General features: G+C 48.1%; 2 pseudogenes across 1 annotated transcript; both read left to right on the top strand.

Moving 5' to 3' along the window:
* The first annotated feature begins 24,982 nt into the window (after positions 1–24,982).
* Positions 24,983–81,649, top strand: LOC149334090 (uncharacterized; annotated as a pseudogene).
* LOC149334089 (dermonecrotic toxin StSicTox-betaIB1i-like) lies at positions 78,536–142,044 on the top strand (annotated as a pseudogene). Its single transcript, XR_016285202.1, has 8 exons — positions 78,536–78,705; positions 81,570–81,757; positions 97,570–97,734; positions 100,898–101,141; positions 107,630–107,764; positions 116,816–117,436; positions 137,957–138,197; positions 141,918–142,044. The product of XR_016285202.1 is annotated as a dermonecrotic toxin StSicTox-betaIB1i-like (transcript).
* The last annotated feature ends 2,135 nt before the right edge of the window (positions 142,045–144,179 follow it).

The following is a 144,179-nucleotide window of genomic DNA, read 5'->3' as shown; positions in this document are numbered from 1 at the left end:
TGTGCGTCTAGTGGACGGCTCATTCCAACGCTTACCTGAAGCTAGAGTGCATGTACAGACTCCCTACTACAGCGGCAAGCTGACTGCACTGTGCATAGAACGCCCCATATACGACCTTATATTGAGTAGCGTAAAAGGCGCGAAATTTCCTAAGGACCCTGAAAGTAGCCACGAGGGAGTGAAATCAGAATCCTGCACGTCGGAACGTCGCAGCGGCACAATCGTAAACTGAGACTCCTCATAGCCGCTCTTACTCGTGAGGCCGAAGAATACGCGAACACGCCAGCCCGCGCAAACTGTGCTACCTTTTGCAACGACCTCATGAGTACATTAAGCACTAAACGCGCGTGGTCCCTCCTACGCGCTCTCTTAGATCCTAAAACCACCTAAATTTCCGACAGAAGTAAACACGCAACGTCTAATACAACTAGAGCTCCAAAAGGTAACCGACGAAATTGGCCGACAACGGGACACTTATATGCCCACATTCCTTCCGTCAGCAGATCCACCCAATCTACCTCCACGTAACCCAGAATTTGATGCCGACATCACCTTACACAAAGTCAGCCCAGCAGTCTTTAGTATTAGCCGCTCTACGGCGCTGGGTCCGGATAGCATAACCTAAAGAATCTTGACGAAGCCTGCCTCTAGGAACTCACGGAGCTCTTTAATAACCCCTGGCACGCTGAGACCCTCCCATCAGCCTGGACCCATGCCCGCAGGCGATTTATACTCAAACCGGGCAAGCCCCTCACCCTTCAAAATTTTTGCCCCTTCTTCTTAACGAGCTGTGTCGGCAAGCTCTTCGAGCATGTCACTCTAAATCTCCTGCAACCATTCCGAGAAACAACAGGCTTTCTTTCCGACGTTGAATTCGGCTTCTGTCGAAACATCTAGGCACAAGACTTACTTCTCGCCCTTAAAGAATCTCTCTTTTACACTAACCGCCGAACAGCCGCTACGCTAGCCATACTGGCCCCGTATATTCAAAAGGATTTCGACACAATTAGCCATGAGCATATCTTCACGGCAGCCACCACAGGCGTCAGCACCCGTATATGGCAATACATTCGGGCCTTCCTTCAGGGATGTACGGCAGAATTCTTCTTTGGGGATATTGCCTCCATGCCTTTCCAACAGGAGAACCGGAGAACCACACAAACCAATCACCTTTACTTTTTAACATTGCCCTAACGCCACTGGCAAAGACCCTTGCTGCTATCTCAGGGCTCCGCACAGTCAAATGCGCCGATGATATAACCCTCTCGACAACGGGAGGATCCCTTGGAACAGCACAGGATATCCTACAATCAGCCTTCTACCAATTTCGCAAACAAAGGCCTCCATTGTTCTCCAAATAAACCGAAATTCTTGCAGCTTAAACCCCTCCCCAGTGATCCCCCATTGAGGTGCACATGTGCGAGAATCGAGTGCCCATTGTGTCTCATGTGCAGATTCTCAACCTTCTCATTAACAACACACAAGATACAACTACCACCATTCGGCTCTTGCAAAGACAGACCAAAGAGATCACTGCACTAATAAGGCGGGTGGCAGCGCACAATTATGGGCTGTTTGAACGCGAGACCATCAATATGACAAATAAGCTAATCATTAGCAGCATTGCATACAACCTCCCTCACCACATACTTACTCAGCGCCAAACATAGCAGGCAGACATCCTAATACGCACGGCCGACACCTCCGCCCTTCGTCTTGCACGTACTGTTAGCACGAAACGTCTTCTGGCCACCGGTACCCACAATAAAGCGATCGAATTAATAGAGGCTCAACGCACCAACCAAATAGTGCCCCAGAGCAGCATGGAAACAGGACAACGCCTACTGCGACAGCTACGTCTCAATCCAACAATTCCCACCATATCAAGTCCTACACCTTGCATGATTTCTCTGAGCAAGCAGGATCACATACATGGTCTGTTCTGAAAGTAGTAGGTCTCATTTTTTTAAACAAAAGTTATTCAAGAGAATAGTACAAAGGATTACAATTTTTCAAGGTAGCACCCTTCCGTACCTACACGCTGCTGCCAATGAGTTTTACAGTTTTCGTACGCCTCCAGGAACGCCCGGACCGGAATGCTGTTTAGCTCCCTCATCACGGCCTATTGAACCACCTCTACCGATCCGTGATGTTTCCCCTTGAGCGTCGATTTTATTCTCAGGAATAGAAAAAAGTCTGGTGGGGCCAAGTCGAGGCTGTAGGGGGGCTGAGGCAGCGTTTACCGCCTCGTGCTGGGAAAAAATCGGGGTCCTCATTCACATGATGAAGAAGATCCTACCGGTCGGCCTTTTCCTCCTCTGACAACACTCCCGGCACCAACTTCGCGCACGCTTTCCTCACGGATAAGTTTTCTGTCACGATCTCAAAAGCTTGGGTTTGAGGAATGCTCAAGTCATCACCAATCATTCTGATACTCATTCTGCGATCATTGCTAAGTAAATGTTTCACTCGCTACACATTTTCGTTGGTCTTCCTGGTCGAAGGGCGTCTGGAGCGGTCGTCTTCCTCCACTCTTTCCTTACCTTCTCGGAACAGCTTGTGCCACTCAAAAAACACCTGATCTACCCATGGAAGCCTCACCGTAGGCCTCCTTAATCATGTTGTCTCTCTCTTTGCCCGTTTTACCAAGATTTACTCAAAATTTGATCGCGTATCACTGATCCCGTAAACGCTCGGGGATTCTGCGTGACGAGACGTTTCGACAGGGGTTTACAGTACAAGCGACCTCCTCTCTTCAACGGCCGAGAGCCGACTGCCGATTTTCCCCAGCATTCCCAATATCCCTCTTCAACGATCCTGCCCGCGCAGACCACCTCTCGTCCGCCCGTTCGCCCAGGAAAAAACCAGTCCTACTACTTTCAGAACAGACCCTGTATATCAGAAGCCCCTACCGCGCAATACGAGGGCTAGCCTCGATCAGGGTAGGCGGCAGGCTCGAGCGAGCTATTACACTAAAACATACAACCACCGCTTCGATATCATTTATGCCTATGCCCTAGTGTACTAGGCCATAGCCACATATTTTTTTCTTTTTTTTGTAACGGCCTTTATTGGCAAGAGATGACTGGTTGTGAAGGCCGGTTAGAGCGGGCAAGGACAGGTCCGGTTCCAGGGCAGTTGACGCTCTCGCCTCGCGCTGCGCGTCGGCTCTGCTGCTTCAGCTGCCGATCGTCTTCTTCTCGCCTCGCGCCGCGCATTGGTTGTGTTGCTCCGACTGCTAAGCATCTTCCTTTTTACTTTTGGACCCGGGGGAAAAAGCCATCCTGGCGATTTAGGGGGTCAGCAGGACGCAGGGGGTCGTAGTACGGCTTCAAACGCGAAACATGGACGGTCTCGCGTTCACGTCGTCGAAGATCGGGTGATGGCGTCACGGGCTCATCGATGTAATTGACGGGAGAAGTGCGTTCAAGGACATGGCAGGGCCCGCGGTAGTTTGGCAGCTATTTGCTAGAGAGACCTGCTGCAGCATGGAGTGGTCATGGGAGTGGTCGAAGCGGTATTTCTGGCGCCCTTGGTCGCCGGACGTGAATGACCGGGCGAGCTGGTGCACTCATAGCGTGTCTGGAGGCTTCAGATACGGTTGTGGATTCGGACGATTCAGGATGGTACGGAAGAATAGTGTCGAGCGGCGAGGATGGTTAACGGCCGTATAGAAGGAAGAATGGTGAGAAACTAGTAGTGCTCTGCGTAGCGGTGTTGTAGGCATATGTGACGAAGGGGAGGACGACGTCCCAGCTAGAATGGTCTGCCGCCACGTACATTGACCACATGTCGCCTAATGTTCGATTGAAACGTTCTCTCAAGCCGTTCGTCTGGGGATGATAGGCAGTAGTGGTGCGGCGAGTAACGTTGCATTGCTGCAGAAGAGATGAAACGACGTCCAACAGAGACACCCGCCCACGGTCGCTCAACAGTTCACGTGGGGCTCCGTGTCGAAGTATGAAATGGTACAAGAGGAAGGCTGCAGCATCCCGTGCCGTAGAAGCTTGGAGGGTGGCTGTTTCGGCGTACGGTGTCAGGTGGTCTACAGGGACGATGACCCAGCGGTTTCCTGCAGCAGTGTAGGGAAGTGGTCCATACAGGTCAATGCCAACTCTATCAAATGGCCTGGATGGGCAAGGCAAAGGCTGCATAGGGCCGGTCGAATGGTGATGACCGGGCTTGCGGCGCTGGCAATCGGAGCAGGAACGGATGAATGTTCGAACAAAGTTATACATGCCGCGCCAGTACTAGGGGAGGCGCAGCCGGTTGTAGGTCTTGAAAGCACCGCCGTGACCAGCTTGCGGGTCGCTATGAAAGGCTGCGCATATTCCTGAGCGTAAATGTCCAGGAATCACTAGGAGCCATTTGCGGCCATCAGAGAGATAATTTCGGCGGTACATAATCCAATCATGAATAGTGAAGTGGGCAGCCTGACGGCGGATTACGAGCGGTATCGACACGACAGAACGGTCTCCAAGATAGCGTACAAGAGATGTGATCCAAGGGTCCTTCGACTGCTCGTTGGGAATATCCTCCAATGACAAAGACCCGCAGTCGATGGCGGGAGGAGAGGCACTTTCATTGGCTAGAGGTGAACGAGACAAAGCGTCTGCGTCGTTATGCTTCTTGCCAGAGCGACAGACCACACGAATATCGTCCATCGGGCGAGGCGGCCATTTGGGTCTTTTAGGGACGGCAGCCAACATAGGGAATGGTGATCCGTGACGACCTCGAAAGGCCGGCCGTATACGTAAGGCCGAAATTTCTCGATCGCCCAAACGATCGCCAAGCACTCTTTTTCAGTGACTGAGTAGTTCTGCTCTGGCTTGGTCAGGCTGCGGCTCGCGTATGCAACCACATACTCCGCATACCCCGCTTTGCGTTGATCAAGAACAGCACCGATACCAACGCCACTGGCATCTGTGTGGATTTCAGTTGGAGAAGCAGGGTCAAAGTGGCGCAGTATGGGCGGAGAGGTAAGTAGAGGGCGCAACGTGATGAACGCTTCGTCACAGGCAGGACTCCAGCTTGATAGATCGCTGCTGCCACGAACATGGGCACTCATAGGTGCGATGATAGAAGCGAAATTTCGGATAAAGCGTTCGAAGTAAGAACATAAGCCGATGAAACTGCGAAGTTCCTTCATCGTAGAGGGCTTCGGGAACCCAGAGACCACACGAAGCTTTGCTAGGCCAGGAAGGACACCCTGTTTCGACACGACGTGGCCCAAAATCGTCAACTGGCGAGCGGCAAAGCGACATTTCTTTAAATTGAGTTGAAGCCCGGCTGCCGCGAGGCATCCCAAAACTTGCTCCAGGCGAACGAGGTGCATCTGGAAATCTGGGGAGAAAACAACGATATCGTCCAAGTAACATAAGCATGTTTTCCATTTCAGGCCGCGCAGTATCGTGTCCATCATCCGCTCAAAAGTGGCAGGGGCATTGCAAAGTCCGAAGGGTATGACGTTGAATTTATACAGCCCGTCAGGCGTCACAAAGGCTGTCTTGGAGCGGTCAGCGTCGGCCATCGGGACTTGCCAATAACCGGAACGTAGATCTAAAGAAGAAAAGAATTCAGCTCCCTGCAAGCAGTGAAGTGCGTCATCAATGCGGGGCAGCGGATAGACGTCTTTGCGGGTAATTTTGTTCAGGCGCCGGTAGTCAACGCAAAAGCGGATAGAGCCGTCTTTCTTGGTGACAAGGACGACGGAGGAAGCCCAAGGACTGTGCGATGGTTGTATGACGCCACGCTGCAGCATGTCATTTACTTGGGCAGCCGCCGCGGTGGCTCAGTGGCTATGGTGCTCGGCTGCTGACCCAAAAGACGCAGGTTCGATCCCGGCTGCGGCGGCTAGAATTTCTTTGGAGGAGAAATTCTAGAGGCCCGTGTGCTGTGCGATGTCAGTGCACGCTAAAGAACCCCAGGTGGTCCAAATTTCCGGAGCCCTCCACTACGGCGTCTCTCATAGCCTCAGTCGCTTTGGGACGTTAAACCCCATAAACCCAACCCAACCTCATTTACTTGGGCGTCGATAACCTGGCGTTCGGTGACCGAGACGCGATATGGGCGTTGGCGCAACGGCGAATGGGCGCCAGTGTCGATCCGATGGGTAACAGCTGAGGTGCGGCCCAAACGATGGTGAGAGAAGTCAAACCATGACCGAAACTTATGTAGCAGGGCCGCAAGCTGGGTCTGTTCCGATGGCGAAAGATTCGCGTCAATTGAGCGCGCGAAGACGGCTTCAGGAGCGGAATCAGGAGACGGTGGGCAAGAATTAAGTGAAGACAGTTGCATGCTGCAGGAGTCATCCTCATAAGGGTCCCAGGCGACGACGGAGGCGAAGGGCTGGACACGTCGCAGGCATTCACCGCGAAGAAGAGTAGAGTGGCACAATAATGGATTCATCAGGGGCAAGGCGCTGCAGCCGGCTGAGACGCTAAGCACGGCGAATGGGAGGGGTAGACAGCGGAGAGAAGGGAAGGAGTCGGACGGGATAAAGGTGACAGGGCCCTTGGATGCAAAGTCGCAATGAACAGAGATGAGCACAGCAGAGCACGGCAGGATCACGACGTCATCAGCCACAGTCAACTTCGAGCACGGGTTAGTGGAAGCGTTCACCGAGGCGTCGCCGAACGGAAGAAGGGTGACTTCGGAACGAGTGCAGTCGATGACAGCTTCATGTTGGGAGAGAAAGTCCCAGCCTGAGATCACGTCGTGAGACGGCGATGCGAAGACGATGAATTCAACAACGTAGAGAACGTCGTGAATAGTAACTCGGGCTGTACAGTCCCCCAAAGGCGCGATAATTTGCGAATTAGCGGCGCGAAGCATAAACCCAGATAGCGGAGTCATCCCTTGTCGTAACTGGCGGCACACTTTCGCACTGAGTACAGATATAGCAGCACTGGTGTCAACAAGCGTGAAAGCATCGGTGCCATCGGATTGCACTTTGTTTCAGAAACGCATTGGCGAAATCTTGCCACCACTGCATGCCCCGTAGTTTCCACAAACAAGTGAACCGGCCATCCGCCGCTGGCCACCCGGTTCCACTTCAGGTCTCGGTAGCAGAACGGGTCCTTAGAACCTGTACGGTCGTGACGAAATCGCAAATAAGTCTAGTGAAAGAAAAAATTGGCTGTGGCTTAGCTTGGTTAAGCCCGGAAATTGCGAAAGCAATGCACGTCGCAGTCGTTTCGTCAAGGTCGAACGTTCATCACTGCTGAGACTACACCTGGCTTCTGCATCACTGTCCATGGCATTGAGCGAATGAGTAACATCCGTCCCATCTTCCACTGTTTCCAGTGAAGAGGTTGCACGTACACGCAAAGCTGCACACTGAGCACGCCTCTTAGAAAGTCTTCTCACGCGCTGTTCCTCCGTCTCTGTAGCTCGCTGCTCTCTCTTACGCTCATTGCGACGAGCGTCCCTAGCGGTAGGTGGCATCGTCGAAGCAGATGTTAAGCCGCCGGCGGAGGCACCGCCACTACTCGCAGATGGCGCGAGATGGTCGCCCAGCTCTTCGGCGTGACGTCACACAGAGGTCATGCGAAAGGTCAATGGTGGCACCGCCACGGCACGGCAAAGGCTGAAAGTGCAAGTAGTATTGCTTTCGCAATAAAAAGGTTGCTGTGCTCCTTTACGTGCACGCTGTTTCCCACAACTTGAAAATATGGCGCAGAAAGCAGATGTGAGAGTTGTATTCACGGCCCATAACAAGCTAAACAAGCTTTGCAAGCTGACGAAACCCTAAGAGAGCCCGCCAAATGCGCGGCATCCGATTCTTCTCTAGTTATATGAATCTCGGGATCGAGATCTGCGATCGTTGCCTGCCCTAACTAGACGTATTCTCTAACCACTTCCAGCGACTGGCTGCCAATTGCAAACGGTCGTTTCCTTCCGAGACTGCTAAAATTACTTTCGTTTCATCAATGTTAATTTAAGGCGACAGCCTTTAATGGCTCATGCTTGCGGTGTCCGTCTATGCTCGCGGTGTCCGTTCATACTGGCAGTGTCCGTCCTTGCACTAAAATTGTGCCAACTGTGGCCTCTCTTCCGCTCAGCGGCGCAACCTCCTCCGTAATTTCCTTTCCTCAAATTCATTCATTCACTTCACTACAGCCCCCTTTCTGTTCCTTCTTTAACTCTCACTTCCTCCCTTCCTCTGCAAACGGATGACGGGTGTCCACCGATGGATGCGAGACGGTTACTGCGTAATTTCCTTTCCTCAAAAAGAATTTTCTTTTTCTTCACTACAGCCCCTATTTGTCTTTATTCTTTCACTCCCACTGCCTCTCTTCCTGTACAGTGCGGTTCGGGTGTGCACCGCGACGGTTGCTAGGCAATGGCTCTTGCAGCCGCAACAACAGCACAAAAATGTAATTCAGGTGTCCACTGACCCAGGGAGCCAGTCATGAGCGCTTCCTTTCCTTAAAATGATCGGATTTTAAAACATCAACGCAAACGCCAATCAACAATGAACGCCGAACCGAAAACGGCGACGGCGACGCGGCGAAACGGGCGCCAAAGAGCTCTGAAACACTGCAATAAAAATAGATACTGCCGTCACCAAAGAATAAAAACCTCACATGCGGGAAGCCCGCCATGCGCCAAGCGGTTCGGCAAAGCGGCGATGGGTGGAACCTAAGGCTTTCGCCAAGCACACTTGAGAATTTCCAAAGTGTCTTCGGTAAAGTTATTTCGAGCCACAGTCCTGCTTTCCCTGTCCAAGTCATTCATTATGCTTTGAAATTCATTCCCTGACTGACTTAGCAAGGTAGAGTCCTAAGCTCTAATACTAAATTGTTCCATCTGTATACCTTCTGTAAATAGGCCGTGAATAGAAATGACGAGATCTTGTCTATCAGCTTAGCAGCCCTCCTTAATCCAATATTATTCTTATTATTCCGGATTTTGTGGAGAATTATGGTGGCTGTGCAGCCGTCATAGATATCTTCTAGTATTTTACATTATTTGCATCCACACCCTGACCCCGTAATGTCTACATGGCTGCTGAGAGACTAAGTAAAATCCTTCACAGTAATCTATGAAAGCTATATACAGTGTTTGGTTATGGCCAGCGCATTTATTTTTCACCCGTCTGGTAGCGTGAATGTTCTATATTGTCGTGTAGCCTTTACAAAAAGCTCCCTGGTCACTTGGTTGACTGATGTTGTGGCGTATGAGAACTAGGCAGACATCATTGACCGGTGACCACAAATACATTTTAGCCCCACTTCGTCCGGTGGAAAACCAGGCTGTGTGCCGAATCTCTCCTGCCCGCGCGCATGCGTAGGTTGTCGCAAGTCTTCTCCTTTTTCAGCCGGACCATAGTAGCAGTCGCGTGGTAGGTCGCTACAGTGTGTAAGGTTGTCCTTACTCTGTTAGCGACAACCTTATTAAACGCACTGCAGGCAATAGAGAGTAATATCATCGGTCTGCAATTTTTCAAGCACTTTAAGTGTCCCTTTAGATTAATATTACGTTAGCGTTCTTGCAAGCTGCAGGTACGCTCGCGTCATAAGGCTATATGTAAACAGAGTGGCTAGTTTGTATACCACAATCACCCCTCTGTCTGTAGGTATATTGCAATGCTTACTGTACTGAAATGCTGAATATTTAAAAGAGAAAATGGAGGTCGATTTGTGTAGTTAGCGAAACGAAAATTAAGTGCGCTAGAACTGCGTGGCCATTGTTTTGCATTGGTTCTTTGATTTGCATTCTTGAGATCGTGGTAATGCTTTGTTATTCACAATATGGCTGCGTGAATAAAGGGGTATGTCAAGAGTAATATTTTTACTATGTGTGTTTCAATTGCTCGGATTAAGCAGAATAGAATCATGACAGCATTTTAGTACAGTCGTTCTACGCATGCATATCAGGCATGGGTCCCATTCGGCAGAAAACGCAACGTCTTAAGCGACATCATCGTCGCCGTCGGCGGTGTTGTGAGCGGAATCGAAGGTGGCGCATCTGCTCCTTGGCTCACGTGGACTTCGGATGTCATCACAATCTGCCCACTCTGGTAGGTGGGAAACTGTGCCGAACCATGCGCTGGGGTGTAACCACATGAAAATTCCCCATGAATACAAACACACACACACGCGCACACATTTGCCTGCGAGCCTTGTAGCGAAACTTTGTTGGGCCAAGGCGCCCAGGATAACCGCGTTAACGAAATTCTGTAAACTGATATGGACATTACTTGCGGTGGGCTATACGCCTCTCTATAATTAAGGAGCCGAGACTACTACTTAAAAAGTTGACTATTTTGTATTAGTTATACAGCCTGGTTGTTAGCATGTCTTAGTAGTAATCGGGTGTACTACATCGCTGCGAATGCTTTGCCGAAAAAAGCGCCCTTCTAGCTCAAAAATCTCATTTACAAAAATTCTAGAAAAAATCTTAGGTGAAATAACCTCTACATAACAGTTGCGAAGAAGGAACTATGAACCAGAACTTGTATGCTTATAGATTGGACTGACGCAAGCTTCAAAACGTAACTACGGTTTCCTGACATTTCGACTGCTCACCTTTTATCAGAAGTCTGGTCTCCAGTCGAAACATCAGTAAATCCTTGTTATGTTTTAAAGCGTGAGTCAGTCTGACTTGAGTCAAGGATTTAAATGTGGGATGTACCTCAGGTGGTTAAAACCAACGCCATGTTTTTCGCTGTCATGTGGTAGAACTTTTAATATATTTTTTAATTCTGCTTACTTATTTACCTATCTGAGATTCATTATACAAAATTTATAACATCCACATCAGGGTTATGTGTGTTTCGTTAAGTTGTACAGGGCGCTAAGATATAACCGATTCCGATTTTTGTACTAACGTACCTCCTATATGGTCTTTTCTTTTTTTCGGTATTTAAAGAAAGCTCGCGAACAGCGAAATAAAAAAAACCACGGTACTGCGGTCATGCGTTGCCATATTCCAGCAATCCCAACCCAAAATTAAAAATAACAGAGGCTTCCTTGAAATACGTGACCTCACTGCTTTCTCTTCCTCTTTTGTTTTGTCCCTAGGATGGCTCAATAAAAGATTCGTCCGAATTGGGTGTCGGTAGCCTGCCTATAGCTTATCGCAGATTAGGGCGCGCGCTTTCTACGTTTAGGAACAATGTGGTGATGCACTTACAAGGCTATGCCAAGAGCGGCGTCGGCCGCTGAATTCGAGACGGTGAGCGCACATGCTTCGTTCACTGTGATTAAAGTATTGTATGGTTTGTCTGTGCTTCCGATTCTTAGAAGTCTTTTTTTCCCCGCTGTGTTTTTATACCTAAAAATTTTTCGGGGTAGTGTGAAGAGCTGAATGCACATGAGAATTGTTCACCTTAGATGTCTGCTTGTTCCTCTATACTTGTTTGTGTAGCAGGGAATGTTAGAAAAGGAATTCTGTAAAGGTAGAAGCTGCCAGTCAAGTTACGAACTTGCTCACACATTTTTTTTTCGATGTAATGACACTGTTTATAGAGCATACTTAATTGCTCCTTGAAGTTTTCTGCGAATTGTGACTAATTTGTCGTGCATTTGCGCACGCCTTTTTTGAAGTTATAACGTTCCTGGCCGTTGGATAGCTGTGAAAACTTTCTCAAGCATTTTTCTGTTTCTTTTTTGCTTCTCTATAATGTTGGTTGTACCAAACCTTGTGGATTTGTCGTACCACTCCCAAAGACTGGGGAATGGCTAGGCGCGCAGCAGTTTCAATACACATGGTAATTATTTCGTTGAGTTTGTCTGCACTAAGATCGCCTGAAAAACTTTTTCCGCAGTGGCCTTTTTCCTCAAATGGCACCCAGCTATCTACGTGGAGATTGCAACGACCTGGCTTAATTGAAATGACTGACGGTGAGGATGGCAGGTTTTACTATAGGAAGATCTTTGCTGCCATAGGAGTTGTCAAGAACACCGAAATTATCATCGGTAAAAACAGACGCTGAACTAAAAGACAGGTCTATGCAGCTATTTTAGAACATGGAGGGCAATATGTGCGTTTCCGTGCATTTAGCAGGCGGACTTTTTGAACATAACAAAATCCTCTACAATATGACCTCGTCTGTTTACGTCCTCAAAAATGAGTGTGGTCATTAAAATGTGCAACGACCAGATACGGCTCCGGTAGCTGCTTAAAAAGTGCTTCGCAATCATGGACTGTTACTGCTAAGTACGGGAAGAGGCATATGGGACATCATCTGATAGTGATTTTTCATAGAGCAATTGCATCTGAGGCCAAAGAGCGACATGACACAAGCCATTTTCATTTGCTAGAGGTGGGGTCGAAGACGCATTTCCCAAGTCCTATACAATGAATATGCTGAGCACCAGGGTAAGGGAAGCTTGTACCCATTGTATCACCGGTGGGCACCCCGCACCTCCCACATGCATGGCACACATTGTAAGTGTTTTGAAAAGTAGGACAGTGACTGCAACTGCTTCGTATGTAGTTTTAAGCTTCACTTCGCGAGTTGCAACACTACTCTGCACTATAATAGCGCCACCTCCAGAGATCATACTTGAGTGCTGTCTGTCACAGCAGAACACTTTATAGTCATATAAAAGGTTGTTATGTTGAGGTGCCAAGTTTGTTTCCTGTAAGCATAATTCCACGGGATGAAATGGGTTAAAGAGATCCTTTGCATGATGGTAGTTGTTAAACCGTCCTTAGATGTTCCAATGAATAAGGAATGCCATTTTTACTGTTCTTGGGGGGATACGGTCAAAAACCTCAGTTCCCGATTGATTAGGACTTGTAATCTCAGTTTTTGGTTTCCTGGCACGGTCAAGTGAGCTGTGCCACCTCTTCATTGTGGATCTGACGGGGACTGTGTTCATATTCTCACTAGAGGCGCTGGAGTGCCGCGAACAAGCCGCGGTTGTGCGAGATGTACACATCCGCAGAAGGGCGAGGCTGCCTACTCGAGGTTTTAAAAGCGCTATTCTAGAGATGGCAGGACGGACTTCGCCGCGCCTGCCGGGGTCGAAGATGGCCCTGCCACAGGCTCTTCGTGTGTGGCCTAGGTAGGTGCCGAAAACCGGTTGATGTCCCGCCCCGTCGCACCACATCGGAGAATATTGTTGTTGCACTAAAGGAAAACGTGACAACGGCCTGTTAGGGTCGATGATGTGCTCCTCTGAATGAAATGTGTTCCTTTGTTTTTAGAGTAATACTTTCTTTTTCAGTTTTCCGTGTTGGGCACAACCTTGAGTAAGCGGCGTCCTTCGCAGTGCGCGCAGCATGGTTCTGCATCACTCTTTTCTCAAACATGTTCATGTTAGGCGCATTTCGCTTATGTTCTGCGGCCACGGCAACTCTCAGAGCAATGCCCGTACCTCTAGCCGTTTTAAAGCCTCGCGGTTTCGGGGTGTAGTGGCGGACATTTATTTTCTATTAGCAGACTTCTATTGCTTCCGGGAGTGTACTCGGGTTGAAAGTGAGGACACGATGTTTTGTTTCCAAATGTCGAGATTTTTATGCGATAGAGATGATGATATTTTGGTCCTTGAGACAATCAGCATTTCTTGTTCGGTTAGTTTGAGGAAATGGGGCTCAGAGATTACACCCGAGACCTTGTTTAGGGATCTGTGGCAGTTATTGACACCGGGGTTTAATCAAGTGAAGTTACAGGGGATAATGTTGAGCACTACCTTTAAACCCAGTAGAAGGTCACCGCTAGATTTTTCTAGATTGTAAACCGTCAGCAAACTTTGTCAGTAAACTTGTCAGTGAGCTCAAACCTAGGCTAACTTAAGCAATCGCTGACTGCGTTGTGGCAGCGCTTCTCAGTACACAGGCGAAAGTTCTGAGATTTTGGCATGCAAACACTCCAATAGCATTAGAAGGAATATTACTGTGTGGTCCACTCGACATTTAGACGCTGCAATGTCCACTGAATCCGCTTTTCGTTCAGCGGTCCCCTTGGTCGTCTAGAGAAATAATCACGCCAATCTTAAACTTGGAATCCGCTCCTCTATCGCCCTGATAACAAGCCGTGTCAGTAAAGGTTTCAAGAGCGCATGAATTGAAAAAAGGAAAAAGTAAGCAATAGCCGACTGCGTTCTGGCATCTCTTCTTCAGTACACAGGCGAAAGTTCTGAGATTTTGGCATGAAAACTTTCCTATAGCATTAGAAGCAATATTATTGAGTGGTCCACCAGACATTTAGACGCTGCAATGTCCACTGGATCCGCTTTTCGTTCAGTGGTCCCCCTTGGTCGTCTAGAAAAATAATCACGCGAATCTTAAACTTAGAATCCGCTTCTCTGTCGCCATGATAATGGTTCGTGTTATTAAACCTTTGATGAGCACATGAACTGTCAAGTTGGAAAAAGTAAGCGATTGTTGAGTGCGTTGTGACAGCGCTTCTCTGCACAGAGGCAAATCTTTTGACATTTTGGCACTCAAAATCTCCGAGGGCGTTAGAAGCAATATTGCCGAGTGGTCCACTCGATATTGAAACGCTGCATTTCCACTGGGTCGGCTTTTAGTTTACTGGTCCTCCTTGGTCGTCTACAGAACTAATCACGCAAGTCTTAAACTAGGAAAACGCTTCTCTACTGCCCTGTTAATGGACCGCGTCAGTAAACTTTCATTGAGCGCACGAATAGAAAAGTTAGATAAAAGAAGCAATCGGTGACTGCGTTGTGACAGCGGTTCCCTTTACACAGGCGAATGTTTTTCGTTTTGGCGTGAAAACTCTCATGCAGTCTAAGAAGCAATATTAGCTAGTGGCCCAGTCGATATTAAGACGCTGCAATGTTCACCAGGTCGGCTCTTAGTTGACTGCTCCTTCTTGGTCGTCTAGAAACCTCATCACGCGAGTCTTGAATTAGGAAGCAGCCGTAGCGCATTTCATGGGCTGTCGAGCAGTTCTCCTTCCTTTTTGCTCATTTTATCTCATTCTTACCGCAGAGGCCCTACACATTCTATCGCAGTGGCACAGATAGCTACCAGACGAGCGCAACGCCAGACACTGCTGTCGCATTTGCTTCTTTTTTTGTTTGGCAGCATACTCCCAATGTACGGCATTACGGAAAGGCCACAGGTGCGCCTCTTCAAGTCAGCATCACTCCTCTACAACACGCAATCAAATTCTTCATTGCGCCACTCCGGATAAACAGAGCTTCCGCAGAGCAAGAAAGGATAGCTTCGTTGGTTTGTAAGCTGCTCACGTATAGCACAAAAGCACAAGAGAATCGGACCTGCTTCCTAGAAAACACTGCATCCTGTATAAAATTCACTTTCAATATATCTAGTGACCTTCACCCACTGTGCGCTGGTATGGTTTGTCAGTAATTCATCACTTATACTAGTGAACGTGTTCTCGCCCCTTGCTGGATCCTTCTCCACGTATATAAGATAAGATAGTGGTTTTGCGTAGTTATCCGCGGCATACTTTGAAATGGGGCGCAGTTTCTCTAGCATCGCCACGTTCTTTGCCGTCCTATTCACAGCATTAGCTCAAAAACATCTTCCAGTGACCTCGGATGTTCACATCCTACATCCGAAGATGCTGGAAGCACTCCAAGCCTCCGTGGTATCCAAAGCACAGCGCATCATAATCCTTTCGCCAATGATGAAACCGAAACTTCACAATCTTTCAAAGCATTTGCCTGTTCCTGTCAGGTACCTCAGCGGGACCCCGCTACAAATACAGAGGGATTTCGAGCTGGAAATTGGCTCCCGAACAAGCGATTATTTCTATCGGGCTTGTGCGGACCGGCACTTTTTTGTCTCATGTTACTGGAATCTCAGCCAAGCCACGAGAGAAACCTTGCAAAGCGTAGCAAGGAAACCTCACATAGTGCGCCTGTTCGTCTTTGGCGACTCGCACGAGCAAACGCTTAATGGTTTCGATAAAGAAGGCCTTTGTCAGGTAACCAGCGTGACACCGCAAAGCTTCAGCGTTCCCGCCAATGGCTTCAACAGCTGCGACATTAGAAAATACTACAAATCAGCTTCGGAGCTCTTCCTAGAGGCACCACTTGAAAAAGGTTTTCCAGCTGGTAAATATTACGTGGCGACATTTGGAATGCCCGATGCCAAACTCACTGACGACCCGGAAAGTATGGCACTAGTGGACGCATACAGAACGAAAAATAACACAGTTGATATTATCACGGGTGGCAATAGCTTTCTGGAGGCGCGCGCAAAGCGATCAGACTTTGAACTCGCTACCGGCCTGAGCCCATTTTCTGCACTTTGCTTCTTTTCAGTAGACGCTTACTTCTCTCCAGCAGAGATGTGCATATTCAGTCGACGCGAAGTGACCGTTCTTTTGTCGTTTATCGATTCGTGGATCTCAGCGCTGTTGTTTGCAGTCATCACGTCCTTATTAGTGGCCTCCATTGTTTCTGTCCTCTGGCTTCGCAGTCTGCTCTTGTTCCCCCGCCTCCACTTCTCGCAGTCTCGTCTCCTACTATTCCTAGTCTGCTCACTCCTTGGGCGATGCCCTCCCGACACCGTCGGAAACGCTGCGCCCTATCGAAGCGCCGTCCTGGCTGTCTGGACTGTGGCGATGTTTTTCCTCGGAAACTATGTCCAGACCACGATCACCGCCATTGAGAGCGTCCCTGTTGTGTCGACTGGTCAGACAAGCATGGAAAAGCTCAATCCTTACTTGGCGACGGGCTCAGTTAGGCCTTGCCTCACAATATACTGGATTGGAGAGTTGGAGCTTTACTTCATGAAGGGTCAGCGGGCCGGCGGCAACTACCTTATCCAATCCATGGTACGCTGTGGCAGCCATTGCCTGAGTCTTACGTCGACGTCTTCGTGCTACGAAAGGGCCCGGGACGGAGAACACGTGGCGCTGTCCATATGCAGCGAGGAGGAAATCCTGACCGCCTCAAAATGGAATCTGCTTCCCGGAGATGGCTGCGGATTGATCCATCGGCCGTCTCATATTCTGAAGTCCCACCCTTTACGGTATGAAAACATATTCAAATGAATTTCTAGATTTTTGCAGACATTTGCAAGACTTGCGTGACCGAATGTGTGTGGGCTGAGTTCTTCAAAGGTTCCCCACGGACTGTACCTTGCCGTGCGTTACTAAAATACATCAGGAGCGCCGATTTTCCTCACTGCCAGTTGCGCATTTTTTCTATAGCCTATTGTTAGGAGCGCTCCCGTGCAGTCGTGAGAGTGGGATAGTGGAAATCCTCTATAGGGCGCGGAATAAGAAAGGAATAGGGCAAAACTATGCCCTAAGCCACTCAGGACAACAACTGCAAAGCATGATCAATCAGTTAGACAGGCAGAGCAGAACGGTGGGGCTAAGAATTAACATGCAGAAAACCATAGTAATGTTCAACAGCCTAGCAAGGGAACAGCAGTTCGCAATTGGTAGCGAGGTGCTGGAAGTAGTAAGAGAGTATGTCTACTTAGGGCAGGTAGTGACCGCAGATCCGGATCATGAGAGGGAAATAACTAGAAGAATAAGAATGGGGTGGAGCGCATATGGCAGGTTCTCTGAGATCATGAATGGTAGCTTACCAATATCCGTGAAGAGAAAAGTATACAACAGCTGTATCCTACCGGTACTCACCTATGGGGCAGAAACGTGGAGGCTAACAAAGAGGGTTCAGCTTAAGTTAAGAACAACGCAGCGAGCTATGGAAAGGAAAATGATAGGTGTAACGTTAAGAGATCGAAAGCGGGCGGAGTGGGTGAGGGAACAAACGCGGGTTAATGACATCTTAGTTGAAATAAAGAGGAAGAAATGGGCTTGGGCAGGGCATGTAATGCGAAGGCAAGATAACCGCTGGTCCTTAAGGGTAACGGAGTGGATTCCAAGAGAGAGCAAACGTAGCAGGGGACGCCAGAAAGTTAGGTGGGCGGATGAGATTAAGAAGTTTGCGGGGATACAGTGGCGGCAACTGACAAAGGACAGGGTTAATTGGAGAGACATGGGAGAGGCCTTTGCCCTGCAGTGGGTGTAGTCAGGCTGATGATGATGATGATGATGATGATAAGGGAAAAACTATAACATAGAGTGTATCTTTTTCTATCATTTGCTACGTAGGCAGGTGCCAGGAACTACATTCATAGTTATAAACAGGTTACAGAAGCTCAAAAGAAAGTGAATAAGAGTCTGAGATTGCAAACTCTGCAGTGATGTGTTTTCAACAGGTGCCCAGGCGACGAATTTATTTTGAGTTTTTTGTTATGGCGCAAGGACATCGATGGGCACATAGCGCCATCGCTGAAGAAGTTGTGTCCAAAACCACTATTTCCCTAGCAAACATAAAAAGGCGATGTTTCACTGAAGCCTCTATCGCCAGCCAATTTTTTTTTCGGCTACACGGGCTAGTGTCGAAAACCCAAACATTTCATTGGAAAAATGCCGAACACTTTCCCAGATAAAAGCTTGTAGCGATTGTATCAAGGGTGGATACCCGGCGGTGCTACGGACCGAACCACGCACCTAGCGCATGCAAGGTGGATGCAGAAACAAGCAGGCCACCCACTTTAGTAAACGGCCGGCCCCAATACACATTTAACTGCAGATAAACTGTAGGGCCTTTTGTCCAGCCTTTAAGCCGGAAACGTAGATGACGGTTATCATTACTCGTGTTCAAAAGTCGAACACTATTGTTATCAAAGCTGCGCACATGCTTGCGCGTATGCTACGGCATTAGACGTTCACAATGCTCACCGAGAAAATTATTCACGTCTCGTTAAAACAATTTGATAGTCAATTATTGGCGCTGAACTCTTCAAAGAGACCCAGGCTATCACGGACGAAATACTGAAGGGCTCCGGAAATTTAAGACACCTTGGGATCTTTAAAGTGCAGTGACATAGTACAGAACACGGGCCTCTAGAATTTCATCTCCGCGGAAATGCGACCGTCGCGGCCGGGATGGATCCCCTTCTTTCGGGTCAGTTTCCGAGTGTCATGACGACTCGGCCCCCGCGGCGGCTGTGTGTGTTAGAGTTTACATGGTGCAGAAACTGCGGCAGATAATCCGGTTTTTGCTGCTTGAAACACTGTTCTGTGAGCGCTGAAAAGATTATGTTTATTGGTCAGTAAAGACGTAATTCTGAAATTTTCAATTAACCCTCTCCTGAATTCTCTAAAATGGTTCTTCAGGTAAACTTAGCGGTGCGCATGAAATAGTTATAGCTCATTTTTCTTCGACTACTTTGCTTTCTATACGAAGCGGCAACAACTTTTTTCCCGTCGCGAGTTTCATTCATGTCTTTGAAAATTGTTTGCGCATTTTCCTTTTTTTTAAAGGTCCCGTATTGCTAAATTCGTTACAGGGTCCAGCACCGCCGAATGTTGCGCACCGTACATGAAGCCCGCCTCGCACTTCGGCACCGGAAACTCTCGCCTCCTCCAAGTCCTCCAGGCCGTGACGTCACTGAAGATCCGAGCTCCGTCCGCGTGTACTTCGCTGTATATGCTGCTGGCTGCGCCTTAGCATTTTTGTCGCTTCTCATCGAAATTTTGTGGAAGCTACGTTCAGAAAAAAATCATTAAGGTGACATGGTTTTCCGCTTAAGCGCCAGAAAAAAACCTATCCAGCATCCCAATCGACCACATCCGTTGTTCACTATGCCCTGTATTAACAACGTATCGTTATTTTTAAGCTTGTGTTCGGCAATGGCTGCCCCACCAGAAAATGTACACACTGCTTCTATTCATATACCGTTGTTTAAAAATGCAGCGCGAAAAAAACAAGGACAAAGAAGAAGTGGATAGGACTGCGTTTGTTCTGGTCCTTTCGCGCTGCAGTCTTTAACCATGATCACTGACCAACAAGGCCAAACAGCCACTTTAGTTCATAGAGAATGGCTCCAGCTTAACGTGGAGCATATGCCAAGCTGACTTTGCTGTGAATGTTTGCTTGTACTGTTCCTTTAGTTACGATTAGTGATTAAGGTCACCTCCCATTTTAGAGCACAGCTATTAAGCGACCGTTTTCGGGTTGAGCCGCATCGCTGCCGTTCGTGTAATCCAGCCAAAGCATCAATAAATAAATAAAAATAAACCTTGCTGTGACTACAGTGCCGCTTGCTGATCGGCTTCGCTGACCACTGCACTAATGTACTAGGCCATAGCCACGTCTTTTTTTTTCTTTATTGCATACAAATTAACTCCACTGAGCTACCAAATGCTTTACATACACATATAAATCGGCAATGCAGACACACATTCTCATGTCTTCATACACTTCACCTGCACATAAAAATTGCGGGAGATATGCACATATTTCCGGAATACGCAACCAATCAGACGGGCAGCCATGCGTGGCACAAACAGGCGCACTGTTCACAGAACAGAGACTTCGATGAACCATGTGGCTCTGCTTGTCAATTGATCATGCGGCTCTTCCACACGCAAAAAAATCCAATCAACATTAACATATCGGGCAGAATCTCGGAGCCTTTCAGAACGGGAAAAAACCTCACAGTGTAAGGCGATATCTCGATGTTCTTTATGAAAGTCCGCTGAAGTATGTCCCGTCAAAACATTCTATCACGACACCACTCAAAGCAATGCACAGTTGACCGACCAATGCAAACAAGTCCCATTCACGCAAAGCCACTCTTTGACGGGCGGAGTCGAGGTGTGGAGTTTAACAAAGGAAGATTTCGCAGCAGTTTCAATATGAATTTGATGAACTCACTTCATTACACTCGAATTCGTGAAACCAAGACAAGGCCGACGATACACGGGCACACAGAATGGAGATTCTACTAGAACTGTTATCTGCCAGTTTTACAGGTCAAAAAATATCTCAACAAGAAGCGAACTGTCAGGAAATCAAACATAGCAACCTCCTTCAGAAGACCCCCTAAAGCTCCCTCACAGCCGTGACTAGCCCAAGCAAAGAGATAAGGCAAACGAAAACTGAGTTGGATTCCAAGCACCGCTAGCAGAAAGGAGCGGCAGCTCTGAAGAATAAAAACCGTGAAACAAGCTGTTGAACAAAACAGTGAACAAGAAAAACTCCTCCAGACTCGATGAAAACAAATTGCCTCGACGCATAGAGGGCCAAACAAACGTCGCGAATAGTCTGCGCAGTGGTTACGCTTCCTTCCTCGCGCAGTGCATCGCATGCAATACATACACAATCTCTAGAACCATCAAAATGATGGAAATTTGTGCTAGAGCAAAAACTGAGAGCTCCCAACCCATTCACCCCTCCATTTGGAGCGTCACAGAGAAAATTTATAGCTCCCAGCAAGACCCGTTATTCCCGACGTGATGAAGGGGAACCCCAAGATACTGTAGGAAAAAATTCGCAGTGGCTTAGCTTGGTTACATTCAGTAACTCTGATCATGTGGTCTGTCTTGTGGCGAGCCCTGACGTTCTCGGAAGACGACTCACCCAACTGGGCCAAAGCGCGACGCTGCAACAGCTCCGCGTCCTGACGTCGCTTCTTGGCTAGGAGTTCTTCTCCCTCCTCAGGCGTTTGCGCTGCACTCTTGGCCTCGAATCGATCGTTCGTCCTTTCCCCGACAGCCAGCTCCCAGGCCACAACCTCAGGGTCGGACGAGTTGAGCTTGTCATGTTTGTTAAGCCGCTCAACGGCTGTCATTTCCGTGGCAATGACTCTCCGTTACTGCATCACACCACTCATATGCTCACTCAGAAGCGCGTCCCCTTCCCTTGCGCATGCTCAGTAAGCCACACCTGCTCTGACACTCGGCTCCTCGCACGTGCGCACACCTTTCGAGGTGAGTGGCGTCTGCTCCGTGGTCACGCAGCTGCGACGAGCGCGGCGCGGCAGAACAGCTGCGTGCCCTGGCGTCACTCGGCTTCTCGCGTATGCGCACAAATGGCCTTTCAGATGCTGAGCGAAATGGCGGAACTGAGCGCAGTATAGCTCTCGCTACAAAAAGAGTCCCTCTTAGTGACGCAGAAACGATTACATTTCGCACCGCAGTAAACCAGCCAGAATCCATTTGAATTTTCATCATTTAGAGCCGCGCCAGACACGGCACAGAATTGCAATGTTAAATACAAATCTTCTGGCAAACTTTTTTTTTGTCTTAACAGAAACGGGCGACGTCATTAGCATAGGCTAAAATTCTAATTTCCGACTGATCAAGTGACGATCCTCGAATAGCTTGGGATCGGACGATACTAAGGGTTGGAGACATAAAGGAAATAACAGAGGTGATAACTGGCAAGCCAGTCGGAGCGACGAGATTTGTGGAATTGGTTTGGTAACTTAACGGCTTACGTCAACCTTGCATGGGATTATTTGCAGAATACTCTAAAGCCCTTAAGCAATGCATCTACAAGGTTTGCACATTTTAAAACTGCAAGCAAGAACTCATGACACAGCACGTCTTATCAAAGGCGTTCATAGAATCAGTCTGAATTAGAGCAACCTCACCGGCCTGATCTTTTACCGACTCCAACACCGAACGCGCAATATGTATATGGTTTTGGATACTGTGGACTTCAATCCTACATGCTTGATGGGAGCCAGATAAATCCACGGCCACAAGCCGCAAGCGGGAAGAAAGAATTTTTGCTAATATTTTAAAGTCTATATTACACAGTGAATTTGGATAGTACCCTTTGATAGTCCTCAACCGGCTCTTCTCAATGCTTTTCGAAATTATTATGGTATCACCCACCAGCATAAAAAGCGGCAGGCAACAAGCCTATACAGGAAATTGGAAATGGGCTCTTTCCGCTCAGCAGGCCCAGAAGCCTCCTGGCACGGATGGCTTGACTTGCTAATTCTCCAAAACGTTTTCGCTTTGTTTTGCACCTGTCTTGTTGGAAGTCTTCAGAGTTGCTTACGATGTTGAACACGTTACGAAGGCTGAGTGTCGCGAACGGAATAAAGGTGCACCTTATCAAATGCGATCTGATCTCTTAGGTCGTAAACTGTCTTTGTGTGCTGATGCATACACGAGCACTAATGAGTATGCTAATTTTGAAACCAGAATAGATAAGAATCGTGTTCTGGCCTATCAAGCATTTAAATTGATTGCCATCAGCTATGGCAAAGCATCGTCAACTATGTTGTAGAGTTTAAAGTAAATGCGATTAGCTTGCATTCTGGTAAGATAAATGGTGTTAAGGCCGTGTTGGGTTTTTAGTTTGGAGTTATGGAGTTCTGAGTTCCAAAGCTACTCAGGCTATGAGGGACGCCGTACTGGAGGAAACATTGGAAAACTGGTCGTGATGAAAGGAGATGACGCAGTAACTGCCTCACATATTTTAATGGACACCCGAACCCCTCTGCAAGGGAATTGGTAAAGGAGAGAGTGAAACACGAAAGGAAGGACGAGGTGCCATCGAGGAGGTCTACGGAATAATTTCGACATACCTGGTTATTTTTAACATGCACTCATATCGCTCAGCACACCGCCAACTTTTGCGTTTCACCTCCATAGAAACGCGGCCGCCGCGGTAAGGCTCGAGCCGGGGAATTCCCGCTCAGTAGACGAGCGCCTCAACCACTGAGCCACCACGGCGGGTATCGTATGGGTGACGCCACTGCTTTCGCAACCAGCCACAGCGGGCCGTGCTCGCTGCCGATGGCAATGTTGGGAGTCTACCAATTTGACGACATGGGAACCCAGGACGACACGCCCGGAATTTCTACCCTCCCACACCCCGGAGGCGGACTAACGGACGCCACAGGAGGACCCATACTCAAACTCGTGTACCAACTCGACGACACGAGACATGACTGAAGCCTACCCGAAGGCCACGCCATGGTCCAGGATGATGTACGTACGCAAAAATAATTCGAACCTGTAACGGAGGCAGAAGTGCACACACTTGCGGAAAGATTACGACCCGCAACCCCCGTCAAATTACCGAAGCTGGCGCATCGTGAATACAAAGTGTTAATTGCGGCTACGTGGAGGGGTGTCTCCGCATAACAACTCCGATAGGTCCCTACTTGCTGCTTTGCAATTCAAGCTCAGCCACCAATTAACCCACTAGGCCAATGTAAAAGTCAGGCCGGAGCAAAACATTGCTAATTTTGAGCACCGCGGCCAGCCGCCGTGGTGACTCAGTGGTTATGGTGCTCGGCTGCTGACCCAAATGACGCGGGTTCGATCCCGGCCGCGGCGGCTAGAATTTCTTTGGACGAGAAATTCTAGAGGCCCGTGTACTGTGCGATGTCAGTGCACGTTAAAGAACCCCAGGTGGCCGAAATTTCCGGAGCCCTTCACTACGGCGTCCCTCATAGCCTAAGTCGCTTTGGGACGTAAACCCCATGAACCGAACCAAACCGGATCCGGACCTAACTGAACAGATATGTAAAACCCAAGCAATCAATCTAGGAGGAAAGGAATATTCAATAAATTCTTATGGAGGCTCACCAGACAACTTATGTAAAGGCATCATTACTAGCGCCTTACCTGTACCATCAGAAGAGTAATTAACTAAACTGCACGGAAACATATCCGCTACAAATAAGCGTCATTCAAGCGAGGCCTTTCGGCACAAAGAGGGCATGTCTATATACCTTTGAAGGCAAAGCAGTACTACGGTTTCTCTACCTCAGCGGTATAACATACAGGTGCAAACCATTCCGACCAGTGATGTAGGTTTGCAGATGCTGCCTCAGAAGAGACGCCATGCTCTCATTTGCACCACTCCGCACGAGAAATGATCTGCTACATATGCGGAATACGTAATCCTCCACCAGGACACGTCGATTGCAAAAAGCACTGCATCCTCTTCGACACATCCAACCACTCCACCATTTTGGCGAGCTGTCCGGCAAGACAGAATAATTACCCCAAAAGAAGGAAAAAGACGGGCAAAACTGATAAAGCCGTAATCCGACGCCATCCGTATGGAGACACTGCTGCACAGAGCACTCTTATAGATGTGCAGAAGGAGCAAAAGACTGCGCAGAAGCACAAGAGTAAGCCAGAGCAAAGGAGTCAGCATCGATCCAGGAATGAGCATCGCCCCAAGTTGAACCAGGCCCAAGTCGACCGGAAGGAGAACCGCAAAGATGTAGCAAATGCACAATACTGCCCATGAAAGTGAATCAGGACAATGGTCCAAACAAGGCACTCACTGTCCATCCAAACAAGCCTTGGAACCGAGGCACAGAACTATCGCCACCCCTCCCTCCGCTGAGGAAGGAGAACCCAGTGGTCACCACGACCGCGCAGACGCCTTTGGATCACGCCATGGAGACCGAGAACCCGGAACCGTCGCGCAAACAGGATAGCAAGAACCACAAGGAAAATCAATGTGTCGTCGCCGTAAACGCCCAGTATAAATTTTTGGAACATGATTTCGCAAAACTTCAACCCCTTCGGTGGCCCAGTGGCAACAAAATGGACGCTACCGAGCCGTGGGCCTGTACCTCGAAAGGCAGTGATACCGCTGCCCACATCCAGGAGACCCAGGCGACGCATTCACTCCGGAACGCTACACCCGAGAAAGGAGCTGGCCCTGGTAAAAAGGGTGAGCTGTCCGTCGAAGCAGCCTCCACTACAACCCCTTATACAACTTCATACCCCGCATTACACCTCAAAAGGCGGTAAAGCAATATATAGGCTCCGCTGAATTTCGCTCCCAAATCAGTAGCATAATCAACACTACAGCTGGGGAACAACACGGAGCGATGCAGCAAGAGCGCATACATGACTACGCGCAGTTGATACTGTCCATGACTGACAGGATAAAAGCTACGATCAACACCATCTTGGTAAAACATGAAGCCGGCGTCAATAGGCTTTTCGAACTTGTACCTCATCAGGAATTGCCTCGAAAGCAGCGAGCAGTTCAATCCGCCGCCTGTCCTCATCCTGTATCTCCAGACGTGCAACATGACACCGAACAAAAGCACACGAAAAGATCGGCGACCACGCCAGTCCACTACACCAACAGAAATAATTATATGGGAATGGAAATGTCGAAGCTTGCGCCGAAAACAAGCGCCACTAGTAGTATATCTCGCAAACTCCCATAATCCCCCACCATGTCATCGCTCTGCAAGAGACGGAAGCAAATCGCATACGTATCTACGGTTATTAAACAGCAGCCCTTACACCACGTCTGGCAATCCTGGCACTCGCATCCATGCCGGTGCTAGACCCGCACACCGACAAGCACGCCCGACATCAAGGGCACACAATATACCGCAAAAGAAGTGGGCTTACCCGGGCACACATACGGCCTCACTATTCCTAACATATACAGCAATCCCAAAGATAAAGTCAGAGTTATTCCGGGCATCCTGGGCTGCTTTCGTTCCTGAAAGCTGCTTGTGGAGGGTGATTTTAATGCACGCCACGCGCACTGGGGATAGACTTCGGATACCCTCAAACATAACCTAATTTCTACTGCAATGGCTGATTACAACCTTGGCCTGCTCACAAACCCCACCGTGCCCACTCGCATTAGCACAAATGTCACCCGCGACAAGTCATCGGATCTCACAAGGGCCACACTGAGCATAATCCTTAAATCTCACACGGTGCTCCAAGACAGCCTTGGGAGTGACCACTCTCCAGTCTCCACTATTATTGCTTACAATTCCAAGATTTCAATCCTTGTTCACAGCTTCGCACTGAGTGGAATGAATTGCGCTCATAATTGGCAGCTGATTCAGCCGACCCCCTTACTTTCACCGACTGGACAGACCGCCTAATGGACGCCATCTAGGCGAACAGCAAACGCATCAAAATACCCCTACTGCACCGCAGGTTTTTCCGCATCTGGCTCAACTACAGGAGGCTTGACAAGAACTTCACAAGCGCTGGCGTCACCACTGACACAATCTGAAACAGAGAGGCCGCACAGCAGCTTTAACTCGTGAGGCAGAAGAATAAGCGGGCACGCTAGCCCGCGCAAACTGGGCAACCATCCGTAACCACCTCATGGATTCATTAGGCACTGAACGCACGTTGTCCCTCCTACGCGTTGTCTTAGATCCAAAAACAAATACATCTCAGACACAAGTAAACACACATGTAATACGGCTAGAGCCGGTTAAAGGCGCCGTTGGAATTGCTCAACTACGGGATGCCTATATGCCCACAACCCTTCAATCAGCAGATCCACGCAATCTACCTCCACCTAACCCAGAACTTGACGCCGACATCACTTTTAGGGAAGTCCGCCGAGCACCCTTAGTATTCGCCACTCTATGGCACCGGGGCCCGATGGCACGCTGGGACGCTCCCATCCACCTGAAGCTATGCCAGCATGCGATTTATACCCACGGTGCAACCCCTAAACGTGCAAACCCCTAACCCATAAAAATTTGCGCCCGATCTCCTCAACGAGCTGTGTGTGCAAAGTCTTCGAGCATGTCATTCTCAATCACCTGCAACCGTTCCTAAAAACAACAAGCTTTCTCTCCAACGCTCAGTCCAGCTTCAATCCAAACATTTCGGCAAAAGACGTACTTCTCGCCCCTAGAGTCTTTCTTTTACAGTAAGCCCCTTACAGCCCCTACGGGAGCCATACTGGCCATGGATATTCATTAGTCTTTGGACACAATAAGCCGCGACCATATCCACACGACGTTAGCAACTGTCACAAAATCCGGCACTTTTTTGAAACCAAGAAAGGAAAACAGCGCCGCGCGGACGCATCTCGCCGGCGCGGTCGTAAAACGGGGGATGAGGAAACCCCTGCGTGTGGGTGCCCCCTCTACCACCGATCGCCGGAAGGAATGAGTCAGCCACGACGCCGATTTCTCTCGAACGTCCGAGTCGCTTCTACTAGTCGCTTCTACTACTAGTCGCTACTAGTCTACTAGTCGCATCTAGGGGGAGACGTCTTAGTGCAGTCGCCCGTCGGTGGCGGCGCCAGGCCAGAAATTGCGAGAAGATGCACGAAGCGACTCCCGTCTTTTGACCCATGAGGACACGCTGCTGCCGCAAGAAAGGAAAGTAGACTGCACGGCCAACACTGCGTGTATGTGCGCACCTACTCTGCCGCGTAGAACAAAAAGACGCGGACCAAGCCTATATAAGAAGGGCTTTGGCCGCTGTGAGTTAGTCCGAACCATTGTTTAAGCTGCATCCAAGCGCGCCCGTTCGACTCCTGGGAAAACACTACTCGGCCAGCTTCGGACCAACGAGGCAACGTTCGGCAGCCTGCGGGACGGCATCTGGTCGTCGGACTGTCGCAGTGCCCGGTGAACAAATTGTGTTTTGTTGGTTAATCTCTCGCTTGTGCTAGTGCACTTCAAGTGGAATATTCCTTTTGTACTGTAGTGTCTCTCTCGCGTCTAACTTTACACGAGTTGGATTGTTTTGTTAAACACTTTGTATATGTTTGTACTAGTGATTGTGAAATCCTCTTTATCGTCTCATTGCTGTATAAACATTATTTTGTTTGTGAATCTTTGGCTCCGACCCATTCTTTGGCTTGCGACCGGCGAAAGCTGGGCACCAAACCACCAAATTCCTCTTGTCACTTGGTAGCTAGTCTCCGCAGAACTTGCCACGCTGAGTCGAGGGCATCTCCTTTGAGTCCGAGACCGCTACCCCCCCACGCTGTAAGGGTGTCTGGGAACCTCATGCTTAAAACTGCGGGTAGTTGGGCGACAGGACGTTTGGTGTTTGTAAGCACAGAGAACGGAGAAATAGTCGGAAGGAGTTTACGAAGAGGTCATAAACGAGTGTTTGCCAGCAGAGCGATATTGTGAGGTGCCGCGCCGAAGCAGTGAGTGAGGTTCACTATGTAGATGTATTAGTTTCCTTGAATGTAGATTTCGGTCTCCAAATATGAGCTTAAAGGGGCTAGTAGAGGACGGCACCCAGATGGGGTTGTCCGGAGCCGGACTGAGTGAATGGCTGGACCAGAAAAGTGAGAGGGCCGGAAAGCGAGAGAGAGAATTGAAAAGGAAAGACAGAAGGCTCGCGAAGAAGCCGAGAGTGACGAAGAAAGAGAATATGAACGCGAAATGAAGCTCCTAACCGCGAAGCTGGAACTGCAAGGTGGTGCTAAGCACTCAGCTGTAGCTGTACTAGAGAGGAAGGTAGTAGTTTGCGTATTGATGCCAGCAGGTTTCTTCCTAGATCTGACGAAATAAAGGACGATCTCAACGCATTCCTTAAGCGATTCGAAGGGATCGCGGTAAGCCAGAATTGGTCAGACAGCCAATGCGCTACCGTTCTTAGCAGCTGTCTGAGGGGCGAAGGACTAAGTTTATTCGGGCGACTGCCTCCTGAAGACGCAGCAAGTTATAGCAAGGTGAAAACCACTTTGCTTAAACGATTCCGACGCACCACCGAGGGGTGTAGGGACAAATTCCGGACAGAAAAGCCCACAGATGACGAAACGGCAACCCAATATGCGGCGCGATTAAGCCACTATTTCGATCGGTGGACGGAACTGTCGGAACTCGCACAGGAGTACAGGCACTCCCCGAGCTGCTCACCAAGGAACAATTCCTGAGCAGCTGTCGCCCGGTCTTGTCGCTGTACCTCAAGAAGAGAAGGGCCAAGACCGCCTCCGAAATGCTAGAACTTGCCGACCAATATCTTGAAGCCCAAAGAGGAGCCCATCTGAGCAAAGTTAAGAATGTAAATTCAGAAAGCGCAGAGAAATCGGACAGCCGCGATACCCGATCCAGCCCAAAGCCTCCACCGAAGTGCTACCTGTGCAACAAGACAGGCCACTACGCGTCTAACTACCGCAACAGCGCTACGAACAGTAGCCCTACAGCTTGTTTTAAGCGTGGCCAGAAGGGGCACAAAGCCGCGGCTTGTTCCAACCCAGGCAAGTCCGTTCCCCAGGCATCATCCGTACTGGCCGCGTCAGGTGACGACCTGGAGTAGAAGGCGAAAACGGCTTTGTCGAGCTGAAGAACGAAAAGAAGGTTCCCGTGTTGAACGCCATAATGAACGTGCGGCCTGAAGCCGTAATGCACAGGATGCCTGTCTCGAAAGGGAAAGTAGGGCAGCAAACAATTTCAGTGCTGCGAGACACAGGAAGCAGTGCGGTCATCATAAAATGAAGCTTGGTGCGAGATAAGGATCTCACTGCAACGAAGAGCCTTGTGCGTCTAGTGGACGGCTCATTCCAACGCTTACCTGAAGCTAGAGTGCATGTACAGACTCCCTACTACAGCGGCAAGCTGACTGCACTGTGCATAGAACGCCCCATATACGACCTTATATTGAGTAGCGTAAAAGGCGCGAAATTTCCTAAGGACCCTGAAAGTAGCCACGAGGGAGTGAAATCAGAATCCTGCACGTCGGAACGTCGCAGCGGCACAATCGTAAACTGAGACTCCTCATAGCCGCTCTTACTCGTGAGGCCGAAGAATACGCGAACACGCCAGCCCGCGCAAACTGTGCTACCTTTTGCAACGACCTCATGAGTACATTAAGCACTAAACGCGCGTGGTCCCTCCTACGCGCTCTCTTAGATCCTAAAACCACCTAAATTTCCGACAGAAGTAAACACGCAACGTCTAATACAACTAGAGCTCCAAAAGGTAACCGACGAAATTGGCCGACAACGGGACACTTATATGCCCACATTCCTTCCGTCAGCAGATCCACCCAATCTACCTCCACGTAACCCAGAATTTGATGCCGACATCACCTTACACAAAGTCAGCCCAGCAGTCTTTAGTATTAGCCGCTCTACGGCGCTGGGTCCGGATAGCATAACCTAAAGAATCTTGACGAAGCCTGCCTCTAGGAACTCACGGAGCTCTTTAATAACCCCTGGCACGCTGAGACCCTCCCATCAGCCTGGACCCATGCCCGCAGGCGATTTATACTCAAACCGGGCAAGCCCCTCACCCTTCAAAATTTTTGCCCCTTCTTCTTAACGAGCTGTGTCGGCAAGCTCTTCGAGCATGTCACTCTCAATCTCCTGCAACCATTCCGAGAAACAACAGGCTTTCTTTCCGACGTTGAATTCGGCTTCTGTCGAAACATCTAGGCACAAGACTTACTTCTCGCCCTTAAAGAATCTCTCTTTTACACTAACCGCCGAACAGCCGCTACGCTAGCCATACTGGCCCCGTATATTCAAAAGGATTTCGACACAATTAGCCATGAGCATATCTTCACGGCAGCCACCACAGGCGTCAGCACCCGTATATGGCAATACATTCGGGCCTTCCTTCAGGGATGTACGGCAGAATTCTTCTTTGGGGATATTGCCTCCATGCCTTTCCAACAGGAGAACCGGAGAACCACACAAACCAATCACCTTTACTTTTTAACATTGCCCTAACGCCACTGGCAAAGACCCTTGCTGCTATCTCAGGGCTCCGCACAGTCAAATGCGCCGATGATATAACCCTCTCGACAACGGGAGGATCCCTTGGAACAGCACAGGATATCCTACAATCAGCCTTCTACCAATTTCGCAAACAAAGGCCTCCATTGTTCTCCAAATAAACCGAAATTCTTGCAGCTTAAACCCCTCCCCAGTGATCCCCCATTGAGGTGCACATGTGCGAGAATCGAGTGCCCATTGTGTCTCATGTGCAGATTCTCAACCTTCTCATTAACAACACACAAGATACAACTACCACCATTCGGCTCTTGCAAAGACAGACCAAAGAGATCACTGCACTAATAAGGCGGGTGGCAGCGCACAATTATGGGCTGTTTGAACGCGAGACCATCAATATGACAAATAAGCTAATCATTAGCAGCATTGCATACAACCTCCCTCACCACATACTTACTCAGCGCCAAACATAGCAGGCAGACATCCTAATACGCACGGCCGACACCTCCGCCCTTCGTCTTGCACGTACTGTTAGCACGAAACGTCTTCTGGCCACCGGTACCCACAATAAAGCGATCGAATTAATAGAGGCTCAACGCACCAACCAAATAGTGCCCCAGAGCAGCATGGAAACAGGACAACGCCTACTGCGACAGCTACGTCTCAATCCAACAATTCCCACCATATCAAGTCCTACACCTTGCATGATTTCTCTGAGCAAGCAGGATCACATACATGGTCTGTTCTGAAAGTAGTAGGTCTCATTTTTTTAAACAAAAGTTATTCAAGAGAATAGTACAAAGGATTACAATTTTTCAAGGTAGCACCCTTCCGTACCTACACGCTGCTGCCAATGAGTTTTACAGTTTTCGTACGCCTCCAGGAACGCCCGGACCGGAATGCTGTTTAGCTCCCTCATCACGGCCTATTGAACCACCTCTACCGATCCGTGATGTTTCCCCTTGAGCGTCGATTTTATTCTCAGGAATAGAAAAAAGTCTGGTGGGGCCAAGTCGAGGCTGTAGGGGGGCTGAGGCAGCGTTTACCGCCTCGTGCTGGGAAAAAATCGGGGTCCTCATTCACATGATGAAGAAGATCCTACCGGTCGGCCTTTTCCTCCTCTGACAACACTCCCGGCACCAACTTCGCGCACGCTTTCCTCACGGATAAGTTTTCTGTCACGATCTCAAAAGCTTGGGTTTGAGGAATGCTCAAGTCATCACCAATCATTCTGATACTCATTCTGCGATCATTGCTAAGTAAATGTTTCACTCGCTACACATTTTCGTTGGTCTTCCTGGTCGAAGGGCGTCTGGAGCGGTCGTCTTCCTCCACTCTTTCCTTACCTTCTCGGAACAGCTTGTGCCACTCAAAAAACACCTGATCTACCCATGGAAGCCTCACCGTAGGCCTCCTTAATCATGTTGTCTCTCTCTTTGCCCGTTTTACCAAGATTTACTCAAAATTTGATCGCGTATCACTGATCCCGTAAACGCTCGGGGATTCTGCGTGACGAGACGTTTCGACAGGGGTTTACAGTACAAGCGACCTCCTCTCTTCAACGGCCGAGAGCCGACTGCCGATTTTCCCCAGCATTCCCAATATCCCTCTTCAACGATCCTGCCCGCGCAGACCACCTCTCGTCCGCCCGTTCGCCCAGGAAAAAACCAGTCCTACTACTTTCAGAACAGACCCTGTATATCAGAAGCCCCTACCGCGCAATACGAGGGCTAGCCTCGATCAGGGTAGGCGGCAGGCTCGAGCGAGCTATTACACTAAAACATACAACCACCGCTTCGATATCATTTATGCCTATGCCCTAGTGTACTAGGCCATAGCCACATATTTTTTTCTTTTTTTTGTAACGGCCTTTATTGGCAAGAGATGACTGGTTGTGAAGGCCGGTTAGAGCGGGCAAGGACAGGTCCGGTTCCAGGGCAGTTCACGCTCTCGCCTCGCGCTGCGCGTCGGCTCTGCTGCTTCAGCTGCCGATCGTCTTCTTCTCGCCTCGCGCCGCGCATTGGTTGTGTTGCTCCGACTGCTAAGCATCTTCCTTTTTACTTTTGGACCCGGGGGAAAAAGCCATCCTGGCGATTTAGGGGGTCAGCAGGACGCAGGGGGTCGTAGTACGGCTTCAAACGCGAAACATGGACGGTCTCGCGTTCACGTCGTCGAAGATCGGGTGATGGCGTCACGGGCTCATCGATGTAATTGACGGGAGAAGTGCGTTCAAGGACATGGCAGGGCCCGCGGTAGTTTGGCAGCTATTTGCTAGAGAGACCTGCTGCAGCATGGAGTGGTCATGGGAGTGGTCGAAGCGGTATTTCTGGCGCCCTTGGTCGCCGGACGTGAATGACCGGGCGAGCTGGTGCACTCATAGCGTGTCTGGAGGCTTCAGATACGGTTGTGGATTCGGACGATTCAGGATGGTACGGAAGAATAGTGTCGAGCGGCGAGGATGGTTAACGGCCGTATAGAAGGAAGAATGGTGAGAAACTAGTAGTGCTCTGCGTAGCGGTGTTGTAGGCATATGTGACGAAGGGGAGGACGACGTCCCAGCTAGAATGGTCTGCCGCCACGTACATTGACCACATGTCGCCTAATGTTCGATTGAAACGTTCTCTCAAGCCGTTCGTCTGGGGATGATAGGCAGTAGTGGTGCGGCGAGTAACGTTGCATTGCTGCAGAAGAGATGAAACGACGTCCAACAGAGACACCCGCCCACGGTCGCTCAACAGTTCACGTGGGGCTCCGTGTCGAAGTATGAAATGGTACAAGAGGAAGGCTGCAGCATCCCGTGCCGTAGAAGCTTGGAGGGTGGCTGTTTCGGCGTACGGTGTCAGGTGGTCTACAGGGACGATGACCCAGCGGTTTCCTGCAGCAGTGTAGGGAAGTGGTCCATACAGGTCAATGCCAACTCTATCAAATGGCCTGGATGGGCAAGGCAAAGGCTGCATAGGGCCGGTCGAATGGTGATGACCGGGCTTGCGGCGCTGGCAATCGGAGCAGGAACGGATGAATGTTCGAACAAAGTTATACATGCCGCGCCAGTACTAGGGGAGGCGCAGCCGGTTGTAGGTCTTGAAAGCACCGCCGTGACCAGCTTGCGGGTCGCTATGAAAGGCTGCGCATATTCCTGAGCGTAAATGTCCAGGAATCACTAGGAGCCATTTGCGGCCATCAGAGAGATAATTTCGGCGGTACATAATCCAATCATGAATAGTGAAGTGGGCAGCCTGACGGCGGATTACGAGCGGTATCGACACGACAGAACGGTCTCCAAGATAGCGTACAAGAGATGTGATCCAAGGGTCCTTCGACTGCTCGTTGGGAATATCCTCCAATGACAAAGACCCGCAGTCGATGGCGGGAGGAGAGGCACTTTCATTGGCTAGAGGTGAACGAGACAAAGCGTCTGCGTCGTTATGCTTCTTGCCAGAGCGACAGACCACACGAATATCGTCCATCGGGCGAGGCGGCCATTTGGGTCTTTTAGGGACGGCAGCCAACATAGGGAATGGTGATCCGTGACGACCTCGAAAGGCCGGCCGTATACGTAAGGCCGAAATTTCTCGATCGCCCAAACGATCGCCAAGCACTCTTTTTCAGTGACTGAGTAGTTCTGCTCTGGCTTGGTCAGGCTGCGGCTCGCGTATGCAACCACATACTCCGCATACCCCGCTTTGCGTTGATCAAGAACAGCACCGATACCAACGCCACTGGCATCTGTGTGGATTTCAGTTGGAGAAGCAGGGTCAAAGTGGCGCAGTATGGGCGGAGAGGTAAGTAGAGGGCGCAACGTGATGAACGCTTCGTCACAGGCAGGACTCCAGCTTGATAGATCGCTGCTGCCACGAACATGGGCACTCATAGGTGCGATGATAGAAGCGAAATTTCGGATAAAGCGTTCGAAGTAAGAACATAAGCCGATGAAACTGCGAAGTTCCTTCATCGTAGAGGGCTTCGGGAACCCAGAGACCACACGAAGCTTTGCTAGGCCAGGAAGGACACCCTGTTTCGACACGACGTGGCCCAAAATCGTCAACTGGCGAGCGGCAAAGCGACATTTCTTTAAATTGAGTTGAAGCCCGGCTGCCGCGAGGCATCCCAAAACTTGCTCCAGGCGAACGAGGTGCATCTGGAAATCTGGGGAGAAAACAACGATATCGTCCAAGTAACATAAGCATGTTTTCCATTTCAGGCCGCGCAGTATCGTGTCCATCATCCGCTCAAAAGTGGCAGGGGCATTGCAAAGTCCGAAGGGTATGACGTTGAATTTATACAGCCCGTCAGGCGTCACAAAGGCTGTCTTGGAGCGGTCAGCGTCGGCCATCGGGACTTGCCAATAACCGGAACGTAGATCTAAAGAAGAAAAGAATTCAGCTCCCTGCAAGCAGTGAAGTGCGTCATCAATGCGGGGCAGCGGATAGACGTCTTTGCGGGTAATTTTGTTCAGGCGCCGGTAGTCAACGCAAAAGCGGATAGAGCCGTCTTTCTTGGTGACAAGGACGACGGAGGAAGCCCAAGGACTGTGCGATGGTTGTATGACGCCACGCTGCAGCATGTCATTTACTTGGGCGTCGATAACCTGGCGTTCGGTGACCGAGACGCGATATGGGCGTTGGCGCAACGGCGAATGGGCGCCAGTGTCGATCCGATGGGTAACAGCTGAGGTGCGGCCCAAACGATGGTGAGAGAAGTCAAACCATGACCGAAACTTATGTAGCAGGGCCGCAAGCTGGGTCTGTTCCGATGGCGAAAGATTCGCGTCAATTGAGCGCGCGAAGACGGCTTCAGGAGCGGAATCAGGAGACGGTGGGCAAGAATTAAGTGAAGACAGTTGCATGCTGCAGGAGTCATCCTCATAAGGGTCCCAGGCGACGACGGAGGCGAAGGGCTGGACACGTCGCAGGCATTCACCGCGAAGAAGAGTAGAGTGGCACAATAATGGATTCATCAGGGGCAAGGCGCTGCAGCCGGCTGAGACGCTAAGCACGGCGAATGGGAGGGGTAGACAGCGGAGAGAAGGGAAGGAGTCGGACGGGATAAAGGTGACAGGGCCCTTGGATGCAAAGTCGCAATGAACAGAGATGAGCACAGCAGAGCACGGCAGGATCACGACGTCATCAGCCACAGTCAACTTCGAGCACGGGTTAGTGGAAGCGTTCACCGAGGCGTCGCCGAACGGAAGAAGGGTGACTTCGGAACGAGTGCAGTCGATGACAGCTTCATGTTGGGAGAGAAAGTCCCAGCCTGAGATCACGTCGTGAGACGGCGATGCGAAGACGATGAATTCAACAACGTAGAGAACGTCGTGAATAGTAACTCGGGCTGTACAGTCCCCCAAAGGCGCGATAATTTGCGAATTAGCGGCGCGAAGCATAAACCCAGATAGCGGAGTCATCCCTTGTCGTAACTGGCGGCACACTTTCGCACTGAGTACAGATATAGCAGCACTGGTGTCAACAAGCGTGAAAGCATCGGTGCCATCGGATTGCACTTTGTTTCAGAAACGCATTGGCGAAATCTTGCCACCACTGCATGCCCCGTAGTTTCCACAAACAAGTGAACCGGCCATCCGCCGCTGGCCACCCGGTTCCACTTCAGGTCTCGGTAGCAGAACGGGTCCTTAGAACCTGTACGGTCGTGACGAAATCGCAAATAAGTCTAGTGAAAGAAAAAATTGGCTGTGGCTTAGCTTGGTTAAGCCCGGAAATTGCGAAAGCAATGCACGTCGCAGTCGTTTCGTCAAGGTCGAACGTTCATCACTGCTGAGACTACACCTGGCTTCTGCATCACTGTCCATGGCATTGAGCGAATGAGTAACATCCGTCCCATCTTCCACTGTTTCCAGTGAAGAGGTTGCACGTACACGCAAAGCTGCACACTGAGCACGCCTCTTAGAAAGTCTTCTCACGCGCTGTTCCTCCGTCTCTGTAGCTCGCTGCTCTCTCTTACGCTCATTGCGACGAGCGTCCCTAGCGGTAGGTGGCATCGTCGAAGCAGATGTTAAGCCGCCGGCGGAGGCACCGCCACTACTCGCAGATGGCGCGAGATGGTCGCCCAGCTCTTCGGCGTGACGTCACACAGAGGTCATGCGAAAGGTCAATGGTGGCACCGCCACGGCACGGCAAAGGCTGAAAGTGCAAGTAGTATTGCTTTCGCAATAAAAAGGTTGCTGTGCTCCTTTACGTGCACGCTGTTTCCCACAACTTGAAAATATAGCGCAGAAAGCAGATGTGAGAGTTGTATTCACGGCCCATAACAAGCTAAACAAGCTTTGCAAGCTGACGAAACCCTACTCTTCTGTCAAACAATTATGTGGTATGAAACACCAAACAGCGTACGTGGACTGTGTAGACTGTGATGTGTACTGCATCCCTCTATCTTGTCGAAAAAAGTATGTTGGGCTAACGGGCTGTTGTCTCAATGACCGGCTACGCCAGCAAAACAACAATGTTCAAAATTCCTGCGGAAGCAACCTAGCCATTCACTGCAGTAAGTGCCGTAATTGTGCTCCATTGTTAAATCAGTGCCACATCATCGGACGTAGTCGTGATCAACTAACCCGAGAGATCATAGAAGCACACAACACAGCATCACTGGGTAGCACTTGTGTAAGCTCACCTTCTATTTCATTGTCAAAAAAAGAACTTGCCTTCCTCAGGGTATCAACGTAATCGTGCACTTATCGTCTTGGTTCTGTTAGTCTCGGCGCTATACTGTGTAATCTCGCACGTGCAGTTTTCTGCCGTGTCATAAAAGCGTTCTAGATCTGTTTAAAGCACTTGCGGTTTTACGAAATAAACAGTTGGAAGTAGCGCTCGTCCCTGTCTGTTCCTTCTTCGTCCACATTGTTTTAGCGCTTCGAAAAATGTCAAAGCATTCACATATCGCGCGGAATCTCGGAGACTTTCAGGACAACAAAGAACCTCACAGTGTAGGGCGATATCTCTATGTACTTTTTGATTGTCCGCTTAACAATAACACCATTAATAAAAATATTAATAAGTGTAAACATGCGCGCATTTCTCGTCTCTCTAATGCCCCTTCTATTGATCACATTAACAACGTCGCTCTCGAAACCGTGTCATCTTACATATATCTCGGTGTTTACATTTCTTGCAACTTGCCTTGGAAACCTCACGTTGAATACATAATAAATAACGCTGATCGCATGCTTGGGTACCTTCGAAGAAATTTGTCATGTTCGCTTAGTTCACTAAAATTATTACTTTATAAAACATTGGTATGGTCCAAGTTAGAATATGCTGCATCTGTCTCGAGCCCTGGCATCGATTCACGCGTTACAGGTTTGTAAGCTGTGCAGAACCGTGCATGCTATTTCAGTCTTTCTAATTAACCCCGAAAGCAGTGTAACTACCAGGAAATCTAGTTGGTCCCTACCACTTCTTTCCCACCGCAGATCAATAGCTTAATTTTGTCTTTTTCATAAAATTTACCACAACAGATTTCTCAAACATAATGTACTGTCAAGACCATGTTACATATCAGCACGCGCTTTATGATCACCGTCATAAAGTTGGAATCCCATCTTGTCACAATAATGTTTTCATGACTCATTCATACCCCGAACTTGTGTGAACTGGAATCACCTTCCCAACGACATCGCAGGTATTTCTGATAATATTGCATTTTGTAAAGTCCTTAATGTCTTTTTATGAATAAGTGTTTGTTTATTACTGTAAAAAATTGCCTTTCGCTGTCTACACCCTGTTTTAATGTATCCCTACTCCGCACTGTAATGCCTTCGGGTCCTGAGGGTACAATATATAAATAAATCAGTAAATAAATAATTAAATAGATAAATATGTCCCGGGCAAACACTGCACCACTTCGACACTCGAAGCACTGCACAGTTCACCGAACACGGCAGGCAAGTCTCCCTCGAGCGAAGCCAAGCCTTGATGGGGATAGTCGTTGAAGTGTGGAGTCTAAAACAAAAGGATTTTTCAGCAGGTTGTATATCACTGAAATCGATGCATTACACTGGAATTCGTGAAACCAAGGTAAGGCTGCCGATACACGTGCAGGGAGAACACAGGTTCTACTAGTATTGTTGCCATCTGCCGCTTTTACTGGTCAAACAAATATATTAATGAGAATTGAACAGTCACCCAACCAAAGGTGTTAGCAACCTCCTTCAGGACACAAAGCTCCCACACAGCAATGACTAGCCGAAACAAACAGATAAGGCAGGCGACAACTCATTCAGGTACTCAGCACTGCTAGCAGAACGGAGTGGCAGCTTTTGAAAAATAAAAAAACCGTGAACCAAGCTATTGAAGAAAATAATTTAGCAGGACAACTCCTGCATACTCGATAGAAACAAATTACCTCGACTCATAGCGCGCCAAAGAAGCGTCGCCAATAACCCGCGCAGTGTCTATGCCTTCTTCCTCACACAGTGCATCACTTTAAATACACAGCCAATCCCTGCAACCAAGAAAATATTGCTAACTTGCGCCAGAGCAAATATTGAGACCTCCCGACACGATGGATGAATGGAATGGAATGGAATGGACGGACGGACGGACGGACTGACGGACGGACGGACGGATGGACGGACGGATGGATGGATGGATGGATGGATGGATGGATGGATGGATGGATGGATGGATGGATGGATGGATGGATGGATGGATGGATGGATGGATGGATGGATGGATGGGTGGGTGGGTGGGTGGGTGGGTGGGTGGGTGGGTGGGTGGGTGGATGGATGGATGGATGGATGGATGGATGGATGGATGGATGGATGGATGGGTGGGTGGGTGGGTGGGTGGGTGGGTGGGTGGGTGGGTGGATGGATGGATGGATGGATGAATGCATAGGAGCGCCCCGTTTGAAACGGGGTGGTGGCAATTGCCACCATGCTCAGCTTTTCTTCTTTATTATTTTTTTGTTTACTGTGTTGGCAATTCTCATTAAGAATCGCCACCATCTTTACCTACGGTTTTCTACAATTCTAACCTTATGCCACATCTCTGCTTTTCAGCCACCAATCCTCCAATCGCTTTTTGCTGACTTCCACTGCAGATTTATTTACATGACCATTGTTATCTTTAAGCCCTAGGGCCTCAGGAAGAGTGACTGCGCCTGCATCGACATCCGGATGGATACCGTCACATTTGACTACGAGGTGTTCAATTGTTTCCACAGATCTACCACACACTGCACATGTGTCATCTTGTCATCTTGTCATATGTCATGTGACATTCAGGCCTCCAGTTGGCGCCTCACAGCGAGAATTTCTTACTTCCACTAAGACCCATTATTCCTGACCTGATGAAGGGGAACCCCAAGATACTATAGGGAAAAGAGTCCCAGCTAAGGCCACCAAAAAGAGTATAGGTTTCGCTCCGCAGTAACCAGACCAGAATTGATTTAATTTTTCAAAATTTAGAGCCTCGCCAGAGATGGCACAGAACTGCACTACTAAATGCAAACCTTCTGGCTAACTCTTTTTCTATCTCAACAGAAAAGAACGACGTCATCAGCATAGGCTACATTCTACTTTCGGAGTGTTCTAGTGAAAATCATCGAATAGCTTGGGATCGGATGATACTAAAGCAGAAGGGTTCGAGACATAAATGAAATAATAGAGGTGATAAAGGGGAAGCCTGCCGAACAGGCGATATTAGTGGAATCTGTCAGTAACTTAATGCCTTACGTCAATCTTATATGTGACTGTTTGCAGCATAGTCTAATGCCCTTTGTCGAATAGAAGAGGAGGTTTTAAATAAAAGTATGAACTAAAGATGTTTGGAGAAGACGACGAGGATGACGATAAGCATGATATATATAAATCCAAGTATAAAGAAGATGGAGAAGTATTCGGTGAGGTGGGAAGAGATGATTGGCAGTGAAGAGAAGACGATGACGACGACAAGGATGACGTGTACCAACGCCAAGTTTATAAAAGCGCGAGGGATAATGTGGCACGGGGCTGAAGAACAGCGAAGCGGTGGTGGCGGTGGGTCAGGAATACCTCGGCTGGAAGAGTGGGATGCCGGCTACCACTCCCGTGATCACGGCTTATACGGCGTCCCGCCCTAGACTTCCTGCTATTTCCTAGCCGGTTCCGGGGATTCAGCGGCTGACGCAACCACGTGTACGGCCAGGGCTGCCTCCAGCGCTGTTCCCACCATTCCGGGTGGTACCCAGGACGCCATCGCCACCAGCATCGGCTCCACGGTCACATTGACCGGGAAGGTCTACGAGGCCGCCAACGACGCCGCCAGAGATGCCACCCTGAGCACTTCCAACGCCACCTCGACGCCGGCTACCTATAGATGCCACTGACTGCACCCATGAAACGCTTCCGCAGCCCCGAACCGTGAGCACGAAAGCCGAACGACAGTAGACTGGCCGTTCCCGGGTCATGGGTATTAACAGACTTTGTGTTTTGTGTTAGTTTTGTTAATTTTGTGTGCTAGTGTTTGTGTCGCGTAGGGTGCATTAAATGTGCGTCTGTGTGTGTACACGTGTCGCAAGTCCGTTCTTTCGGTTCGAGTGTTCTCGGAGGATCCCTGACAAAGTTAACTGGCGAGCCCGCCAGGTTTCATTTTTCTTTTTTTTTGTTTTGGCTCGGATGTTTCCGACCTTCTGACAGCAGAAAGTATTAATTCGGCAAAAACGTTAGAACTGGCTCTCAACATAGGTTTGAAGAAGGAGTTTCTCTTGTGGAAACACGCGCATGTCGCGGCAGGATATGAGGAGTTACGGGCGTTGATCAGCGTTAATTATCGGGTACAGAATCTCCTAGACCAGCCAGAGTTTGTTCAAGAAAGCTGATGGCTCGTTTTGGAGACAAACTGATGATTTGGACGCATATCTGCAATGATTCGAGCGGATAACTTCGAGGCAAGGCAATAGGAGCGCAGTGAATGGGACACGGCGTTAAGCATATGTTTAGTCTTGAAGGCGTTGAATGTGTTTCGCAGGATGCCTGCTGGTGATTCCATGGACGACGAGAAATTCAAGAAGGCACTCGTCCAAAGTTTTCAGCCATACGGCAGAGGGCTTTCGTGAGAGACTTCGCACTGCGAGACCTGAGGATTCTGAAGCCGCTATCCAGGTTTCCTGCACGCTGACTAACTATTTCGACAGGTGGCTTGATATGTCAAACACAGAAAAGGGTTTTGAAGGGGTGCGTGACACACTGGTGACCGATCAGTTTTTAGGATGTTGGAGTCGAAAGCTAGCGCTATTCTTGAAAGAAAGAAAGTTGTGTTCATTGGAAAACTTTGCCGACACTGCAGACAAATTTCTCGAGGCCCAAGGGCTGCGAAATATGTGTAAGACAACGGAGGAAACTCAAAAGGTCCTGGAGACAGATGCGTCAAAACCAAGACCCTATGGCGGTGCATGTAAGGCGCCAGTAAGGTGTTTCCTCTGTGGCAAGGTGGGACACCGTGTAGTTGACGTCGGACTAGTAGCGTTGCCCAAACGACAAAGGTTGTGTGTCAAGGATGTAAGAGTAGAGGACATACAGTGGATGGTGCCGATATAGAACGCAGGACCGAGCCGCATGTGCTGTAGACTCTCGGGTAGAAATTGTCACGCCACCTGATGTTCCACAGCTGCAAGGAGAGCAAACACCGCTGGAAAGTGAGGCGGTGAGTGGAACAACCGAGTCGAAAGCACCAATGCCGCTTATGGTTGGGCAAATAGGCAGTCGTCCTCTACTGGTGCTTAGAGACAGCGCAGCCATCACAGTTTTGGGTCAGAGAAGCCGGGTAAGGACCAGGATCTTGCAGGGAATACGTGGGGGTACCCAAAAGAAACCGGACTAAATTTTTGGTCGGCAAAGCTTCTTCGGTACCGCGTTTTATCACTAGGAGCGCATAGAACAAACATTCCAGGGTCAGTAAGCCGAGTGCCGTCGTTGAAGGAGGTCAGAATAGTTTAGGCAGAGTTTTAGAGTGACGACTGTTTTGTGTGAGTGTCGTTTTTGCAATGGCTGATTTTCGTGAACAGCGTGCGCCGGTGAAATTCTGATTTTTGGTGGGAAAAAGTTGAATGGAAACTCTATAAATATTAAGAAAGACGTACAAGAACGATGCTATGGGGACAACTCAAGTGTTCCTGAATCGAATCCTGAATCAAAGCAACAATCATGCCAATGGAAAACTTCAAATTCACCTCGCCTCAAGAAAGCTCGTCAGGTGAAACCAAACCTCAAAACAATGCTGATTTGTTTTTTCGACGTTAGAGGAGTCGTCCATTGAGAATTTGTTCCGCAGGGTCAGACAGTTAGCCAGGCTTTCTACTTGGATGTTTTGAAAAGATTGGGCAACAGTGTGCTGTGGAAGCGGCCAGATTTGTGGCGGTCGGGTGACTGGTTTTTCCATCATGGCAATGCCCCTGCTAACGCAGCCCTGTATCTACGACAATCTTGGACCAAATATGGCATGACCCCTATTCCTCAACCCTCATACTCTCCCGACCTTGCCCCGTGCTACTTTTTTTGTTTCCTAGAATGAAAAAATAGGTGAATGGAAAGCGTTTCGCTGATGTTGCTGAGGTGAAGAAAAAAACGACGGAGGCACTGTCAAGCATCACAAAAGATGAATTTAAACAATGTTTTGAAAAATTGAATGAAAGATTCGACAAGCGTATCATTGCAAGTGGGGAATATTTTGAAGGAGATTGAAGGTCTGTGCTTAAAATGTGAACAAATAAATTCAAACAAAAATAAGTCCGGTTTATTTTGGGTACCCCCTCGTACGTCGGCCGTCAGTCTTGTATATAGCACAGTCGGGTACCTTCCTGAAGCCAGGATTGTTGCGTCAACGCCTTGTTATAATGGACATATAGTGGCAAAATACATAGAACAACCAATCTACGATCTCACCTTGGGAGACATTACGGGTGCAAGAAGTGTCGAGGACCCCGATCCCGATTGGAGGATGCTCGACGTTGAGAAGCACCCAAAAGATAGCAAGATGGAAAGACAAAGAAGGAAATGATGGAAAGACAGCTCAGGCGGGTGATGGGGCAGACAGTTTCTCGTCGGCAGTGGAGACAAGACCTCCAGTGACTGCCCGAGCAACGAAGCGTCCGCTCTCTACTCCCATTACGATGTGTCTTTGCGTAACAAAGAAAGAAATCGCAATTAAGCAAAGAGAGCACTCCAGCTTGAAAGTCTGCTTCGAACTAGTTGCGGAAAAGGTAAAAAGAAAAAGGAGTCGTACGTATTTCTGAATATCATTTCGTCAACGGTCTTCTACACAGGGCATGCATATTTACTCGAGAAGGCGGGCCAACAGCTTGTGTTACCGAAGCATACGTGAGAGACAGTGTTACACTTAGGACCTCACGCTACTGTGGCCTGATAACAGGGTGTTCACAAAACGGTGTCTAGAATCGCCGAGCAGTTCTTCTGGCCAGGTGTCCAGAATCACGTTAAGCGCTATGTTCGCTCGTGCGACGTCTGCCACAGCGCAGTTCCGAAGGGAGAGTTCGTCCCGTACCTCTGGGCAAGGTGCCGACCATCGGACTACCGCTTCAAAGTGTAGCTAATGACATTGTGGAGGCCAATCTCAAGCATCCGCCAGAGGCCATAGGTATGTGCTTACCCTGGTCGACGTGGTGACATGTTATCCAGAAGCTATTGCATTGAAGAATATTGACCGTATCCAATTGGCGTAAGGTCTTGTGCAGATGTCGCGTAATGGGTTCCCGAGGGCAATTTTGAGTGACTGTGGCTCGAACTTCACGTCGGGACTAATGAAGGAGGTTAACCGCCTTTTGTCAGTAAGACAGTCACTTACAACGCCATACCATCCCATGTGTAACGGGCATGTAGAGCGGTTCAACGACGCGCTCAAAAACATGACCAGGGAAATGTGCCAAGAGAGACCTGCTGATTGGGATAGATACATCCAGCTCTTATGTTCGCTTGCCGCGAAGTGCCGCAAATGAGTCTCGGTTTCTCGCTCTTCGAGATGTATGGGAAAACCCTTAGAGGTCCACTTGGTTACTCAAGGAGCTGCGGGCAAATGAAGAGATTGCACCAGATCTCAAGACAACGGACAGATACGTTCTTGAGCAACAATTTGGAGGAAACATGGAGGCTTGCACATCACGGCCTAGGGGGGGGGGGGGGGGGAGAGGGGGCGAGCGCTATAAGGGCTACTATGACAAGAAAGCCACCCACAGGAGTCTGAATCCGGGTTACAGGGTTCTCATCCTGCAACCGACGGATCATAATAATTTACTGATGCAATGGAAGGGGCCTTACTTTGTGACGCAGAAAACAATAACATCGATTCGTATCGCAACACACGGGTGATCCAATGCTTGAAACGTGTCTTGTGATAGAACAAGTTCATTTTATTAAAACAATTTTGTGAATAGCAAGAATGCTGATGCGTGCGCTAAATGAAGATCGTGAAAGTTCCAAATGCTAACCGCGAGGTACACTGCATAAAATTTCTGTGCTCCAGTGCTGTAAGTGTCTCTTTTGTGGAATAAATGAACCTACGTATATGCATTGATAACAACATGCAGTTGGAAGATAGAAACAGCCACATGTCTTAATCATACAAGAGAGCCAAAAATATGTTTTTTTATGCCCTGGGTGCTGATGATACGAAAGGCAATTAAGTACTCCTAATTATTGCATAAATATGGGTGCAAGTACATGCGCGCTTTCTGTTATTCCGCTTATGTCGACGATCCCTCCTTCCCTCTTTACACCTCCTGAAATTTTGGAATATGCACTACCGCAGTGAATGTTGCCTCGGTGTCGCTCTAGCCCATCGCACAATGCGGTCACGTGGCACCACAGTAATCAGATGAATTGCGCGACACCTATTTGTGCGGAATCCCTGCATTGACATCTCAGTCATAAGGTACCAAGCTACGCACAAACTCTTACTGGGGACACTCGAAGCAGCTGTCAACAAAGTCGAATCACTGGAACCCACTCCACGTGCAGCCGGAGCGAAGGCCCCACGTTTTATATGTCAGCAACCAGCAGCAAGTTCGCCTGAAGCTCCAGCAACAACACGTTTGAATTATATGGATGATTTATTCGCCATCATTAGACAGGTAACCGAATGACATATAAACCCACTCTTCGTCCTGGATGCCTCTGTAAGTACCGCACAGACAGCCTTTCTTTTTTCTGTTTAGCGTAATCGTATATCTACAGTGTAACTATCAATGCTACAAAAACATCAAAATACAATATAAACCTCACTCAAAGGTCAGATTTGTGCGACTCAAAGTAAACACGCGTTGAGTGGCTGCGAACTGCCAGGAAAGGTAACTAAAATACTCAACACTAATCGATTGAATTACGGCAGGAGATATATTTGTTCATTTACATACAAAGACATAAAAGCTTTTTTTCCTTTCTTTCGAGCACAAAATCAACAACCACACGTGCCAGTACACGCCTTCATTAGACTCCTTTAGCAGCGCCTACACAGCGCACCAGAGCCCCATCAACACCACTCCGGTGCTCTGCCGTAAACGCTTCTCTACACATCCTTCAACTGTGAGCTGCAAACACGGTCTATACAGCAATCTGCATCCGTGCAGGGAGTTTTTGCGTATTTTTTTGATTTTATCGATATGTGCAGTTCAATTTGAGCGATAATTGACGAAAAGAAGTATTTTCTCGTTTTCATTGAGTGCTTACCGACGATTCCGCACATTTAAGGTTGCCTCTGGGCAGGCCGCTTCTAGATCGCATTGTTAATGGACTCGTGTGAGTAAACTTTCAATGAGCGCCTGAATTGAAAAGTAGAGAAATTCAGCGATTGGTGACTGCGTTCTGAAAGCGTTTGTCTGTACACAAACAAAAGTTTTGATATTTGGCACGATGGCTCTCTTAAGGCATTCGCAGCAATAGTACTGCGTGGTCCGCTCGATATGGACGGGCTGCAATACCGCCCACTTAAGTCGCTTTATGTTGATTGGCCGTCCTTCGTTCTCTCCTGAGCACATCACGTGAGTCTTGAACTAGGAAGCCGCAGTAGCGCATTACATTGGTCCTCGAAGAGCACTCCTTCCTCTATGCTCAGTTTCTCCAACTCTCTCCGCAGAGGCCTTTAGACGTCACCACGCAGCAACATCTACACGTACGAAATGAGCGGAGCGCCAATCACTGCTGTGGTGTAGGCTCGTTTCTTTGTTTGGCAGCATCCTCTCAATGTGCAGCACTACAGAAAGGCCACAGGTGCGCATCTTCAAGTCAACATCACTGCAATCCAACACGTGATGAAACTCTGCACTGCGCCTCTCTGAATAAATAGAGCTTCTCAGTGCAACAAAGAATAAGCTTTGTTGGTTTGTAAGCTGCTCACGTACAGGACATAAGCACGAAGAAATCTCACTTGCTTCCTCGCAGATCACTGCTGTCTGCATAGTGTTCACTTTCAGTATATCTGGCGGCCTCCACCAGCGATGAGCTGCTACGGTCTTTCTTTAACATTGCACTTACTCATGTGAAGGTGTTCTTGCTCTTTCCTGCATTTCCGCGCCTCTATATTATAAAATAGTGAGGCGAAATCAATGGAAGTTCTCAATATTAGCCTATTTATCCCGGGCACACTTTGACATGCGGCGTAGTTTCTCTGGCACACTCAGGATTTTTGCCCTCCTCTCCACAACGATGGCAGACCAACATTTTCCAGTGCCCCCGGATGTTATTAACCTACATCCTGATATGCTGGCAGCACTCTAAGCCTCCTCGCTATCCAAAGCACAGCGCATCATAATCCATTCGCCAATCAGAGCAACGCAACTTGACATGTTATCAAACCATTTACCTGTTCCTGTCAGGTACCTCAGCGGAACCCCGCTACAACTACTCAGGGAGTTCTGGCCGGCACCTGTCACGCGACCATGCGATTGGTACGGGTAGTTTTCTACAGACCGGCTCCTGTTTGTCCCGTGGTACAGGAATCTCACCGAAGCCACGAGAGAAAAACTGCAAAGCCACGCGAGTGTTGTTAATACACTGCGCCTGTTCGTCTTCGGCGACTCACACGAGCAAACGCTTCATGAGTTCGATAAAGAAGGACTTTGTGGAGTTACCAGCGTGACTCCTCAAAGCTTCAGCGTTCCCGCCAATGACTTCAAGAAATGCGACTTTAGGAAGTACTACACATCAGCTTCGGAGCTGTTCGGCGCAGCAGACCTCGAAAAAGATCTACCAGCCAGAAAATACTACGTTGCGACAATCGGAATGCCCGGTGCCCAACTGACTGAACACCCAGAAAGCATGGCCGCGTTAGACGCATACAGGGCGAGAAATAACACAGTTGATATTATCGCGAATGGCAACAGTTACTTTATCCTGAGCGTAAAGAGAGCCGACTTTGAACTCTCTCCCCTCCCAACCATGATTTCCGAACTATGGCGCTTTTCAATAGACGCTTATTACTCCCCCGCAGAGATTTGCATATTCAGTCGACGCGAAGTTACCCTTCGCATATCGTTTATCGATTCCTGGATGTCAGCGGTTTGGTTTGCAGTAAACGTCATGTTACTAAGCCTCTCTGTTGTTTCCGTCCTCTGGATTCGCAGTGTGCTTTTGTTCGCCCGCCTAGACTTCTCGCCCGCTGGTCTCCTACTCTTCCTAGTCTGCTCACTCCTTGGGCGATGCCCTCCCGACACCGTTGGAAGCGCTGCGCCCTATCGAAGCGCCGTCCTGGCTGTCTGGACCGCGGCGATGTTTTTCCTCGCAAACTATGTACAGACCACAGTCATCGCCATAGAGAGCGTTCCTGCCCTGTTAAGCGGCCCGAGAAGCATGGAAAAGCTCAAGCTTCACTTCGCCACGGGGTCAGTTAGGCCTTGCCTGACGATCTACTGGTTTGGAGAGTGGGAGCTTTACTTTGTTAACGGCCAGCGGACCCGCGACGACTTTCTCATGGAATCCATGGCTCGCTGCCGCGGTGATTGCTTCAGTCATTTTGCAGTGTCTGCGTGCTACGAAAGGGCCCGGGACGGAAAACACGTGGCACTGTCTATCTGCAGCGAGGAGGAAATCCTGGCCGCCTGAAGATGGAATTTGCTGCCCGGAGAAGTTTGCGGATTTCTTCATCGGCCGTCGTATATGTTGAAGTCTCACCCTTTGCGGTAAGCAACCTTATTCATGTGCATTCCTAGACTTTTGCTGATATTTGTGAGAGTGTTGCTTGAGCGAAAATGTGATGGCTGAGTTGGTAAGAGACTCACCAGGGCTGTGCCTTTCTGTGCGTAATAATGATCAGATGCTAGCTAGTACGGATTTTCCTCATTACCAGTTGTGTATTTTTTCTGCGCCGATTGTCGCGAGCACCCCTGTGCAGTGAGGGCAGTGCGATAACGGAAATTCTCTATGAGGTCGTAGGATTCCAAGTTACCACAGCAAAACCATAGCACAGAATGTTTTTTCGTCAGTTACTAGGTCGGCAAGGCGGCAGGAAGTAGATTCCTAATTATGCAACAGCTTACAGATTCTTAAGGAAAAGTAATTGCCATATTGTGATTGCATACCCTGCAGGGAGGTAGTTTGAAGAAATGTCCAGATGGAGGCGAAGTTTTTCTTTTTCTTTTTAATGGCGAAAGGGCAGCTCTGGCTGTATAGCCAAATCGCACAAGGTTTCAAGTCCGAAGTCTTTACTTCACTAGCAAACCTGAAAAACGCTATGTTTGTAAGAAGCCTCTAATGCCAGCCAGTTTTGTTTGTCTACGCTAGGTGTAGTTAATAACCCGTTTCTCAGGCCTTTCACTGGAAAAATGCCGAGCCCATAGAACATCTTGTACCCGTTGTATCATGTGTGGGTACCCAGTGGCGCTAGGGATCAAATCACGCATCTCTCGCATGCGGGGCGGATGCCGAAACAAGTAAGCCACCCGTTGCAGTAAGCGGCTGCCGCAATACGCATTAATTGGGCATAAATTATAGGGGTCTTTGTGCTCCCTTGGAGCCACAAATGTAGAGGACGGTAATCATCACTCGTGCGCAAAAATCGAACACTACAGGCATCAAGGCCGCGAAGCACGCTTGGCCGTATCCTACGAGATTATACCTTCACATTACTGTTATAGCAAAATTATTCACGTGGCTGTGAAACATTGTGACAGTTTATGGCTTAGAGGAGTTTAACTTGCCAAACTCACTCAGGCTATAAGGGACGCCGTAGTGACGACCTCTGGACATGCGCAGTTCACAGGCCTCTAAAATTTCACCTCCATCGAAATCCTACCGCCGCGGCGGGAAACGAACCCACGTATTTCTTGTCAGTTGCCGAGAGCCATAACCGCTGAGCCACCGCGGCGATGTGCGCGACAGCTTTCATGGTGCAGAAACTGCAGTAGCATTGCCGGTATTTCCTGCTTGCAATACATTCCAATGGACGCTGCTAAACAATGCCATTTAAGAGACAATTCTGATATTTTTAGTTAGCTCTGAAATCACTAAAATGGTTGTTCAGGTACAGTAACTGGGCGATTATAAAAATTACAGCCCATTTTTCTTAAGCTGCGTTGCTTTCTGTGCGAAGCAGCGAAAAATTTTTTGCCCGTCGCGAGTTTCATTTATGCCGTTAAACATTCTATGAGGATTTTATTTTTTTAAAACGGCCGGATGCTGCTAAACTCTTTACAGGCTCCAGCACCGCCGAATGTTGCGCACGGTATTTGAAGCCCGCCTCGCAGTTCGGCACCGGAAACTGCCGTCTCCTCCAAGTCCTCCATGCCATGACGTCATTGAAGGTCGGAGCACCGTCGCAGTGTTCTTCGCTCTATATGCTATTGGCTGCTCCCTAGCATTATTGTCGCTTTTCTTCGAAATTTTGTGGAAGCAAAGTTCCAGAGAGATCAGTAGGCTGGCCATGATATCCGTTATGCGCCGGAAATAAACCTATCCGGTGTCCCAATAGACCCATATCCGTTTTTCACAATGCCGTTTACAGAGAAGGGATTGTAATTTGTGTTCGGTAACTGCTGCCCGACTAGGAAACGCGAACACTGCATTTATTCATACAGCATGGCTCCAGCTTAACGTGGGGCATACGCCAAACTGAATTGCTATGAAGGCGTTTATGTAATGTGCTTTAGTTATTAATGATTAAGGTCACCGCATGTTTTAGAGCGCAGCTGTTAAGCGCCTGTTCTTTCGTTGACCCGGCGCCACCATCCAAGTAACCATGCCGGAGAGTAAAAAAAATAAATATATATATAAAAACGACGATTTTTTTTTATTTCATGGAAATCAATCCCACTGAGCTACCAAATGCTTTACGTGAACACATACTATTCCGGAATGCAGACACACATTCTAATGTCTTCGTAAACTACCCTCCACCTGCAAATCAAAACTGTAGGGGAAGTACTGCAGGATACACTAGTATCCAATAAATAAAGACGATAAATGTAAGATCTGCGGAGCGAGAGGGACCCGCGATCATATAATTTGGTAATGCCCCGGATCACCGGGCGCTGCGGGCAATATTGGAAGTCGAGAAGCCTGGGAGGCCCTTCTGCGGAGCGAGGTCTCCGCCGACCAACAGCAAGCTGTCCGCCTGGCGGCTGAAGCCGCGAAGAACTAATGTATCTTCACTCAGTCTTTAGTCGCCGAGGTCCTGGCCCCCGTGCCCTAGGCCTGCGTGCCAGGGGCGGGGAGTAGGAGGCCTCCTACATTGGTGAAAATAAAGTTTCAATAATCATCATTATGCGGTCACTTTGGGAAAGGTTGCGTGCCTGAGCTTGTGAGCAACCTATTTCTCCCAGTTAGGCATTGCTCGAAGGTCTAAAAGAGGAGCTCGCGGCGGGAAACCCCCTGTCTTGCTGCTGGCCCTCCTGCTGACCTGCCCCGTGGGACGCCTTGCTGCCCGCCCACAGACCCGACGGCGGTAGACTGCGACGACTTGGCGAGCCTGCCGAACATGTATTTCATCGGATACAACATTCTTCCGCAGTGGGCTGTACCTCGCGTTAGGAATATAAACTATTTCCTAGCGTGCCCTGCCGTTGCCTATTTCGTTCGAACCTACCGTGGCAGCAACTCTGCGCCACGGGTTGGGGAATCGTGTCGCGTACGAGTAACGCCTGGGCGTAGCTGGCATGGAAAGTCGCCCTCTCGGCCAGCTGGACACAGACTGACCACGTAATACAGAGGCGCGTCGAATCGGCAACTATTCAGGCGGCCGGTCCTGCTCAGCATAAACCCTCCACCTCAAGGCGCACGGTTAACGGAACGAAGACATAGTTGAACGAGGTGGTACCGCGTGTCTATCCATCAAGCGGCTAAAAAGTCCCATTATCAGTAACACATCGCACTGAATCCCAGAGACTTTCAGGACAGGCAAGAACCTTATAGAGTAATGATATATATCAGTGTTCTTGTTGATTGTCCGCAAAGGTATGTCCCAGAAAAACACTGCTTCATGGAACCACAGCCGAAAGTTCACCGACCATGGCAGACAAGTTCCGTTGGCGCGCAGCCAGGCCTTGACGGTTAGAGTTTGAGTGCGGAGTTTAAAAAAGAATTATTTGGCAGCTGATTGAATTACATCCTCTGAACTTCCTTCAGTACACTAGAATCCATAAAAATAAGGTGAGGCTGCCAATACACTGGCACAGGGAACAGGGATTATATTAGTACTTTTGTCATGCGCCTTTTTGCGAGGTCGAATAAATACACCGAGAAGAAACTAAGGAAATCAAAAGCATCAGCAACATCCTTCGGGAAACTCCCAAAGCTCCATCATGACCATTCGAAGCAAACAGTTAAGGCACACGTCAACTCAGTCGTATTCTAAGCACCGCTAGCAGAAAGGGGTGGCTTGCAGCTTCGAAAGAAAACGCGTGAAACAAGCTGGAAAACAAACACTTGAACAAGACAAACTTCTTCAGACTTGAGTGAAAGAAGTAAATTGTCTCTATGCATAGGCTCCCATTGAGACCGCCAAAGAAACGTCTCGAATAATCTTTGTAGCGCTTGTACCTGCTTCCTCGCACAGTGCATCACTTGCAAGACATAAACAAGTTTTGCAACCAAGAAGAATTCGCAGACCTGTGCCCGAGAAAAATTCGATGGCTCCCTAATCAGCCACGCCTGAGTTTGGCGCCTCACCAAGATAATCTGTGACTCTGAGTAAGACCCATTATTCCGGGCCTAGTGAGGGAGAACCCCAAGATGCCTCAAGGAACATAGTCCCAAATTATGCTAACAAAACGATTATGTTTCGTACCGCGGCACCCATCCAACATCCTTCATTTTTTGAAATTTATAGCCGCGCTAGAGACGCCACAGAACTGCACTGCTAAATGAAAAGCTTCATGCACACTCTTTTGCTCAGAACAGAAATAAGCAACATCATCAGCGCAGCCTTGAATTCTAACTTCCGACTGATCAAATAAAATTCCTCGAATATCTTGGGATCTAATGATACTAAGACTCAAGGTCTCGAGATATAAATTAAACAACAGAGGTGCTAATGGGGAACCCTGCCGGGACCGACGAGATTAGTGGAATCGGTTTAGCAAGTTCATGAGTTGCGATTAACCTCATATGGGACTGTATCTAGCGCAGTCTAATTCACCTAAGCAATACATTCCACTTGTTTGCAGGTTATAATACTGCAAACCAAAATCATGACTCACCGTATCAAAGGCCTTCGCAAGACCGATCAGAGTTGGAGCAACTTGACCGGCCTCATCTGTTACTGACTCCTAGACCGAACGTGCAATATGTATACGAGCTTGGGTACTGCAGACTCAAATGCCACGTGCTTGATGTGAGACAATTAAGTCCAGCTCCACAAGATGGAAGCGGGAAGATAGGATCACATCACGCCTCCTGCTGAACTGCGACACCCCCTGGTGCTGTGCATTGCACATCGCTGCCTTCATCAACTACCTCTCCTCGAGAGTATACTCACCCAGCGGGGCCATCCCCTCCTGGCTGAGTTTGCTGAGAATGGGATATAAAACCATATTTCACATCTTTTTACGCTACGAATAAGTAAGCGCGCTCGAACATACCACACAGGAATTTTTTAACAGACAATTCAGTATTCAGTATATTTTATTTCCCATGTACACATGGAGAGGGTCGAAGGAAAAAAAAAACCAGGAATTGTGGCTTGACATGCCCATCGGCCCCTACATTGCAAGGCAGCAAGGAATATGCAAAAAGCCTGCACAAGTAGCATCCCAAAAATCCAAAGCAATGGTCGTAAAAAATGGATGGTGCATCTTCAGAAAAAACAAATAATGAATGAGGTGCGGAGAAAAAAAAAAACAATAACAACAGAAAAAGGAATAGAAAAAATGCACTTTATAGAGAAACAGGTCTTGGGTTATACAAAATCAGGTCGGCAGTTTGTGGAAAGAAAGAGATAAAGAAGAAGTGACAGCATGATGACATCTAAAAAGTAGCACATACATCCTGTATATCTTTGCGGCGTGGTCGTGATATATCAATTTTTGAAGCATGAAACTTATTTAAAAGACGGGGCAGCGTGTTTGCTAGGCTATATGTACCATATATTGTGCGGCGTGTTGGAATATGCCACAGTTCGCTGTGTCTGCTAGGGTAAACTTGCACATTTAGCGAAAGGTGTGCCGTGTCACGCAAGTAAATCGTATTCTGTTTGATGTCTTCCTTATATCTTTCAGCCAGTCTAACTTTTTCTACGGCATTGAACTGGCGGAATAAATCGCAGGTGTTTATATCAGAACCGACGTTTAGTATTGCACGTAGACTCTTGTTCTCTAAAACGTAAATCGTATTTTTATTGCTACCTGTAGTTGTTCACCAAACTAAGCGCGCATAGTTTACTTGGGACATAAAGAGCGAATTATACAGGAGAAGTTTAAGTTCGCATGGAAGTAAGTGACGATGCCGGTTAATGATACCTGCGAAACTAGAAGGCTTGCTGAAGACAGCGTTAACATGACTGTCCCAGCTTAGCTGGCTGTTGAAATGTACCCCTAATATCTTAATATTGTCTACAACCTGTATCGTTTCGAAACCTAGCTTAAGATCGGATGGTAGAATAATGTTTTTATTGTTCGGCTTGAGTATAATAGCCTTAGTTTTAGTCACATTAATTTTCAACTGATTATTAAGGGAACATTGATGAAGTGTACTTACGTAGTGTCCTATTGGCCTCGTCTGTCGCATGCGCTTGATGAGAAGAACAGTGAGACGTCGTCTGCATACATATCGCACTTCACATGCAGGCATTGATTAACGATATCGTTTATATATAAGTCAAAAAGAAGCGGTCCAAGGATACTTCCCTGAGGTACGCCAGCAGTTACTTTTTTTACTGAGGATCGACAGCTATTAATGCTAACAAACTGAAAGCGATGTGTAAGATATGACGCTATAAGCGTATGAACACGACCCCTGAAGCCGTAGCCGAACAGCTTTGCTAAAAGTATATTATGACTGATGTAGTCGAAAGCCTGTGAAAAATCTATAAATATACCAAAGGCAAGTTACTTTTCCTTGAAACACTGTAAGATATACTATTTTTGGCTTATTAATGCTGTCTCAGTAGATTTAACTTTGATAAAACCAAACGGCGAGTTTGTTATTATTTGGTGTTTCTCACAAAAACATGATATTCGCGTGTGGGTAATTTTTTCCAGTCCTTTAGAAAAGATTGGCAGCACGGAAACTGCCCTATAATTTGAAATACAAAGCTTATCAGCTTTCTTATACAAAGCTGTCGCTTTAGGAATTTGCATGCGCTGTGGGAACACTTCGTATTGAAAACTTAAATTAAATATGTGTGCTAAAATTGGGGCTAGAATATCTAACACGTGCTTCACAGGCCGTATCTGCAAATCATCCGCATCGATGCATTTGCTGTTCTTCATGTTCATGAATGCAGTGTATACTTCAGAACACGTAGTTGGACTTAGATACACAGAATCACTTCTTTGCCGTATGTGAGCATCATATGGTATGTTTGGGGAACTATATATGGTATTCTCGGGTGACGAAATATTTATTAAACTCCTCTGCTAGTTCCTGCTCATTTACACTTCGTCCTTGAATAAGCACCTCTTGAGGAAAGCTAGTCTGAGGTGTGCGTAAAACAACGTTGTTAATCTGGTTCCATAACTCTCGGGAATCACCATGGCATGATTATAATTTGCGGTAGTAATATGAATCCCTAGCGCGCCTTAACTTTTTGTTTAGCTTATTTCTGAGGACTTTGTATCTTGCTAATAGTTCGGGGTCACGTGTATGAATGAAGTCTTGGAACATTTTTTCTTTAGATTGTATCTCCTTGAGCAATTGTGACGTCATCCACTCCTTGCGCCCTTTTCGATGTGCTACGTGCGCCTTGTACAAATAATGTTCGGTGTAAATCACTTTAAATTTATCAAGAAAGCTATCATTAGCGGCTTCCACGTCTGTCAAAGATGCAACGTTTTCCTCAGTTATCGCTTGATGAAAGGAAGTACGTGCTGGTTTTTCCTTCACACCAGATTTCACTCCTAGCAGTATTGGGAAACAGTCACTAAGGTCGTAATGAAAGACAGCGGACACAATGCTCTTTTCATCAAAATTAGTAATAAAACGGTCAATGAGTGATTCTGTATGCATAGTAACTCTTGCAGGCATACCAATTGTGTTAATGCAGCCGTTTGCGGAGAGCAACAAAATAAAATCTTTTGCTGTGCTGCTAACGGAAAGGACGTGTACATAAAATAGCCGCCTAGAATGGCACTTAGTTGTTAGAGTTCACAAAATTCAAAATTATGTCAACGAAAGAAAAAATTCTGCAATGCGCCCCTGAGGAGGCCGGTAACAAACCACAATAATAGTATGGTCAAAATTCAAGCAAACCATTTCGTAGTCAGAAGTAACAACAAAATCTTGGTACTAGGTCACAATTTATACACTTTTTTACTAAAGCACAAACACCGCCACCATGATTTAAGGATCTGTTCATGAAGAACCAGTTGTACCCGGGCACTTTAATTACTTCGGCACAGGAGTACCCGGTTTCCGTAATCATAAACACTTCGAACTTATCTAGTTTATTAAACAGGTACTCAAGATCAGCTGTTTTATTCACGGCAGACCCCGCATTCACATGGAGACAACGAAAACACGTGTTTGTTAATGCTTCGTTACATTTTACGTCATTCATGGCGACTTGATTGCAAGCTTCTAGACCCTCATATTCGTTGATAATGCTGCGCACGTCACGATTGATCAACGTTTGCGGCACCTTGACCGAGCGGCCCGTGGTTTCATACTGTGCTCTACTTCGCTTTCTTCGTTTTTTGGTTCTAGTTCAACGATGTCGATGCTATCATTGCCCCAGAGGAAAAGACAACCATTAATTAGGACTTTATCAGACGTCAACCTCACTTTTTCTTTCCCGTCACAATTTTCTTTGGTTTGATTCCACAGTTTTTGCTTACCTCTCGGACACTGTGAGAAAAATCTTCGCTAATTGAATAGGTAGATCCTTTAAGTTTAGAACACGGCTTTAAAATGTTCACCTTATCACGGTAGTATAGTAACTTAAAGATCACAGGCCTATCTTTGCCTCCATTGTCTGCCTTTTGTCTACCCAGTCGATGTGTTCTTTCAATACCTAATACCGTCCCGTTTAGCTTATCTTCAAGAATATCTTTGGTTACTATTGTCTGAAGTTGTTCGTCAGGTTCCTCATTTTGCTCCTTTATGCCAAAAGCAATCAGGATTGACCGTCGGCTTCTATTTTCTAAATCATCGATTTTTTTGTCCTGACAGCTGTTGCCCCAATTCAGTTAATTTTTCTTCACATTGCATGACTTTTTCCTGAAGGTTTCCTATCTCTTCCAGCTTGTTTTCAATAACGTTGAGCTTCTGGTTCGTTACATCTTTCCCTTTCTTTATTTCCTGTATGTCTGCCGGAATTACCTTCAATTGCTCCGAAATCGAATTATCTGGTGAGGGGTTCGCCTCGATGTCGCCCTCCTTGAGCAACAAGAATAGCAGTGAAACACTTAAACTACACATCAAATCAAGCACGGGCCATGGACGCGGCAGTAAAATAATGCAAACATTGTTGCTACGCAGGCATTTTCAGTAGCGCTTGCTCACCTGGATGAAGAAGACAAAAGGGTTCGCAGCCCTCGTCTTGGCATTGCCGCCGCGCCCACGGCCCCGCGCTGTCTGTGTTGTGACTGAGAGAAGGATAAAAAGGAAATTGCACGGGCCTGCTTACTGGCTCGAGCCAAGCCACCACCGCTGCCAGGTGCAGATAGAGGGGAGATAAAAGATCAGAGGAAAGAGAAAAAGGAAAGAAAAGACGCGCGTCGCAGCAACAACTGCGTCCGCCGGAGCTGTTGTTGTTGTTGTGATTGAGAGAAGGATGGAAAAGAAATTGCATGGGCCTGCCTACTGGCTCGAGCCAAGCCACCACCGCTGCCACGTGCAGATAGAGGAGAGTTAAAAGATTAGAGGAAAGAGAAAAAGGAAAGAAAAGACGCGCGTCGCAGCATCGTGACACGTCTCTTTTATAAAGTTCGGTGTTGCTGATGCCGATGCTCCTGCCGCTTCCGTCGACGAAGCAGTGGTGCCGCTGGGAAGGCTTTGGTAGAAATCTTGGAATACAGCCGGATGACTTGACGTGATAACGGGATCGATGCAAGCAGCCGCAATGTCCGGTAACGATGCGTAGTAGTACGTCGGTGGCTGATCCGCCAGCAGAGGCAGTAATCCAAGAAAAACCTGGATGGAGAAGACAAAGGGTTTGCAGCCCTCATCTTGGCATTGCTGCCGCGCCCACTCGTAAACTGCGGTATGTGCTGCCGACTTTATTTTAAAGCTTAGCTATAACCGGCGGCTGGCTGTAGGCCGAAACGGGCTAACATATACGAGTACAAGGATAAGCTCCGCAAAAGACAATGCAGTCACCGCTGCTTCTTTTGAGAGCCATTTTTGTGTATCCCGCTAGCCCCGACGATGGAGTTGAAAAATACCCTCGGTGTGAAGCTGACCGCGTTTTTGGTTGGGCGAAAGTATCTATCGCTTAAAAATGTATAATTTCACTTTATCTCATTCATGATGTAGTTAGCATCGAAAAACGAGGACGAAGGAGGGAAAAAGACCCCCCCCCTTCTTCCTCGTTTTTGCGGTAACTCATCATCATCATCAGCCTGACTACATCTACTGCAGGGCAAAGGCCTCTCCCATGTCTCTCCAATTAAACCTGTCCTTTGCCAGTTGCGGCCGCTGTATCCCCGCAAGCTTCTTAATCTCATCCGCCCACCTAAGTTTCTGCCGTCCCCTGCTACGTTTGCCTTCTCTTGGAATTCACTCCGTTACCCTTAAGGACCAGCGGTTATCTTGCCATCGCAATACATGCCCTGCCCAAGCCCATTTCTTCCTCTTGATTCAACTAGGATATCATTAACCCGCGTTTGTTCTCTGACCCACTCCGCCCTCTTCCGATCTCTTAACTTTACACCTATCATTTTTCTTCCATAGCTCGCTGCATAGTCCTTAACTTAAGCTGAACCCTCTTTGTTTAGCTCCACGTTTCTGCCCCTTAGGTGAGTACCGGTAAGATACAGAGGTGGTATACTTTTCTCTTGTGGGATATTGGCAAACTGCCATTCATGATCTGTGAGAACCTGTCATAAGCGCTCCACCCCATTCTTATTCTTCTAGTTATTTGCCTCTCATGATCCGGATCACCGGTCACTACCTGCCCTAAGTAGACATATTCTCTTACTACTTCCAGCACCTAACTACCAACTACGAACTGTGGTTTTCTTGCTAGGTTGTTGAACATTACTATGGTTTTCTGCATGGTAATTTTTAGCCCCACCGTTCTGCTCTGCCTGTCTAACTCATGAATCATGCTTTGTAGTTCTTGTCCTGAGTGGCTTAGCAAGGCAATGTCATCAGCGAATCGCAGATTACTCAGGTATTCTCCATTAACTCTTGTCACCAACTCTTCCCATTTCAGGCCCCGGAATACCTCCTGTAAGCAGGCGGTGAATAGCATTGGTGAGATCGTGTCTCCCTGCCTGACACCTTTCCGTGTTGTAATTTTATTCCTGACTTTATGGAGAACTATAGTAGCTGTACAATCGTTATAAATATCATCCAATATCTTTACATAACACTCTTCCACTCCTGATTTCGCAATGCCTGCATGACAGCTGAGCTTTCCACTGAGTCAAATGCTTTCCGTACTCAATGAATGCTATATATAGGGGTGTGTAATATTCTGCGCGTTTCCCTGTCGCCTGATTGATCACGTGAATGTGGTCTATTGTCGAGTATCCTTTACGAAAGCCTGCCTGATCATTTGGTTAACTGAAGTCTGAGGTTGTCCGACTCTATTAGCGATTACCTTAGTGAATACCTTCTAGGCAACGGACAGTAAGCTGATCGGTCTGTAATTTTTCAAGTCCTTGACGTCTCCTTTCTTGTGAATTAAGATAATGTTAGCGTTCTTCCAAGCGTCTGGTACTCTCGAGGTCACAGGGCATTGCGTATACAGGGTGGCTAGTCTTTCCAGCACAATCTCAAATCTGCTGTTACTTCATCCTCACCAGCTACTTTCCCCCTTTGCATTGTTCCTAAGGCTTTCTTTACTTCATCATTCGTTACTGGTGGGATGTCCCTTTGCTGTGCTCGACTGCCTCTCTCAGTAACTTGATGATTACATTCGCTACTGTATAGATTTGTCTAAAACTCTTCGGCTACTTTAACTATCTTATCCATATTGCTAATGATATTGCCCTTTTTGTCTTTTAGCGCATACATCTGGTTTTTACCTATGCCCAGTTTTCACTGATTTTAGGCTGCCTCCGTTTCTTAGAGCTTGCTCTAAGGAACGGAGGTAGCCTAAAATCAGTGAAAACTGGGCATAACGACATTGCGGTAACTACATCATGAATAACACTCAACTCGCGCAACTTTCCACCTTACCGCTGTAGCCGGTTGTATCTGAAAATTTTCCGTGCTATTTATTAGTCCAAAACGCGCATAAAGTACGAAAAAATATATACAGGCATCACACTATATATAGGAGCGACAGGACCACTGTTTGCAGGTCAGGAAATTTTCATATAAAGGTGACGTCTTGCGTTATTCTGTCTTTTTTATTAGAATTATTCAAGACCGAAACAGCCTTCCAGCCCGCATTGCATGCGATGTCTCAAATTCTGCATTTTTTCCACGACTTGGAACAATTTCTGCATGCGTAGTTAAATGGTGGTGGTGAAAACTTTTAATTTCTGAAATAGAGTTTGGGAGCCACAGAGTGGCCACGCTACATGGTCGGCGTCCCTAGTCCGGGACACCGCATGACAATGCCCCGTCTCTAGCCCGTTTCACCAGAGCCTTTTGGGACTCAAGCGAGGAGCAGTTGAGAAGGGCAGTCTCCCATGCCTCTCTGGAAGGGGTAGGGGAAGGGGGGAGGTGGGGATTTTGAGTACATGCCCACACCATGTGGAAGATATCACAGGTCTCCCCACAGTGTGGGCATCGCCCATCCGTGTTAGGATCGTAATGCTTTAAGATTGCAGGACAGAGTAGAGTACCTGTCTGCAGGCGCCTTAAAGTTCGCTCCTCCGTCTTACTCAGCCCCTTTGCAGGGGCCGGGAAAAGGCGGTGGATGTCGCTATAATGCCTTATAATGAGAACCCCGCGGTTGTAATGTCCGACGCGGCGATGCACGGAACAAATAAATTAATAATTAACTTTAGTGGTTACAGGCCTAAAATGAACTGCATGAAAGCGCAGAGCCTCTAGAGCGACTGATAGATAGTGCTAGCCCATGTTTGATCCCTGTAAAATGGCCTAACATAAAAAAATTCGCGTGTTAAAATTCGCGGCCTCAGGCGGCCTAAACAAGCTTCATGAACTGGAAAGAGAAGAAAATATGCGTCGATGAAATAAAACAGACACAGAGCAGCAAAGAGTTCGCGGAACTTAAAGCAAGGATTTATCACCGATGCAGTTATTGAACCCCGTCAGCCCAATTCCTTTACGCACTTACGACAGAAATTTTAGCGAAGTATAAACTACATTTCATGCGCAATTTTTCGTAGGTACCTTGATGCAGAGGGAATTGCTTTCAGATAGGCTCTTTCAGGTTCAGGGTTACAAAGAGAAACTGCAGAGTGCCCCCACAGGCCCAGCAGAGACAACTTCAAAGTTGAGCACTCGCGTGAAGCTTAAATCTGTCGCAGGTTGCACCCCTCGTCCACGGGATATTTGGCTTTTTTTACCGATGCTCTATGATACACTGCCTGCATCGCTTTCTTTATGCCTGTAAACTCTACATAAAGCCTATGGCCAAATGACGCTCAAACCACACGACTGGTGTCCGATCACTATACCGAACATTTGTGTGCAGCCTTAAACGCAATATATACGCACCATATCCCGCACAATTTTTGCATTGGATTGAAAAGAACGCCGTCCGCAAAACAAATAATGAAGAGTCTCCACATCTCGACAGTACACTAAAGCATATTGTCACGGCTAGACAGTCGGGACGGCCAGGACACGTTATACTGTGAAGCGCCAGGCAGCAGCGGACTCCCGAGGGCACCACACAGAAGAGACGACGAAGAAGAAGCACTGCCTGCCACCATGGCTAAGGCTAGCCAGAATACCAGTTAAGGCAGTTCGGCCGGGAGACGGCGCCACGAGAGTGCCCAGGAATGTGGCATTGCTCCCCCCTCTGGAAAGCGCCGCCCTCGGCGCGGCAGGTCGCGGGGACCGATGGGGGCTCCCCGGGCACGGGATTTTGGCACACGAACACCTGCTGTTCATGGGGTGCCCGTGCAGAGGGTCAGTAGTCCTGGTGAATGTAGCAGTTATCGTCGACGGGTGCGTAATCCACTGTCTCGGCCGTCTTAATCTGGTATGCGAGGAGAGAGACAGCTCTGAGTCGTCTGGACATTTGTTACTTCCAGTTCGAGCAGCACGCGGTCGTTGAGCGTTCCCGAAACCGAGGCGTGGGTATTCTGTCCGACGGAGTATTCAAGCGGCAGCGTGTTGTGGTTACACAGCAGGGCGAGTGTAGGATTCCATGAGGCGGTTCTGGCCGACCACCATCTCGACGGGCGCGCACGCTGAACACCGTAGTCTTCGGCACCCGCAGGCAGAGACGAGTGAGTTGCTAGCGGGCGTGGTAAGGCTTCATTCGTGCGACATGCACAATTTCGGACGTTGGTCGTCGAGAGGAACGAACGGTTCCTTCAGGGAGAACTTCATAGTTTACCTCGCCGAATTGGCGTATTACTTTATAGGGGCCAAAGTACCGCCGAAGCAGCTTTTCAGAGCGCCATCGTTGGCGGATTGGGCTCCACACCCAAACGTTTTCTCCGGGCTGGTAAGTGACATCCCTGTGGCGATGGTTGTAACGGTGAGCGTCTTTTGCTTGTTGATGCCGAATATGCTGCCGAGCAAGTTGGCGGGCGGCCTCAGCTTCGTGAACAAAGCGGTCGGCCCCCACGACAGCCGAGTTTACACTACCAGGAAGAAGCATTGCATCGAGCATAGTCGTGGCTTCGCGACCATAGACTAAGTGAAACGGTGTGAAGTGAGTCGTCTCTTGCAGCGCAGTGTTATATGCGAAAGTTACGTAAGGGAGTACTGCATCCCAGTTGCTGTGGTCGTCGTCGACATACATAGAAAGCATGTCGGCGATTGTCTTATTTAGGCGCTCAGTGAGTCCATTAGTTTGCGGATGATAAGCTGTTGTTCGTCGGTGGCTGGTGCCGCTGAGTCGCATAACTTCCTCTGTCAGCGCCGAGGTAAAGGCCGTCCCTCTGTCAGTTATAACGACTGTGGGTGCGCCATGACGAAGCACGATGTTGTGCATGAAGAAGGCGGCAATTTCCGTCGCTGTTCCACGGGGAAGAGCTTTCGTCTCGCAGTATGGTGGCAATTGCCACCACCCCGTTTCAAAGGGGGCGCTCCTATCCATCCATCCATCCATCCATCCGTCCGTCCGTCCGTCCGTCCGTCCGTCCGTCCGTCCGTCCGTCCGTCCGTCCGTCCGTCCATCCATCCATCCATCCATCCATCCATCCATCCATCCATCCATCCATCCATCCATCCAGCGACTGAGGTAGTCGGTGGCGACCACAATGTACCGGTTACCCAGCAAAGACTCCGGAAAGGGGCCCCAGTAAATCCATGCCGACTTGGTAGAAAGGAACGTGGGGTGGATCAATAGGTTGCAGGAGTCCGGGCGGCTTAGTCGACGACGTCTTGCGACGTTGACAATCGCGACAAGTTCGGACGTAGCGTTTCACAACCACCGCGAGCTTGGGCCAGTAATACTTTTGCCGTATGCGTGGCAAAGTTCGGGAGAAACCAAAGTGGCCAGAGGAAGGGTCATCGTGGCACGCCTGCAAGACTTCATCGCAGATAGACAGCCTCCGTCGGCCCATAGTTCTTTTTGTACAGGATTCCGTCCCGTAAACAGAATGATGACAGTCCGCGTGAAACGATTCGGGGCGGAGTCCGAGCGCTTCCTTCGAGATAGTCAATCAGGGACCGTAATTCAGTGTCGTCGCGTTGGCGTTGAGCCAAGTCGGACGCGGAGATGACCCCAAGGAAAAGGGAATCGTCGTCGAGGTCCGCGCTGTTGGTTGAAAGTGGGGCGCGGGACAAACAATCTGCATCACTGTGCTTTTGCCCTGATTTATACACAATGGTGACAACAAATTCTTGCAGTCGGAGGCTCCAGCGTGCGAGTCGCCCTGAAGGATCCTTGAGGTTTGCCAACCAACACAGCGAGTGGTGGTCGCTCACTACTCGGAAAGGGCGGCCATACAGATAGGGGCGAAATTTCGTTACTGCCCACACAATGGCTAGGCATTCTTTTTCGGTGGTGGAATAGTTCACCTCAGATCGTGATAACGTGCGGCTTGCGTAAGCGATTACGCGTTCGACACCATCCTGCCACTGTACAAGGACCGCACCAAGGCCAACGTTACTCGCGTCTGTGTGCAGTTCTGTGCCAGCGGCCTCGTCGAAATGCCCAAGTATGGGTGTACTTTGAAGACGCGTGCGGAGCTCTTCGAAGGCAAGTTGTTGCTCCCGACCCCAGAAGAACGGTTCGTTATCTTTGGTGAGGCGGGTAAGGGGCTCAGCGATTCGGGAGAAGTTCTTCACAAAACGCCGATAATAGGCGCAGAGACCCAGGAAACGGCGCACACTTCGCTTGTCAGCAGAAATGGGAAAAGCAGCGACGGCGGCAGTCTTGTCGGTGTCTGGGCTAACGCCCTTGGCGCTCACAATGTGGCCCAAAAATTTCAGCTCCTCGAAAGCGAAGTGACATTTTTCTGGCTTAAGGGAGAGACCGGCTGACCGGATAGCTTCGAAAACAGCGCGTAAGCGGCTGAGGTGTTCTTCGAAAGTGTCGGAGAAGATGACAACATCATCCAGGTACAAGAGGCAGGACTGCCATTTGAGGTCTGAAAGCACAGTGTCCATCATCCCTTGGAAAGTTGCCGGAGCTGAGCATAGACCGAAAGGAAGCACCCTGAATTCGTATAAACCGTCCGGGGTAATAAATGCGGTCTTCTCACGGTCACGTTCGTCCACCTCTATTTGCCAGTAGCCGCTGCGTAAGTCGAGTGATGAAAAGTATTTGGCGTGCCGCAGGCGGTCTAGGGAGTCATCAATGCGCGGCAAAGGATAAACGTCTTTCTTAGTTGCTTTGTTCAGGCGTCGATAATCAACACAAAACCGTAGGGTCCCATCTGTCTTTGCAACTAGGACCAGAGGCGACGCCCACGGGCTCTTCGATGGCTGGATCAAGTCGTCCTGGAGCATTTCTTGAACTTGCTTTCGAATTGCCTCTCGTTCCTTTGAAGATACACGGTACGGCGACTGGCGTAATGGCCTCTGGCTTTCGTCGACTATAATTCGGTGTTTTGTTATCGGCGTTTGTCGAAGTCTGGAGTTTGACGCAAAACAGTCCAGGAAAAAGTCAAGGACAGTGTGCAGGTCACGTTTTTCACTAGGCAGGAGATTCGGGTTCACGTCGAGTTTAACAGGAGCAATCGTTGACTCTGCCGATTTTGTAGTCCCCGTCAGCGAGTACTCTCCGGCGCATTGCCCGAGTTCTTCAAAATAAGCAATCGCTGTGTTGGCCGGTAAACGTTGGGGTTCACAACCGAAATTTGTGATCAAAAGCTCGGCTCACTTTTTGTTCAATTCTATAAGCCCGCGAGCAACACACACTTGCCGACCCAGGAGCAGCGACATGTTTTCAGCGATACCATGGGGGCCGACGCTGTCATCGCACTCCACAGTTACTAACATGCTGGTTCTCGACGGAATCACACGTCATCATCGCAGACCCGCAACTTAGTCCTGCTTTGCTGGGCTTCGTCGGCAACAGTGCGGTGTGCGGCAAACGAGACGGTGAGCTCCTTAAAGTCGATGACAGCCCCGTATTCCCGGAGGAAATCCAAACCGAGTATCAGATCTTTAGAGCACTCAGGAAGCACAGCAAAGAAGCCGGGGAAAGTGACGCCGCGGATCTGAATTCGCAAGGTGCAGACGCCGGTCGGCGTCACAACATGGCCGCCGGCTGTGCGGATCTGCGGCCCCGTCCAAGGTGTCAAAACCTTCCTGAGGGTCGTGGCTAACCGGCTGCTTACCACAGAGAAATCGGCGCCTGTATCCACTAGTGCGGTTATTTCTAAATTATCGGCGGTAACTGGGATTTCCGTTGAAGCCAATCGCTGGCTCTTCGTCGGTGGGCTCATCGGGTCAGGTGGTCGTTGGTCTCGTCGTCGCTGCAAATCGTCGAGTGGAGGCTCTTGTCTCGTTCCAGCCGCGGCGGCCCTACCCCCAGAGGACGGCGTCTTCAGTTTTCCCGCCGTGGGGACGTGCCTCTGAATTGGCCAGAGGTTGATGGACGGCTGGGAGAAGAGAATCTCCGTGGCCATGGGGATCGAGACTGACGTTGCGGCACAGTCGGAGCTTGCAGGTTGGAACTCAGGTACTGTTCAATCTCCTGAGGTCGCTCGCCGTAGCGTGGGCGAGGAGCGTCCGAAGTAAAACCCCTTAAACCCATGCGACGGTAGGGGCAGTGGCGTAGGATATGACCGGGCTCACCGCAGTGGTAGCCGAGTGGTCGGTTCCTCGGCGTACGCCACACATCCACTTTAGGCATTGCGGGCCGGAATTCCTGCGGCACGGTGGTGGGCACAGCTGGACGTGGGTACTGCACAGCCGGCACAGGTGAAAAAGGTTGTGCCACTGCCGCAGGCCGTCGAAGCGCTTCGCTGTAGGTCATGATGTAGGGCTGCGGCTCCGGAACCACTGGTGCTGGCTGCACCACTCGCCGGATTTCATCCCGCACCACGTCCGACAGTGCAGCGACGCTGGGCTGTGGGGTTTAGAAGCGGAGTTTTGCTAGTTCTTCGCGAACAATGCTCCTGGCGAGCTCTCGTAGATCCTCTGAGGGCAGCTTCGTGGGCGTGCAGATTTGAGCGGTTGCCATACTGGCCTGCCGGCCGTACTGCGCGCCGCGTTCCTGCAAGGAGCGCTCCATGCTCATTGCCTCCCTTGTGAAATCGGCCACTGTCCTTGGAGGGTCGCGGACAAGTCCAGCAAAGAGCTGTTCCTTGACACCCCGCATTAAGTGCCGCACTTTCTTGGCCTCGGCCATAGCAGGGTCGGCTCGATTGCAGAGACGCATCATGTCCTCAACGAACATGGTGACGCTCTCATTTGGCTGCTGCGACCTGGAGTGCAGAGCGACTTCAGCCTTCTCTTTTCTTTCACTGTTTCCGAATGTCGCTAGCAATTCACGCCGAAAAACCTCCCAGGTGGCAAAAGAGGTCTCGTGGTTCTCGAACCAGATCTTTGCCGAGTCCTGTAGCGCGAAGTAGACATTCCTCAACTTCCGCTCACCGTCCCACTGGTTGAAGGCTGCCACACGGTCGAAGCTGGGCAACCAATCTTCAACTTCTTCCAACCGGTCTCCATGAAACGTCGGCGGTGACCGGGGCGCGTGGAGCACGAACGGAGCGTCATCTCCAAAACGTTGAGTGGTCTGGCTACCAGTAGTTGATGTCATCTTCCTTGGTTTTGTCAGGCCGCTGAACTCTGGCTGTAGGCCTAGCAGGCGGCGGCTCGCTTTGTGGACGGAGGTTGTGTCTACGCGTTGGGAACTGGCTTCAAAGGCGTCTTCGGGGTCAGTGTACATGGGACGTTACCCAGCAAAGCTCCACCAAATATGTCACGGCTAGACAGTCGGGACGGCCAGGACACGTTATACTGTGAAGCGCCAGGCAGCAGCGGACTCCCGAGGGCACCACACAGAAGAGACGACGAAGAAGAAGCACTGCCCGCCACAATGGCTAAGGCTAGCCAGAATAGCAGTTAAGGCAGTTCGGCCGGGAGACGGCGCCACGAGAGTGCCCAGGAATGTGGTAATATATATTTGCAGCAGATCCGGTTTAACGTGCAGAAGATGGCGTGGGAACTCGGTGAAACAGCGCACATCAGAGTGCATTGATAATAAAATTAATTGCGCAAAACTATTATCGGCATTGATGGCTTCAAGATCAATTTCTAATTAGCCTGTTTACTGCTATGATATTTTTTCTGCAATGCCCCTCTTATTCCGCACGAGTACGTGATTCATTGTGACCTTCAAGCTTCTTCAACCTTTGTTGATTCATTGTGACCTTCTCAGTGTTCTAGGATCTGAGACGTTATTGCGCGCAGAATCGACATTGAAAAATAGCGGGCTTTGGCATCTCTACGCGGTTTTGTAAAGTTCACTGCAGTACGAACTTCGCATTCTACTAGCTGCATCTTCAATTTCTTGTTTGTCAGAGATACGACAGGTCGAAAGTGTCGGCGCAACTATCACATCGGAAATCTTTCACTTGGTTTGTTTAGCGCACCAAGGGGTGCAGAGTTTAAAGCTCAGCACTAGCGGAAAGGTGGAAAGCAGCGCAAGCAACTCTAAGGAGACGATTTCGTATGGGTCAATGTAAGATGCTTTTGCGGTCTACGAGCTATCCACAAGGTTAATACAGTCGATTCTAGGGGGCTACTGCGCCGGCATGTTGATTCGTTTAATCAATAAAGTATACCTAAAAGCATCTTTTTCTTATGCGCAAAAAGAGCCACCACGCCTGCCTACACACGCCCGCAATTAGACTCCTTTTTAGCAGTGCATAGCGGCAGCAATGATTTCTCAAATTAACTCTTGTCTGTCGCTTGTGCTTGTGTAGAGAGCCTTCGAGAAGTGTACAGTAAACTTCGCCCTCTACTCAGCCCTCTGCGTGCGTTCTCTAAGTGTTGTGGGCTCGACGTGATGGATAACAGCCGAGCAGACGTGTTTACCAACCTAAAGAACTAGCTTAAGGGCGATTCTGCATGTGTCGCTTCTCCTCCAGCACATTACTAATGGGCAGATGTGGGCGCACTAACATCGAGACAGCGAACAACAAAGGAAGATGTTCGGCCATAAAAGCAAGCTGAAGGCTTGAGTAGCGACGGTATTATGTGGTGCGCTCGATAATATAAGTGGTGCAACCCTGCCAAAACTGTCTTTAGTAAAAAGATCTTTGTTGGTTGCTTACAGCGCACGTGGCCCGAGTGTTGTGAAGTAGAGAGCAGGAGTACATCGACTTCCACTTACTGTCGATAACAACTACTTCCTCTGTACAGTTATTCACGCTATCTTCGCCGAAGCTGCCCCTGGCTCAGAATGGAGCAGAAACGTTGCCACTGATGAAAGATATACAGGGTTATTTGATATTTGTAACAATCGCTATCTAGTACTGCAAATAGAGGCCTGGCAACTCAGCACCACTAACATGCAACACAAAATAATCATCGCCCCCTCTTTTTTCATACAGAGTGCTTTCCCAGCGCAAAAAACTGTTCCCTTCATTGGCTTCGAAAGGGTCCACCTATAAGAGAAGGGAATCTTACAAGCTTTCTTGCGCTGCTGATACATATAGGGCATTCCACTCGGCATTGTCTTCATGCTCACTATATATGTTGGCGCCCTACAGCATCTATGTTCCGTCTACCGATGTAGCACTGATCTGGTTTTTCATTACTACAGAAACCCTCCTGTGAAGGTGCTTAGGCCTCCAGCGTCTCGTCTCATGCCTCTGGCGGATGACGGGGTGGCCCGGGAAAAAATTTCAGTGCAGATGACATCAACCAGTTTTCCCGAATTTATCCTCAGCACACGTTAAGGTGGGCGCACTTTCTGCTGCATCGACGCTTTTTTCGTCTCCTCTCCCCAGTGGTCGCTCGCCTATATCTTCCAAGGCCATCGGACTTTTCTCACCCACGGCCGAATACCGTGGAAGTTGACCACGCCTTTTCCGCATCCAAAAAGCAGCGCGCTTTAATCCACTCGCCATTTATTGCACCTAAACTTCATTTCCACTCAACTATTTATTTCTTCCTGTTAGTTATTTTAGCGAGACCTCGAAACAACTGCAAATGGAGTTCCTTGCATACCTCACAGATACAAGATTGGTTTCAACCCATTTTGCGGGGCGGCGTCTGAGCACAAGTAACCGTTAACCGCACATATGCGCCACGATTCTACCGCGGCAACGTGGTGCTCGAATGTTTCCGTGTTAGATAAGAGGTGAATAATTAAAATAGCGGCCCAAAGTGATTTGCGGTGATAGGGAAGAAGCAGGCAGGTGATAAGAAAATTGTTATTCATGGAAAAAAGTCGAAGTGATAGCTGAAATACGGCATCTTATAAATGCCATAAAGAGCCCCGACCAGCTATAATGAACGCGAAAAACTGAACCTGAAACGAAAGACGAGAAAAATGACATAGCAGACACCGAACGAGGGGTTAAAATTAAGATGCATGATATCTGCACTTCCGAGGATCGTGCACGATGCTGAATTTTAAGGCAAACTGAAGTCTACAGTCCACATCCTTGTGGCATACAGAGTTAAAGTAATTTGGACAGATTAGACAGGCGACAAAAGTAGTTAGTTGGTACACCGCTGCTGTGTAGCTTGAAAGCACTGACTTGTTGGAAGGACGGAACTAGAAAACGGCCGTGCGTTGCGCAACTTTTGACTGACATTTTATGTTACAAGAACGAAAATAATGAACGAAAAGGATGATCACTGAGCATGCGTGTTATTTTTATTCATTATCAACTGTTTCAGCTGTTCACCTACGAATGTCATCTCAACCGGAGTTAGGACTACTGAAGGTGTGCTGGCACAACCTTCAGGCAGGCGTTCTTTATCGCTAATGCGCGTTAAGGTTGCATCACCACGCCCTCAATAGCGCTGAAGTGGCATTCCTAAGCACAGGCATCCATACGAATTGTCCTTAAAGGAATACTGAAGCAAAATCTGAAAATTAAACAAAAACGCTGAAAATAGATTATCGGAATTTGATTACACCGAAATCTAGTCGTCACTGCGCATATTTTTCAGCGGATGGTTTTATTTTTGATGTTTCATGAGCGCGCGCCAAGCCCTCCCGACCAGCGCGAGGTTAAGAGCGTGATGTCATGGCACCCTCCAGCGGCGAGAAATATGGCGGCGCCCTTCGATGCATGAAACCTCGCTTCGGACTGGTTGCGTCATTGTTACTGGCTTCTTCAGCGCGTTCACTGGCCATAAACGGGCCATCGGCCTTTCGCTTCGTCTCCTGTCACCCATAAAAAAACTTACGAGTAATAAATTTGCTTCATTTTTTATTTAGAGTCACGATTCTGCCCCCTTTAGGCTACGAGGGGTGTCGTTTTTATGACAACAATGCTTCCCCTCTTAACCACCAGTTGGCGCCACTAGTCTGAACATCGTCGCGCTTCTGTTTTAAAAGTGAGAATGTTAGAAATGGCGTTAGGTCCGGAAAAAGTAGCTGCATTTAGCGGACGTAAGCGTGCATACGGTTATCGTATGTAGACAGCATCGATTAGCATTTGACATATCTGTGTACGCCGTGAGCAGACGACTGACATGGAAAAGCTGCGAGCAGCGATGGCAATCGTGCTCCTGCGAGAACGGTGGGCGCGCGGGTGTAATGACGTCTAGTCGCAGCTTCCAGAGGCGGCCGCCAGGTGCAACGATACGGCAATAAATCGCGAAAAAAAGCGTGTTATCCGCCTTTTTGTCTAAAATGCTTGTAATATTTATCAATTTTAGCAGTCAAGCTCTTGTTTACATGCAAAAGAGCAGCTCCAAAAGTTTGGTTCAGTATCCCTTTAAGGTTCACTGAAGGTGGGTGAAGGCTCTTGAGAGATAAGACTGCTCTTCTAAACAAACTGGAATATCAATTTTCAAAGCGCCGGATGTTTCGCTCTGCTGTCATAGCGCATGCGCAATTTTCATTACACCCGGAGCTCTGGCGCAACACTTACTGGCATAGAGCTTCATGCAGCTTCAAAACCGGCCGACGAAAGAGCTGCACCTGAATTACACTTCAGATTTTCGACTAGCTGTTTCAGCCCAGGTGAAGCAATTTTTAAATCTGGGCTTCTTGAACTGAAGAGACGGCATCTGCGGCATTGTAATAATTCTACCGTTGGCAGAGAGCAGAAAGCAGGTGAGAGCCCTTACAAAAATGCTTCTTGAGACAGTGTTGAAGTTCTCATGAGCAGACTCAACACGCCATGTTGAATTTTTGTTGTGACCAGGATGGGCTAGTGTTGGTGAATTATTGAGGCCGAGTTGAAACTCATTGGAAAAGTGGCCACTGTGCTAGAGTTGAGCATTCTCAATGAAATTTCTGCTTTGCGTTAATGTTGAATTCATGTCGTAATTACGGGAGTCAACACGCTATTCTGAATCTTGGCTCGGGTAAAAAAGCAAAAAAATCCTGGGAATACATTCGCATTGCGCCAGATGGACCGACTACTAATGCAATTTTCGGCGGTATCTTCATATTCATTGCTGCTATTTCTCGTTAACATGAAGCCGTCATCCCCTGTGACGTAGTGCTCCACACATACGCACAAACACGTAAATATATATATATATATATATATATATATATATATATATATATATATATATATATATATATATATACATACATACACTCTAGCCTACACATCCATCAGATAAAGAGCATGGGACAGTAATGCACACTAGGCTAATAGAATGAACTGACTAAGAGTTCATCTTACGATCTTAAGTGCAACCTCGGCTTCGCCCTTATATAGTCCTACTCAGGGGTGTCCGGACCTGCGCAGGTTGTGGCCTGCCGATCAGCAAATTTATATCAGTTATTACTATCAATATTTATTTATTTTATATGTAGTACAAGTAATCAAGTTCATATGCAAGGTCTATTATTTGACGACCTTGATTCATTCATAAACAACATAAATAAAGCATTAATTAAGCGCCCTTTTTCATGAGAGGACTTACGAATCCTCCAAAGTAGGTATGCCTGAATGAGCATATTGCACTACTAGCAATTTTTTCTATGGAAGAAAATGACTTTGAGCGGTTTATTAGAGTTTTTACGGGTGCTGCATGCGTTCTTAATATGTGTAATGGGATCAGGTTCTGTTTATACGATGCATGTCGAAATGATTTCATTTAGTTAGGCTTAGAAACGGCTGCCTTGAGATGATTAAACTTAAATTCAACAGAAATTGCTCAACAGTTAATCTCTTGACTACGCTCAACAAAAATTCCGTGTAGCAGGTGTTGAGTAGGCTCAACATACATTGAGTTCATGTTGGTTTCCAGTTGATTCAACAGGAGCTCAACAAGGCGTCAACTGAAGCTCAAAAGTCATTTTTGTAAGGGAGCTGTGAACAAGTAAACACAGTACCTGAATTATAATAGTTGACTTTTTTAACAAGCGCTTAGTTCCAATTCTTGATTTATAGCCGGTCGTTAGTAATTGTCCTACCACGTTTACAATTTCTAAAACGCGATGCTTTCGCTTTTGTGGGGTCAACCACTTTCGGCCTTTACGCGCGCGGTTCCAACTCGCCCGACTTTAACAAGGGCGCTGCTACGCCCTCCAGATGACGACACTCCAAGAAGCACGGTTGAGACGAAGAGGAAAAATATATGGTCGTGTCTACTCTTTTCTTTCCGTCTTCATTTTTTTCGGGTTGTTTTAATGCCCATGACTAGGCAGTCTTTTTTTACTCCCCATTTACTTTTCAATTTTTTTTACTCGCGCACAACTGCAATGGCGTTCTTCAATTTTGATCCAAATCGTAGAAGACGTGATAGGATTATCAGCGGTTACTTTCTCCAAAGAACGCATTTATGCCGTCATCAGCTAAAACCGCCGCTCCGCTAGGGCCGTGAAGGAGAGCTACTCTGCCAATGTACCCCTGACTTGAATCGATCTTTATTTTATGCGCCTCCGCGGTGCCTCAATTTCGCACCTGGTTGACTATGTTAACAAAACAATGGGTCCAGTGGCCACACTAATAAGTTGCAATAGAAATTACTGTAGAATGACGGCCTGTGGGGCGAGTTGGAGCATGACTGAAAATCAGGGCTCGAGAGAACGGAGGGCGGTTGCATTTGCCTCCTCACTGTAAAGAATGCGAGTGTTTAGCAGTATTACGGTTGTAGGAAGAAGTCGCAATCATATGGCGCGTGCAACTCTGGAAGTCTTTATGATTAAAAAGAAAGGGAGCACGTGTATCAGTCACAACTCTGTAGCTCTTCGATTAAATAAAATTTGCTCGCTGGAACCGTTTTTATGAAGACCTCTACCGGCAATAATTCAGCCTTCCTTATTTGGCGCCGTACGCCCAAAACATAGGTAGTGGTGTTGTGGTGTTTTTTTTTGTTACTTGTTTTTGGTATTTTACTTCGTTTCCCTTTCTTTCTTTCTTCCTTTCTTTCTTTCTTTCTTTCTTCCTTTCTTTGTTTCTTTGTTTCTTTGTTTCTTTCTTTCTTTCTTTTTATTTGTTGCTTAGACATTTGCCTAAGAAGGTGCTGAGGCTAAAGGCACAATGTTGCCTGACAGGGCCTCAGCCCCCTACTACATGACAAACAAACATACAAATTACAACAGTCCGGCGGGCCGGTACAAAATAGTATTGTTGATAAGGAAGAGGAAAAAAAACAAAATCCAGAAAAGTAGGCACAAAAGTAAGCATTATAGAGAGGAAAATACATACGGAAGAACATACATCGGAAAATACATACACACTCAGGAAAAAAAGACAAAAGTACTTGACAAAAATTTGCATCATAAATGTACGATGAGTATATAAATAATAAAGAAAGACCAAGACATACATGAAACACTACATCAAATAACAAAGTTCTACGTAAGGCTTATTCTAGCCTACTGAAAAACAAGGCATTATGGACATATAAGCACAAACAAGAGTACAGAGATGCGAACACAGAATCAGTAACTGTGAAGAAAAAGAATTTTGACTACAACATGCTTGCACGAGAAATTTTAGCGGTTGCTATAGGTGACATCGCTACAGAGAAGAGCTCCTTTTTGTTTCGCTTTCACATTTATGGTAATGACTGCTTTTGCTTCGAATGCATGATACTGCTTTTGCTACAATTTACTGACGCTGCTATTGCTAACATTTGCTTGCTTTTTTCTAACCTTTGTTATAAGTTAGTGCTTTAAGTGCAAATGTCGAAGAATTGCTCTCCCATTTGTATTTAGCCTTGTTGATTGCATATTATGTGTTACTGGCTGGGCTGAGAGCGATAGAGCGCAGTTTGATGGGAAGTGAGGGCTATAAATAGGCCCCTTTTCTTCCAATAAGCAGTTGGTACTGTGCGCATGTGTTGTCTTCCCCTTTCTAGTGTTGTCGTCACTGCGCCACAGTATTTTCAGAAGTTACTTTGTTCTGCTCGATGTGCGCCTCTATGTTTTGATGTTTTCACGAGGTATGACTTTATGTAACTGCGACAAAGGCTAAATACCTTGCAGCCTAAGACATTCCACGTTCGCTTCACAACTTGCCAAGCGGTGTTTCGTGAACAGTAGTATTACACCTGGTACAATTTGGCGTCTGTTGGTTTGTGCATTTGCAGAGGGTAGTTTACAAAAAAAAACTCCAATGCCTCGCTTATTCCCCTCTGGGTAGAAGTTATAGCGGTTACAGGGGTTCGCGTTTATGCCTTCTATGATGATCTTTGAGTCTTCTTTGTCTGAAAATAATTACTACCAGATTAATCTGAAAGAGTAGCTTCGTTTGCATCAGGCCAGAAAATTGAAATTCTTTTACTCTCTTTTTCTCTTTACCTTTCGCGCTGTGGAAAATAAGTGCAACAAGCAAACGACACTATTTTTGTTTGCCTGCTGTACAGTTTTCAAAGAATTCGAACGCCTGCTTGATGTACTTTTCCACACAAATGTATTCACCTCGACCGACATAACAGGAGAAGTTGTGTTCTTTTTATGCGTTCGTTTTCTGGTGTTAACGTGTTAGGTGTTTCGCATTCTCTGGCACGCAAGCTCGTTTTTCTCGCACGCGAACAGCCCGTTCGGTTGCGTTCCTGCCTTCAGGGAGGTACCCTCTCCCTGAGAGCCGTTGATGCCCTGAGCGCCACTACCTGAGTAAACACTACGTGGGAGTTTTCCGAATGCTTCCTTTCCGGAAATTCTGATCAATATTACTCGTCCAAACGGCTGGCCCGCTAAACTGGATCCGGCCCTGCTAACACGATGTATATGGCAGCAGATCTCGCATGAAATGCGGCCGCCTTCTAAACCACACGCTTTACTTCACACAAGCGTAGCTTTCTATCTTTCGATCGAAGAGAGTGTGTTTTAGAAACGCACTGTGGTCGCAACAAGACCTCCGGTAAGGAAGTTCGGTTTCGTGCTTTTAGGAAATAAAAAATAAATAAGATTGCGCTGATCCCGTGCATGCTGCTTGCATCGAGAGTGCCTTGGGCTCGGGTGGCAAAAGATAACGAGATGGCGTACGCGGTTCTGCGAATAACTAGCCGAAATTCGTGAAACATTCAAGTATTCACTCTACGCTGCATGTTACAACCGCGATCTTGACGACTGTATTAGTTCAACATGAATCGAATTTATAGAACTTGAAAAGCACAATAGGTCATTAGATATTCATCAATTCTCTTTTTTTCTGGGTGCACTTCCGGTTCCAGCGCCCGGTGAATGCCTAGTTTCAGAATAAACTGCGAAAAACCAGCCACGTGTTGTAACTTGGGTGGTCATGTGACTTTGGTGCACTTATGCTACGGTTTCCTTTGTCATTTCTTCGTGAACAAATAGCATGCCATGCCTTGATGCCACGCCACGGCATGGAAGTTCAGTTCTATTCTTATTCGGTCTCAGACATTCTTTTCTCTTCTTGACGCCCAAGCCTTGCTGCCACACGGCAATGGGGGGGGGGGGGGGGGGGAGAGAAGCGATGATAGCGCAATGGCGTGCAAGGGTAACTGAGTGCAGAACAAGGATTAGATGCAGAACATATAATCTAGAACACCAAAGAGTTTAAGCGCTGGCCTCGAGACCATGCGCCGGAGCATTTGCTGAAGAAAACCAAAGAGGAATGTCTACGGCGCTAGTTGCGGTTGCACTCCTACGTCAATGTGGAAGAACACGTCCGAATACTGTAATCGGAAGCAACTTTTTTTTTTCTAGGCAGGAAAGGGAAAGAGGCGGGCTTTTCTCCCCATGCCGTGAGTGGTGGGCTGCTTATTGTTGGGCTAGGGGTGCGGAGGGGTGAAAGTACGGAAGCTATGGAGCCGAACAGTGATCAACCAACTCCCAACGTTGCAGGGGGTGGGGGGTTGGTTGATCATTCCTTTACCTTTCCTCTCTCGTGTATGCAGCATTACCAAGAAACAAAAAACTTGTATTCTTTCTACATCAAAAAAAAAATTAAATTTAAAACTTGGTCTTTTAATCCAAAATCACAACACCGCCGTCGCCCAAATTTTATGCAGAAGTGCGGTTCCGAGCTACTTTATCTGATGCCGCCCTCGAAGAAGGGGTGGAAGGGGGGGGGGGGGGGGAGGGGGCGCTTTTTGTGGAGCGTCAAGGCCAATGAAGTGATTATTATGCAGCCTGCATTTTGGTCGCCGCTGTCACTAAGAAAAACATCAACAAACGCATAACGCATCTTCTTCTTACTGCGCATCACTCTACAAACACCCACCGCTTCGGTCGTCTTGGGTGGGCCAATTAATCTGTCTGATATGTCGTACAGCCGGGCACACTTGGCACCGGCGTCGGCGGGCCGGAATTACCGGATGTTTTAATCTGTGTGACTCGTCGCGAAAGCCCGCTGAATGCAAGCACGTGCGGCTCTTTAGTCGTGCATAAAACTGTGGCGACCCCTTCCTGGGCCCTTTTAGGCATTCTCGCTCCCCTCTAGCCCGAGCAAGGCCGCCAAGGTTTCTGCTCTGAAGGGAGAGATGGCGTCCCAGTCCGTATATCTGTCTGAGCTTGACTCAAATTGTTCACGATGTCGGGGTATTCCGGAAGACTCGCGATGAGCCTGGCCACCCGACCGCCGTAGTGTGTTTGAAGCATGCTGAGGAACTGCTTACAAGCGAGAGCGCACCTCAAGTGAAGCACTTGGATCAAAACAAAAGGTACGTCTTTCTTCCTGTTTCATCTCCAGTCGCTGCCTCGATTAAACTCTGGGCGACGCGGTCCTCTCATAAGTGTCGCGCTCGCCTAAAAAGCAGAAATATGTGTTTAAAAACCACTGAGTATCGTATTGCTCTGATAGAAATTAGTGGCTTTGGGCACTACACTGAACTTTTGTGCAGTCATTCAAACATTGTAGAACAATAGATACTGGTGCTATCTCTTTAAAATATTCGGGAAAAATAAGAGAAGATGTTTGAAGCGAACGATGTTGCTGTAGGACTGAAAAAGACTGTCATTAAAGCAGGATTTGTTGCAAGATGCAGATTCAGTCTCCACTTCACAACATAGATTAAGTGCACTGATGTGCTTCTTTTTTATTACGTAGCAACAAAGTAAAGAAAGTCCAGAAAGAGAAAATATGTGGCACTTGCCAGCCTGTTTTTCCTTAGGAATTTGGAAGCAACTAGCGCAACTGAACGTACAGGTGCAGTCAAAAATAAATGGAAGGCGATTTTGTCAAAAAATTTAATTTCTTTAAATCTTCAGCAGAATGGTCCATGCTTGTTGGTGCACAGTGCAATTCGCACAATCACAATCAAGCTGCACATATGTATTCAAGGATGCATGAATTGGGGTGTAAATGATTAAATTTTTTCGTGAATATTGCCTTCCATTTACTTTTGACCGCACCTGTACAGCGAAAAGAATATAGCAAGGTGGCGATGAGCGCATCTTCTACCATAATCTCAGGCCATATTGCCCACAGTGTGCAGTGCTCTTCTAATCATTGTAGCAGCAATGCGTTCACCGGGCACGGCAACACGATGTGCAAACATGTGCAAGCATTTCAAGTTGAGAAAAAAAATTGAATTGTGCCATGCTCGCCTTGGTTCCGCTGTGCGATCTCGAATGCCGACCTATCTCCTGCTAGCTTTGCCACAGCTCGACAAGCGGCAAGTAGGAGTCATTATATCACAGCATTTGTGCCATTGTAATATGAAAATTCTTTGGTTTTATTCCCAAAGAGCTTCTTCGCTACGCTACCGCGACTTGTCGCCCTCTATTATTTTAATGATTTATTTATTTGTACCACAAATGCCCTGAAGGGTCTTTGTTGAGGAGGCACATTAATGTGAAGGAATATACAAAAAAAAAATAAACCATCATAGATATACAGCGGACGCTGTCCAAGGCAAAAACACAAAAGTAACACAAGTTGATCCAAAACTGAGTAAAATTACCATTTGCAGACAATTGATAATACAAACAAAAACGAAACGCAAATGTGCGCAAAATCGAGCACCAAGTGGAATGAAGCACTGGTACATCAGAAAACATTTGGAGCAACAGAAGTTTTAGTACAGAATTCAGAGCAATACTATGCATACGTAAGCGCTGTTTAAACTCTCCAGGGTCAGAAAAAGAGAACATCTTATCAGGAACATCATTCCAGAGCTTGATTGCTCTCGTGAACCTACATGAATTAAATTAGAGAGTCTTTCCAGATATGCGGTTGAAGCTGAAATGAATATGTAAGCGCCATGAAGAACGGTGAGATGATTCCAGAGGGAAACATGAAGGACAGGTGTAAACATATTTATGAAAGAAACAGAAATTGAAATTGAACCAAGAATTTCAAATATCTGTATATCTCAAGGGCTTTTAGCTGGGAGACTCTGCTAAATATGAACCCGGCCATTCGGCTTTGAATGGACTCGACCATTTCAATTAGATATTTTTGATAAGGACATCATATAGATGAGAGGAATTTTAACCGTGGACCAACAAATGTTAGATATGCGGGATTGCGAACGAAGACAGCAGAGCTTTGCACATTTCGGCGTGTAAAGCCTAATTTCCCCAAAGTTTTCTTGCAGACTTTTCAAATGTTACAAGACCATCAAGGATTTTGTCTCAACTGAACTCCTAGATATTTGTACTACTTTAAATAGAAACGGAATATTTATAGAGTAATTGAAGTTAGCAATATCATGTTTACGGCTAAAATTCATAGACTTACATTTAGTAGCGTTTAGGTAGTTGTGCCAATTTTTCAACCAATGAACGAGAGTGTTATGATCTCTTTAAAGGGTAAGACGGTCAGTTTCTGAAGTCATCTTACGGGAGAAACACTGCCAACTACGAAAAGACGTAAACGGGATGAAAGGTGATTGTGAAGGTCGTTATTGTAAACTAGAAAGAGTAAGGGTCCGAGTAAGCTTTCCTGTCGTGCGTCTGAGTTTACATCACATAGTAGTGACGAAGAGTCAATGAGAACTGTAAATTGTTCACGTAATGAGAGAACGTTAGGAGGCCAACATATTGTGAAAGAATCAAGACGAAGGGTTGACAAGTTATAAACAGCCAGACATGTGGAACTGTCTCAATTCTTTTCGAGCACTAATGCTGGTGGGCTTCATGAATAGTAGTCAGAATCAGTGAAAGCTGGCATACATCAATCATGCGCCTGATGGAAAAAAATCTATGAAACGTGGCAGGACCGTGAGTGTCAGCTACTGGCAACCCATTAATACTTTGTGTCTGTATGAAGTCATGCTTATATTTGGGTGACACAGCTTCAAACAACTTCTAGAATTAGCCTGCAATGGCGACGGGAGATCGCTAGTAAAGTACTCGCTTTTGGAAGTGGTAACAGCAGAACGGCAGAAATCATTGAAAGAAGATAAGGCATAAAATAAATCCTTGAGTCAGGTGGACGGTAGCACACCCCAATCAGTAAACTCGAGGAAGTAGTTTTTTTAGGCAGCCCCTACTTTTTCGAGGTCAAAGTGGTGGTGACAGCGTTGGACAGTAATGGTTTTGTTAATAGTGTGGCGCCCCTCGCGCCAGGGTCTGGTCGCAGGCCACGGCACCGCGCCGGACGAAAAAGAAGAGGTTGGCGCTAAGCCGCCGATGCTTTTCTCGGCGGACTCGGCAGCCTGAAGCGTTCTTCTGTCCTCCTTCGCCGGAGTTTGCTGTTCCCTGTCATCCCTGTTGGTGCTGCTGTTCCACGGCCTGCCTCTGCGTCTTCTGGCCCGTCTTCAAATTTTGGTGAGGCCGTTACGGGTGGGGGGGATTTGGCCAGGTTTTCCCCCCTTTGGATGTAGGTTGGAAGGTTCTGTAGGTTTTCCGCCATGGCTATGTCTTCCCCAGGCTCAGGTCCGGTAACCTGGTTCGCCAGTTTACCGACTGAAAATCTGCCGCTAACGTCTTTCTGTCAAAACGGTGTCAAGCTTATTCCTGTGGCGCTGGTCCATGTAGGAAATGGTGTAATTAAAAAAAAACTCTCGAATGATCCATTAGCAGCTGAAGGCAGCCACCAGCCGCTATCTTGAGATTTCGGAGGTGCAAGGCAAGAGAGGAATTCTGTGCAAATCGGCTGACTTGGATTGTGTTGCCGATTTGCTGCAGTGCACCTCTTTCGCCTCACTACCGGTGAAGGTATTTATTCCTGAGCAGCTTGCCTGCATAAAAGGAATTATCCGCGGTGTGGATCCTTCCGCTACACCACGGGAAATTCTTGCAGACTTTCATGACGCCGGTGTTGGCATCTTCTCAGTTTACCGCTGCAGCAGAGAGGCTGGAAGCTCTCGTACACCAACTGAGTCGGTTATTGCAACATTTGCAGGGTCTTCTTGTCCGTCCGAGATCGAAGTTTGGCCTATTGTGTACCGTGTAGACCCACTGCAGCCCCGTCCTTTACAGTGTAAAAATTGCTGGCGGTTCGGTCACAGTGCTAAATCTTGCAAGTCCGCAACGCGCTGTCGGGTTTGCGGCGGTGATCAGCACGCGACATTTGCACTTCTGAGTCGCTTAGCTGCTGCCTTTGCCGCTTTGATCATACAGCTGACGACCCCACCTGGCCGAAGGGTGCCGATCGGCGGATCATCTTGCACATTATTCAGCGTGACAGTTGCTCACCCGCTGATGCATACGCCCGCCTTGACAGACGGCAAAGCTCATACGCAAGTATTGCCCGCAAGACCACTACTGATGTGGACACAGCCTTAACTAAGTCCGTTGTTGCTACGGTGGAGAAGGCTGTTGCTGGTGTACTTGACGGCATGATCAGTACGTTCAGCGATGCCTTGTCCCAGGTCATTTCCGCTCAGGCTGCTTCATCGGCTTTAGTTAACCTCACCTCGTCTACCTGTCCTCCCTCCTCTGCAACTGCTGATAATATTCGGCCCACGTCCGTGGGTGTAAATGACTCTGACCAAATCTCCCTCTCTAATTTCAAGAAAATAGCGCCAGAGCATGCAAACCACGAAAAGACAAGGACGAGACACAAAGCGCTTTGTGTCTCGTCCTTGTCTTTTCGTGGTTTGCATGCTCTGGCGCTATTTTCTTGAAATCAAGTATGCACCAACTCGCCCAAGAAGAAGTGTTAATGCTCCCTCTCTAACGCTTGTCAGACAGATGTTGAAATGACTACTCCATCTCAGAAGCGTCGTGCTTCCTCTTCTCCTTCTAAATCTGACCATCCGCATGGTGAAACTAAGAAAGGTTCGTTTGGAATTTCAAAGACAACAGATGTGTTGAAAGAGGCTGTGGCGGCTTCGTTTTAAGCATGAAATGCTTTTAGCTCCCGTTGTCGGCAGTGTGGTGACGTCACGCCGAGACCGAGAGCCGTCATCCGGGCACAAGAAATCCGCTCATCCGGGCACTGAATTCCAGTCATCCGGGCTCTGAAACGAGAACATCCGGGCACCGCACGAGACTTAACGAGATTTAACGAGACTCTCTAAGCCCTCCTACGCGACCGGCATGCAAGCGACGGTTGGTCTCCAAACGAGTCACAAAAAATAACTGCTGCCAGTGCCTTCTCAATGTTTATTTGATTTGATTTATTTGTTTCCTTTCTGATATAGAAAGAGGAGCAAGAGCAAAAGGCGGAACGTCTGACGACGGCTCTTGCCCCGCATACAGTTTGGCACAAACAGTCATTTAACATAGCTTTACACGAAAAGTTCCACACCAAGGTCTTCGGGGGGAAATAAGAAAAAGTCACAGCACTGAGGGAAAAAAAGGGGTAAATAAATTATGCTAGAAAAAAAAATACGCGTATGTAGCAAACAATAGACCGTACATGCCAACACAGAATACTTAGTACAAAGAAGCACAAGCAAGTACACAATTCTGAAACATGGTTGTTGTGAGTTTAGCAACATGATAGCAAAATCATAATAGCAACACACAACAGCGAGCAAGGTTCAAAACTATAATGCACTCCCAGAAAATAAAACTATGGGCAGAAATATCGCAATTAATTGAATTATAAGTTATTTTCGAGCTGCAGAGCTTTAAGTTGTTCTTAGAGACATTAGCACTCAGATCTGTTAATACTTGTATTTTGTTCAGAAGGTTAGCTGTTTGATATTCAATAAGTTGTAGCCCATAATTCGTCCTTACTTTGGGTGGCCGTAATGTTTCCCTACAAAGTGAGTATGCAGGAGCTGCACTAGAGTTTCGTACACTCTAAAGCTTCGCTTTCTTTATGTACTGAAATAATTTGAAATAATAAACTTGATTGGCCTTTAACATTTTATATTTCAGAAAAAGCGGTTTTGTACGCAGTAATTCCGGTGGGCCGTGATATTGTTCAAACATTCTTAACACTTTTTTTGCAGGCTAATTAATCTTGAGTACTTGTGACTTGTAGTGGTACTCCAGACCAAACAAAGCACAGTAGGAAAGCTTGGAATAAAAGAGTGAGTAATAAAGAACAGTCCGTAACCATTGAGGGATGAGTGGGAAAATCTTAAAGAAGAAGCCAATTGTTTTACTAAGGTCAGCTATGAGGGTGTTGACATGAGAATTCGATGATAAGCTTTCCTCAAACCACACACCTAAAAATTTCTGGGCTTTGACTTGAGTTATTTCTTTACCATCAAACAAAATATCTAGGGCAGAATTCCTAGGCTTGTTTAGTGGTGCAAACAATATGTATTTGGTTTTCTCAATGTCCAAGCATAATTTATTTGTGCTTAACCAAGTAGACAAGTGGAGCAAATAGTTATTGACAGCATGCTCAATTTCCGGGAGTGAATGGCTAGAGAAAAAGACGGTGGTATCATCTGCATACATGATTAGTTTTGGGGTATAAGGGATAGAGCATAAATCATTTATGTATGTTATGAACAGCAAGGGCCCGAGAATAGATCCCTGTGGAACGCCTCTTTTCACTGGTAGAACTGGAGCTGTATATTTATTAAAACTGACATATTGATACCGGTTTGACAGATCACGTCATCAATATATCAGTGGAGCTGTGCGTTTGATAATGCACGGAATTATAATTTCCGATTTCTAATAACGCGTGCAAAAAGCACATACATGCCACAATATTTAAGCATGAAATGCTTTTAGCTCCCGTTGTCGGCAGTGTGGTAGCTTCGCGCCGAACGGGTGGTGGCGTTCCTCACTTCCTGTATGGTGCGGTTCGGGTGTCCACCGAGATGACAGAGAATTACTGCGCCATTTCCTTTCCTCAAAAAATGGCTGAGGCTTAGCTTAGGTTAAGCCTAGTCAGATGCGAAGCATATTGTCGCCGAGTTGCATATCGAGCACGCCGCTTGGCTAGACGTTCTTCACGCTCTTCATCAGTCTCTGTAGCACGCCGCAACTTTTGCTTCTCATTCCAACAAGCAGCCCTGTCTCCAGGAGGCATCTCTATCCCGTGTACGCCTAGCAGAGGCAGGCGCACCCCCTTGTATACCGCCGCTCCTGCATCGCGTGTTCACTACAGCGCACCTAGCGGCAGAAGCAGGAAACACATTGGTCTCGACGCCTCGCGCGACGGCGCGAGCTGTGGGGCCCCGTTTCTCCTATGTCGTTACGTCACGCATCACGTGGTCCTCCTTGGTTGCGACGGCGCGGGCTGGGCCCCCGTTTCTCATCTGCTGTGACGTCACGCACCACGTGGTCATCCTTGGTCACGACGCCTCGCGCGACGGCGCGAGTTGGGCCTCCGTTTTATACGAAGCATATTGCTAGAGCTACCACTCACGCCGTCGCCGTGGGACCCCCACGTGACACCGTGACGTCACACCACGTGACACCGTGACGTCACACCACGTGGCATCGGATGAGAGAGCCGGCCTCCACCTCGCGCCGTCGCCGTGGGACCCCTAGCCGTCACACCCGCGTATTCCCGCGCATTTAGAACGCGCGTTCACACTCGGTGTAGGTGAAACGCTCGCTCCACCGGGCAGGCAGACGCGGCTTCCGTGGCAATCCAGGCGCTCACCCAACGCGCGTCTCGGGGTTAGTCGGCGTTCCGCTGTAGCCATGCCGTTGTCTTCCCCCACAACGAAGGCTTCTAGTGGTTGTATTAAAATGACCAAGTATTCAACCAAGGAAAGCCATGTATTACCAAGCCTAGCCACTAATATGCTTCGCATTCCCCAGGCTTAGCCAAGCTGAGCCTCAGCAATTTTTTTCGTCTGCTGTGACGTCACGCATCACGTGGTATGACATGGAGGTCACGAAAGGTCAATGGTAACGACACCGCCGCGCTCGAGGAGCTGGGTTGGGCTATTTTAGTATGCTTCGCATAAAAGCGTTTCGTTCAAAGGGCAACGCATCGCGCCGAACGGGTGGTGACGTTCCTCCCTTCCTGTACGGTGCGGTTCGGGTGTCCACCGCGATGACAGAATTACTGCTCCATTTCCTGTCCTCAAAAAACGTTTCGTTCAAAGGGCAAGGCATCGCGCCGAACGGGTGGTGGCGTTCCTACCTTCCTGTAAGGTGCGGCTCGGGTGTCCACCGAGATGGCAGAGAATTACTGCGTAATTTCCTTTCCTCAAAAAGCGTCGCGTTCAAAGGACGAGGCATCACGCCGAACGGGTGGTGGTGTTCCGCGGACTGCCTGGCAGCGCTACAACACGCTGTCGCGTTCCACTCCTAAAGGCGAAGCTTAAGAGTCATTAATTAGCAGTTTTTTAGTATTCAGTCATTAATCAGTCATTACACACTAATCAGTAATTTGTCATTACTTCGTCATGAATTATGTGTGACGTAATCCAGTGGTAACATCACCAGTGTCACATACGCAAAATGGTGCTGAAAACGCTTTCGCCTCTACACACTTCGGACAGTTTCGAACGCGCTGCATATACATTCTTGTCAGGCCTGCGTCTCGTCGTGTCCGCGTGCGATTCGCATTATACCCGTAAACATTTCATGCTTACTCTACTCTCGGTTACGGGAGAGGCAGTTTTTTAAAGCAATAATCATGGCGGGAATATCTGTTCTTCAGTGGAATTGTCGCTCTATCTCCTCTTCTTTCCCCGATTTCCAGCAACTTATATTTAAACATAGTCTAGACATTATTTTAATACAGGAGTCGTGGCTCAATCCTAATCGCCCACTCGCAATTAAAAATTTCTCCGTTTTTAGAAATGATCGTCCAAACGGCAGGGATGGGGGCTTACTAACATTGATTTCAGCGAAACTGTTTCATCGTGCTAAAGTGTCTCACAAAATTATGCGACGTGATTGTGAGATACTTGCAGCTGAAATCATTATTCCGCAGTGCGCCCCTGTTACGGTGGCAAGTATCTACTTCCCCGCAGGTGTCCGTAGGACGGATGGGCTCGATGCGTTACTGCGGAACAACAGAAGAGTATTTCTAGCTTGGGACTTCCATTAACATCATGTTATTTGGGGTTTGAGAACAGAGTTAAGCGGGAATTTACTTTGGTCTTGGATGTCAGCAAACGATTAGTGCGGTTACAATAGTCGCGCCATAACTTACATAAGGACGAACTCTCGATCAGCTATTGATTTAACGTTAGCTGTTAATGGTATAGCTGTATATTCGTGGTGTACAGTTGACTGCGGTACGTCAAGTGACCACTACCCCATCACTTTCACTATTGCGTGCAGTCCAGTCAGGGCGACTGGTTCGGCACAAAAATTAATACTACACTGTTCAACAACCTTCTAGGTGAGGCCCTCTCGTCTGCTGCCCCTTCTGATAAATCTGATGGGGGACATCAAGTATTAAATTCCGTGTTAGACGCCAATCGGCGAGCAGTCTTTAGAGTCCGCTCAAGCGTTAAAAATAAGACTCCTTCGAGCTGGTGGAATGACGACTGCGAAAAAGCCTATCGTCAAAGGAAAGCCGCATGGAAGAGTCTAGCGCATAACCAGTGCCCAAAGAACTGGATAAATTACAAATTCTTTGCAGCCTCTTTTAAAAGAACAATATCTAAGGCTAAGGATGATTACAATGCCAGCCTGAACATTTATTTGTCTAACCCAGTCAACCGGTAGACACTCTATAGATTCATGGAACGTACTAATGTGCTGCCCTCTTCTCATATCTCTCAGTCCACAGTATTGCCACCTCGGGACGAAAAAGATCCACTAGAGTGCATAGCTGAAGGCCTTGCTGTGCGTTTTTGTGCTAGCACTACCTTTCCATCAACCCCGTTTCATTTGGGTGGAGACTTCACTAAGGTATTTGTATCTTATTTAGCATCGGTAGTTAATTGCCTGCAATCTGCTGCCCCTGGGATTGACGGAGTAACAGTTGGCATCCTGAAAATCCTAATGCCAGACTGCCCCGTACCTCTTGCAGATTGTGACCTCTCCTTTGGAAAAAGCCTGGATTCCACAAACCTGGAAAACAGCGAAAATTATTTTATTGCTGAAAGAGCAGGGGAAGGGTTTTGATCTCGACAATATTCGGCCGATTGCTCTCACATCAAATTTGGGTAAACTTCTAGAGCGGATATTCTTCAGCCACCTCACGAGTCATATTCTGAGTCTTCAAGGATTTCGCGAGGTTCAGATTGGTTTCCGCCTTGGGTGTTCGATTTGGACCGCGCACATAGACTTGGAGAGCCGTATTATGGTTGCTATGAGCCAAATGAGGTATCTGCTCTGGTTACTTTAGATATTGCAGAGGCTTACGACAGCGTTGAACACAGAATTTTCCTTCATAAACTGGCTAATTTACTACCTCCTTTGTACCTCTTTGCGTGGATAAGAGAGTTATTAACGAATAGAGCATTCTTTTGTTCTAATGGTACGTCAACTTCTACAACATTCGTCCAGTCTAGAGGTGTCCCACAAGGCTCCGTTCTTACACCGTTATTGTTCAACATACTAATGCGTGATATCCCTATTCACCCAGCCGTCAAAGTTTATGTGTATGCGGATGATATTGTTTTTTTCGCTTCTGCCAAAGACATTCATATGCTGTACCAATAACTGCAAGAGTATTTAAATGCTCTGGAAGTTTGGCTAGACAGCCTAAAGTTAACTTTAAATGTCAACAAGTGTGCCGTCCTTGTTTTCCCACAGGCAACTCCTCTTTACATCTCTCTGTCGTATCACTCTATCCTGATCCCGCAAGTTGATTCAACAAAATACTTGGGTATAATATATGACCCGCATTTAGACTGACGGCTGCACATTAGAAGCATTGCGCTTAAGGGTGAGCGCGCCCTTGGCCGGTTGGTGAGGATCAGCAACAAAAAATTCGGTATGCGGAGAGACACTCTACTACTTCTCTATAAGACCTATGTACGGCCAATCCTTGAATTCGGCTCAGTTCTCTTTTCTGGGTGCCCAAAGTACAAGCGTGAACGCCTGTTTGTTATGCAGCGACGCGCTCTGCGCCTTTGCCTAGGTCTGCCTAAATAATTAGCTAATGCTGTGTTGTACTTGGAGGCGCGGATACCTAATCTCAATTCCAGGTTTTAGCTTACCACTGTGCGGACATTTTTAAGGTCTTTGGAGCCTATTCCTGGATTGGATAACCCTATATTTACAACGAACCCAACTCTCTTCTTTGGTACTTCCTGGCCTCGGTATAAGCTTCCTCAGGTGGTGTTCACAAATTCCCTGCAGTCAAATATTTCTGTATCAATGAGATCTTTAGTACTAGTCAACCACAGGCGGGCTGATACGGCAGTCTTCTTTGACAACACCCTCCCAAGGAATGCTAAGAACCTGCCCGGCTATATGTTAAATGGGCTCATAGAGGAGTACCTAGAGAATTTTCCTAACCATGTTGCCGTTTATACAGATGCCTCCCAGCAAAATGAAAAGGCAGTTATTGGCATTTACTGAAGGGCTCTTGATTGGAGCTACTTATTCCGGGCCCCTGACTATACCCCTATTTTTGTAGCTGAGTTTCTGGCCATTGAGTTGGCCTTAATAAGGATTCCCCGCAGTATCACTCGGGTTATTATACTCTCAGACAACCTTTCTGTTTTGACGGCGCACGAAAATTTTGAGGGATACTCCTATGAGCCGTTCTCTTCATTTTTTTATTCCTCCACATGTTACAGAAGTACGCTTTCACTGGGTCCCTGGGCACTGTGGCATTGTTTCTAAAGAGAGGGTTGATTTTTTAGTAAAGTCTGCGCTTGATGGACCTATTGTCCCTTTGTCCCAAATACTGTTTACTTGACTCTAGTACGCTTTCAGCGATTCCTGCGTCTCCAAACATTGAGCCATGAGCCTCTCCTTGCTGCAGCGGATTTTCAACACCTGGCATTTCCTTGGAGTGTGCGGATGTGCAGTTCGAGGCAATTTGAGGTGTCCATGACCCTTTTGCGCTGCAGGATACCGCGGCTAAATCTTTATTTATGCCGATCGGGGTGTTGGACATCCAACCTTTGTGACTCTTGTGGCGAAATTGAGTCTATTCAGCATTTTTTCCTCTCCTGCCAGCGGCTCGCTGCTCTCCGTATAATTTACTTAGAGATCCCCCTCGCTCCGCTTGGGCTTCCTCTATCTATTCCGACTCTCCTATCCTTCGGGGCAAGCGCCAAGGGATATGCCCTGAAACCAGTGTGCAATTATATTCACGATTATATAATTTCATCTGGCAGATTCCTTTGCTAGAATGTGAATTCACAACTTTTCCTTTTCCGTATTTTTGGTTGGTACAAATTCTAGCTCTGCGTACCAAAATTTAAATATACTGCATTGAATTTATATGAGTGCGTTTGTATCCTCTATGCACCCTGACCAATCCCCCGCCGTGGGTATGGGCCATTAAGCCTCAGGACATCATCATCATCATCATCATCATCATCATCATCATCGAAGGTGGTTGGTTGGTTATTGGGGTTTAAAGTCCCAAAGTGACACAGGCTACGAGAGACACCGTAGTGAAGGGCTCCGGAAATTTCGACCACCTGGGGTTCTTTAACGCGCACTGACATCGCACAGCACACGGGCCTCTATGCATCGAGATTTGCAATCGGCGCCGCTCTCGAGCAGCACGTCTCTAGTTGGCAGCCTCTAGGCTTTTTAAAGCGAAAGCTTTACTACTTGCACTTTCAGCCTTTGCCGTGGCGCGGCGGTGCCACCATTGACCTTTAGTTGACCTCTGTGTGACGGGATGTGTGACATCACGCCGAAGAGAAGGGCGACCGACTCGCGCCGTCGCAAGCCGCAGCGGTGCCACCACCGGCGCCTAACTCTTGCGCTTTCCGCTAGGAGCGCGATTGTGGCGTTACGCTGAAGAGATTAGGCTCGACTCACGTCGCTAGAAAGCAGTAGCTGTGCCAACCACCAGCGGCTTAACATTGCTTCGCGATCTCGCGCCGTCCATGTGCGACGGCGATGCACATGAACGGCGGCCTGAATGGAGTGGATTGTAGTGGACTGGATTGGATTGGATTAGAATAGATTAGATTAGATTACATTGGATTAGATTGGTTAACAGATGCATAGCCACAAGTCTAACCACAAGCACCACCACCAGCTACACTACCAGCTGAACCATGGCGTAGGTACGGATATTGCTTTCGCAATTACCGGGCTTAACCAAGCTAAGCCACAACGAATTTTTTCTCACAGAGCCTGAACCTACCTGTGGTTAAATGCAGTACCTTCGGTCGAGAACTCGTCGCGGTGTACCTAGCCATCAAGCAATTTGGCCACTATCTGAAGGGCCGGCACTCTGACGTCGTCACAGGCCATAAGCCCTTGGCGTTTGCTTTACAACGCAATCACAGCGTCTACACTGCACGCGGGATCCGCCAACTGTCTTATCTCCGAGTTTGCAATGTATGTCCTTGACGTTCGTGGGCCGCAGAATGCTGCTGCAAATGCACTTTCCCGTGTCGGTGCCATGGCGTCCGCATCACCAGTGTACAGTCGGGGACAAAAGTCTCCGGACCACGTGTTCCTCAAACGAAGCTTATAGCTGTACTATCAGACAACCGCTGGAGACCGCACTTGTGGAGATGAAAGAACAAAAATTTAACTTTTACCTTCACAAGTGTAGTCTCCAGCTGCCTTCTAATAGCAAAGCTATCGACTTCGTTAGAGGAACAATTGGTCCTCTTTGTCCGCGACTGTACATGGAGGGGCTAGCGGCTGCACTTCCACAGCGACCTACAGCTGGATTGCCTTCGATCCTTATACACGTCCCTGTCCTTCGCTGAATATCCGCTGCCGTTTTCCTCTAGCTTCATTACCTGCCAGACATCCACTGGTGCCTCGCGCCCATGCGTACCTTTGGATTCGGTTGCGTCTTTTTTTTTGCAAAACTGCACAACATGAGCCACCCTGGTGTTCGTGCAGCGTAGAAGCTGGTCATATCTCGCTTTCTTTGGCCAAACTTCAATGTCGATATCCCTGGCTGAGCACAAACCTGGCTTCATTGCCAGCGCGTTCACCGATATACCGCCAAGGCTGTCTCTCCTTTTCGGTCTTCCGAAGTGAGATTTTCCCACGTCCACGTAGACCTTGTCGGACTACTCCCGTCATCACGTAGGGCCTCTTATCTGCTCACATGTGTGGACCGTTTCACCCGCTAGCCCAAGGCATTGCCCATTGCTGACACTACGGCAGAGACAGTTGTTTCGGCCTTCATGGCCGGCTCGGTATCTCATTTCGGTTGCCCGTTTGTCGTCACCACCGACCGCGCCCGCCAGTTTCAATCGGCCCTGCTCACCGCCCTTTCCAGCGTACTGGGCGGCCGCCAGATCCATACGACCGCCTACCGTCGTTGGGCTGATGGCATGGTGGAAAGCCTCCATCGCCAACTGAAGGCCGGCTTAATCACTCATCAGCCAAGGGAACACTGGTCTGACCACCTTTCCCTCGTACCCCTAGGCACTCGCTCAGCATTGAAGGTTGACCTAGGTTGCTCTTCCGCTGAAGCTAGTCTATGGTGTTCTCCTGCGCCTCCCTAGGGAATTCTCTCCTGCGTCCTCTTCGTGCATTCAGTATGCTTCCATCTACCTCCGAGGCTTGCGCAACGCATTTCGGCACATTAATCCTCTTCTCCCTGCTGCCCGTCACCTTCAGTCCTCGTTTGTGAGCCAGGATCGGGACTCCTGAAGCCATGTCTTCGTCCGCGGTGACCCCGTCCGTCCGCCCCTAACGCCGGCCTACGATGGATCGTTCCACGTGCTCCATCGTGCCACAAAGACCTTTACTCTCGTCAGTAGCATCCGTGAAGCAACATCCGTCGTGTCTGCTGACAGACTAAAACCAGCCTACATTGCCGCTTCTCCACCCATGGTCTCTTCAATCACTCTCGCTTCGTCTGTGCCGCACAGAAGGGCGGCATACTTTTAACATGTCCGCTGCGCACATCTTGTGGCGTCCACTCTACAGGGGGTCGCAGGCCACGGCACTGCGCCGGACAAGGAAGAAGGGTTCGCGCTAGGACACTGCACTAGGAGCAGCGCAATAAAAAAATGGGCAGTGGCTTAGCTCAGCTATGCAAAGATATACGTAGAGGAAGCTAAGGCGCGCTGTTCCTCTGTTTCCTGGCCGATTTGTTTCCTCTTCATCTCGTTTCGATGTCGATTCCGTGCCTCCTTCTGCTTAACAGGTTTGTCGCTGTCAACACTGCCGCCTCAACTGCGGTTCTATCGCACGCGAGCTCTCCTTTTCAATCCTCCGACATCTTACCAGGCATGCGACAGAGCTGGCGAAGCGAGCGGAGGCGAGCGCAACGGCGAGGCAAGTGCTGTTACGTCATACCAAACGGCGGCGGCAGCTCCGCGGCGAGGCGCGCGGTGTGACGTCTGCAACATGGTACGGCGAGCGCGCGGCGTCCGCCAGCTGCGGCGGTTGCTAGGCAACGGCTCAAGGTCGGTCTCTGCGCCTCCTCGGGGCATCGCCACAGCGAAATCGCTAGTTCGTGGCCAATGTAGCTTTCGCTACAAAAATTGCCGACGATTACTTCCTAAAGCGAAATTTGACCGCAGCTAATCAGCTGTTTCAGCTTTTCAATACACTGAGGCACAGAATTCGGGCAAGGCATGTGTGTACGATCACAGAAAGCTAGCTGTTTTTCACACATATTCCTTCTTTAAGAAACATTCCACTAAACAGTCCTTGATTGTCTTGAAGGAAGTTTTGTGGTCGGAGAACTGGATGGATATATATGCTCGACGTGCGGCACAAATGCCCGGTTAACAGTGACGAGGTCTATCCAATTATTTCGCAAGGTTGTCACAGCCATGGGAGGCGTGACGAGCGAGAGAAACGGGCTGTTATCCCGCATAAGTGGTAAAACATTCATTTTTGTCTTTATATGCATATTGAAGTCCCTACCTATCCTGCCACCCTGGCAGGTGGCAGTAAATGGCTGATCGCGAGAGCTCGCTCACCGTTGTCAGCGCTAACGCATGCATCCCACATCACTCTATCATCACCCTAAGTACCGTCTTTGTCAAAAGTAACCAGGCTGCGTGGTTTGCTTCTAGCGTGTACAGTGGAGCCTTTGCGGCTTTCCTAAAGATCGATGGGAGTTAGAAGCTAAGAAACCCCCCAGTCCTTACCTTTAACTACCATTTCAGCTTAAGAGAATCTGTAAGGGCTCCATTGTATGAGCTAAAAGGAAACCATGCAGCCTGGTTACTTTTGACAAAGACTGTACCTATAAGCACGATTCAGGCGTCCACTCACCCAGGGAGCCACTTATGCGCACGTCCTTTCCTTAAATTGACCGGAGTGTAAAACGTTGTCCACGCCAACGCCAATGAACACAATGAAAGCCGACGGCCTATGGCTTCAGCGCCGATGGTGATGATGATGAAAACTTTATTTGTAACAAGGGAGTTTTGACACGTCGGTGCTTGGGCCCCCGCACGGCCCCACTGCACTCAAACGTTCCCCGGAGGCTCATGACGCTGGTAGCCCGTCCGGTGGCGATGGCTTGCTTGGCCGGGTCCTCGGAGCGCAGTAGGGTCTCCCAAGCCTCCCAAGTGGTAAGGTGCTCCAGGCCCCGCGGGGGAGGATCCGCCGGGCAGAGGAAAAGAATATGGTCGAGAGTGGCTTTCGGGTGGTGGCAGAGGGTACTGGAAGGGTTCGTGTGGACTGGGTGATATCGCGAGCGTATATAAGGGGAGGGCAAAGTGCGTGTTTGGAGCCGCCTCCAAAGTGTCTGATGGTAATTGTCGAGGGAAGGATGAGGTGGGGGGTAGAGCCGACGCTCGGCTTTGCAGGCCTGCGTCATTTCACTTGGTTTTGGTTTTGGTTTTGTGGGGTTTAACGTCCCAAAGCGACTAAGGCTATGAGAGACGCCGTAGTGGAGGGCTCCGGAAATTTCGACCACCTGGGGTTCTTTAACGTGCACTGACATCGCACAGTACACGGGCCTCTAGAATTTCTCCTCCAAAGAAATTCTAGCCGAATGAGTGCATGGGCTCCCGCGAGAACCCCAGGTCGGACGCCGCCGGTGCCCCGTTGAGAGAAGCTCGGGCTAAAGCGTTGGCGGCCTCCTTTCCAGGATTCCCGGAGTGGGCAGGCACCCATATCAGCTCCACATGGCGGGGCGGGTGCGCGGCGAGGGAGTCCAGTATGCGAAATGCAGGGACGTGAACTCTCCCGCGAGGAAAATTTAGTATGGCAGTTTTGGAATCTGACAGTCTATATCGGGCCTCCGTGCGGGTGATGGCCAGGCCAATGGCGGCCTCTTCGGCCTCCTCCGAATTCGCATTAGGGGTTATGTGAAAGGTGGCAATCGGTTGGAGGGAGGGGTTCGTAATGGCTACAACCGCGTCCTCGCCCGTGCATGCGGCATCCACTCTTAAAAGAGGACGTTAAAAGTTAAAAGTTGTTAAAAAAAACTGTGAAAAGTTGTCCACTGTTATAAGAGGGCAGTTATGCGCCTTCCCTCTGCTTTCCAAGCTCCCACTCCAATGATTTCGCAGCTTAAAGTGCGAATAAGGTGTCCACTGATAGTTAGAAGGGACAACTACGACAGCGACGGCGACGCCGCGAAACGCACAAACGGGTGCCAAAGAGCTGCGCTCTAAAACAGTTCGACCCTCAACGCAGTCGGGGTAGGTTCTTCCTCGACTTAGCTCCGGCAATAGTAATAAGCACTCCCGTCCATCTTTTATCGGCATGATCATGTCTGTTGATATTGTAATCATGGACATCTGGTAAGATTTCACTGCTTTTAATACCGGCGTACAAGGAGGTCTCAGTTACATTATTCACATCCTGATGAAAGGAATAGAGGTCATCGAGTTTAAGCATCGAGCTTAGGGCATCAGAAAATGAAAGGGGGAGCGTCGGAGAGCAGGAGTAGGAGTATGCATTAATTACATGGGTATAGTGAGAATAAAGTGATCGAATCAGGGCGCGGTCATACGTGTATGGTTGTTTGTCCAATCGATGTTTACGACACGCCACTTCACAGGACCTTAATTCTGACTTTGCAAACTGGGATAGCTAGCTGCCTTCTAGGTTCACGAGTGGTAGCGAAATAATCGTCGCTGAATGAACACTAAAATCGTTCAATTGGCGCCCATTTAAAATGATGTTCTGTTTGTCTTCAAAGAATGTTACCTGCTGCATAGTTGGTCTGTGCCTATCAGATATCAATTTGCCTTGTCTATGAACCTTTTAAAATTAGGAAGGTGGAAATTAGGAAATTAGAATTAGAAGCGGTGGTCTCGGGCTCGAACCCCAGACCAGGAAGAATTTTTTTTCAACTGCGAAGTTTCTGAGAAAGGTGTGTAGCTTTCCTTTGTAGCCGTACGGCTGCGCTTGGGTGGACGTCAATGAGTAATTACTCCCTTATTAGAAAAGCCTAAGGACTCTGAACAACACGGAATGATTTTTCTTGATTTGTACATCGATGAATTGTAAATTGTCGACGCCAAAGAAAAGACAGTTATTTTGACTCAATCTATTTTCACCATCACCACATCTTGAGTAAATGGAAGGAAGCTGGGAAGAAATCTCTTGCCATTCTTAACTACAAAAGAATCAGGCCTATTAAGTGATAATGTTGTTTACAGGGCTGCAGCACTCAACGCCAGCTTTTCATTTCATTACTAGGTGTAGCTTGGCCACCTTGAAATCTATAGCTAGACCCGTTCAGGTGCATTCAAAGCCGAAAAATTGATTTCAGTGTCATGCGACAGTGACAGTAAGATGGCATAATAAAATAAGTGAATTTGAGATTGCAAAGAGCGTACACACTCAGTGCCTCAAATTAATATTCAGGACACGACATCGAAAATATGCAATAATCGCTGCTGTTCATCCATGTAGAGTAGTCTAAATAACTAACCTGCAAAATCCGCAGCACTTCCAATTCCCAGACGGTCACAATGCCGTCTTCCGCAATGTTTCTAGCCGTCCGGAGTTACCAAGCGGCTCGCCTATTCCTTTTACCCGAGAAAAGTTTTATCTTAACAACGGAATATAAGCGCTCTGTACATAAACGTTGACTCATGCAACAGCCTTGACACAACCCTGCTCTGAAAAGCCTGGTGTTGTTATCTTGCGCTGAAGTGGCCATCAGCGATTGCGCTTTTACAAGCGTGGCTTTAGAGGCCAGAACACTGAAAATTTGTGCGGGACTTCGTTCCACCGGTCGGTGCGGCTTCATTTTGTTTCGTTTCGTTTCGCAGACTGCCAAGCGCCACTGAGAACGTCTGCTGCAGCCGAGTGGATTCTTAGCATTTTTTCCGGTCGGCGATTGAAGCCGTGGTGGTGCTCCACCGTTGCAGAATCCAGGTCAGCGACCAACAATGCTGTGGACATCACTACTCACTCTTGCTGCCGCCGTCGATCTGGTAAGTCGAAAATTATTTCGAGGACGTGCGACGCAATGGTGACGCATATTTGTTCCGCACACGGGTAGAAGTCTTAGAGCAAACTTCTTTCTCCATTCAGTAGGCCGTTCGAGAGCCGCTGTGTCGGGAGTGAATTTCATTGTGACATTGCAAAACGATCGTATTTCCAACGCGTATCATCATAGCCAACACGATGCGCATCAAGCAGAATATTTTAGCGAGCTATTGGTGGTTTTTGCGATATCGCAGATCGCAAACTGAAGATTGAAATCGCAGACTAGTCCGAAAACGATCGAGGCACGTGAAACCATATTCTTTGCTGCTTTCATGACTGCTTCGCTACCACATTCCGATGTGGTTACCACAGTTTTGCTGCGGAAATGCTTTCTAGGAACACGTGCTACACGGTTGCTACACGTGCTACACGTGCTTTGCGGTTTAACGAGACAGAAAGGTCGCGGAGCCTCACTTTGTGAATTGTCTGGTGCCAGTAATGCAGCGAAAGCGTGGGAAAAGGTTTTTTTTTTCCAAACTGTAACGGAACGCTTCGAAGGCCATGGCTGCGCAGTTCATTTCAGGCACTGAGCGTATTCTTGAAAAAAAGGCGATTTACCACATGGCTAAAGGGAAAAGTTCAAGCGCAAAGAGCTTTATGCATGACTCAGTAATTGCATGCCCTCTTCTGCAGCATGCGCGCATGGCGATACAGTGCTCTATTATCCACGCAGAGAAAAGGCAGCGGGAGACTAGAAAAGAGAGGGGGGGGGGGAGGCGTAGGTGACACAACGATTTATTTCGGTCTCATTCGATTGCGATTTTTTTCTCGATCATCCATGCGATCGCTATTTCTAGATCAGGTCAGATTGGCAGCCGGATGGCAGGGATCAAGTACGATCTGAAGAAAAGAAATCTATATTCGCGGCTTTATGTTCATTACCGGCTTTCCATCCCCTGGTTTAGCTAATGGGGCTTTAACGTCCCAAAACGACTCAGTCTATGAGTGCCGCTGTAGTGAAGCTTCGTTGGGGCGCGCTGTTTAGTTTCTCATGTGCCGCCGCGGTAGCTCAGTGGTTACGGTGCTCGGCTGCTGAACCGAAGGACGCGGGTACGATTCCGGCCGCGGCGGTCGAATTTTTATGGAGGCGAAATTCTAGAGGCCCGTGTACTGTGCGATGTCAGTGCGCTTTTAAGAACCCCAGGTGGTCGAAATTTCCGGAGCGCTTCACTACGGCCTCTCTCATAACCTGGGTCGCTTTGGGACGTTCAACCCGAACAAACCAACCAGTTTTTAATATATTGGAGTGCAGCCATCTACAACAACGCACTGAAAGCGAGCTTTGAAAAAATAGAGTACGCTTAAAAGTGCACTGAAGAGGAGTCTTAACCAGTACTTTTACCGCTGTAACTCGTCACCGCTGTAACTCGAGCGTTCATGGAAACTTCGAATTATTCCCCTACGCGGCTGATTTCCTTAATTTAAATCGGATTAACGTCGGGTTCCCGCCTTTTTTTGAATTCAGGCTCCCAGGAGAGGTTTTCTTAAACAGGTTCACTTAATTTTGGTGTTTTCAAACATAAACGCGCAAAAGCACCTGCCAGACGCGAGCGCGGCGCTAGCCAAGGCCACCACTGCAAGCTTTTTTTTCCCTGGCAAAATGGCCACAACCGGATTCACCCGTTTGCTCTGACGTTCATGTAGAATTGGTACTTTAGTTGGCCGTCATCCACATGCGTGCGTTGCCCTACGTCATGGCGTATAATGCCCTGGTCTTGCCTCCCTCCTCGTCTTCTGGTGAGAAGAGCTCCGGTAGGCGAATTCGCGGACTACGCGGCACCCGTAGCCCTTGTAATGCCGCCGCGGTGGCTCAGTGGCTATGGTGCTCGGCTGCTGACCCAAAAGACGCGGGTTCGATCCCGGCTGCGGCGGCTGGAATTTCTTTGGAGGAGAAATTGTAGAGGCCCGTGTACTGTGCGATGTCTCTCATAGCCTTAGTCGCTTTGGGACGTTAAACCCAATAAACCAATAAACCAACCAGCATTGTTGCACAGAGGCGCTGCTCAGATTTTTCGTACTGTCATGGTTGTGTGAGCGCAGGTAACCCCTTAACGGAGGCGCCACGTGCAATAATGCACAAAGACCACGTTATTCCAATACGTGGGCCGCTCACATCAAGTCCGTTTGCTGCTGACCTAATAATGCCACCAACAGTGCCTAACAGGACGCTTTATCGCCGGCAGGCTACACGAACGTACGAACTATCTGAAACGTTCACTACGTTGCCTTTTACCTGTCCGGTATTAAGAAAGATATTCGACATTATATCACCCCTCTCCTATGTGCGCACTCTCAGCGGTCCCGATGGGCTGTTTAGCCTCCGGTCCCAGCGAGCACGTTATTGAAGTCTCCTTATCGATGTGTTTGGTATATATTTGCCATATCCTGCGCTGGTAGCGTGTATTATAGCTTACAGGCAGCAAATGCTACAATTCAGCGCTGTTTGAAACGAGACAGTATACGCGAAGCAGGTCAAGCAGGTGGCTTGCCCTGAGGCCGATACAAAAAAGAAAAACAAGAAAAGACAGAACGCAGGTGTCGCCTCTTGCCTCTAAATAGCATTTCAGACGCACAAACCTGAAAACTAAAATTATGTGTGGAATAATTGGTTATTGAGGTCCTTAAGACATATATGTAGCATGGAAAATTATTAAATAAATGCTTAAGTGCTAGACTCCATCTACAAAAAAAATTGAGCCGGGCTTTTATTGTTGAAAGTTCCACTAAGAAGAGATCGAAGAAACATCTAAATAGAGGAAACTGAAACGAAAAAATGTAGGCCAGTTTGATACGCGCTGTCAGATAGAAGCTGTCACACTTATTGCAACGAACAAAGTATCTTGGACGCCATCCGGTAATACTTCTAGTGTTTGTCCACACCTGACCTCATTTTGATGTCTTGGCGAACCAGCGGGGCATAATTTTCTCTCACAAACATATAGCCTGCTCTGGAACACATCTTTTTTTATTTGGCTCTAAAGCATTTTTATGTGGACGCTGTCTGTGGGCAGAGTAGGAGATGGCTGCGCTGTCGTATACTACTGTCCGGAAGAAGAAACAGGCATTACAATTAAAAGAAGTTCAACCTGGCTTTGGCTGCTCTTCCAGGCACATGCCGCCGACGACTACCGTCGGCCCGTGTACGTGTTCGGACACATGGCCAACAGCCTTGAGGAGTTCGACGACTTCTTGGCGCAGGGAGCGAATGCCATAGAAGCGGACGTGACTTTCGCCCCCAACGGCACGGCACTCAAGTTCTACCATGGCCCTGGCTGCGACTACGGCCGAGACTGTGAGCGCGAGACGCGCTTAGATGAGTACCTCTCCTATGTCAAGGACGCAGTCAGCGCAGGTACGGGAGACACTTCTCCCTCTTTTACTCTCTTTGTAGACATCGCCCAAGGCACTGGGCATCTGTATCATAGGCAACTTCTAGAACAAACGTAAATACTGTACTAACTCTCGGAGAAATAGGACATTTACAATGCTAACAACCTTTTTGTTGAACTTACATCGCACGAGAGGCGTACTTAGTCAACACGAATTAGTCAACACGGTGCACTGCAATTAGACAGTTTTAGCAGAGCGCTTTTACGGCCAGCGGAGAGGAGCGGATGAGCGCAGACGCCACTGCGCATGCGCACATCGCTTGGCCGGCCAGCGTTTTTACGGAGCGAAGCTTACGCCCGCTAGGAAGCCCTCTCCAGCGGAGCGATATGAAGCGCGCCGGCGTGCGTAAGAGCGCGCGGGCGTGTATGGGTATTCGAGATGGCAGCCTCCTTTGTACATCTAAAACGCAACACTTACCAAATAATTAATAAAAAACCAAGAATCTACCTGTACTAAATAGTTTCAGCGCATTATTAGCCGACTTAATTGATCTTCTTTCCACTCTAACCCGAATTGTGACCGATAGGTGGAGCAACTCAGGAGCGCGACTCTACTCCGCTCGGGAAGACGGGCGATCCGCCCCGCTGGCCGTAAAAACGCTCAGCTAAAACTGCCTAATAATGCGGCTGTTTCCCGCTTTTAAGCGGTACACTTATTTTAGGCCGCAGAAAAGACCAGCTTGAAAGGGAAATTTTTGAAGCAGCACTCATTCTTCGTGCGGGGACAAACGCACGCGTCAACAATCCATCTGTGACGCTGCTCAAGAAAGAATTCGAATTTCTATCAAAATGATTAGATTTGGTGCAAGACGATGTTCACTTGTGTCACACGTGCCATGTTTACTAATAATTTTGTGCCTAGTGCTCTCTTCACTGTATTTTATCTTTTTTGTCGTTGATAACCGCAAAGCATATATTCGTTGACGTGGGTTTCAATATTTTCAGTTGTTAGTTGGTGCTCTGTGGTGTGTTTTCTACGTCTTGTCCTTGTCTGCTGCGCAGAGGCATTTCTTGAAGTGCGAAATCATATCGTTTTACGACGACTACTTATTTTCTGAACATATATATTTTAGCTAATATATTTAAAGAGCTCTTGTTAGGGCTCTTAGGCATAACGAAACAAACCTGGAAGTCTCACCGCCATGGTTGAACTAGATTGAGCTCTTTTTTTTCACCGAATTCTTTCCTTTATCGTCTTTCTCCTTCATCTACAGAAAAAGCTGCGCATATCCCGATTTATGCTGTAATTTCACGTCAAAAATTTCAAGAATTCTCTTGCCATAAAGACCGCCGCGGAGGCTCTGTGGTTATGGCACTCGGCTGCTGGCCCGAAAGACGCGGGTTCGATCCCGGCCGCAGCGGTCGAATTTCGGTGGAGGCGAAATTCCAGAGGCCCGGGTACTGTGCGACATCAGTGCACGTTAAAGAGCACCAGGATGTCGAAATTTCCGGAGTCCTTCACTACGGCGTCCTTCATAGCCCGAGTTGCTTTGGGACGTTAAACCCCATAGCCTAAACCTCTTGCAATGGTGCTTTGGAAAAAAGAGATGCAATTCGCTCACCTAAGGTGTGCTTGTTTATAGAACTGTAATTAACGTTGAGTCAAGTGAACATTTTGTGAGACATTATTAGATTCGGCCGGGCATGTGTGATGACCTCAGGAGATATTTTGTGACAATGTTTGATATATATTTGAAAGTCGTGACATGGTTGTAGTTCAGGTGTTAATCCTGTGCTGATAAGTTCATGCAGTTGCGCCCATTTTAGTTTTTTATACCATCGTGAAGAATATTTGTCTACTTATTTCCAGCAATGCCTGCCGCCTGTCAGTGGCCTCATTTCTTTCCAGGTCGTCTACTAAATGGGACACTAACACTTGCGTCGCACCAAACCAGCAGGCCTGTACGCAGACGTATGCGAAAGCGAACTTCTATTAATGGACCATGCCTACAAATTTCGCTGTCGCCTCTCCGTACCGGTACACTAACTCGCACATTTAGCTTTTGTCGGATAGCCCCAAATTCCCATGCACTGCGTTTTATCGTGATTGAGAATCTTGTTGGAACTCCGGTTGCGTGTTAGGGAATAGTCTTGAATCTCTTGGTATAGCCAATGCGTGTATGTGGGTTTTAGGGGGATAAAAAATAAATTACCGGCCGTACAGAGGTACAGGAAAAAAACACGGTTCTTGCGCTAGAACAAGTGATGGCTATAAACAGAATGAAAAATTGAGCTTAAAAAAAAAACGAAAACTCTAGCGACGCATCCAGGTTGGAAACTACCAGAAACAAGTAAAAGTCGCGAAACCTCAATACCCTGGGCCTATTCAAACGTGAAACCATGATGCTGAACCTTCATTTTGCCCCTGATTACTGTACCCAGGCGACATTGTAACCTAAATGGTACGCCGCCATGTTTATGAAACATCAACAGCTGCGTGAGCGATTCCGGCGATCGCTAGCTCCAAGATCACCGTGTCAGGTCCTCAGTGTGAACTGCACACACGACTTGTTCCCTGAATGCTACAGGGCGGGCTGATGTACGAGGCTAGCAGGCCGAGCTCTGGGTTTTAGTCGTATTTTATTCAACATGGAGCTTGACGCCAAAAGACAGTGCCGGCGCGGGCCACGAGCAAGGTGCCGCAGTGCCGAGAAGGGCGATTTGGCACCGCTGCAGCCCCCCCCCTCCCCTCCCCCCCCCCCCCCCTCCCCCACCCCAACACACGCAGTGTCATGAAATAGAAAGAGTGAGAACAAAGCTATGCAAAAATGCTGTCCGGGTGACGTTGCGCAAGATAAACGGAAATGTGTCACTGGCGAATTCAGGTGGTGTCCAGACAGGCAAGGAGCCTGACGTTCAGCCCAACGTTCAGACTACCAAGCTTTACACTCAAGGAAGCTTCGTCGCTCAGGGCCGAGTGCGCGTCCCAGGTTGTATTAAGGTGACACTGAAGGTATCACGAGAAAGCCCGGTGATGCCAGTGGTGTGACCTTTTGGCTGCAAAGAGCCAACGAAGTTGGCGAAAACGCGAAGCACGGCGCGTATTTCCCACCTGAAAAATTGCCGCCGCGCTGCTATGGAACAGATGGGCTGTGCAGCGGAGCATACGCCCGCACACTCAGAGCAGCCGCTTCGTACGACCCGGAAGGCAGTAGTGGCGATGAAGAAGCGTCACGCGTAGGAGATGGCAACTGAAAAGCTTACGTAGCGAATGTAGCGCAGATGGGCAGATGGCCGAATGCGCACATGACGGTGCACAAAGGAACGTCGAATACTAGGGGCGTGAGTGTCTAGAGTAGCCGGGGAGTTCTTGGAGGAGAATGACGGGTGATGCACTTTGGAAGCGGCACAGCAGCAGAAAGGCGGGCATACACGGCAGGGATCATTTCAATTTTCTCTCTCTGTTTTGGCGCCTCACTGCCTTTTCGCCATGCTCCCAGACATTTGTACCTGTCTAAATAAACTTCTTATCTCTCTCTCTTTTAAGAAAAGACGTGTTCTAGAAGCTGCGTCGAGTGGCCACCTCCTGTGTCGCAATCGGTATCTCGTATCTCGCATTCACGATGTTCACAGTTCACTCTCCCGAGGCATCAGTCGCAGAGATGGCTGAGGCAGCGCTCAGTGGCCAGGAGGTGGCGAGGTGTGTTGTGGAAGTGAAACTTCCAGTCAGTACCTCAGCTGATGCACCTGTATTAGTGGGGCTCCTGTCAGGTGGTGAAAAAAGTCGGCAGACACTAAACCTATTTATTTATTTATTTATTCAAATACCTCACGGGCTCCGACCGGAGTATTATGTGAAGCGGGTTACATAACTGGGGTGGGAAAAAGAAGCAAGCAGAACATGGTTATTTTAACATCGTTACACAAATAACAACCAACCAACGAGAAAATGCTTGCGTGCTTACGTAAAAAAGAATGCTTACGTGTGAGAAGGCGTAAGCCTGCCCACTCACTGTCTGAACGCAGTCGCCGCGCGCTCCCGCGTGATGCAACCCTATACCACGCAGCTGGCAATTCTGCCTTTGCATGGCTCTACTTATGATCTGCCCGCTCAATCCGTGAAAGCAGTCACCGCCGTACCGCAGCCCGCGTTCGGCATTAAGGAATCTGACGCGATCGCCAATGGGAAAATGCCCGTATGTGCAGAATTTGTCTTTCTCTACTTAATATTCGTAGATCCCTGGGCATCCTCATACCAATACTAGCGCAGTGGTAAGTGGTTATGTGTTGCGCCACTGCCCTGGAATTGCAGGTGCTCCCATCGGTAGAATTTTTGCGTCCAGGTTGCAATTCCTAAGCAAACTCTCTTGACCACTCGTTAATTTATCCCCCACCTGCTAGGTTGCACGAGGACGCCGTCTTCTGTGGGTGCCATGGAATGTACACGCTCACGCACGCACACACGCACGCACGCACTGCTTTTTATTTATTTATTTATTTATTTATTTATTTATTTATTTATTTATTTATTTATTTATTTATTTATTTATTTATTTATTTATTTATTTATTTATTTATTTATTTATTTATTTATTTATTGTACCCTCAGGGCCAAAGGCATTACAGAGGGGAGTGGGTTAATTAGGAAAAAGAACAATGAATATAATACAGTGAAAACAGGTAGTACAAAATAAATTTTCTCCAGATTAAAACAAACAACATTCACAAAGCGTAAAAAACAAAATCAATGTACATAACACAGTGGAAACAGATATAACACATGACCAACTTCTTTCAGAATAAATAATGTTAGCTATTCCGTCGTGAAAGGTGTTATCTGCAATAGCTGCAATATCGGGGGGAAGGCGGTTCCATTCCACAGATGTGCGAGTAAGATATGACTGAAAAGAAGATTTGGTGTGGCATGTTGGGATGCCAACCTTGTGGCGGTGATCAATGCGACGTGAAATGTATTCTGGGGGTGATATGAAATAGTCGTGAAGCGTAACGTGATGATATAGCTTGTGAAATAGTGTTAGGCGACCAATTTTACGGCGAGATTGTAACGGTGGGAGTGACACGTTAGATTTCATGGCTGTGAATAGCTCCATGGGGCTATTAAAAGTGCAATAGAGGGGAATCTTAACTCCTCCTTCTTGCCGCGCGGAACTCTATCTGTCTACAAGTTCCCAGCATTCTTAAAAACTTCGATTTATTGCCTTGTGTGGCCGATTTTTCTAATTAAATCGGATTAAAGTCCGGCTCCCGCCCTTTCTTTTTAATACCCCGTATATATGGTAGGAGGGGTCAACCAAAGCATGGAGTGCCCTTCAGTATGTCGCGTGGTGACTTTGCTTTCGCTTTAATTTTGTTTCTTTTACGTTTCCGTAAATAAATAAGTCTAGTCAGAGGCTACATAGCTGCAAATTAAGCTCACGGAAACAAAAATACGGATGGACTGTTCGCTTTCGCCGATCACTACGTATGACTCCGCCGATGACAGAGCGGTAAGCCGCCACGGGACTGGGTGAAAGGTTGGTCGACTCCTCCCACCGTTTGCAGGGAATTTCGAAAAAAAAGACGGACCCTGATGTTAATCCGATTTAAGTTAGCGAAATCGGCCGCACATGGCAAGAATTCGAAGTTTTCAAGAACGCTGGGAACGTGTAGATCGAGTTCCAGCGGTAAAAATATGAGTTCAGATTCCTCTTCAGTGCACCTTTAAGGCTTACGCCACAAAAGAAATCTGGGAATCTAGAGAACGTTAGTACGTCCTTCACATGCTCTGCTAGCGCGTAGAGGGTGAAATCTAAAAGTTTTATCAAGATAAAAATGGCACACAGACAAGTTTGTTCTTCCAGTATAAACAAGGCTTAACGCGGTAAGACAAGCACTGGTTAAGGCGAGCCCAAATGCTACCGTAAAAACTACCGTGAGCTTTGGGGGATTGCATGTGCATCTCACCTTGACAAGTAAGGCTTCGCAATTGTTCGGGTAGAGTACTAGTAGTGGCGAAAAAGGCAGTATACTGACAGGACGGTTTCTGAAGGGGTCTTTGCACAGCCCTCAACACTGTAAGAGTTGAGTGAAGAAACACCACTAATACAGCGGTGGGAGTGAGCGCAAGCGTGTGCTCATAACAGCGGTTCTTCTTGGGGTCTTAGTAATTCGCAAAGGAGCATCACAGCGTGCAGGTGATATTGTATGCCATCCATAAGAAACGTGTGGTGGCTCCTATGTATGCACTGCTTTTCAACTAGATTTTGCACCTTCCTTCCACCAGCTCCTTCTTACGTCCTGTACTTTTATTTAGTCTTTTCTTCCTTCTGCTCAGCACATTATCAAGACTGAGTTATGCCACATCGTCTCATTTTCATTTTTTCTAACGGTTAGAGGTAATAGCGTTCTCACTTACTTTTACTGTGCCAGTCAGCTACCATTCACGAAACGTCAACTGCTCCCGGTCGATCCACACGTTCATTCTTCTTTCTTGTGTTTATTTTTTCGACAGAAGGAGGAAAGCACAGCGACAAAATGCTCCTCTTTTACGTTGACATCAAAACGGAAAACCTCCGCGGAAGAAAAGCGAAATACGATGCCGGCACGAGTCTCGCTGAAAACCTCACGCAGCAGATGTGGAGTCAAGGCAAGCCAACCACTCTCAGTCTCAGGTGGTCGCAAAGCGCTTCCGCTACCTGTTTGACGCACTTGATGCTCATTTACGAAACATTCCTCGCGCTCTGAGATGGTCCTGAGGGTATCACCATTTGATAATCAGCTATATAATGAAAACAATCTCTATACTGTGTAACGGCCTCCATCGCTGATCGGTTGACGAACTCCTTGTACTTAGAAATTTATGGCAGTGTGGGCTGAAACCACCCTGAATGTGGGCGCTCCGTTTTCGGGAAAAACCCGGCTCTCCCAATTCATGCATCACGACCTAAATTTTTTTAGATGTAGTATAGTTTTTCTGTGTACAAAGGTGGAGGTTTCATAAAGAAACTAGTGCATCTCGTGTACTTATTTGTATAATGGCCATTTCAGTTAGCTGATGTTCAATTTATCCGGCCATTGTAGCTTTTTATCCACGCATGGTTTAATTCGCGGAACACTTTAAAATCTTGAAGGAAGAAGCAAGAACACAGGCAAAAAACGAAAGACTAGTGTAATAATTGGGGGACACATTCACACTGGCTCGTATATGGTTTGTTTGTTTTCATCCCTACGTGCCTTTGCTGGCAGTATTGCATCAGTCAAGTACCCTCGTAAGGCTATCCTGTTCAAAAGGTACGAAAGCAGCAACAGCAGCAACGGCTGCGACCCAAGCTTTAAAAGCCATAGCCCAAGAAAGTGCAACGGGACAGAAAAACGTGTTTCATGAGGTAAAGCCACAAGATTGAGGGAAATGGAGTGGAAAACATCCAAGAGAAACCAGAAAATAATAGCAGCTCAGAAACAGGTGCCATATATTTGTTGAATTAACTAAGCAGCAATGGGCCTTAGGCGAAGTCAGGGACCGCCGCTGTGAGCGGGTAAAGAAGGGAAGCGAAGGAGGGAGTGCTCTTGCGAAATGGCGTGCACCGTGGTTCATGCAACCGCCGCAGAGTGCGTTCAGCGATGGACGTCACCACACCCTTTTAACTAACAAGCGGGGACCGAAGCGTGCGTACACCCATTGTTCCAGGATTACGGCTGTGACGCCATCCAAGATTCCGCGTTTGATTTTAACAGCTTTCCACTGCAGGTTTTAATGTGGTAAATTTTTGTATTGAAGTCCTGCAATATTTTTTACCTGTTCGAGATTTGAAGTGCCATTCGATGATGATAACATAATCAAATTTATGATCGGCTTTGCTAAAATGTTCGAAATTTGCGTTTGAGAGATGTTTTATTGTGTCAAAGCGCTGACCACTTGCTTTCTTGATGACGGATTGTTCGTTCTCACTGATATATTAACTCCAGAAAAAAAAGTTTTGTTATAGCGGACATTGTGTAATAGGTAGCGGACTTGCAATTAAAGCTAGTGTTTACATTGAAATTAAATTTAGTGTCCGATCTTCTACGTTTTCGCATTATCAGACGACTTGAGGCGATCTTGGTTTCCTTCTGCAGTTTCCCAAGTCGCATGGTAAACATGTTATTGTCTATCTTCAACGTGGATGACAAGGACGTCTTCAGAGGGGCACTGGATGCGCTGTCGACGCATGATAACCACTCTCACTTTCTCGACCACGTGGGTAAGATTAGTCATTTCTACCTCATTGCATAACTAATCTTTTCCCCATCTTCATAATGAGACCGAGACGTAGAGAAAGATACCAAGACAAGTAAGTTATCGCGTGTTGCTATGTTCACCACGAGTTTACACTGCAAATTAAAAAAAAAGATCAGCGCGGGGGTACCACTGACCAAAATCCGATCAGCGTTTCGTAGGAGGAACAACGGATCGGGCAGATTTTAGGCGTTAGATGGACCGGGATGTAAGAAACTGTGTTGTACGGCAGAAGGCGTTTACTGTTCCTAACAAAAGGGGCACGCGATTGAGACAGCAATGAAGCATCTAACACTCCTTCGGCTGTATCTGCAATTTTTCTGCTATGCTCGATGCATTTAGGAAGCGACGGTGCCGTGTGTCTGCGTTTATTCTCTCAGCGAGCTCTTCCACTTACATTTTACTGAGAAAGGTCTGATAACTTGTTCTGGTGAGACCTTTTTTCATATGCTTGATCTTGCTGCCAATGAACGGCTGTAGATGTTCTGTGCAGTACAGATCAACATTAGCACCGGGTATTTCCTTGAAACTGAAATTTTCGCTTCCCTGAATAACAACGGGAATTGTAGATTATTGCTAGTAGATATGGTTCCGAGACATGGAGGCCTGGGTCGCATTGCGGCATGACTTAGATATGCCTTTCCAGCGATTGCATAGAAATTTTTTTTGTGGCTACAAGAAAAAAAAAATACTTGAGTCCAGAAAAATAATGACAAAACCATGAGCCGACATTCGCCTACCGTGACTACGGTTTGTAGTTTTGCTACTTGGTGCGAGGTCACATTGAGATAAAACAGCGGAGATGGGAAAGACGTAAAGGCTTACATTATGCTCAACTTGCATATCGCTTTTTTCTTTCTGCGTCAACACCCTTCTCCTCTTCAACTCACTCAAAAAGCAGCTTAAGGTGTACGCAACCCAGGAACCTCGGCAAAAACAGGCATACGCCACACTCTTAGAACTAAAGGAGTGCAGAGGAGTGCCCAGAACACACTTTGAAGGAGTATTCGCTTGTCCCATATTCCACTCCTTTTTCCAGAATAAAATTACTCCCTCTGGACAAAGAGTGATCCAACACCTACTCAAGGAGTACTGTACTACTCCTGCAATAGAGTACAGGCACTCCTCCGAGGGAGTAAAGCTACCACATTGAAACAGTATCCTACTACTCTTTCAGGTAGAGTTCCAGGACTCCGTTTGTTAGAGTGACTATACTCCTTCAAGGAGTATCAGTCCAGATCTTATTTTACTCCTTCAAAAGGAGTTTCACGTGTTTTCAATGTATAATACTAATTTTCTTATTTCACATATTCTTCAGAGCAAGTTGGTCATATGTTTTGCAGGATCCACCTGCGCTACATCTACAAAAGAGTAATGAGCAACAGGGATTATAATCTTTGAGTAGAATAATTTTTGCTCATACAACTACTTTATGGCTACACTACAGTTTGCACATTAGTATGGTGCTCTGTCTGCGTTGGGAATAACAATGGTTCAAGAAATAATGACACAAATGTACAACACTGATAACTTTTATTTCTCAAGTCACTGCTGTGATTGCTGTGGCTACCCAAAACACGCTCGGGAGGCGCTCGCTAGGATCAAGCCCCATTAGTGTCTCAAGCAGCAGACAAGCCCGCTTTGTTTTTGGGGTGTACTTGACATTAAATGCCAAGAACACTGCCAAAAGCAAAGTAAACCCATCTACCAAATCAACCGCAGTGAGCTGTAAGCGCTCAAAAGAAACTAAGATGCTGGATGATGCCGTAGCTTGCTCGGCTGAGTGAAGGAGCTTTGGCTATGCGTGCATTTCTCCGGGTGCCTGCAAACATGAATGAAAATAATGCAAGTAAGAGTCAATTCCAATGCCCTTTTCATATTATCCTGCATATAACCCCATGAAAAAAAAAGAAAGAATACAACTAGAATGTACTGATCGTGTGTGTCATGTCGCCACTAGTGTGTACCTATATTGTGACCAAGTGCAGACACCTTTCATTGCAAACCTTCATTCAGAGCTACAATTTTATGAAGCCCAATACAATTATCACTATGCTAGTCCTTTCAAAAGCTGTGTGCATGTAAAACAAGCACATATTTACCAAATGAAAATTTTAACATGAGCAAGCTCTTCTGCAAGTATCATGATCAGCCTGACTACGCCCACTGCAAGGCAAAGGCCTCTCCCATGTTCTCCAATTAACCCTGTCCTTCGCCAGCTATGTCCGTTTTCCTGCAAACCTCCGCCCATGGAACTTTTTGCTGCTTCCTGCTACGCTTGCCTTCTCTTCGAATCCACTCCGTTACCCTTAAGGACCAGCTGTTATCTTGCCTTCGTCTTACATGCCCTGCCCAAGCACCCTTTTTTCTCCTGATTTCGACTAGGATGTCTTCAACCCGCATTTGTTCCCTCACCCACTCCGCCCGCTTCCGATCTCTTAACGTTACGCCTATCATTTTTATTTCCATAGCTCGTTGCGTTGTCCTTAACTTAAGCTGAACCCTCTTCGTTAGCCTCCACGTTTCTGCCCCATAGGTGAATACCGGTAGGATACAGCTGTTGTATACTTTTCTCTTGAGGGGTATTGAAAAACTGCCATTCATGATCTGAGAGAACCTGCCATATGCACTCCACCCCATTCATATTCCTCTAGTTATTACCCTTCATGATCCGGATCAGCGGTCACTACCTGCTCTAAGTAAATGTATTCCCTTATCACTTCCAGTCATTTCTAAAACCACACCTCTTGTTCTTGACGGTTTCTTGTCACATAATACATTGTGCAGTTTAAAATATAGGGTAACCTTGAATCGGGAAAACACTTAAACCAATGACAGTTTTCTTGCTGAAGAGAAATGGCTGTTGCAATTCCTGTTACTCAGATACCATTAACTGAATATCATGCTCTAAAATAGCGAAGGAAAAATTCAAAATTTTTCATCTCAAAGAGGCAGACAACAAATTTCAGTTTGGTTTGGGTTGGTTTATGGGGTTTAACGTCCCAAAGCGACCCAGGCTATGAGAGACGCCGTAGTGAAGGGCTCCGGAAATTTCGACCACCTGGGGTTCTTTAACGTGCACTGACATCGCACAGTACACAGGCCTCTAGAATTTCTCCTCCAAAGAAATTCCAGCCGCCGCGGCCGGGATCGAACCCGCGTCTTTTGGGTCAGCAGCTGATCAAATTTCAGTTGCACATTTTTTTTTTGTTTTTAATGATGCATAAGGCATTACTATGCACGAATAACCACACAGTATTCGCCTATGACTGCTAAATAATTTGTAATTAAATATCTTCTCTCTCCTGCTTCACTTTTAAATTAAAACTGAGCAATGGCAATGGCATCAAAGGTCAGTATAAGCCAGGGGAGGCATGAGGAAAACTGCAATATAATTGCGGCTTCGTCATTCATTGTGATTCCGACTCTTAAGGCAGGCTGGCTTTAGCATTGTAACTAATTAAAACGATGAAGTAGCGATATCGTAGCTTTTTTGTGCCTTCCATAACCTATACTGAACATTGATGTCATAGCAATTGCTATGCTATTGAAACAGGGAAGAAAAGAAATCTGGTTGTAATTATTTAGCGATTGGAAACGAATACTATGCAACAATTCTATGTATACGAATGCCCAGCACGTCGCTACAAAGAACACACATAACCAAAAATTTGGTGTTTATACTCATTTAAGGTAATACTACTTCCCACGCAAGAACACGACAGCCACGTGTAAACTTTTTGCTTTCATAGTAATAAAATCTATCCAACGACAAGTTAGGCGCAGCATGTCTGCTCTTTATAAATATGCAATACTGACAATGTTTGACACTAGCATTTGGCATGAACGAGATAACTGTGATTACTTCGCACATTACGTGCCAGTCCATACTATTATGCACAATTTAGATTTGCAAATGTAATGTGTAATTCTCTATGACTGCCACGTTAGTGCACTGCAAACCAATGAAGTTGTCTTGCATTTGCAATGTTCTCACTACTTTTATGCAACACTGATCACTTCAGTATATCTGCATCGACTGTTAGACGGCCACGGGATAGCTAGAATTAAGGCTATTTTATGTGATGGAAACCATTGACTGGACAACAAAGAAGAAAAGCCTCAACTACTGTCCTGGTGCTGGGACGTCTAATAAGAGCTCAGAAAGACTCGGTTTCAATACGCCAAACCCTCCGCATAACATTACCCTGTACGAAAATACCCCACCCCACCCTAGCTTAATTTCTGTCCACATGCACCAAGGCTCACTGCACCTGTTATAAATATTGCCCTAAATATTGCAATCAAGCTGCCCGTGTATGCATAGGCTATCTGTGCATGGGGAAAGAAAGAAGTTGTTAGGAATGTTTCACAACAAAAACAGAAAAAAAGGCAGCCTGTTTCTCAGAAACAGCTAAGAGCATGAAATGGTGTGTCCAAAAAGATTAGGCTGCTTTGTACTTATTTATGACAACGAGAACTGTCAGAGCTGCGCTTTCAAAAATTCAGGAGCTTTGTGCACAAACGTAGCTTCCGTATGCACGTCTTGCAGCACCAACGCTTCCAAATTGAAACGACCGATGAATATGCACAGGAAAAAGCAAATAGAGAGCGCTTGAATTTAAAAGCAAAGCTGCCTTGCACAATCAGAAATTTCGCGACAGAACCTTCCAAACAGTGACGTGTACTGGTTGCGGTATACCGAATATATACCTAGCAAATAAGTGTGCGCTTTCTTAACGAGCGGGATTCTGTGGCGGCAATGCTACAGCTCCAATTCCGAAAACCTAACGCTGCAAAAATTGAGTTTTCAAAATGTTGTGTCTTGCGCGTAGACGCGTAGACGGGGGACAAACGAGCCGCTCAGCCAGTGCTCGATTCCCGCCGAGGTGTTGTGTTCGGGTTGCGCGTGTGAACGAAGGGCCGACGAACCTCTCGACGTTCCCTTCCTCCTTTCCCCCCAGCCCTCTCCTGTCTGCACCAGCCAGCCGTGCCTGGACACGGGAGATGACTTCGGATCGCACTGATGAGCGGCCGCCAGCGCGCACCGCTTGAGTCGAGTGCTAATAAATAGTTTTGTGTTCGTAAACGCCTTGTATCTTCGGGGCAACCGCGGACATAACAGTGGCGACGAGGAAGCAGATCCGAGCCCAGCGTTAAGCTACGCCGCACAACAAATCATGGCTACGCTCACGCTACCTGGGCGGATACCGGAGTTCAACGGTTCCTCATGGACATCGTGGTTTGGACGCCTTCAATTCTATTTTGAGGCAAACAACATCACGGAGAATGCCCAGAAGAGGGCCCACCTGCTTACGCTGTGCGGGGAGGAGACGTACGACATCGTTTGCGCTCTAGTACAGCCGAGCACTCCAGCTGCCGTGGCCTACGACGACATCGTAGCTGCACTGCCGAAACACTTCGACCCGCGGCCGTCCGAAGTCTACAGCCGGGCTCGATTCCAACGGCGTGACCAGTTGGAGGGAGAAACAGCAAGTGCCTACGTTGCGGCACTAAAGAAACTGGCTGCCGACTGCAACTTTGGAACGCTGCCTGCGAGCACAGCAGCCACCGAACAGTCAGCCGGAGCAACATCATCCCTGTCGCTAGCTAACCCCACGATGCTCCCCCTGGACATCATGCTACGTGATCGATTTGTGTGTGGACTGCGTGACGAGTCCTTGCAACAGCGCCTGTTCGCGGAGAAGGACCTAACGTTTACAAAAGCCTATGACATCGTCTTGCGAACGGAAAGTGCGGGGCAGCAGCAGCGACAAATGCGGCGATCTATCGAGCCAGTACACCAGACAAGCCATTCGAACAACCAGAGCCACAACACGAAGGCAAGTTCGAAAAAACTTCCAAAGGTCCAGCGCTGTTGGCGCTGTGACGAACAGCATAATCCGCAGACGTGCCGCTTTCAATCAACTACATGCAACTTTTGCCACAAGCGTGGGCACATCGAGAAAGCTTGTATAACGAAAAAGAAGCAGGGGAAATCAGCCCAGTCACGCAATCATAACGTAGAAGCTTCTGAAGTCCCGGCACAAGTTGAGAAGCAAGGGTTTCAATCACCTCCGTCAGCGCTTTACGACCTAAACACCGTTGCCAACATCGGCACGCGTCAGAAAATAATGGCCAGCTTGACCATCCACAATAAGCTGATTCAGTTTGAAGTCGACTCCGGAGCTGCATGCACCCTTATCAGCGAGGACACCTTTCGAACAACGTGGCCGGAGCACGCACCCAGACTAAGAGACGACGACACGCACCTCAGGACGTGGTCAGGTCAGAGCCTGCCGCTACTGGGTAGCGCCGACGTCGACGTTGTGTACAACGGGAAGAAATGCAAGCTGCCACTCTTGATTGTTAAGAATAGTGGATCCAGCCTCCTGGGAAGGAACTGGTTTGATGCACTTGGGATCACCATTGGTGGCGTCCACCAGACTGGTACGAAGTCAGTGGTGGAATGCCTTCAAGAGAAGTACAAGAAAGTCTTCTCCGATGACATCCCAGGCCACGAGGGACCTCCTATCGACCTGGAGTTGATCAATGAGGCCAGCCCTAAATTCTTCAAAGCAAGGCCAGTACCTTTTGCTTTAAGATCTGCAGTAGAAGCGGAACTTGATAAACTGCAAGAACAAGGCGTCATTGAGCCAACGCAACACTCCGAATGGGCAACACCACTCGTCGTAGTTCGGAAGAATAATGGCACCTTACGACTATGCGGAGACTACCGGAGCACAGTGAACAGGTTCACCAAACCGTTCTCCTACCCGCTGCCAACGCCAGAGGAGGTCTTCAGCATACTTCGCGGAGGGAAAATTTTCACCACTGTCGACCTTACGCAAGCGTACCAGCAGCTGAAGGTGAGCGAATTAACATCTCAGTTGCTTACCATCAATACGCTAAAGGGCCTCTACAAAGTCAAACGACTGCCATTTGGCATAGCGGCAGCCCCTGCAATTTTCCAGAGGTATATGGAGACAATACTTCGAGGAATTCCTGGAACATGCGTTTATCTCGATGACGTAATCGTCACAGGAGCATCAGACGAGGAGCATGCTGCACGTTTGGAACAAGTGTTCGAAAGGCTAGCCAACGCAAACTTGCGTATAAGCAAGGAAAAATGTTGTTTTGCCGTACCCAAGGTGAAATTCCTTGGTCACGTAATTGACGCTGAAGGCATCCATCCGACTGATGACAAGGTGCGAGCAATAACCGAGGCACGAGCACCAACTAACAAGCAGGAACTCCAATCCTTTCTTGGACTTCTTACATTCTACGACCGGTTCTTAGAACAGCGAGCAACTGTGGCCAACGACCTGTACAGACTACTGCAAAAAGAGGTCCCATGGACATGGTCGCCAAGACATCAGGAGTCATTCGTGGCCCTGAAACGGCTTCTTTTGCAATGCACAGCCCTCAAACATTACGATGAGAACAAGCCCTTGATCATAGCCTGCGATGCATCACCCTACGGCGTAGGTGCTGTTCTTTCACAAGCTGACAGTCAAGGAAGAGAGGCACCAATTGCTTTTGCGTCACGCACTCTATCAGCAGCAGAGCGCAACTACTCTCAGCTCGATCGCGAGGGGCTTGCTGTGGTCTACGCGGCCGAACACTTTCGCCAGTACATCGCTGGACGAAAGGTAACGTTCATAACAGATCACAGGCCACTGCTAGGCATTTTGGGGCCCCAGAAGTTAATACCGCAGATGTTGTCACCACGCATGACACGCTGGTGCATCAAAATGTCAGCATATGACTATGACCTTGTACACCGATCGGGGAAGAAGCACCAGAATGCAGACGCACTGAGCCGCCTACCACTGAGCACGACCCACGAAGAACCACCTAACCCGGGAGACGTGTTGATGCTCGAGGCCCTGCCAGAGCCGCCGCTAACAGCAGATACAGTTGCTACGTCGACCCAAGAGGACCCATCCCTATCGGAGCTTTTCAACGCCATTCAAGAAGGCAACGTGAGCCGACTAAAGGGAGAAAGCTTCAACGCCTATCGCAAGAGAGCTACGGAGTTAAGTACGCACCGCGGTTGCATCACCTGTGGGTCACGAGTTCTTATCCCACCAGCATTACGCGCGCAAGCTATGTCACTGCTTCATGCAGGCCATCGAGGCATTGTTGCTATGAAGAAATGCGCCCGAAGCTTTATGTGGTGGCCTGGAATCGACAGCGACATCGAAGAAAGTGCTCAGAATTGCAAGATATGCCAAAACAATCAAAAGGCGCCACCAAAGGCCCCGGCCCCACAGTGGGAGAAGGCAAGTGAGCCCTGGCACACTATTCATATCGATTTTGCAGGACCGGTCGAGGGAAGCACGTTTCTTGTTATTGTCGACGCCTACACTAAATGGGTCGAGGTAAAACAGATGACCAAAGTAACGTCAGCTGCGGTCATTGAGGCATTGAGAACATTGTTTGCCACGTTTGGATTGCCAAGAAAAATCGTTTCTGATAACGGCAGCGCCTTCGTGTCAGCGGAGATCAGACAGTTTTTCAAACAAAACGGTATCGCAGCCGTCGCATCGGCTCCCTACCATCCGGCTACAAACGGCCAGGTTGAACGATACGTGGCAGAGCTCAAGCGAGCTCTACTGAAGGAACAAGCTGGGTCAATGCCCCTACGCGTCGCCCGCTTTCTCTTCAAACAGCACAGCACGGTGCAAAACACAACCGGCCGTACCCCAGCGCAGCTCATGTTCGCACGCGAGCTGCGAACCCACCTGAGCGCCGTCCTTCCGGAGCCAGCACCTGAAACCGGACAGAAGGAAGACGATCTTCCCCGCGTCAAGAGAATGCGAAAGGGCCAACGCGTTCTTGCTCGAAAATTCCACGGACAGCAGGCGTGGGCCCCAGCTGTAATAGACAGACGCATTGGGAAAAGATCCTGGCTCGTACACATGGAGGGGGGCATTGCTCGCCGACACCTCGACCAGCTTCGTCTTCTGAAGGCACCGCCGCAAACGACACCGATCCAAACAAACAGCACTTCGGCCCCTGGTACCGTGGCTTGGGATATCGTGGCGGAAGACGCACCGCTCCAACACGCAAGGTGTACGCCAAATACAGAAACGGCGAGCGCCTCTTCTGATGCCACGGCCGTACTACAGCGCGCTTCCACACGTGCACGCCGGCCTCCTGACCGCTACCAGGCCCCTTTCTAAGGGGGGAGGAAGTGTTGTGTCTTGCGCGTAGACGCGTAGACGGGGGACAAACGAGCCGCTCAGCCAGTGCTCGATTCCCGCCGAGGTGTTGTGTTCGGGTTGCGCGTGTGAACGAAGGGCCGACGAACCTCTCGACGTTCCCTTCCTCCTTTCCCCCCAGCCCTCTCCTGTCTGCACCAGCCAGCCGTGTCTGGACACGGGAGATGACTTCGGATCGCACTGATGAGCGGCCGCCAGCGCGCACCGCTTGAGTCGAGTGCTAATAAATAGTTTTGTGTTCGTAAACGCCTTGTATCTTCGGGGCAACCGCGGACATAACACAAAATACGTGCGAATGCACGATACACTTTTGCACGCATTTAGAACTTTCAGTTGTGAAACACAGACAACGAATCTTGTGTATGCGTCTTCCTTGGCTGGTAAAAAAATTCTTCTATAAGTCTCCAGTTTGCCTGTGTACTCCACAAATTCTAGGATCCCTGTCCGCTACATGTCAAATTTCACTGAAGCGAAAGTAATACAACCAACAGCTGATGATCTGCTAGGGCAACAGGATTTCAAAAGTTTGAGAAGGGCAGTGGGAGTCCAATGCAGGTGGAGTAGTGAAATTTGACTAGTAACAGACAGGGATTCTCCAATCTGTGGAGGACACCGGCAAATTGGAGACTTACGGAGGAATTTTTTTACCCGCCAAGGAACACGCATACACAAGAGAGAACCACAGAGGACTACGGCTTTTACCAGCCCTTGTCCTGTGCGGTTCTCTCTTGTGTATGCGTCTTTTTTGGCTGGTAAAAAAATTCTTCCATAAGTCTCCAATTTGCCTGTGACCTCAACAAACCGCAGGATCCCTGTCCACTACTAGTCAAATATTTCAACTCCACCTGGCTTGGACTCCCACCGCCCTTCTCTGTGGAGAAAGGGTGACAGCAGCTGGCAAAGGACAAGGTTAACCGCAGATCAACTGGGGAAGCATTATCCTGCACTGATTTTGACGGCAGGTTCACAAGACAAACAAAATCAACTCGAGGAGCGGGGTGCACATCTTGCGACTGAATATCAATGGCCAGTGAAAATGGCACCAGCACTGGGGAATGCACATGCAGAAAACGAGACGCATTTTTTTGTCAACTTTGAGCAGCAGTCTACTGCACTTTTAAAGAGCAAAGCTCTCAAGTATGGCAACACTGGCACTTTTTGTTTTACTGGGATGAGGGTCGTCGTGAGGGTTGAAGTCCATATTTCTTTACCATCCACTGTGTTAATTGCCAGCTATGTTTACCTAATAGGGACTGGGCATCTAACATCACCGTTATTTCTTTGCAGCAGTTAAAACAATACAGCATACATTTTATAACATGCTTAGCGAATTTTTGGGAGCAGCATGCTTTTACCCTTCTACTATTTGTTGCTACTGAATCAGTTTGGCGTTGACAAAAGATCTCTAATAAGGAGTAATTACTCATTGACATCCACTCGAGCACAGCCAAATGGCTACAAAGGAAAGCTATACAGCTTTCACAGAAACTTCGTAGTTAAAGAAAGATTCGTCCTGGTCCGGTGTTCGAACTCAGAACCACCACTTCACTGGAGCAGTCGCTCTACCAATTTGTCCAACCTGGACGGCAAGCTTATGGTAGGGCGAGAGCGAAGTGACCAATAACTCGAGTGGGAACTGTGTTGGTCCAATGTTTTAGGACGCCTAAAACATTGGACAAACTGAGTTCCCACTTCATGTTACAATACTGAGTGACATTTTGGTCTATACACCAGAAATACCGGTAAAGCATCATGATAGAACACAATGTTTTTTAAACGGTTAAAGGAATATGTTCGCCCTTTCAGAGGGCACATATGCATAAGAGGCAACATGTGTGAAATAGTCACTGCACCTGAAGCAGTGTAAACTCCATTATGTTAACAGCAGCAGTCAAAAGCTTCATGAGTGACTATTTCATACAGATCATGCAATTACATTCATGTAATTCAGGATCAGATTCATGTGATTATACAGGGAGGTACTGCTGCTAAGTGCACGTAGAGCTCTGCATGCATTTCTAAACCCGGCTGTGAGCCTATGTCTACGAAATTTTTCTAAATAGGCAGGTAAGGTATGCATCACTGGAAAACAATACCTACCACAAACAGCTGAGGAGAGATAGCACAGCCAAAAGCTGGAAGCACGAATGGCCCAGTAGATACTGGCAGCTGGCAACTGCAAACAAATATGTCAGAGCAAGTGTTGTCAGTGGCCGTAACAATGTCATGAATGACAAGAGAAGAAATTGTCTACTGCTTCATAAATTAGAATAAGGTATTAACATACGAACACAAAAAGCAATGAGATGGCCCATGACAAAAGAAATGAACAGATTGTATGTGATGCACCGATATACATTTTTTCAGTAGATTTACATGACTGTCACAACCGCATAGAAAGATGATGGTTTGGTTTGGTTTATGGGGTTTAACGTCCCAAAGCGACTAAGGATATGAGAGACGCCGTAGTGGAGGGCTCCGGAAATTTCGACCACCTGGGGTTCTTTAACGTGCACTGACATCGCCCAGTACACGGGCCTCGAATTTCTCCTCCAAAGAAATTCAGCCGCCGCGGCCGGGATTGAACCCGCGTCTTTCGGGCCAGCAGCCGAGCACCATAGCCACTGAGCCACCGCGGCGGTGCATAGAAAGATGAGCAGGCTGGAATACCACTATTTTTATGCATGATGAAAAGAGCGTAACTATTCGAATATAGCATGCACAGGATTTAATTATTACTACTAGGGTGCTTTGCAGCAGCACCGAAGGTATTTTTAAATTGAACGTAGCAACCAGTAGACCCGTCTGCTTTGCACAAATGACGAGAGGATTTAAAAGGCAAGCATTCATTAGCAAGAAGCACGATATCTCACATCACAGCATGAAACGAAAATTGGTATTGCATTTAACAAATCTGCACAGAAATAAAAACTGCCTAGTGGCAATGCAAGTAAGAGCAAGGGAAAAAATACCGAAGAAAACTGGTGAGTGGGGTGCAGGGAGGTCTGTGGGTAGGGTCTCGTGCCTGGGAATAGTTCCGAGCGCGGAGAATTGCCGGCAGCACAGCTGGTGGCAGTCAACCAAGAATAAATAAGAGAAAGTGAAAATCAATAACAAACCATCACCGATATAGCGAACGACTTGAAAGCGGGCCGCACAAACGAGGGATATCGCAAAAAGCTTGAAATCCTAAATAAGTGCGCAGTTGCATCCCAAACAGTTCTCAAAATCTGAAGGCGAGGAAGCATCGACACCTACACCTCAGGGCAGACGCAAGAACGATCTAACTTTGACATAATACTGTGTCAAATTCTGTTCCATGGGGAAGCACAGATAAAAATTTACAAATGACTAGGCAAGGGATATGTCCCAGCCTTTTACACGCGATCATTGTCCCAGAAAAAATTGTAGGACAAATATTAAGGCGTAAGCACTAATCCGACGAGTACACACACTGAGCACTGTCTGTTGGCAGCTGGCCTAGCGCGAGTGCTCTGTCGCGCGGCACTGCCGCTCATCGTCATCTTCTAAGTAGCACAAATCAATCCGACGGGCACCAGCCGCGAGGCAACTCGACCGTTGTCAGTTCCCTTGTCTGTCCGCAGCTGGCCTAGCAAGAGCGCTCTCTAACGTGGCACTGCACGCTCATCATCCTCTCCTACGCAGCACAAATCTATGCTATTGGAATGTAGTAAACATTGTCTGTTGTTTTTCGCAGCGCTAGCAAGCGACCGCATAACTCTGTTGTGATAACTGGTGGCATTTTTATTTACCGCGGCACCCGAGTACTAAACGCAGATAGAGACTATGGAGCAACAGTTGCCATGCGGCCTATACGCCCGTTCTTTTCTGGTAAAGGCCGATTCACACGACGGTCCGTTTGCCTGCTGCCGCGGCCGACAGCGCGCCTCTCAATGTGGTGACGCATGAATACGTAGTGCGCGGGCCGCGGGCGAACGGACCGTCGTGTGAATCGGCCTTAACGCATTATAGCTGAGGCCACCGCACGCAGACTGCCTGCACTGCCATCCCTATATAGGCGCACACTAATAACGCGTGCGAATAGAGATCAGAAGTAAAGAAACGTACACGGGACTCACCGTTCAGACGGCTCATCAAGGCTTAGCAAAACCGCACATTCTTCTTCGTTGCCTCTCCAGATGACAAGAAGTCGTAGCGCTACCTTTCTTCACGGCTTTAGCCGTTCAAAATCACCAGGGTTGACAGGGCGTAATTCTCGTCGTTGGTTTCCAAAACACACTTGTGTTCTTCATACACGTCCACCGCACGAGCACTCAAACAATGCTACGAAAACCCAAATAACACAAAATGTGACGACGGCTGCAGTTTTGCTTCGTTGAAAAAACCTACAAATGCGCTTTTTTTATTACTAATATTTGAATTGTGTTCGCAACAAAAACAAGTTATATTTTTTTCATTTTATTTCTTTATTAAATGCGAATACCAAAGCGCTTTTAGATACTTTTGCTGACATGTCGTTTGTAGAAGCTGCGATCCTGTGATCCCATCCCCGGGTGTCCTAGCAGACGACGGCGTAGACGACGCTGTTGACGGAATGCAATTTCGGTTGACGGCAGCGAAAATCCCTTAAATGCGACAAAAAAGGCAAAGAAACGCACCGTATCGCAAACTGGTCCATATCAAGGATATGTTCGACGCGAGCGGTAGGACAAAGAGCAGCTGCGATGCATTACTCTACGCGACACTGGCATGCTCGACGGAGATCTACATGAAACAGAGCTTAAATGTGACCCGTACAAGCGGATTACTGTGATATCAACTGCGTTACGGAACTACGACGATACTTGCTTCCCACTTTAGCTTATATGCAACAGCGGCCCGCACTCGCCGCATCCTGTTCGAGTGTACTTTCACTAGCAAGAGCCCACATGCATGGAAGCCGACAGAAGCAACTGTCTTTTCGAGTTCAGATTGTTCCGAGAAATACGAGCAGCTTACTTAAGCACGTACTCGAATTCAAGTTCTCAGCCTGTGTGTCACGTACGGTGACGATGGCGTCGAGGACGAGCTTAAGAATCGCCTTAACGTGGCCGCAACGCAGCCGGTATCCCAAGCATTCGTGCGCTAATTGTTGTTCACCTGTACTGCGAACGTGCGCTCAGTCGCAGGCCAGCCGCTAGCTGCTCGATTTGCCAGCCTTGCGAGTACAATTCCCAAGTTTCTGAGCCAATCTGTGAGCGAGCCGAGCTTTCAGCAATGACGCTGCTCGCGAGCGCGCCGCGCGACGACCTTCGGCCTGCTCCCTGGCTGCCGTATTCGTAGCTAAGCCTAGGAGGTTTCACTTCGATGCCAGAGCTGAGAGCGCTTCGAAACTGGCTAGCGCTGAGGTGCTACTATTTGCATTGTAAGTACGTTTTATTGTGAACTATGTCTCGTAGTGAAATAAAGATATGCTCGGGTCCACCCGAACGGTGATGATGGCGTCGAGGACGAGCTTAAGAATCGCCGCAACGCAGCCGATATTCCATGCACACATATCTGTGCTAAATTTGTTCACTTGTGCTGCAAACGTGGGCATAAAGGCTCGCTCAATCGCAGGCCAGTCGCTGCTCGATTTTCCAGCCTTGCGTGCGCGATTCGCAAGCTACGGAGCGAATCATTGAGCGAGCCGAGCTTTCGGCAACGACGCCGCCCGCGGTCGCGCCGGGCGACGAACTGTGCGCTGCTCGCTGGCTGCCCTTGTCGTCGCTAAACATAGCCGATTTCACATAGATGCTGTAGCTGAATGCGCTTCGAAACTGGCCAGCACTTAGGTGCTACCCTCGGCACCGTTTTACTCTGAACCCCGCGTCATAGGGAAATAAATATATGCTCGGTTTCCGCGACCCCTTCAGGAGCGGAGCTATAGCAGAGGGCAGGCGAACTCCAGAGCAGCAGCAAAGCGGCTATGGGAGGAAATTAGTATGGCTGTTATCGCTTCTACCAACAACTCGACATTGGCTAATGATACTCTATCCCAGAGTTTGGTCGTGAACAAACAATACCAGTGCATTTTTCTGACGCCGGCAGCCGGCATCCAGGCTGGCAGGCCGGCCCCGAGAATCTAGAGCGCCCTTACGATTGTATGGCCGTGGCGCACATCAAAACCGCCACGATATTCTCCTCTTCGCTCAGGTTGTAGCAGCACAGTGCTAATAACAAGGAACCAGACCACTTTAAAAGACCGAGCGCGAGGGCGCAGGAGCCTGGGCCAAAGCGCGTGACTGACGTCATTCCCGGGACCTCATTTCACGTGAGAATCAAACGAGCAGGCGACCCGCAGGTCACCCTTGTAGGTGTGAAGAACGGTGTCGTGGAGCTGCTGCCTGGTCGCAAGTGACTGCTGGTCGCATGCCCTTTGCTACTTGCAAGTGTGAATGGGCACTCAATGCCCGTTAGCAGTAGCGAGTCCCTTAGTTGACGTAGTTCACGTATACGTATGTATACGTACTTCACGTATACGTATATAGTAAGTGCTTCCGCGAAAATACAGTTAAACGCAAGTTTGAAGGAATGCATGGCGAGCGCTCTTAGCAAAATGAACAACGCGTCCTCGCTGTAGATTATTCTTTGCGGCATAATAATACGAGTTGCTTGCTACGATGAGCAATGATATCTATTGTGCAGCCTGTGGAGCCGCATGAACGTTATCATTTGTTTGTTAATTCCTTTGGCGGAGGAGTAAAACAAGCACTGAACTCCCTTGGGGTATGCAGGAGTGGAAATGCCATTTTACTCTTTTGTCAAGAGGAGTGAAGAGGACCTTTCACTCTTTTTCGTTTGTAGAGAGAGTAGATTGAGACCTGCAGGAGTAGCGAGGCTCTTTTACTCTTAATGCAGGAGTAGCAGTTCTTAGAGTGCAGTCTTGAGAAATGGTATACTACAAGCGAAGTTAATGTGAGGCTTTCCTCCATAGTACACAATCTGTAGTAATAGCGAGGCCATAATCCCGGTTTTAAGTCAATGAATTCAAGCAAAAAGTTAACGAAACAATTGATCGTCTTGGGTCCCCCGTGCTCCCTCCAAGAAATTTTATTGAGGCAGCACATCACCAGCGTGAAAGCGAGGAATATATTTATCTATAATGCCTCAAAGTTGATGACAGGACAGGAGAGCTGGAAGCCACTACACATCCAAGCACAGGTGATATTAGCGGTATGCACAACATTACACCTGAAGAGTGGTTTATTGGCACGTTGAAGCGCCGGCAACGAAGACCCGGGCGCAAGTCGTCTAGGAACCAGCGAGGCGAGAGCCCGGCACACAAGCGGCAGCTCTCCAGCACGAGCCTTTCACGGGCGCCGCTAACGCTTCGTCGTCGTTGGTGGCGGTGCTGAATCATCATCTTCATTCCAACTGCCCCGGCGGAAAGAGGGAGCCATCCTGGCGAGTCAAGGCGAGGAGACGACAAGAGGGCTGTAATAAGGCTTCAAGCGGCTGACATGAACGACGTCGCGACCACGGTGGCGATGGTCCAAAGAAGGTGTCACCGGTTCGATGATATAGTACGCTCTAAGATGCGGTAAGCACCAATGTGCTTGGCCGAAAATTTGGACGCTGCCGGAACAGACAGCCAGACCAATGATCCAGTGGAGAAGTGTGTAGCGGGCGTGTCTTGGTCCGACTCATGTTTCCGGAGCCCTTGACGTTCGGCGGTGAAGGAGCGAGCCAACTGGCGGCACTGCTCAGCATGGCGGGTAATGTCAGAAATGGAAGTATATTCTGAGCTGTCGGGGTTGTAGGGAAGGATTGTGTCCAGCAGACAGGAAGGCTCGTGCCCAAATAAAAGAAAGAATGGGGAAAAGCCGGTGGTTGCCTGGGATGAGGTGTTATATGCATAGGTCACGAACGGAAGGACTTGATCCCAATTAGAGCTGTCGGAGCAAATGTACATGGCGATCATGTCCCCAAGAGTACGGTTGAATCGTTCGGTGAGGCCGTTCGTTTGGGGGTGGTAAGCGGTAGTGGTACGGTGGACTGAGTGGCACGCATCGAGAAGCTCGCGAACAACTTCAGACAAGAAAACACGGCCGCGGTCACTGAGAAGTTCTCGCGGAGCGCCGTGACGCAGGACGAAGTGATGAAGAAGGAAGAAGGCGACGTCGCGAGCAGTAGCCACAGGTAGGGCAGCGGTCTCAGCATACCGAGTGAGGTGGTCCACGGCGACTATAATCCATCGATTCCCGACGGTCGTGAAGGGGAGCGGCCCATATAGGTCGATGCCCACACGATCGAAAGGGCGAGCGGTGGGAAACGTAGGGCGGGCGACCAAGCGCGCGGTCAGGTGAGGTCCCCTGATGCGGTGGTTCGAAAGGTGCGCGAAAGGTGCGATCTGTATCGCGGTAGTCTGGCAGGGGGTGGAGAGGCGCAGGCAGAGTACGTCGACATAGGCGAGCGACGTGGCCTGGAAAACCGCAGGCGTAGCAGATCGGTCGGTTGTCAGCCGTGCGCCAAGGATTGTAGGCAGCGGGCGCGAAACGCTGTCGGGAAACAACAGGCGCAGGCACCGCAGGAGGAGCATAGGCATAGGCCTGCGGCCGCGGTGGTCTTCTGACAGCCTCGGCATATGTGAGAGGCACGGGTGCGGGCACAGGCGGCACGCTTACTGGAGGGTCGTAGCTTAACGGGGCGGCAACTGGGGTGGGCTGGATCGGGAGTAGACCGGCCTGGGGAGCCAAAGGTGCCGGTTGCCGAAGACTAGGAAGTGCATCGGCGACCTCCTGCGTGATGGCATTCCGGAGCTCAGGACAGAGGACGGGCGGTGACGGGTGTGGGTTAGATATGAGCGATAGCTGCCAGCCGACCTCTTCCGGCACGAAGTCTTTGATTGTGGCTAGCAAGTCGTGGTTGATGCCCAGGCCGGAGATGGAGTCGGCAGGCGGGGGTGGGCGACGAGCGCAAAGACGTTGCTTGCGCAACTCGTCAAAACTTTGGCACAGTGTATAAACCGAGGCGACGGTGGTGGGGCTCTTCGCCAGCAACATCTGAAAAGCGTCGTCGTCGATGCCTTTCAGGACGTGCTTAATCTTGTCAGCTTCGGACAGAGCCGGATCAACACGCTTGCATAGGTCAACTACATCTTCAATGTAGCTCGTGAAAGTCTCGTCCTTGTGCTGAGCTCGGACACGCAGGCTTTGCTCAGCGCGCAGTTTCCGGACGGCGGGACGGCCGAAAACCTCCGCAAGTGTGCTCTTGAAAACAGTCCAGGTGGGGATGTCGGCCTCGTGGTTTCGGAACCACAGGTTCGTTACGTCGCTTAGGTAGAATATAACGTTGGTCAGTTTGACGCTGTCATCCCAATTGTTATGGCGGCTCACCCGTTCGTATGATTCCAGCCAGTCTTCTACATCCTGGTCGCTGTGGCCGCTGAAAACAGCGGGGTCGCGCTGCCGGACGGCACCGGAGCAGATGACGGGCTGCGGCGGGGGGGCGGGCTGTTGACTGGTCTTGGACATCGGGATGGTGCGGCTGCGAAGGTCCACGGTAATGGGGAACGGTGAACGCAGCAACCTCCACCAAATGAAGAGTGGTTTATTGGCACGTTGAAGCGCCGGCAACGAAGACCCGGGCGCAAGTCGTCTAGGAACCAGCGAGGCGAGAGCCCGGCACAAAAGCGGCAGTTATCCAGCACGAGCCTTTCACGGGCGGCGCTGTCGCTTCGTCGTCGTTGGTGGCGGTGCTGAATCATCATCTTCCGCCTAATTACAGCTAATTTTCCGCATATCGCCTGACGATACATCTCGGACCATAATCTGGAGATAGGAAAGTCATGGCCAGTAGGGACGGAGGGCCATTTTTTTTTTACCGTATTTGGCATGCACTTAACGAGAATACCTAGCGAGTTAAAAGACAAAAAAATACGGATTGCATCATGTTCTGCGCCTAATAACGCAACCTAGCCGATTAACCGCCACGCGCTCACTTTTTTACTTGTTGCCGCTTGGACTTAAGCCAAGTTAAGTGCTCTCTGAAAAGGGTATTACTGGAGGTAATGCGCGCACATTTCAAAGCACGTATCAATCCTGCACCTCACAGAGCCTACTCAAACTGTCGTGACCAAGACGTGTTGGCAAATGTGTCCGCGTTTCGGGTGCATGGCTTATATGAGCATATGCCAATCAATAGCCAATCGATACTCAATCGGGTGCAATCGAAAGACATCGGACCATGATGTGAAGTGATTTTATGATTATATCATTGTACTTATTCACTTAATGACTAATTGGTAATTAGTAGTATTTAAGAAGTGGCATGTGGGACTGCGCACTGCGCCTGGACCTTAACTAACACTAATTAATCAGTGTACTATTTAAGGTGACGTTAACTATCACTCACCATACTTTAACTAGTATCACGAAATGTGCAAGTCATGCTTAACTATCATTAACCATCATTAATTGACGTTTCATAGACATTGTGTCGAACATTCTAGAGAGTTACATTACTTGACAGGTGAGTGACCGGACACGATGGATGGCATTAGAAATGGGGTAAAGACCAATTAGTCTAATTAAACTTTCTAGTCCGACCGCATTAATAAATAAAACCGAGCACGAAATTGGTCGAGTTGGGGAATCGAACCAGGGTCTCCGGAGTGCGAGACGAGCACGCTAACCACTCCGCCATGCCAACTTTTTTTTTTGTCTTTATTGGGCGCCATGCCAGGAAGGGAAAACTTTATTTACACATGGTTTTTCCTGCGGTTTGGAGGCATCTTCAGAGACGCCTTGGTTCTACCCCTAGGAGCCTTCTCTGTCGAAGTCGTCCGCCTCTAATCAGTGGTCGGTTGCCCTCAGTCCAGGGCTCAGCTGGCCACTGCCGCTCGTTGAGCTCGCTGTACCAGACCTTGTCGGTCTTCACAGCGGTCGCTGGACAGCAGAGTCTCCCTCTGCTCCGCACTCGGGTTTTGTATTTTGGGGACCACATCTATGTTTTGGCAGGCCCATGTGATGTGATATAGAGTAGGTTTTTCGTCGCCCAGGGACATTTGTTCGTGTATATCGTAGGGTGCATTTTGTTTAGTATATGTAGGTTTGGGAAAAAGCCTGTGTGTAATTGTCTCCAAGTGACAGCTTCCTCTCTGCTGAGAGATTTGTGCGGTGGGGGATATCGCATTCTATTGCCTCTATAGTTTTGTACACTCTAAAAAAAAGGTAGTTGAGGTTAATACATTTTAGGGTAGTAACGACTGCCACATATATGACTACCTAGGTAGTAACTGTACGTAGTAACTGTAAGGTAGTAACGTTTACTACCTCTCAGTAACTGTACGTAGTAACTGCGAGGTAGTAACATTTACTACCTCTCGAGAGAAAACACCTTAAGAAATAATCTAATGACTTTTGACATTAGAATCGTGTGCATATAAGATAGTAATAGTGCAAAATAAGAGAAAAAAAAACTAGAGCAAAAACAAAAAAGAAAAAAAAATCCCTGCTTTCAGGAGGATTCGAACCGCGGACCTTTGACTTTCTATGTTGAAGGGGTTTCTATCCTGTTCCTATACTTTCTATCCTACCACGCTAACCACTACGCCACGCCACCAGACGTTAACTTGTCAACTTAGCCGTGATATGTGCAGCCACAGTTGTTTCTTGTTCTTTTCATTGCGTGTAAATGTAGCAGCAGCATCTACATTCTCGCACGGGACAACAATGTTGTTGAGAAGGACCTTTCAGTGGCTGATGGCCAATGACATAAGGAAATCTTCTGTGTTAACGAAAAAGAGTCTCTGCTGAGTTTTTATTGTCGAAAGACATGAATACCTGACTTCGTGGTGACTTTCTAATGTGGTACAAGGAGTGCATGAACATGACATCAGAAACTCAACGCCCATTTTTGTGCATCTTGTAGTAAACCAGAAGGAAAAATGAGCACAAGTCAGGCACAATAGCTTGGGGTTGGTGAAAAAGTGCAATTAAGAAATCAAACTAAAGAGTGGAACACATACGCGCTGCGTATATTGTATTGAAAACAAAAAACAGCACTGTCAATTTTGTTAGATTTGCTGCCAATTAGGAAACCCTTTTCATTATATAAAAACATGGGGCATTGAGTAGCAATGTCACCGGGAATGTTAGTATACGTACGTATGCATATTCCGATCATCCATTTCCAGATCAAGGTAGTAATGGATACTACCAGGGTTATAATGAGGTAGTACAAGTGTAGTAACTGCCAAAAAAACGTAGTAACAGCAGAAGTTACTACCTTGTTACTACTTAATTTTCTTTCCAGTAGTAACAAGGTCGTAGCAACATAGTACATAGGTAGTAGGGGTTAAAAAAAGGTTGTAACAGCAGCCGTTACTACGTTTTCACTACCTTTTTTTCTAAGAGTGTAGTATGGCCGAGTATTCCCTGGGTGCTGGCGCGTGTTCCGCGGTCTCGTCGGAAGCTCGGAAAGTAATGTATCCTCGAGCTATCCTGTCGGCCTCTCGGTTACCTACCACCCCCGTGTGCCCCGGTACCCACACAATTTTGTGCCGGATCTTGTCGTTTTGTTCTTCCTGGTTTTTAATTCTGTCGCTCGCTGCGAGGAGTATACGGAGCGCATGACGACCTATCCTGCCATTCATGTAATTTCGGCAGGCTGTTTGGGAGTCCGTGAGTATTGTTACTGACCGCCCGGTTCTATAGTCCTCCGCCACCGCTAGAGCAACGGCTACTTCCTCGGACTCTGCAGCTGTGCAGCCTCGGAGAGACGCGCTGGTAATTTGGCGTAAAGACGAATCGACCACCGCCGCTACAGCGATTTTGGTATCTCCTTCTCTCCAAGACGCGTTTGTATACACGGTCGTGGCTTGAGGAGCGTATGTTTTCTCGATGAATTCGGCCCTCGCTTCTCGTCTGCCTCGATGGAGGTTGGGATCCATGTTTTTTGGTATTGGCGCTACCTTGAGGGTCTTGCGAAGCTCGTCGGGGATCGTTGCCGTAATCGATATTTCTCGCATATGCTCGCGGTATCCGAGCCTCTGTAGGAGCGCTCTTCCTGTCGTTGTTTGCAACAGCCTGAGTTTTTGCGACTCATGCTGCGCCTCTCGTAGTTCCTCAAAGGTGTTATGTAATCCCAGGGCCATGAGTTTTTCTTTAGACGTGTTGCGTGGTAGTCGGAGCCCTGTCTTATACGCTTTGCGTAGCAGGGCATCCGCTTGTTGTATTTCATTTTTGTTGAGGCACTGGTAGGGTAGGCTGTACGTGATTCGACTAACTACTAGGCTTCTGACTAGCTTTAGTGTGTCCTCTTCACGCATGCCATGTCGCCTGTTGGTGATGCGGGTGATCATGCGTGCGACTTGTAGCGTTGTTGCTTTCAGTAGGGTAAAAGTGTGAGTACTGCACTGGTTGGATTGAACCCACATGCCCAAAATTCTTATTGTTGTCTTTTCGGGTATGGGCGTCCCTTCTAGGTTTACGTTGAGTTTTAGGTCCTCGTTGGTTGGGACGGTCCGGTTTTGCTTGCCTCTCCAGACTCTCAGCAGTTCCGATTTCTCGGTCGAGCATGCGAGTCCTCTTTCTGCGATGTATTGCTCTACACAAGATGCCGCTTGCTGTAGCCTTTCTTCCTTCTCTCCGAGACCGCCCGTGTTTGTCCAGACTGTTATATCGTCAGCATACATTGCATGCCTGATGCCTTCGATGTTCTCTAGTTTTCGAGCTAGGCCTATTATAGCTATGTTGAAGAGTAGGGGGGAGATAACTGACCCTTGGGGTGTTCCCTTGTTTGGAGTGGGAATTTTGTCCGATCGAAGCTCTCCTATGCCGATGGTGGCAGTTCTATTGGACAGGAAGGCTTTGACGAAGCCGTCGATTCTGCGTTCGCAATCCAGGTTGTCTAGGCACGTAAGGATCGCTTCGTGGCTGACGTTATCGAATGCCCCCTTGATGTCCAGGGCCATCATGACATTTTCTCCCGTCCGAGGTACGTTTCGCAGGACATCTTGTATTTGGAGGAGAACGTCCTGCGTCGAGAGCTTCGATCTGAAGCTGAACATGGTATGTGGTACACAGTCGTTGTCTTCCATGTAATTTTGCAGTCTGAAAGTTACAACCCGTTCGTAAAGCTTGCCAAGGCACGACGTGAGTGATATGGGCCTGAGGTTTTCAATTTGTAGCTTTTTACCAGGTTTAGGTATCATTATTACTTCGGCGTGTTTCCAATCTTCGGGAACCGTCTCCGCCTCCCAAAGTTTCTTAAGAAAGGTGACGAGCTCTTGTATGAGGTCGTCGCTCAGGTTGCGGATTAGGGCGTTGTCGATTCTATCTGCTCCGGCTGCCGTGTTTCTGGTGGTGTTTCTTATGGCCGCGTAAACCTATTCCACTGTTATGGGGCGGTCGAGTTTCTCGTTTTCGGCTCCTCGATACGTTCCGTGGTATCGCGGCGGGTTGTGATCGCCGAAACATTTTTCTCGTGCCTTCTCCAGTGGGCCGATGTCTGATCCCTCGAAGGAGTGGATGAACCTGTGGATGGCTTTATTGTTTTCTGATTTTATTTTGGTCGGATCGATTAGTGCTCTTAAGAGATTCCAGGTTCTGGCCCTGCCTGGAGTTCCCCTAAGTGAGTCGCTGAGTTGTTCCCAATTTTGTTTCGCGAGTTGTATCGCGTATTCTTCCACCTTTGCCGTAATTTCTGCTATCTTTAGTTTTAGTTTCCTGGTTGTGTTTTTGCTTCCGCCATCTTTTGGTGAGACTGCGTCTCGCTTCCCATAGTCTGAGGAGGTAGGCGTCTACTTCGGGCGTTGCTGTCGTTCTCCTTAGACTTTTTGTGCATCGTTGTCGCGTTTCTCTCAGCATACCGCTCCATTCCTCCAGTGGTTGGATACCGCCTTCAGATTTGTTGCAAGCCCCGCGAAACGCGTTCCAGTCAGCGATTTTCGCCTGTCCAGTCTGGCGTCTTATGGTGTCGGATGCTATTCGTGTCCGGAGGATAAAGTGATCGCTGCCTAGATTTTCCACCATGTTTTCCCACTGTGACTCCCTGCTGTTCCTTGCGAAGGTGAGGTCCGGGTATGTTTCCGTGCTCACGCTATTCCCGATTTTCGTGGGGGTCGCAGGATCTGTGATTAGACTGCAGCCAAAGTATTCCGCTACTTCGACTAATGTTCTTCCCTTGATGTCTTGTTTCTGGTATCGCCAACTCCTATTCATGGCGTTGAAATCTCCTACGATGATGAGTGCATTTTCTTTGGCCAGCTTGTGCGCTCCATAAAACAGTTCGAAGAGTTTGGCTTTTCTTGGTCTGGGCGGGCTGTACACGTTTAGTAAGAACGTCCTGCGTCCCTTTCGCTTTTTCGGAATAAGTTCAACAAGCGCGTGTTCAATGTCGGTGTCGTCGATGGTATCGTGCCTGATGGCGGTAATGGTTTTGCTGACTAGGACGGCCGCTTTACCTTCGTTTTGACTCACGTAAACCTCGTGCCCTTGTGAGGTTGGCTTGATTCCAGTCTCTTGGAGCGCAATTACATCAGGAGGTGTGAGTTGTGTGTTTATGTATTGTTTTAAGAGGGCCTGCTTTTTGCGGTAACCTCTGCAGTTCCACTGCCAAATATCTAAGTATTCCATGCCAACTCGATGTTTGGCATGCCAACTCGATGGTACGGCGTCTTCGTTAACTCCCATCTTCCTCCCTTCCCTTATGGCGAGGTTCTGGTGGCGAGGTTAAATTCGACTCCCTCTTCAGGAAAGTGATGCGTATCGGCAACAAGCACGCACTGGTTATTCTAGGTGACTTCAATGCCCACCACCCTGCGTGGGGCTACCCGCGGCCCTGTACGAAGGGGAGAGAGCTATGGCTAGACATAGAGCAAATGGGTTTCACCCTGCTCACGGATCCTCTCACCCCCACAAGAATGGGTAACAGCGTGTGCGCTGACACGTCCCCAGACCTTACCCTGGTGAAGAATGCGGGTACAGCTAATTGGTCCAACTCATTGCTAAACCTTGGGAGTGACCATTACATACTTTTCACGGAAACTGACGTTGGCCCTGCCAAGCGCCAAACGCGCTCGCCGCATATTATCGAATGGGACGCTTTCCGCGACGCTCGTAACCAGGACGGGAGAAAGGCAGAAATCACAAACATAGAACAATGGGCGGAGGAACTCCGCAGGGATGCTAAGAATGCGACTAAAACGCTCGACGACAACGCGGAACTTGAAGTACTAGACAGCCCCCTTCTTCATATGTGGGAGGCCAAAGCTAGTATGTAAAAGCGATTAAAAAGACAAAAGTGGAATCGCAATCTCAGAAGACGCCTAGCGCGCCATAACAAAGAGATTGAGGCATATGCACTTAGACTCTGCGATCAGAACTGGGAAACAATGTGCGACCAGCTTGAGGGCAATATCGGCCTCGCCAAAACATGGAACCTCCTTCGGCACCTCCTCGATCCAGAAGGTAGTAAATTAACCCAGCGACAAAATTTACAGAAATTAGGTTATAAATTTGAAGGTTCGGAGAAGGAACTCCTCGATGCAATTCGTTGTCGATATATAGGCTCCGCCACCAAAACTTCCTTACCGCGCTATGAGGGTAAATCCAACAGCGAACTAGACGCCCCTATTCAAGAATTCGAGGTTCGAGCAGAAATACTAAAACTGAAAACCAAATCAGCCCCCGGACCCGATCGTGTAACCAACAAAATGCTTAGAAACCTAGATGACAAATCTATAACGGCGCTGACAAATTTCATGCAAGAATGCTGGGAGAAGGGTGAGATTCCCAAACAATGGAAAACTGCTAAGGTAATTTTCATACCTAAGCCAGGGAAACCGCTCAATCTAGAAAATCTAAGGCCTATATCCCTCACATCTTGCGTTGGAAAACTGATGGAACATGTCATACAAACGCGACTAAACAATTTCATGGAAGACAACGACTTATACCAGCATTCGATGATAGGTTTTAGATCGCATTTGTCCACGCAAGATGTCATGATACAGCTCAAATATGACATATTAGACACTAAGTCGCTGGATGCGAAAGTAATAGTGGGACTTGATCTCACTAAAGCTTTCGATAATGTAAAACACGAGGCGATATTAGAAAACCTGGCTCTTTTAAACGTCGGGGAGCGCACATACAACTACATTGCCAATTTCCTTTCGGGCAGGAGAGCGCGCATCCACTTTGGTGAAAGTCAGTCTCAAAACATACATTTGGGCAGCATAGGCACCCCTCAGGGTTCGGTACTTTCCCCTATTCTCTTCAACGTGGCCATGATACGGCTACCGAAGAGACTGGAGGGGATAGATGGCTTGAATTTCTGCATGTATGCGGACGATATCACCATGTGGATGACCCGTGGACACGACGCGCACATCGAACGTACGCTACAGAAGGCCATAAATGAGGTCGAAAACTATGTCAGCCGTAGGGGCTTGCAATGCTCGCCGCAGAAGTCTGAACTTCTTTTTTATCGACCTCTGCATCAAAGACAAACTAGAACCATCCCTAACATCAAATTACAAACTCAAGGGGCGGAGATTCCTCATGTTGAAAAATTCAGAATTTTAGGAATGATTATACAAAGCAACGGGTATAACGGTGATGCAATAACTAACATGGAAAACTGCGCGCAACAAACTATGCGGCTCATACAGCGGATTGCCAACAAAAGACACGGCATGAAAGAGCAGAATCTCCTACGGCTGGTACAGGCATTCGTAGTAAGCCGTATCTCGTATGCTGCCCCCTTCCTTGATCTTAAAGTTTCAGAAAAGGAAAAGATAAATGCAATTATCAGGTGATGCACGAAACAAGCTCTAGGATTGCCCATCCGTACATCCACTCACCGCCTCCTAGAGCTAGGAATGCATAATACCCTGGAAGAAATTACGGAAGCAGTGAGAACGTCCCAAATCGAACGCTTAGCCGGGACCACAACCGGCAGGGCCATTCTAGAAAAACTCAATCTGAGCCGAGATAACAGAACAACCGCCAAAGTTGACATGCTCGGAAAAATTCGAGACAATATAGTTGTACCCCCATTACCCAGGAATATGCATCCTATTCATCACTCAGTGCGCCGGGCCAAGCGGACAGAGGCGCTAGAGAAACGCTTCTGCTCCTACAAAGACGAGGACGTGGTCTACGTGGATGCCGCTGAGTATGGTAAGAACACGATGGCCGTCGCGGTCGTCAATAATAAACAACTCCTCAAAATATGTGCCTCCATACTCTCGGGTAACCCAGAGACTGCAGAGGAAGCTGCCATAGCACTGGCCTGTGTAGGCACAAAAGCGAGATACATCATCAGTGACTCCAAAGTCGCCATACTAAATTTCAGCAGGGGCCGGGTCTCCCCTCTAACAAATACAATTCTAAGCCGTCATGTAATAGACCGGAAAATTACACTAGTCTGGACACCAGCACATGCATCCCTGCCTGGTAATGAGACGGCCCACGAGTTCGCCCGAGGCTTTTCTTTCCGGGCGGACCCGAGCGAGGTGGTCTTTACAGCCAGGGATCGCATGGTGACCTACAGAGAAATTACACAACACTATCGTTTGCAACGAGCTAGACTTCCTCCAGCGGATAGATCCTTGTCCAGATACCAAGCCATCAACTGGCGCCGGTTACAAACTTACACCTTTCCAAACCCGGCCCTCTGGAGTCTTATGTACCCAGGGCAATTTTCAGAAACATGCGCAAACTGCGAACTGAGGGCCACCTTGGACCACATACTATGGGAATGTCCTCATGCTCCCCGGGAGGGACGAGGTATAAACACAAAAGATCAATGGGAGACCTTGCTACTGAGCTCCGACCCGGCGACTCAGTTACAACTCGTCCGACTGGCCGAAGCCGCCGCCGAGAGTCAAGACCTTTCGGCCGTCGTCTAGGCGGGTAGCCCTCTGGCTACCCTCATTGTGTTGGAGAATAAAAGTTTCCTATCCTATCTGGTGTCCACGGAGATATGCAATGGAGATACATTTTCCTTTCCTCAAAACCTAATTTACCGTCGAGCAAGGCGTAGAGCCGAACGGGCGATGCCGTTCTGTGGTCTCCCTGGCAGCGTTGGAAGGCTCTGTCGCGTTCCACTCTTAGAGGCGAAGCTTAACCTCTAAACCACACATCAGAGACACAAGCAGCAAAACTGCGCTGAAGGCTTTCGCCTCACCGCATTTTAGGTCAAAAAAGTGCCCCCCTCAATTTTTTGGTTCGTTCGGCTGTTTAGATTACAATGAAAGCGCTTCAATATGGTGGGCTGGCTGCATATCCGCTGATGCGCTGTACTTAGTTAACCGGGAAAAAATGGCCCCTTAAAGCAAATATCTTCTACACAGTCTACGACAGCGTACATTATACTCCCACAGGTTTCGACGTCAGCGGAAACAGTCTCCTGTCTACCATTGCGAAGATATACGAGGAGCTCGGAGTGACTGGCCACCGCTGGCAAGCGGACGGCACCAACAACTGCTTCATTGACATCTACCCGACGTTCCGGATGTCCTCCGTCACGGCTCGGCGGTCGCGCGACACTTCGGCCCACAATTACGTGGACAAGGCGTACGTCTAGACGGCCGACAGCACCTACACGATTCGGAGATTTTTCGGGTTAGAATTCTTGCCTACCATTCGACTTCGCTGTTCGTAAGCGGCTGTAAGGCCGCTACGAGGCTCCTCTGCTGAACACAAGATGAGGGACCCTTACTAAAAGTTCCGTTCGTTCGAAAGCGATTGAAAGAAATGAAAATCGACCTTGCCGCTAGATACTGGCTCATCGCAAGTAAAACTATATGGCGAAATAATTAGCAAACCTTTGCGCCACCTTTCCTTGCGCAACGCGCAAATATAGGGCCTAGAAGATATATTTCATATTCGCAATGACCTTTGTTAGTCTGTCCGTCAGAACTAGAGCAGTCGCTTAAACATCTACAGCAAATGGCCACTTGTGTCGTAGTTCTGAAAGGCATTCTTAGTGCATATTTTCAACAGGGCTCTCGCAAGCGGCAGGTTTAAGATTAATTCAGTTAACGAATTTAGTTGGCGGCCTAAAGTATTTCCAACTTAATTTATTATTTCTTGCACTGCTCATTTTACCCGTACTAATGACCGGGGAAAAAGTCCCTCCCCCCCGCCCCCCAAAAAATGTAATTAGGAGCTAAACAAAGCTAAACAAGTATTAAAATGCTAGCGCATCATTTCAAATGCATTCAGCTTAACCAGTTAAATCCGGAGCAGGAAATGCCCACAAACAGTTTTTTAAAATATCAACATTCATAGACAGTAAATTTTTTCGCAAGAACGCATTTTCAAACTCACCTTCAGATTTACCTAGCCAGTGCGACAGGAAAAGGAATAAACCATTTTTGTGTATTTCGGAGAGGATATATAACTCGGTATAGTTCCCATGCCGTAAGTTAATTTTAGAAACTTTCGATTTTCATATTGCAGGGATTTTTTGTACCTCGTTGGCTAGTGACATTCATGCAACCTATGGACTGGTATAATCTGGTAGTGTACAAATTGGTGATCGGCAGTGGAATAGTAATCAACAATGGCTATGTAAACCACCTTTTTCTTATTGAAGTACATATATCTTGCGTATATCAGTTTCTGTTATAATGCCCCAAACAACAAAAAAACAGTAGTTCCTCGGTTTGTTAGCTCAGCCGTATAAGACATACCTTTTTCTTAAATGGTAGGCCACCATAACAGAACACTTTCCCATCTCTCAATTCAGTCCAGCGATGAAATAGTGGAATGTACCTGGAATTCACCGACTTGGAGAAAGCACGATGTTGCCGAGCCACTCAGCTTGCAACCCAAAAAAGAAACACGCCTTGATATCATCCCAATTTCTTTCTAAAAGCCGTCACTTCGAGCTATACCACGAGTTTGACTTTTCCTCTTTATTTAGCGTGCAAGCCCTACGCTTTTATTGCAAGTAGTCTTTCTGAATAGAGCATGATAATTTATAAAAAGAGGGGAGCTTCAAGACACTGTTGCGCTACTTTTACGGCTATTTTCCGCAGCTGTTTTTCCAATCCACTTCGCTGTAAAGCTAGCACTGTCCAAGAGAGCACTGCGTCAAACAGTGTAGCCGCAGTAAAACACGTGCGCGTATTCCGGCACCTAGCCGCATGCTTTACCTGTCCGGCGATCAGCTTCCTGTGCTCTTAAAGCGATTGACCATTCACGCCTTCTTCTCTTACTTCCCTATCCGGGCGCCTCAACTAAGCTCCGTTACTATCTAATTATCAGTTACAGCGTGCTTTTTCCTCGAGCATTAGTTCCGTGATCAGAAGGTTCACCACAGCTCTCTGTATCGACTGGACACCGGAACTCGCTCAGTGAACCTCGTCTCAAAGTCCTAAATGTCGTACCTGATACGTTAAGCTTTTATTCGGTCGTGCTTCAGTGAATCATGTTAGTTGTAATGTTGCACCGTTTCTTGAAGCAAAGTGCTATCGTCCCCAAGTTCTAAGCTTCCGTAGGCTGGGCTTCCTGGGTTAACCTGTCGGGTAAGTTGTTATTATTTCTTAACTTCGCAGCAAAAGAAAACATTTTACAGTAAACATATACGTCAGTGAAGCTGCAGACTGCAATGACAAAAGCTGCCTGTAAACACTTTGTTGAGGGCAGCATAAATGTGCCGTCTACGTTGTCGTTGTGAGTACGTGTGAGCACACAGTGCATTCCAGCAAAGGCGTAGCACATATAGTCGGGCATATAGATTTGAAAGACATCGTGCTTTGCGCGAGATCCTTTAGCTGTCTCGCGAGTCCGCGGGTTCGCCCGTTTCTCTTCTTCAATCTCAGCAGTGTGCGTGGTCTTCGTGTCAGCTCTCGCGCCACTAGGAGCCGCCAGCACCAACCGCTTCAGTTCCGGTTAGACAATGCACTCCCCCCGCCGTTCCTTAGCGCTTTTCGAGGTTTACGTGGCGCCGCGCCTAAGCAGTTCCTTCCCAAGTAGCACAGGTAATTGGCCCAATATTGTAAATGTGTTGCAAATATGGTTCACTCTGGTCCTAGAAAGGACCAGAGTGAAACCATCCTTATGCAATATTGGGCCAATTACCTCTGCTGCTTGGGTTCTTCATGTTTGGCAGCGCGTTCAGCGTTCTTTGCGGCTTGCTGAAATTACCGCAACGTATCATTCACACACTTTTCTTCTGCGTCAGGGACGCATTCAGCCGCATATATTTTGGCATGCAGCTACGCATAAAGCTGCAATTAACGACACAGCCGAGCCTTCACGAGCAAGCCCAGTCTCCGGAAGCATTGATTTTAGGGACAAACAATCACGTCGCCGGCAGTTTACTGTGTTGAAAGTGGTCACCCGTTGCAACTTGCAGTGGAAGACACTGCGGCGATGACTTAGTTGCTCGCCACGCCGGAGACAGAAGCTGCTCTGTTTGCACCGATATTCTGGTATTTTTTGCGCTAAGGCTGTTCTGAAAGGGGCTCTGCAAAAAGAAGCGATGCTCCTGGGATGCTAAAGGACGCCGCTTCACGTATGACCCCCACCAAGAATTTTTTTAATGCTTATTGTAGAAGCCGAGTTATCTGAAGTCAAAATTTGAATTGCAGCGTCCTAGCGCCTTTGCCTCTCCCCACGTCAGTTTTTTTCGCTCAAAGGTCGACGCTTGCGGGTATTCCTCGAGGGGCGGAGCTTCCTGGCCAGCCGGTGTGACGCTCCTGACTGGTCGTGGTAATGGTAGCTGGGTGACACCTGGAAGAATAACCAATCGCATTGTCTGAACAGAATTACGCAACAACGTGTGACGTAGCGGGACGTGAGCATGAAAATGTCGCCGGAAAGAACTCGCGAACTTTCCGGTGCGATTGTGCCTTCTCTGCTGCGTGTATAAGTGTATTATTTGGCTCATGTGTTCACCACTAGAAAATGCATTGATTGAGCCAGCTTATGTATTTCCTCAAAAGGTATTTCAGAGCCCATTTAATTTCCGGCGTTATTGTCACCTCGGTTTAAGGTCAGTATGTGCCTGAGTTTGCTGCCAGTAAGAGCTGATATGATTTCATGCTTAAAATGCTACAGCATTCTGCGCAGGCATCTGCTGTAACCTCTACTCATCATTCTCTCAAAACGTTCGGCCAATCATGACAGTCCACTTTAAAGGGCCGGTGCATGCACACATCCACTAAGGCAACAGGAAACGGTGGCGTGGAGCCTGCTTGTATGAAGTACGATGTATTGAAAGGCATTTGGAAAGGAATGAAAGGAACAAAAGGAAGTATAATTAATGCTATCGCAGAGTGCTATTAAGGACAGGCCAAGTGTCATCACATATTTTTTGCTTTCTTTTTCCAGAAAAGGCATCGACGGCATTGTGACGAATTTTCCTGGCAATGCTTTGGAAGTTCTCAAGGAAGAGAAATTTTCCGGAAGCCTCAGACTCGCCGATAGCCGAGATGACCCCTGGAGACGTATTGTTTGAGAAACGACCTCACAAGCTCGCTTGGGGAAAAACTATCTTCGTGATTCTTTTTCATCCTTCTACACGCTGTCGCGAAGAATTGAACAAAGCACACAAACATTCTCCCGTTTTGAAGGGAACGTCAAAAAAAAGGCGGCATTCCGCCGAGATGAAAACCAGACCAATCTCTGTATTCAATATCATTCATTTTATTCCATCAGTAAGTAACTAGATCTTGGACTAAGACCCGCTCAATCAGCTTGACATGAATTCAGAACACGGCTCTATGACAGAAAGAGTTAACAGCAGCATATACTTGCAAGAAATAATGCAGCAAGATAAAATTTGATTCAGTCGTATTGAAAGGTGGTTGATGATGTAATAACTAAATTACTTCAAATCTGCACAAGACATTTGTATCATGCTGCTCCAAAAATATTAAATAAAAGAAGAAGGCCTGTAACAATGGCACAAAAATGATCAGGGTAATCTACATCATGCAGTGCGAGATCTTAGTGCCCGGAAGCCACTGAAGTGCTACAACGTCAAAGAAATTCACTGGCCACAGCTATTGAAAGGTGATTTGTTTATAAGTACAGAAAGTTGGGCTAGTTGGTGTGGATTCATACTTAGCAGCGCAAAAAAACGAGGACCAAAGCGAACGAGGAGACAACACAAGCGCAGACTATCAACTGAATTTTTATTCACCAAAGGCAAGCTTTTAAAGGCGTTAGAAAATACAAAAATTGAAACAACCCCTACCGCGCGTGCAAGGAAAGCATGACATATCATTCCTGCGTGAAAACGAACATAACAGGATAACAAGTGTAATCACATCAAGCCAACCCCCCGTACTGTCTGCTCATACTCAAGAACCTGCGCAGAAAAGGAACCTCCTTTTCCTGCAGGCTGACCGACGATGATGCGGCACACGCGTCTCCTTCTTTTTTAATCAAGTAAGCTTCCATCAGTTCCCGGCAAACCTTATCGCAGTGCCTGAACAAGATGTTTGTCCTATCTAGGTGGGGAAAGCAGTTTTTGCAACCCCTGCAATGCAAGGAGAGGTTGGAAGACACAGCACCTCTCAATGATCTCCGGTGTTCCGCTAAACGCTCATTGATACACCGACCGGTCTGGCCGATGTAATTCCTACCACAGGAAAGCGGAATGCGATATACAACACCTGTGTCACAATCTGCGATCCTTTTTCTGTGGGCTATCGTACAACTGTCCCTCCCTCGGACACCACCATGCTCAAGCTTTTTTCGCACAGCACTGCACACACCAGCAAGCTTATTCCTCGCGGTGTAAACAACGTTTACCCCATACCTCGCCCCCACTTTCTTTAGGCGATGTGAAATACCGTGGACAAGGCAATTGCAAAGAACTTCGAAGAAGTGGCTATGAGGCCTGCTTCCGTCAAAAAACAGGCCAAGGTCCTCTTGGAAGAGATGAATCTGGATCGACTGGGCGCCACGGTCAGCAATAGCAAAGGTTCCATTCTGGACTTATTTTTCACAGCCAAGACTTATAAGCCGGACGTTCCCTTCAGGGCGATTGTTTCGGAAAGGGACACCTGGCAGCATGCAGTTTCTGGATTTCTACAGCGTCATCTGGGTTCTCTCAGGTTGTCCGACCCATTTTTGGTGAGGAACTCTACGGATGTTGTGAAGTTCTTGTCACAGGTGGAGGAAAAGAGGCATTTCGCCTTCAGCATAGACGTTGAATCTTTATTTTACTCTTTACCTCATGCTCAGCTTTTGAAGTATGTGAAGGATTGCATCATCGAGGATAATGACGAGGTTGTGTTCATGGCGGAATGTGGTATTTCGGTAGAAAGTTTTCTAGAGCTCCTATCGTTTTACCTCGACTCGACCTTCGTCGGATGGGGCGGGAAAGTGTACGTCCAGAGGTCTGGCGTCTGCATCGGATCCCGTGTCGCACCTGTTTTGAGCGACATATTCCTAAGCAGAATAGATGTTAAATTAGCTGAAGACCTTGCTGATCTTGCTGAAAGGGTCGTCCGGTATGTTGATGACTTTTTGATCCTCCTAAAAGATATTTCCCCCAGGGTTATCCCGGACTCGTCAAGGTACTCAAGGAAAGGGGCGACGGTCTGAAGTTCACCTTTGAATTACCGCAGTCAGGCTCCATCC

The sequence above is a fragment of the Amblyomma mixtum genome, chromosome 8 (assembly GCF_055824585.1).
Source record: "Amblyomma mixtum isolate Tamu chromosome 8, ASM5582458v1, whole genome shotgun sequence".
NCBI lineage: Eukaryota > Metazoa > Arthropoda > Arachnida > Ixodida > Ixodidae > Amblyomma > Amblyomma mixtum.
The sequence above is the reverse complement of the archived record's forward strand: the minus strand, read 5'-3'. Positions and strand labels throughout refer to the sequence as shown.